The following is a 137,596-nucleotide window of genomic DNA, read 5'->3' as shown; positions in this document are numbered from 1 at the left end:
CAAAACTACAGAATAATTGAAAAAAGAGTACAGTGAAAACCCATATAGATTTCACCTAAGTTCACCATGCACAGACACACACTACAGAATCATCTTGAAAAAATCTGTTGACAGCACCCTGTTTGATCCTAAACCCTTCAGCGTGTATCTATCTGCCAAGAACAGGGACATTTCCACATTACTACAGTGTCTTCATCATGTCCAAGGATCTTAATATGACATAATAGTAGCGCCTGTCTGTATGCCAAGTTGGGAATCCACACGTTTTAAAAGCTTCCCAGGAGATTGGCACAGTGCTTTGGGAACCGCTGGCCTGGATGATCTCTAGTTCCTTCTAGTTCCAGCCTCTTGTGGGTTGGTTCTGTCCTCATCATCTTCATTAAATATGCAAATACCCACAAGGCTCTGGGTAAGAGGGTTTACCAAGGGCAAGTTGCACCAACAGCAAACTTGCATTTCAAGGCCTTATAGACCACCGTGGACAATACCAGCACTGCATTTCCACAACAGATGAGACAGACTTCCGGTTGCTCATCCAAGACTGGAGCAGCTGTTGGATGGTGGTGGTGTGTGATGTGGTATGTACTTATGTACTTATGATTTCTCCAGCCTGTTTTACTTCCAGACTTCTGCAGAAATACAGGTTGTGCACTTTAAAAAAAAAAAAAGATTTTATTTATTTGACAGAGAGAGAGAGATCACAAGCAGACAGAGAGGCAGGCAGAGGGGGAGGGGGAAGCAGGCTCCCCGCTGAGCAGAGAGCCCGATGCGGGGCTCGATCCCAGGACCCTGAGATCATGACCTGAGCCGAAGGCAGAGGCTTAACCCACTGAGCCACCCAGGTGCCCCTAGGTTGTACACTTTTAATCAAAACTGCTTGGCAGCTCACACAGAGGAAGTCAGGTGGTAGACATAGGTGACGTGCAAAAGAAAAATTAAATTTCCTTATTACCTACAGCCCACTGACAAGTCCTTGAAACAGGCAGAGCGACATTCCTCCAGGACTCAGCCGCCTCGATGTTACCACTCGGCTAAGGGCAAAGGGCAGTCTTAGCCCAACCCCCAGGATCCTAGAAGTCTACTTTAATATATAAAAATTCCTTTGGAAACTTCCTTTATCTCCATCCCCCAAGATATATGTTTGTTGGCAACCATCCCTGAAGCATATGACCTATCGATATACATCTGAAGGGTCTCATGACTCGTTTTCTTAGACAGTAATAAATGATCTTTCCCTAACAGCAACTAGCATCCTCAAGGTCCTGGAAACTGCTTCCAAAATTCCCTAGAGACTTAGGCTAGCCCTAACCCCCTCCCAACTTGAAAGTATATAATCTGCCACTCCTCGTTGTTACGCCCCCCAAAATAGGTCCGTGATTAAAGGTGCGAGACTGATATAAAGTGAAGGTCAAGCAAAGCTTTATTTCGCGCCAAGCATCAAGAATCAAACTGACTGGCCAGGGCCGCGCCTCTTACAGAGAGGGGTGACCCTTCTCAGTTTCACAGACTAGCTTTTAAGGGCAAAGGCCATGCGGTCGGGCCTGGCCACGCACGGGTGGACAATGAGATTGTCCACACACAGGAAACTCCACAGTGATACTAGGTGACCAAATGAATTACAATTTACCTTAGTAGACATTTGATTTAGCCTATCACACCTTGGTTAGGATTGGCGCTAAAAGGCTCCCACAGGGCGGGGGCCCATACTCCTTGGTAGCTAGGGAGACAGTGTGCAACAGGGCACTGATCAGAAGTCTCCACCTGGCCTGACCCACCCCTGTATTTGAGCTTTGTTACCTGGAGCTGGTTTCTGGGACTTGTTTCTAAGTAAGTCCCCTGGGGGAAGGGGAGCAGGGACAGTTTAAGGGTTAAACAACGTTATTGTTTTAACCTTGATGGAAGCCTCTTGCCAAATAGGTCCTTACACTCATCACCCCAGTGCAGTTCTTTCTGCCCACAGGTCCTGTTCCCATGCTTTTAAAAAACCATCTCTCTCTCTTTTTTTTCCGCACCAAAGATATGTCAAAAATTTTTTCTTGGCGGTGGGCTTGGAACCCCAACATGTTTCCTACATCACAGGGAGGGGCAGGTAGTGGAGTAGTGGAGAGAACACAGGTTTGAATCCTGCCAGGCCACCTAAGTCCCCTTGGACAAGATACAGGAAGCCTTGGTTTTCTCATCCAGAGGGTGTGGCTGATAACACCTAGTAAATAATAACAATCCCACGATACCCACGTGGGGTTGTTGCAGGATTCAGGGGAAAACTAGCTGCCAACATGGTTATGTTCACAATTCAATGAGTCTAAATGTTTGAGTGGCTTATATACCGGCCTCGACTTAAAAAACTTTACTTTGAACCATAAGTCAGGCTTCTTCAGGGCGCAGTTGCACCGGGAGGACTGGAATACACGGCTCCTTCTAGCTTCAGGCAAGCGTAACCCAGCAGCCTCTGCCCAGCGCCGCCTTCCCCGTCCGGCACCCTCCGCGGCACCCACTCGGCTCCAGCTGCCCTGGCCGGCTTCCAGCTCCTCCCGCGACCAAGTGCAGAGCCGTGGCCCTTGCTCCCAGGCTGGAACAACCTTCCATCTAGACTTCTGCTCGCCGTCTTCGGTTACAGCTCAGCTCCAGGCTACTCCTCGAAGAGCCTACCCTTCGGTCTGCAGTGGCATCGCTGTCGCCTCGCTCTCCCGCACAGCGCTGTTTCCCTTTTCTCCTCTCCCTGCAGGAGACCTGACCCGGTCCTGCTCGCGGTGTCACGTCTTCCCCAGGTCCGGAGCTCCCCGCCGGCTTCGGTGCTGCGCGGGCACAGGGCTCCGCAAACACGGAACTCGGCGGGGCGCGCGCGCGAGCGAGGACGCCAGGAGGGGATTCGGTCCGCTCTCTCGGCTTTGGGACCACGCTCCATCCCACCCTCACGCGACTCCCCGACGACCCCCCGGAACGAAACCCGTGGGCTACTACGCCTGCGTCACGTCGCGGCGGCGGGTGTGTTGCCATGGCAGCGTGACGCCGAGGCGGGGCCGGAAGCGTCGCACGGCTACTTCCGCTTCCACCTGGGCAGCACTTCCGGATTGGGAGAAAGGTGGCGGCGCTTGGCGCGGTAGGTTGAAAGCGCTTTCCGGGTTTTCGGTTGTTGGAGTTTATTTGATCCGCGTGTGGAGTCCAAGGTGGGTGGTGGTGTCTTCGCCTCGCAGAGCCGGCTTTGGCGCAGGTCTCCAGGGTGGGGAGGCAGCGGAGAGCCTTCTAGAAAGTGGAATTGTGTGCTCCAAGACCTTGAGCCAGGGGAGGATTGTGGCGGGTTTGAGGAACCCAGAAAAACGCGTTGTGTGGCCAGACCACAGCGTTGGACGGGAGGTTAGAGACGAGGCTGGAGGGGAACACGGCCTGACCCTGCCGGGCACTGTTCCCCGTTAACTGTTTGTTTTTTGTGGTTTTTTTTAGGATTTTATTTATTTATTTGACAGAGAGAGATCACAAGCAGGCAGAGAGGCAGGCAGAGAGAGGGGGGAAGCAGGTTCCCTGCTGAGCAGAGATCCCAATGCGGGGCTGGATCCCAGGATCCTGAAACCATGACCAGAGCTGAAGGCAGAGGCTTAACCCACTGAGCCCCCCAGGCGCCCCCTCCTTAACTGTTTTTTACCACATCGTAAAGGCAGCGGGACCAGACCGTAAATTACACGGAGCCTCCCGAGGGTTCAGAGTAATATTACATTTATAATCGTGACTCCACTCTTGTCATTGTCATGCAGTCTCATTTTTCTGTGATTTTTTTTTTTTTTTCCTCCTGAGGGTGGTGTTTAAAAACGTTTTGCCAAAATAAACCATTGTTGTCAAGTTGCCCCACAGGAACAGAATGGAAGGAGAATTGAGCAGACTGGAAATTCACACTCCAGTTTTTGACAAGAAAAAGAAAAAGCACTCTGTATATAAGGAAGGCCATCTGAGGCATCCCCATGAAAGTGTCAGAGACTCCCCCCTGGCAAGCGAGCCGTCTCACGGAACCAAGAGTAAAAAAAAAAGAAAGGATGGCCAGCATCTCCTTCCTCCCCCTTTGGAAAAATCAGAAATTTGTGATGAGATGGAAAAGGCCACTTCTAAACCCAAAAAGAATAAAAAGAAAAGGCATAAGGCTTCAGAGATGGATGAGGAAACAGGTGTGGTGTATGTCGTGGTGGATAAAGAAAATATCGAGAACACGCCAAAGAATTTTAGGAGGGACGTTGACGTCGTGTATGTTGACGTGAGCCAGGAACAGAAGCCAACAAAAGAGTCTGAAGCAGACGAACCGCATTCAGTTCCAAAGTCACAGAAGAACGAGTCGGAAGAGCTGCACCATAAAGTTAGGGAGAGAAAGAGGAGAAAACATCAGAGGCACATGGCCTCCTGGGGTGCCGAGCAGGAGAGCCTTGCCGCCCTGCCTGAGTCGGAGCCCTGGGAGCAGGAAACCCCACTTTCTGTGGGCCCAGGAGGTGGAATCCCACAACAACCAGTATCAGCTGATAAAAAAAAGTCTAAGAAAAAAAAGCGAAAAATTGCACATGACCAGGAACTGGAGGCATTGCCCGGGCATGAGAGTCTCGAGGTTGCGTACTCTGAGGGATGGCAAGGGGTCAGCGAGGTCGGGACTGCAGAAGGCAGTAAGGAAGCCGGCCGGGTAAAGAAAAAGTCTAAGAAAAGGAAGCGAAGGGCTTCTGTTGAAGGTCCTGTAACTCCTGGGGGTGATTTTGCAGGGCCTGCTGCAAGCTTTGAGGACACACACTCGGATTCACTGGAACGTAGCAGTGCCCTGATTGAAGAAAGCGTGAAACCCAGGCCACAAGAGAAGAAAACCCAGGCCTGTTTGGGAGAGGAGCAGAGGTAATGTGAGAGTGCCGTGTGTTCCGGTGTGTTTGTCTTCTGTGTGAATTCTGCCTGTGACCTCTTTATCCAGCACGCTTGTAGTAGATGGCAGGATTCATAGACACTGGATGGGTGAGTTGGATAGAACAATGTATATACATTGTAACAGAGTAACTTGGCAGGAACTTCTTTTCTTCATGTATAAAGTAGGGCAGTTAGATGAGGTTTTTACTGAGAACTATTCCAGCCCTGAAATTCTACAAAAAAGTTTAAAAGGGCATTTTAAGGGGCGCCTGGGTGGCTCACTGGGTTAAAACCTCTGCATTCGGCTCAGGTCATGATCTCGGGGTCCTGGGATTGAGCCCCGCATCGGGCTCTCTGCTCAGTGGGGAGCCTGCTTCCTCCTCTGTCTCTCTGCCTGCTTCTCTGACTACTTCTGATCTCTGTTTGTCAAATAAATAAAGTCTTTAAAAAAAAAAAATAACGTAAAATTCTTAAAAAAAAAAAAGGCATTTTAAGTCCCCCACATTACCTTTGTTTGTCCATACGCATATACATAGAGAAAAGAATTACATTGAATTTTTACAGAGCAGGAAAAAACCTTGAATTAGGGTTCTCCATAATAAAAGAAATTTAGATGTCATTATTTATATAATTACTGTTTAAGTTAGCTGCCGATATAATAAGCACAGCGTGTTTTTTTTTTAATTTAACAGGTTTTTTTAAGGATTTTATTTATTTATTTGGCAGACAGAGATCACAGGTACGCAGAGAGGCAGGCAGAGAGAGAGGAGGAGGTAGGCTCCCCGCTGAGCAGAGAGCCCAATGCAGGGCTTGATCCCAGGACGTCGGGATCGTGACCTGAGCCGAAGGCAGAGGCTTTAACCCACTGAGCCACCCATGTGCCCCCAATTTAGCAGTTTTTTAAGCCACATTATCGTTATGGGTTCCTAGGACTTGGGACAGATTTTTCTCTCCATTTTTACTCAATAGCTTTTTTTTTTTTTTTTTTTTTTTTAAAAACATTTGTTAGGTTGTCCTGGCCTAAAATAGTTCCACCAAGAAGTTCATTGGGAGAGGATGGCAATTCATCTTCTGGTGGTATCAGAGTGGCCCACTCACTCACCTTCTATCATCAGGGCTAATACTGCTATGAGGCAGGCATGTCGAGGGCAGTGGTTTTGAACTTGTACTGGGCTGTGGGCCCTGTGAAAGCTGCTGACCCTTTGTTCAGACAAATGCATAATAATTTTTAAAGTTTCCTGCCTGTCTGGCTCGCTGATAGGATTGAGCACAGTAAGGGGATTCGGACATCTGGAGGAAAGTTTGGGGATGAATTAGTGACAGGTGCATAGAAAACTAAGCAGAGGGGGAAGATGTGGCCATTGTTACCTGCAGCAAAGCAACTGTAACCATAGGGACCCCGAATGGTGATTTAATTAATTAGTAACTATTATCACAAAAATTAAAATCCCTAGAAGGGTTGCGGGGGAGGTGTCTTTAGTGTCCATGGGGTAGAAGAGGGCTTAGCTCATTAGGAAGTCAGTGTCTAAAGCCAGAAAAGTTGGGAAGTAGTGCCCCAAGAACTAACACGTGCTGAAAATCAGGCTTCAGGCCACACGGGTCCCTGGTAGGCTGCCTCTGAGTCCTGCGCCCGTTAGTCACATTACCTGAGTCCACGTGTCACAGACCGAATCGCTCCAGTGTCCCTCCTAGCGTTAGCACCAGCCTTGTCTCCATGAGGCTCCTTTTCAGAAAAGAACTGGAAAGCCACGAGGGCAGGTGACAGGTGAACGTGAGTCAACTCCGTTTTCCCCGCAGGTCGGAACCAACAAATGAAGAGGAAAGCCGTTTGGAATTGGCCAAAGATTCTGAAACAAGATACTTATCAGAAGACTCGAGAGATTTGGGTGACTTGGATGTGGACTTGGACTCCGCCGTGAGGCAGCTCCAGGAGTTCATCCCGGACATCAAGGAGAGGGCCGCCACCACCATCAAGCGGATGTACCGGGATGACTTGGGGCGGTTTAAGGAGTTTAAAGCCCAGGGTGAGCTGGTGGCACTTTAATATTTGTCGAACTTGCCTGTCCACCTAGGAGCTCCTGCCTTTGTTCTGTGAATATTGCAGATTTCTAGAGTTGCAGGAAGCATCCTCTAGGCTCCTTCCAGAATTGTTGTCCGAGCCATAAAATGCACAAAATGAAGGGCCCTGGTTTTGCTCTTCTCCACCTCGCTGCTGGTAGGAAAGAAGAGGAAGAAGAGGCTGGGTGGCTGAGCCCTTGGGGAAGATGCGGGAATAAAAGAATGAAAATACTATTGTCAGCTTTGATGAGCTGCAGCTTCTTTCCTGAGGCATTGAGTGAAGGCTAAGCCAATTGTAGTGGCCTTGGTTCCCACGAGACCCAGCATGGCCTTTTTTTTTTTTTTTTTTTTTTTAAGATTTTATTTATTTGACAGAGATCACAGGCAGAGAGGCAGGCAGAGACAGAGGGGGAAGCAGGCTCCCCACTGAGCAGAGAGCCCGATGTGGGGCTCGATCCCAGGGCTCTGGGACCATGACCTGAGTGGAAGGCAGAGGCTTTAACCCACTGAGCCACCCAGGCGCCCCATGGCCTCCTTCTTGATTTCACTGTGTTGTAAGAACCTCCCAGAAAGCTTATGGAATTCTAGTCAACTACACATTGAAGGCTGTGTGCTCCAAACAAGTGATACTGAGTGGCTGTGTGAGGCCCAGTATGGCTGGTCACTGTGAAAAGTAAAATGTGGAGCCTTGGGGAGTTAATCGTGGTGAAGAGATTGGTTTTAAAAAATAGCCAAGTTAAGGAAGAAACAAGTAATTCACAGAGCAGTAGCTATAGAATGGTCCCAGTTCTACTTGTGTATTCTCTGTGCAAACATTTGTGAGTGTGTATCTTATAAAAGATACTCTTGAAGTAAGTCTAAGAATAGAAAAACACAGTATGGGGATACCTGGGTGGCTCAGTTGGTTAAGCAGCTGCCTTCGGCTCAGGTCATGATCCCAGCGTCTTGGGATCGAGTCCCACATCAGGTTCCTTGCTCTGCAGGGAGCCTGCTTCTCCCTCTGCCTCTGCCTATTGCTCTGCCTGCCTGTACTCCCTCTCTCTCTCTGACAAATAAATAAATAAAATCTTTAAAAAAAAAAAAAAGAAAAGAAAGAAAGAAAAACACAGTATTTAAGATCGTCAGTACATAATAAAATTTGGTTGATTTGAATTACAAAGAGGACTAGCTTGGATCCCATTGCTACCCCCACCCCCCATACATATGCACAGAGAACATATGCGAATATTTGAGTCCTTGCTGGCTAGTTCCTACCATCGCCTTGGGGGGACTTGGGGGGAGGAGCGAGGCAGAAGAGAGTAAACAGGAGGTTTCTTTTAAAAGTTTATTTCCGTACTGCTTGAATTTTTAAATGAACATATATTGCTTTTTAATATAAAGAACAACTCTTCAAAAAGCTGATTGATAAATGGGGAAGGACGCTTTGGAAGAGGATGACCTGGGAAGACTTTGGGAGAGAAGGGTCCGGGGTTGTGCAGGGCAGGGGAGCTAAGGTCAAGTGCACAGCTGGGGCTGTTCCCAGCAGGGGGGAGCTGCCAAGCCACTGTGTCAACTGCTGAAGACCAGGTGGTACGTTTGCTTTTTCTCTGTGATTGACAATGCATGCTTTTTCTCCCCGCCCAAATTCTAGGTGTCGCTATTAGATTTGGCAAGTTTTCTGTAAAGGAAAACAAGCAGTTAGAGAAAAATGTGCAAGACTTTCTGTCCCTGACAGGAATTGAGAATGCCGACAAGCTGCTGTACACAGACAGATACCCAGAGGAGAAATCTGTGATCACCGACTTAAAAAGAAAATACGCATTTCGATTGCATATTGGTAAGTTTCAATTGGCCCTCCACAGCCTTCCAGCCCTAAGCGCAGAGCCCACGGCGGGAATCATTTAGCACAGTGCCTGGCCCAGTCAGCGTGCACGAGGCGTGCTACCTGCTGCCATGCAGCCTGCACTTTTGAGGATTTGGAATGTGTTCGTGTCTCTCAAGTGTAGTGTTTTTACAGACTTTACAAAAAGTGACACGATCAACTTCTAGCTTTCCTACTTGGTAATAAGTATCATTTTGGTTTCTCTTTATTTATCTGTTTATTCTTGATTATGTGTTGTTTCGCATATGCTGCCCAGAGCACACTTTTTAAGATTTTATTTACTTATTTATTAGGGAGTGTGGGGAGGGGCCAGAGGGAGAGAGAATCTCAAGCAGACTCCGTGCTGAGCACAGAGCATGAAGCCGGACTCGATCTCACGACGCTGAGATCATGACCTGAGCTGAAATCAAGAGTCAGACACCCAAGGGAGTCTGCGTGGCTCAGTGGGTTAAGCCTCTGACTTCAGCTCAGGTCATGATCTCAGGGTCCTGGGATCGCAGGGAGCCTGCTTCTCCCTCTCTCTCTGCCTGCCTCTCTGCCTACTTGTGATCTCCATCTGTCAAATAAATAAATAAAATTTCAAAAAATAAAGAGTCAGACGCCCAACCGACTGTGCCACCCAGGCACTCCAAAGCATGTTCTGATATGCACCAGGATCTTCGAAGTTTTCTGAGTATAGCCTTATCTGTGCTTTGTGTCTGGAACCCTCCTCCTACAGCCTTGCTTGGAAAGTGAGAGAGTCTTGCAGCAACATGGGATTGGACTGAAAAAAATCCTTGAATTTAAAGAGGATGATTTCTTAGGTGTTCTCCGGCATGTGCAAGGGGAAGCAGGCCAGGGGCCCCCTGTTGAGGGGCTGTTCCATCCCTAGAGTGAGGAAGAAAGCCAGTCTTGCTGGATTACAAAGCTCTTCGTCTTAATGGAGAACTGTTGGCATGTGTCCCCCACCTTCGCATCCTTTCCTCTTGATTCAAATTTTGTTAACATTACATTGCTGTATAAGGGCTTTTCACTGAAATTTAGTAGACCAAGCTGGAGCCTTGATGTATTAAGTGTGTTGTTTCCAGAGCTCTCCAAGGAGACTGGAGATTCTGTGCGGAACGTGTGAAATCCCAGCCTTGACACAGGGTCTAGGGTAGTGGTGGTAACAGGAGCCACGCTGGGTTCCTTTTCCACTTGTGACTCCATTCCAGGCTCTGCCCTGTGGGCCCCTCTGACTGCCTTTCTTCTGACTTTAGGAAAGGGCATTGCCCGGCCTTGGAAACTCGTTTACTATCGAGCAAAGAAGATGTTTGATGTCAACAATTACAAAGGGAGGTAAGAAAAGGTTTTAGCATCTGAGACAGAACATTTTTGCTGATCGTGTAAATTAAAACGTCCACAACAGATGAAAGGTAAAAAGCTATAAAGACTGTGTGTGTGAAGGTAGACTGTGTGTCTGTTGTCAGTGGTATGTCCTCAAAGCCCATTTCGGTTTCTGCCTCTTGATTAACATTTGTGCTGTTCCCCTTTCTAAATCCATGGCTTTTCTTTATACTTTCCTTGGCCCTCAGCCTGCTGTGCCTCTTACATTATTTATGAGGTTTTCTTTGCTAGTTTGTGAGCTCCCTGTGTACCCAAACGTTCCTTTTGTTTTGTTTTTAAGCTTTTATTTATTTGAGAGGAAGAGACTGAGATAGCAAGAGAGAGCACAGGGAGGGGGGAGGAGAGGGAGAAGCAGTCTCCCAGCTGAACAGGGAGCCTGCCACAAGGCGCGATCCCAGGACCCTGAGATCATGACCCGAGCGGAAGGCAGACGCTTAACCAATGAACCCCATCAGATGTTCCCTTTCAATGCAATGGTTCCTTCAGCGCTCAGCCCAGTTCTTTGGGTTCTTAGTGAATATTTGAAATTCGGCTGAGCACTAAGGTAAGGTCACATAGGAGCAGGTCAGTACTGACCATACAGAGTGTCCTGGGGTGATGGTCATTCTCCTTTTCTCCCTAAGCAAAATACCCAATTATATCTTTTTCCGAACATTCCAGATAAAAGCTGTGTGGATCAGGTGTCGGCTGTGGGTGAGCACTCTGCCTCAGGCCAGAGGGTCAGGCAGCAAAGCATCTGCACCCCCCTCTGAGGGCGTAGCCCGCCAAGCAGCGGCTCAGCTACTCCTCTCACTCTGGAGGCGGATTTAGTAAATCTGACAGGCCCAGTTGACTTCTAGTTAGCTGCATGATTTTAAACCAATGCATACATATCCTCTGACCTCCAAGCACTGATACCATCTTGGTTTCTTAACTTTTGACCAAAAGAAAGAAACCGTCAGCAGAGGCAAAGGTTGCCCACAAACTAGTACCTGCCCTCCCCCTTTTCCCCCGGGCCCTGGGCTTGGGCATCTGTAGACAGAGCTTTAAGGAAATTCACTTAAGGTATCATGTGAAATGGGGCTTGAAAGAATGCTTTTGGCAAATGAATAGTGGCAGCTGAGGTGACATTTTTCTACCTGTGACATAAGCGTGGGAATGAAAGTTTTAGAGCAAGACAAGTCTGTCATTCCATTGAGAAAGTTCATTTGTTTGCACCACATGATTTGTGTGTGGTGACCATTTGCCCCTAAGAGTATCCTTCCTAAGTTAAGGAATTCTTAACTGGAAAAAAGAAAAAAAAAAAAAAAAACACACAGAAAGCCAAAAATCAAAGAATTTTGAGGCTCTGGGGGATGTCAGACATCAGTACACCTGTTTCCTCATTTTTATGCACTCACTTTCTCTCTGATGTCCTCCTTCGTATAGCTTCAAGGGTGCCTTTAAGTTTGATCTCAGAAAGAGGGGTGCCTGGGTGGCTCAGTTGATTAAGCATCTTTTTTCAGCTAAGGTCATGATCCTGGGGTCCTAGGATCAAGTCCCTCATCGGGCTCCTTGCTCGGCGGGAAGCCTGCTTCCCCCTCTGCCTGTTGCTCCCTGTGCTTGTGCTCGCATGCACGTGCTTTCTCTCTCGCTCACTGACGAATAAATAAAATATTAAAAATAAATAAAGGGAAAGATCCTGCTCGCCTTGAGAAGGAAACTACTAGAAAGCATGAGTCTTCGCAGTGAAGGATTACACGTCTCTACTTACCACGCTCTGCATTTGTAGATGACTTTCTGAGAGTGCTAGGAGTCAAGTGCTAGGAGAGTGCTAGGCCCTTATTGTCGGATGTAATTCTGCATCACCGTCATAGGGAACGGCCCTTCCCCGCTGGCACTTCCTGACGGCACTTGGGAGAAGAATGAGGCACAAACAAGTCAGTGGCAAGAGAAGGGGAACAGGGAACAACAGGAGAAAAGACTGTCGCCCCGGACAGGTCCTCAGTCCCGTAGTTATTAGATACAGACAGTAATCAACAAAGGAGCCGACGAAGGCTACAATTAATCATATGCCTTGTAGATAAACAAGAAGGAAGGCAAAATACATCTGGGCTAGCAGTAAAGCTTACAGTTGAGCAAGCACATTCAGAGGGCTCGTCTGGTTAGTCACAGGTGCTCCCTGGGGAAGGGGAGATAACGGGAGAACGAAGCAGGCGGCGTCCGCCTTCATCGGGCTGGCGGTCCCAGATGCTCGGCTTCAAGGACATCTATCGTCCTCTCCCCCAGAGGCCCGTTGCCAGCATGTGTTTTTGTTAAGGCCGTATCTAAACATGCTTGGTAACTAGTGTAATTTCTCACAGGTTCTATTGTAAGTAATACATTGTTCTGAGGGACACTTACAGCCCCCTGTATTAAATTCTAGAATGCCCTAAGGATTGCTTTCCCTTCACTTAATTGCTTGTGTTTCATCTCCAAACCCACAGATAGTGTTTTCCGGTGCATTTCCTTAGTATATTTGTTTTTTGTTTTTCATTTTTAAAGATTTTATTTATTTATTTATTTATTTGACAGAGATCACAAGTAGGCAGAGAGGCAGGCAGAGAGAGAGGAGGAAACAGGCTCCCTGCTGAGCAGAGAGCCCGATGCAGGACTCGATCCCAAAACCCTGGGATCATGACCTGAGCCGAAGGCAGAGGCTTTAACCTGCTGAGCCACCCAGGTACCCCCAGTATATTTGTTTTCATGTGGGATGAGTGCACCGTACATTCCTTAAATAATTGTGCACTCATGTGAAGTCAGTGTCTGTTGTCTGTCAAGCTTTGCAGATACCGTGGTGTAGAAAACACCTACAAGGGCTCCAGCCCTTGTAGGATGTCCCCTCCAGACCTGTGCTGTGCCTCACGGTGGCCACCAGCCTCATGGGGTCGGGGAGCCCTTGAAATACATTCAGTCCAAGTTGAGAGGTGCCGTAAGGGTGGTGCCCATGCTGGAGTTGGAGGGAGAGAACGTAAAATACCTCATTAATGTGTTCGGATTCTGATTGCGTGTTGAAATGGCTGCATTTTTAATAGAATGGGTTAAGTCAAATATTTTATTAGGTTCATTAAAGTGAAATAAAAGTCATTTTTACGTGGCCACTACAAGGTTTAGTTGACGTGTATGGTGCATATTACGTTTCTGTTGGGCAGCAACTGGTCCAGAGGCAGAGACGGGCCAACAGGGGGACCCCTCAATGTCCAACCGCCCGTCCGGGGGGTGCAGTGAGAGGGGCAGGGCTTTCTCTGGGGGTGAGCGGGGCAGGGGGGTAGGGTGTTCAGGTATCCAGGCAGCCTCACAGATGATGGTCCACCTGCAGGGTTTGTAGGGGCCGTCCAGGCGGGTGGAGAAAGGCCGTTTCCACTGCAGCAGGAGGCCCTGAGAGGAAAAAGGCCTGAAGGCCAGTGGGGCTGAACCGTAAGGAGCGCCGGGCTCTGCAGGCACATGGAGGAGCTCGTGTTTGGTGTGCGCAGTGCAAAGCTTTTGGGGTTTGGATGGGGAATACGTGACCCAGTGACTTGCTCTGGCCCCTTTTTAGCTGAGCCAGGGCCCTGGCCTGGGACTGCAGTGACTCATAGGGTGACCACCGTGAGGCGCTGGGGCAGGAACTGACGGGACCATCTGCCGGACAACTTTTCCCAGGACCACTGCGAACCGCCATGAAAGTAGTTTTTAGTCTTTGTCCTTCGCTGGGAATTGTAACACGTTTTCACTTTTTCAGGTATAGCAAAGGAGACACAGAGAAGTTAAAGATATACCATTCCCTGCATGGGAACGACTGGAAAAAGATCGGCGAGATGGTTGCTCGGAGCAGCCTCTCTGTCGCCCTGAAGTTCTCCCAGATCAGCAGTCGTAAGTGGGGGTCTTGGTGCCCCCCCGGGTGAGCGGATGAGCCCCTGCGCCCCGCCCCGCCCCGGTGCAGGCCTCCTTGCGGGCTTGTCTGCGGAGAGAGCTGTCGTGTTTTAAGCCAGTCTCTGTACGGATTCACTGCGTTTCCTCCTGAGTGCTCCTGAGACCACACGGCCTTCACTCCCAAGACCGATGGCGGCCGCACCTGAGGTCCCTTGGCGCCAGCCTGACCAAGACCCTAGGGAGCTGCGGGGGAGAGAGCCCACCAGAAGGCAGGGGAGGCTGTAGGGGCCAGAGTGCAGTTCGTTCGGCCTGTTAGGCAGGGACTTTAACAAAACCTCGTGTGTCTTTTTCTCCTTTTTCCTAAAAAGGAAAATTTCCTTGGGCATATTCCTTGCATCATAAAATCCGCAGCTGCTCCAAGAAGACAGTCCACAGGCAGTGTCTCCGTCCGCACGGGGCGGGGCGATGTGCTCTGTCACGTGGCAGAGCTGCGCCGTGGGGCAGAGCGGCCGGGCGGCCCGGGCCCTGGGGCCATGCCTTTTGTGCTCCCACGTCCAGCCACTAGCGCCACGTGAGGACTCGGTGTGGCCAGTACTTCCGGTTTCCAGGAAGTAAAGCAAAAGTTTGCATTGAGGGATGGGGGTATGTGCATGTGTTGGGGGGGGTGATCTACGTATTTTTTTTTCCTTTTGGAACTCTTGATTTTTAAATATTCACCGAAATGGTTGAGAAAAAGTAATAACACCACTCTGTGCGCCAGATCAGATAGTCGTAGACTGCTGGTTTGAGGCGTCTTCCTTTGCCTGATGGTGACCCCCTAGATGAGGAGGATGAACCACCGATGGTCTGATGCTCTCTCAGAGGCCAATTTGAGGTTCAGGGGTCTTTGTCCCTGTGATCTGAGGCCCCATTTGCTGCTTAGTGCCACACTGGGAGTTCCTGGGAAGAGTTAGGGTGGCAGCGTGAAATCGTTCAGTTATTTTTGTCCCCGTTAAATGTTTGAGAATCTACCAGTTTCACACAAGAGACATTACTGTCAGAAATGAGAAGAACATTTTTTTGAAGTTAAGAAACAAACATTGCTTTAAGAAAGGACTTTTCTGGCATTGGTTCTTTTTTTTTTTTTTTTAAGATTTTATTTATTTATTTGAGAGACGGAGATCACAAGTAGGCAGAGAGGCAGGCAGGGGACTGGGGGAAGGAGGCTTCTGGCTGAGCAGAGAGCCCGATGTGGGGCTCGGTCCCAGGACCCTGGGATCTCACCTGAGCTGAAGGCAGAGGCTTTAACCCACTGAGCCACCCAGGCGCCCCCAGTTTTGTTTTTTTTTTTAAGAGTTATTTATTCGAGAGAGAGTATGCACAAGCAGAGAGGGTGGTGGGCAGGGGGAGATAATAGCCAAGCAGACTCCTGCTGAGTGTGGAGCCCGATGCAGGGCTCGATCTCACGAGCCGTGCCATGATGTCAGGACCTGAGCTAAATCCAAGAGCGATGCTTAACCAGCTGAGCCGCCCAGGTGCGCCTCACATTGGTTCTTAAAAAGAAGGGGTTCTGCTTTAATTTCCATCTAGCTGTGTTTGATAGCTGTATGTCTGTGTCATCAAGATGTTGCGCTCCATCATCTGAAAAGTGCCTGGTTTATTATTTTTTTCAAGGGTTTATTTTTTTTTTTTTAGAGAGAAGGAGAGAGAGAGTACGTGGGGGGAGGAGCAGAAGGAGAGGGAAAGAGAGAATCTCAAGCAGATTCCACACTCAGTGCAGAGCCTGACGCAGGACTGGATCTCATGACCCCCAGATCATGACCTGAGCCAAAATCATGAGTCAGACGCTTAACAGACTGAATCACTCAGGTGCCCCTTTAAGACTTTATTTGTTTAGAGCAGCTTTGGGTTTGCAATAAAATTGGAAGGGAGATGCAGAGATTTCCCATAGCAGTCTACCCCCACATACAGCCTCTGCCATTGTCAGCATCTCCCCCCAAGATTGGGACCTTGGTTCCAGTCCGTGACCCTACACTGCCACGTCATCATCTTCCAGGGTCCATAGTTCACGTCAGGATCCCCCCGCCCCCCCGGTGGTGGTGTCTGTGCTGTGGCTTTGGACAAGTGTGTAATGACGTGTATGCATCATTGTCATTTTTTTTTTTTTAACACCGTGCTTGAAAACAAATAGATTAGCAACTATAAGATCGTTTCTTTTGGGTCTGTAGCGAGAAATCATGGTGCTTGGAGTAAGACGGAAACCCAGAAACTAATCAAGGCCGTCGAAGAAGTGATTCTAAAGAAAATGTCTCCCCACGAGTTAAAGGAAGTGGATTCTAAACTCCAAGAAAACCCCGAAGGCCGCCTGTCCATCGTGAGGGAGAAACTCTACAAGGGCATATCTTGGGTAGAAGTAGAAGCCAAAGTAGAAACCAGAAATTGGATGCAGTGTAAAAGTAAGTGGTAAGTTTTAAGGTTTCTTATGTAAATTTCCACAAGACAGTTCCCTCCCCCCTCCCCACACCTCGCACACAGCCGGAGTGGGTACATGAGTGGGCTTAGTAGGGAGAGCTGTGTCAGTACCGTGTGCAAAGCCTTCATGTCAGGAAGGCTCATCTCCGGCAGCCGTCCCAGCCCCTTCAGTGTCCACATCCGATCTAAGTTAGCACATAACTAACCCTGATTCATCGTGTGGTTTTCTCCAAGGCTTGAACCTTTTTAATACTGAATATTGGCTTTTGGTTTCTTCCTTGAGTTCTGGTTTCTTCACTCTGTCCCTTGCTAAGTCTTTAGTAAAACAAAACAGTTCTCTCTGCAGCATTAAAAAACAAACGAAAACAACAGGAAACTCCCCTTTGGCAGAGAGATCACAAGCACTTGATGTGCAGGAACTTGCCCCTCCCCTGAGCCTGTCTCCGCTGGGGACCCCTCTAGCCTCACTGACGCGAGGTGGCTATATTCACTGCAGAACTTCTTGAGACTCGCTAGTCACACAGAAGCATTTTCAGGCCTGATCTCGCTGCGACTTCTTAGCTTGACGTGGCTTTTTCGAGCCCCAGAGGGTCTCTGAGCGGGATGTTCCGCTACTGCAGGAGCTCCTGGAGCGGTGGTCCCGCAGCTCACGACCCACGCCTGGTGCAGAAAGTGGGTGTGGTCATTGTCAGCATCAGATAAGAGAGCCACAGTAGGTATGTTTTATGTTAAAAGCACATTCCTGAATTACACCATTTATTGTTACCTTGGAAGTTTGCTGTGGGATTATCTCTATTTCCATAGGAGACTACAGTCAGGGGCATGACTCCATAGAACAGATAACGTGTTGGGGAAGGAAGAGTGTAACACAGAGGAACCAGAGTCCTTTCTGCCCTTGGAGTTTATAAAAGGAGTGTTTGCTAGCATCAGTCAGAGATGATTGATCGGTGCTTAAAAGGGAAGTGCTATAGAGAAACCCCGTATCAGGAGCGGTGTAATTCAGATAACGCGTAAGGGTTATGGCTTTTGAACGAGAAGAGAAAAGCAACAAACTTAAAATCTGAATGTAGATTTCCCTCACATACATGGGAATGACCGCAGATGGTACATGTCTTTTTTCTTTTTTTTTTTTTTTGAAGATGGATTTATTAGAGAGCGTGGGGGAAGGGGAGAGGCAGAGGGAGAGTGGGAGAGAGTCCAAAGCAGACTCCTTCCCGAGCTGATCTCACAACCCTGAGATCACGACTTGAGCTGAGACCAAGAGTCAGATGCTCACCTGCCCCCCACAGGCGCCCCAAAGGCTGCATCTCGAACGAACGCATTGGCCGCTGGTACAAACAGCAGAGTCCTCGCCAGTGTATCGTGGACCCCCTACTCCAGAATGTAACAGCTCGCGATCTGCCGTCAGATCGCGACACACTTTGCGATTTGAGATGAGTACTTAAAACATACTTCGAGCTGGGTTGCTGCTCTCGTTAGGAGCTCCGGTCACCCTTCCCTGCAGCCATTAGCTGTGGCCGTCAGAGGAGTCGTTGATGACTGTATCAAATCTCCCTGGGTGTTCCGACAGCTGGTGACAGTCCCAACAGCAGTGTCCCCCTGTTTTCTAAACAGGAACAGAGTTTACAGTTCCCCTTAGCACCTGCTAAAGGGCTTATTCTCCTCTCGTGTTTGTAACTTCGTATTACGGAAATTTCACAACACACAGATTTAGAACTCCTTGTATCCCTCATCTAGTTTCGATAACCATCAACTTTCTTTCATCTTATTTATCATCTGTCTTTTTTTTTTTAAAGGTTTTATTTATTTATTAGAGATCACAAGTAGGCAGAGAGGCAGGCAGATAGGAGGAGGCAGGCTCCCTGCCAAGCAGAGAGCCCGATGTGGGGCTCGATCCCAGGACCCTGGGACCATGACCTGAGCCAAAGGCAGAGGCTTTAACCCACTGAGCCACCCAGGCGCCCCTCATTTGCCTTTTAAAAGAAAAAAAAAATCAGCCTACTCTCCATGGTGGTCAGTGTTAGCAGTGATGAGTCATACAAGCTAGAGACTAGTTCTGAGTAGGGGTGTCGTAGGTGAGAAAAGTGCAGGAAATCACAGTGGAAACTTCACCCCTGAAAGTTTAAAGTACATTATGTGTGTGTTTCCTTGAACAGGACGGAAATCCTAACCAAGAGGATGACGAATGGTCGGGACGTGTACCGCGGAGTTAACGCTCTACAGGCCAAAATCAACCTCATCGAAAGGTGGGGAGCTCGAGCGCGGTGCTGCGGGGGCTGCTCCTCTCTCCGGCCAGAGAGTGGCTCTTGAGCACCAGGATCCACGTGGCCAAGGCTCAGATCCATCTTGCCTACCCGTATGGCCCTGGGGACGTTCCCTGCCTCTCTAGGTCTCGGTGTGTGCCTCTCCAGTGAGGGTGTTCATGATAGTACCTGCCTCTTGGGGTTATTGGGAGCAGAAATGAAATAACAGAGTGATTTTAGTCTTTGGAAGTTTCTGGGTAGGTAGAATTAGTTTCTGTCCTCTGGAAGGTGGAGGTGACGTAGCTCGGGCTGAGCCCCGCCACTGTCCTGCACGCCTAAGTGCAGTCGCTGTGGCCTGGTCTTTGGTTTTGTCTTTGGTCCCTTGTCCATGCGGAGTCCTCCCTCCGCTGAAGGCAGGGAGGCGCGGGCCTGTTTCGCAAAGCCTTCACGGCTCCTGGGCTGGGCTCGGGTCGAATGAGTAACAGCAAAAAGCAGAGGACACTTGGGATTCTGGCCACCCCCGTAGGGCTCCGTTCTTCCCGCGTGCTGTCCTGAGCCCCTCTGGAAGTTCTCCTCGCCGGCCTGACTCGTGGAGCCTCCACTTCTCTTCCCCCAGTGGCTCCAGCAGACCTGAGGAGCCACTGTGTCAGGCAAGCCTGGGCTCCAGGGATGGCAGCCCCTGTTAGTCGTGAAACCTTGAGCCACTGACTAGGGCCCTCGGCCCTGGTTCCTCCCCCGTAGACCGGAGATACTCGCCTGACCTCAGTAGCTGTGAAACTTTTCACACGGCTCTCTCCCACCATGAGGCCGGGTGCGTGCTTACTGTTACGATGTGTCTACACTCACTGTCGACTGTGGGGAGGCAACGCAGTTTGGTGGGAGCTGCAGAGGGCCCAGAAGGAGGAGAGATGGCTTTTCTTGTTGGGCTGCAGCTCACTGAATGACCTTGGGCTAACCTTGGGCTGGCAGGCCGACCTCGCCGGGCCTGAGGGAGCTGGGACAGGGGTGAACACGTTGGTGCCCCCAAGCGTTTCACACATGTGAGTCCGTGAAGGTGTCCATCGTGCTGACTTGTGCTTGAAAACCTCGTGTGTATTTTTTCCCGTAGACTGTATGAGATCAATGTGGAGGACACGAACGAGATAGACTGGGAAGACCTTGCTAGCGCCATAGGGTAAGACTGTGTGTTCATTGTGAGGCTAATTAAAAGGTAAGACGTGGCCTCACGAGTGACAGATTGGACAGGACTCGTGTGTACACTGTCCTGTGCATGCGTGTTTGGAGCCTCCGCTCTGGGTGCTGTGGGCCAGCCGGACTCTCCCTCCTCCCCTCCCCTCCCTGAGGACACGTAGGGATGGTGAGTGGAATGTGTGCAGAGTCTCCTGAGAGCTTCAAGGAGCTAACCAGTTGAATGACCGGTAGACACACCACACACCCTTTGCCCCAATTGGTATTTTCTTCTTAAGCCTGCACGTTAGCTCCACCATCCGCCCGCCCCCTCCCGCTCCCGTGTCTAAGGAAATAAAGTCATTTTCCTTCCTTAACCACTTGAGTGTTGGTGGTGGGCAGCGTGGCCTAAACGGGAATGTCATTCTGTGTAATCACAGTACGGTTGTCAGATGCAGGACATGAGACGCCGGGACAGCTCTGTGCTCTAAGACAGCTCACGTTCAAATGTCCCCACTAATGATGTCCCAGCAATGGCCCTTTTTTTTTTCCTTAAGATTTTATTTATTCATCAGAGCGCAAGCAGAGAGCGCGGGGGAGGGAGAAACAGGTTCCTTACCGAGCAGGGAGCCCAACTGCAGGGCTTGATCCCAGGACCCCAGGATCATGACATGAGCCAAAGGCAGATGCTTCACCGACTGAGCCCCCCAAGGCGTCCCATCCCAGTAATGGCCTTTATAGCATTTCCCCCCAATGTACCATCCAGTCCAGCGCCACACATTGAAGTGTCCTGTGTCTTCAGTGGCCTTCCATCGGTAAAGCTCTTCTGCCTTTGTCTTTGATGCCCTTGAAACTGTGGGCGAGCACAGGTCAGTGGTTTGTCGCTGCGTCGTGAGGCCCAAGATTCTGATTTCTAGTCCTTTGGCTCTGGTGGCATCTGGCACGTTCCCCACTGTATGAAAGTACCAGTTGTTCTCTTGGGGATAAGAAGGGGCCGTGGGAGATATTTTGAGACCATGTAAAGATCCTCTTCCTCTTCGAGCTCTCGGGGCGGTTCATTTGCATCTCTCATCTGTGCGGTGACGTTGAACTTTCCTGTGTTTGTGAGTTGCCTCCTTTTGCCTTCACTGGAAAACTTTGTTGCACAAGGTCCTTATATTTTGAATCCCTTCCTGCTACCGAAGACCGAGGCCACCACTGTCCATATCTGAATTTATTGCTTACAAAGCACGGCCCCTGTACACAGAGAAGATCATTGAGGGTTGTGGGGTGCGGGGATCGGGGGGGCTCTCAGAAGAGGGGTGTTAGGGGTTGTTTGGCCTTCAGTTTTGGAAGGGTGGATAGTAGGGCAGGGCGGCTGCCGCCTGGCTGACTTCAGAAGTGTGACGCTGTCCTTGGTCCACGAGGAAGGGCTTAAATTGGTTCTGGTGGTTATTTGCTCCTGGGGATCAGGGACAAAGAACAATCAGTTTGGTTTTCGTAACTTGGAGAATGGGAAGTTTGTCACGACCCAGACATCATGCTCATGGTTCCAAACCCTTCCCTTTTCCATTTGACATAAGTGAGAGATGGGGCTCCCACTGCTCAGAATTATGGGTCCCTGAGAGGTGGGGCTGGCAGGTACTTTTGAAAGTGGGGACCTTGCTCTGGACCCACCAGCTCCCATCCTGAGAAGCACCCATGGCTCCGAAGCCCTCCCTTTGTAACAGCAAACCACTTTTTGAAAAATTGGACGTTTCCAGTAAATTCTTGTGCATTTTGTGATGTTGCTTCAGATCACAAGTTCTTAAAGTTTTGAGTAAAATTATATATTTAAGAACAGATTGTCTCACTTAAGATTTATTAATCTTATAAAACGGTTATTATGGTGTCGTTCAAATACTGTTTGAAAGAATACGTTGTCAGGTTTTAATAATCAACACAGTGAAAAATAATAAAATGATATGTTCAGTCTCTTTGGAGTCTTAAAGCCTGCCTTGGGAATTATTTTGGCAAAATGTAAAGAAAGCGTGTCTGGCTAATGAGTTATAATGCCTGCTTGGTTTGAAAATGTCCAGATCCATGATCGTGACCTCAAGCCCTAGTTGGGTGCATGGCCAGTCCCATGGGGTGCATGGCACTACAGGAAGAGAGAGGGCGTGGGGGCCTTAGAACTTGGCCTCTGCTGTTGGACTGACCTGGCGTTGACTCCTGGTACTCATTTAGCCGTCCTCGGGCACGTTGTTCCTAACTTGTGTCTGAGTCTTGGTTTCTTCATCCACAAAATGTTTTAACGGGACCATTGCGAGGACCAAGGAGATTGCCCGTAGAGGACACGTAGCCCAGGGCACGCCCAGCTAGTGGTTAGTGTTAGGAAGAACCCAGTAAGAGTAAATGTATTCACATGAATTACTTTAACTACTAGATTAATTATTGAAACAAATAAGTCATGCTTTTGTCGTCTAAGAAAAAGTGGCCAGGAAGTGAAGAGATTTTCATTAAAAAAAAAAAAAAAAAAACCTTAAGATTTGGTGGTTTCTGTCCTACTTACAGTAAATTGCAAGTATATTTGACTCACTAAAACATCATAAGCATCTGCTTTTTTTTTAGTTTTGCAAAATTAGAAATCGGGGGTCATCTGCCTCTGGATTGTGACAGATAGGCGTTTGTCCTAAGTGCAGTGGTGACCAGTGTGTGGAGTTGGGGTCAGGCCACCTCGATGAAGTCCCGGCTCTATCACTTGTTAGCTGTAAGATCTTGGGCTGCTTCTGTATCCCTCAGTTTCCCCATCGCTAGAATGAGGCATAAGAGTAGTAGCTCCTCATAGAGCTGCTGTGTGGGTTGTTTTCGGCTAGACAGGAAACTCTTAGGGCAGGGCCAAGTACAAGGTGAACGTCAGCATATGTTAGTGTTGTGATTTAAACAGGATCTGTCTTGTGCTTTTCGCTTTCTTTTTTTGGTGTGTATTCTTCTGACCGAAATGAACGACAGCATTTTCATATGTGTCTTATTTCTGTCACGCATTTGTGGACATGATGGTTTCCTGTTCGGGATTAAGAAAGTTACTGATGTCTGTAGATTCCCCTGAATCAATGTACTTACTACATGTAGTGAAATGACCCGTTTTTAAACTGATACTTTTTTTTTTTCTTTTCCTTTCTAAAGTGATGTTCCTCCATCCTATGTTCAAACTAAATTTTATAAGCTGAAAGCTACCTGTGTTCCCTTTTGGCAGAAGAAGACTTTTCCAGGTCAGTATTTCCAGTATTTAAATACGTAAGAGGACAGCAGGTGGTGCGGGGTGCTGGCAGCGTGACCCTGGGGGCGACTTTACTTTTGGGAGTCTCGGTTTCTTCGGTTATAGAACGGGAGAAATCCTCACCTACTCAACCCCCCACCCCCAACCAGGGCTTTGAGAAGTTCTAAACCAGATAACAGGTGAATGGTGGTCAGCAGGGTGCTGGCGGCGTGGTCAGCCCTCAGTAAATGACGGAGTGCTCCTGGCCGGCCACACGCTGGCACACGCAGTTCCAGAACAAACCTGAGGTACCCAGTTCCTTCCTGGCAGCCCTTTGTGGGTGATCTCAATATTCCCAAACTCAGATCCTCTGAGTCCTCGTGGACCTTGTTGAACACATGCATACCCGGGCCTCATCCCATACATACTGAATCCTAACCTCCACGCTGCATCCAGAGGCCAGATTTCCCGAACAGGCTCCCAGGAGAGCCTCAAGCTGTCTGCCCAGCACCAGCATTTGGGAACCATGAGTTTGGGTGATGCTTTGCCCCGGCGTGTGTGATGATTACTTCTGACCCTCAGCAGACAGCCCTGCCTGGGTTTGAATCTGGCCACATTTGCCGCTACTAACTCCATGACCTTGGCCATGATTCATAACGTCTCTCCACCCGTTTCCTCATTTGAAGAATGGGCTGACAGCTGCCTCCTAGGATTTTGAGGGGACTAGTGAAATGAGTACAGGCAAACCGGTTAGAACAGGACCACGCACACAGTAACAGCAGCACCAGGCCACCCGCATCCGTGCCCTCTGCCCTTTGACCTTGGGATGGAGGTTTTGTACAAATGTCAAAATTACATTTTTTGTCTTTAGAGATTATAGACTACCTTTATGAGACCACCCTGCCTCTGCTTAAGGAAAAATTAGAGAAGAAGATGGAGAAAACGGGTACCGAAATCCAGAGTCCTGCGGTGCCCAGGCAAGTCTTCCTGTTCAGAGACATCTTTTATCTTGACGACGACAGTGAGGGAGAAGACGGGGAGGAGAGGAGGTAGGGGACAGTGTTGTGTCCTGTCCGCCTCTCCAGGTTTGGTTGGGTTCCTGTGCCTGGGGCAGAGCAGCTGCTTGCAGGACTGGTGTTTAATAGAGAAGGGGCGGCAGCCAGAGGAAGGGGACAACGGCCATGCTTCTTGTTACGGAGCCTCCGGAGTGACTCACCCCTTCAGACTCTGGTGTGTTTGCGCGCGCAGAGGAAGGGGAGCCTCGGAGTTGGTTTGCTACGGCTGGACCACTGAGGACAAGCACAACCGGTGGACTTTATGGAACAGTGTCCCCCGTCCCTCTCGTTGTGGCAGAGGGTAGAGTCACGTCCCACGAACGTTCCTTCTGTGGATTTCACCGCATGCACGCTCCCCAAAAGGGGCACCGCTGACAGTTTTAGTAAGGCACACCAGCAGGTTCCTTTCCGTTTCCCATTTGTTATCTCTGTTCCCAGAGTATGTAAGTGCGGGATAAGCATTGTGAGGGCGTGGATCTGCTGGTCTCTCAAACCGGCTTCTGTTGGCACGTCCCTGACTTGGTGCGCGGAGCTCCTCTTCCTCACGTGTTTTTGCATACAGGATGCCTTCTCGAAGCCAGTCGCTGAGTTCGTCTGGTGTTCCAGCTGGAAAAAAGAAATACCAAACCACAAACCCAGCAGTCTCTTCCACTGCTTCCAGAAAATCTAGCTCTGTTACACTTGTGGAAAGATGCCACGTGGGTCTAAGGCACAGCTCACACCTCTTGGAATTGCGAATCGCAAGGATAATTTACATGTTGGGCTATTCTGTCAAGTTGGGCAAATGAAACCACTCTAGGTGTTTCGAACAGAGAAGGATTTGGTGCAGGAATTAGGTTACAAAACTGTTAAACAGGATTGAGCGCACATGGGAAGGCTGACTTCCCGAGCCCTGGGGGACTGAGGGGAGTTGCTGCAGCCCCTGGTGGGCCCCCACCCCGGTCCCCCCACCACCACTGCTGCCTCTGCCATCTCTGGGTTGTGTCCTGCCTCCCTCCTGCCTTCCAGCGTCTCCCGAGTGCCTCCCACGGGCCGCCCCTCAGCAGAACCCTGCCGGCAAGGGGAAGGAGCGTTCCAGGCTCCTGGCCACACGTGAACATGGAAGGGCGGGTGAGCGAGGTCCCAGGCAGCCATGTCCCCATCTGTGCCAAGACAGAACTCCACCGTCTCCTGAGCGTTCTGCCTGATGTCATTTATCTCCCATCGTGATGTCTGTGCCTTCGGTTAATTTCATCCACAAAGCTAGACATTTTTCCAAAGCAGCCGTACTTGGAGAAGGAAGAAATACAGAGACAATTCTAGGAGGCTGGCCAGCGGCATGTCCCCAGCACCTGTCACCCTGGTTGCACGCGTAAGAGACACTCAGTACATATGCAGCAAACAACTGGGATATTTTTAGCAAGCATTTTACCTTTAGTCACTTCCTGTCTGTCTGTCAAATCTGCCCCATGAAGACGGGAATGAAAGTTCCTTTTGGAGGACAGTCCAGTGAAATATATCAGGGCCTTAAGAATGTATTTTATGATCTAGCGATTTCATTATAGAGATAAAGCAGATTCACTTTCCAGAAATAAAAAAACTCGTGTGTATGAAAGGCAGACAAAAATGTATATGTTCCTTAATGGAAATCTGTTAAATTATGGTATATTTCTAGAATGGGATATTATCCAGTAATTAAAAATGATTGTGATAGATTGGGTCAACATGAAAAGTAAACAATATTATCAACTAAAATATTTCAGAAGAATATATATTTTCAGTTTTATAAAAGTAAGAAAGGAAATGATGTATACATAGATGCATTAAAATGTACGGGAGAAATTAAAACTGTAATGTCAACAGTGTTTCTCTCGGGGCAGTGGGACTGTGAATTTATAGGGTGGAATTTTGGATTTGCAAGTGCCAGAAAATGGGACCCACATGGATCTAAGGAATCGGGGGACTATAAGGACTGACGCAGCAACTCGTGGTCACCAAAGATGGGGTTTCTGGTGGATTCTCTGCTCCCCCTTCGCCATTGTCCATCTCAGCATCTGTCCGCACACGGGGGCCCCTTCCCATAGTCACGTGCTTTGGCGGACCTGCTGCCCCTGCAGAGGAAGGGGAAAAGGTCTCTTCCAATGGCTCTTGATTAAGCCCGGGGTTCTGCTCCCTGTGCCCAAATTAGGGTCTGTGCCCGGCTCTGAACCATCGCTGGAGCCTCGAAGGCAAGACTGTGTTCAGCCGGTCTGGGCTCAGCTCTGGAGCTGGGATTGAGCGCAGCACGCCCGGAGCGGCTGAGAGAGTAAAAAGCCCAGTGGGAAACCAGGGTCCCATCAGCAGAGGAGAGGAAGGGCACTCCAAGAAGCAGCCCACAGGTGTGCGTTGACCGTGGGTGTGCTCCTGTCAGTGCTGTGAATCGCCCAATAAACTTGTGTACTTTTTGTAAAAGTTCTATTTTTGTAATTTTTTCTCATCGATATCTCCATGCCTACCCCCTCCCCGAAAAAAACTGCGCCAGACAAAGGTCTTTGCTGAACACTTTTTACATACAAGAGTCCAGGAGTATGGAAGAAAAAGAAGGGTAGGGTCGTAGACTGTACATATCGAATGCAGGTCCAGGCGAAGAGAGGATTGTGCGGGAAACCGTGCCTTTACTCTGGGCTCTGCGGGCTGTGCGGAGACCCCTGGGCTGCGGCACGAGCAGCAGCCCGGCGAGAGAGGCGGGTCTGTCCACTCCACGCGGGTGAGGGCTGAGCCGTGAAGCGGACCGGCCCAGTTTAGTCTGAAAAGAGGGAAAGTTGTGTAAGGGCCATACTTGGGAGGATGTCAGACCAAGACCCCGTTTCTCCTCCACGCCACTTGCAGTTCCACGGGTTTGACCACACGGTGAGTTGGGCTCTACTAGGAGCCAAAGATGCCAGAGGGAGCCGTGCAGACTTGCAGGCGACACGATCTGGAGCTTGCTGAACGCCGTGGCCCGTTCATCTCCTGAAATACACGCCGGTCCTAATCTGACCTCATCAAACAGCGCATCCATCCACCAGTTGGCTCAGAGCCTGACCAAGCTGTCACCAAGTCTGTTGTTACCGCCTCTCTCTTCCCAACACCCTCTGCTCTGTATTCTCTTCCTTGGTGGCACGTCCCTGTTCAAGATGCCACGCCTGGGTGGGCCCTTCCATCTGCCTCCTTGCCCCCAACAGGTGACTACTTCTGGAAGAAAACCCCGCAGCTGGGTAGTTAAGTATCTGCCTTCAGCTCAGGTCATGATGCCAAGGTCCTGGGATCGAGCCCCGCATTGGATCCCCTGCTCAGTGGGAAGCCTGGCTGTCCTCGGTCTCTCTCTAATAAATAAAATCTTTGGGGGGAGGGGGAAGAAAACCGCTGAGCTGGCTGATTTCACTTTAGTGACTGTCAGCCTCAGACACTGTCACCAGAGGATCTGCTTTGATTGTCTGATACATTTGCTGTTCTTTCCCCCACATCAGCCGTTATGCCTTCAGCCCTCCTACACTCTTCTGCCCTTTTCATGATTCACTGAACAGGTTGAAGGCGGTGGACATCAACTCCCTCTTCCCTGCACCCACCAGGTGAACCTGCCTCCATCTGCACGTGCTCCTCCTGCCAGAAGCTGTGCCCGCGCCTGAGCCAAAGTCTGCCCTTTACTTTGTCTCGGAGATTGTGATCTTTTGCTGATCCCTCCGGTAACTTGTCAGTCTCTCCTATTCTGGATCATCATGACTATAATCATGCTCCCAAATCATGCATATCTCTCCCTCTCGCGTGCACGCTCTGTGTGTGTGTGTGTGTGTGTGTGTGTTTGTATAAGTGTGGAATCAGCGCTTTCCTCTGTGCTCCCCCCGCCTCACCCAACTTCTAAATGTCCGTGGAGTAACCTCTGCGTGCCTTGGAGTAACCTCTGCGTGCGGACGGCTTCCAGTTGTGTGGTTAGAGATCAGATTCTCCCCTGAACTCCAGGCTAAAAAATGCATCTGCAGGTGTGGGGGTGAGGAGTGGGACTCCTGGCTGGTGCAGTCGGTAGAGCGTGCGCTGTGGTTCTCAGGGTTGTGAGTTTGAGCCCCATGTTGGGGGAAGAGATGACTTAATAAATAAAAGGTTTTTTTTGAAAAACGAAAACCACATCTGCTGACTTGTGTCTCACATCTTAAGTCTGACTTGTTAACAATGTTTTAGTCACCCACAGACACCTCAAAGTACGTCACCTGCCCAGGCTTTCTCATCTCTGCTGGTGGGATCACGTTCAGGGAGTTCACATCAGAAACCCAGGAACCATCCACTGTAACTGCCTCCATCCCTCTACTTCTAGTCCCTTAGCAAACCCATCCACTCCGCCTCCAGTCAGTCATCTGGAATCTGTCCACCCCTGCCACCGTCTGTCATGGTCTCAGACATCATCCCCTCTGAACAACACTGATCTCCCTCCTTCCACTACTGGCCCTTCTCCAGTCTCCTCCCACAGCTGCAGAATCGGTCACATCACACCACCCTGTTTAAAATTCATGATGTGGCTTCCCTGTGGGCTACCCTGCACTGTGGGCAATGGTCAAACCCTGTCATAGTGTCTTCAGAGGAATGGGTCCCAAGGCTGAGATCAAGATGTCCCCAGGGCTGCACTCTTCTGGAGGTTCTAGGAGAATCTGTCTCTTGCTCTTTCGGCTTTGTTGGAACAATTCAGTTCCTTGTGGTTGAGCTATTTTCTTGCTGGATGTGAACTCAAGGTCATTCCCAGCTTCTAGAGTTTACTGCACTCCTTGGCTCGTGGTCCGCTTCCTCCATCTTCAAAGCCAACAAAAAGGTCGAACCCTCATGTAGCTTCCCACTGATCCATTCTGCCTCAGTCGTTAGCATTAAGCTACATAGATTGGGCTCTTCTGGATAATCTCTCTGCTGTAAAATTGTTTGATTAGCAGCCTTAATTGTGATCTGCAAAGCTTTTTTGTCATGTCAGATTTATAGACTCTAGGGATTAGGATACGGTCACCTCTGGTGGACCAGTATTCTGCCTGCTACAGTCACCATTGACAATTACATGAAAAAGTATCACTTTCTTAGGAATGAATGTGCAAGTTCTCTGGGCAAAAGAAGTGTAAAATATCATTGGGAAAATTTTTAAAGGGTGTGGAATCTCCTTAAGGTAGAATTTTGAGACTATTTGTGCATTGGAACTCTACCTGCTTTTGGACCAACCCTGGAATAAAGAGCCACATTTTATATACATGCAATTGCGCTTCTGTGTTAAATGTCAATGACTTGCATGAGGAAATTTAAGTGGAGAAATACATTCTTTTAAAAATCATATGAGGGGGTGCCTGGGTGGCTCAGTGGGTTAAGGCCTCTGCCTTCGGCTCAGGTCATGATCTCAGGGTCCTAGGTTCGAGCCCCGCATCGGGCTCTCTGCTTGGCAGGGAGCCTGTTTCCCCCTCTCTCTCTGCCTGCCTCTCTGCCTACTTGTGATCTGTGTCTGTCAAAGAAATAAATAAAAAATCTTAAAAAAAAAAAAAAAGCCATATGAGGGGTGCCTGGGTGGCTCAGTGGGTTAAAGCCTCTGCCTTCAGCTCAGGTCATGATCCCAGGGCCCTGGGATTGAGCCCCACATCTGGCTCTCTGCTCAGCAGAGAGCCTGCTTCCCCCTCTCTCTCTGCCTGCCTCTCTACCTACTTGTGATCTCTCTCTGTCAAATAAATAAAAATAAAATCTGTAAAAAAAAAAATTAAAAAGCCATATGAATTTCTGGGAACTATCTTGCAATATTATAAATCCATCATTAGAAAAAAAAAATCCATCATTAGAGTCTACATTGTTTTGATTTGGTACTTAAATCATACTCGGAAACTGAAGATTATCTTGACAGCAGCATGTGACTCCAGCAGAAGTATGACTTTATTTTATTAAACACTAGTGTATTGATTTAGGGAAATGTTACAACTTGGTAAAGGTATTCCCTCCTTTGGAATTGTGTTCCCCAAGGTCTTGATGATTTAGTGTGCTGTACTGTGGGCTGGTGATCTTATCTGGAGATATTAGGTCATTATCTGAGTTTTGCAGAATTACACACTTTAAGGAGAGGCAAGACTGATCACATATTTTACCATTTCACATTTGCCTAACAAAGAAAATTGCCACGTCTCCAAACCATGCTTCTGTCCTTGCTGAAGCAGGCTATGTCAGGCTGTTTGGATATAATTAGTTTTTTGAAGTAGTTGTCACCGCAAAGCTTCTTTTTAACACAAAGAACTATGTATCATTTGAAATTACTCAAATAACGTCTTCATAGAAGGCATGAACCCCAGGTGCTTCATACTTCCAATATCATGGTGCCCCAGTGAGAGGAGGCAGGAGGAAAAAAAAATAATTAAAAAAAGATTGATACAAACTAATCATTAAGTGAATTTCACTGCAACGTATTTTTAGGGGAAATCCTTTCAGATGCTAAAGGCAGCTGTAATCTGGAAGACAATTCAGTGAAGATATTTTGTTACGAGTTTTGTCGCAGATAAATTATCAACCACTGTACTCATGGGCTGGCGCTACGGTAACAGCATGAGTAACAGCATATCGCAGTCTGAGCGGCTTCAAGGACAGAAACTTACTTTCTCACGGTTTGAAAGGCTGCAGTTCCCAGATGCAGGTGCCAGTAGGGTGGCTTCCGGATGAGCCCTCTCCTTGGCTGGCAGGTGGCACCTTCTCCCCGTGTCCTCTGCGGACTTTCCTCTATGCGTGCCCTCCTGGTGTCTCTTCCTCTTTTTTTTTTTTTTTTCAGATTTTATTTATTTATTTGACAGAAAAACAGAGAGATCACAAGTAGGCAGAGAGGCAGGCAGAGGGGAAGGGGAAAGCATGCTCCCCGCTGAGTGGAGAGCCCGATTCGGGGCTCGATCCCAGGACCCTGAGTTCATGACCTGAGTTGAAGGCAGAGGCTTAACCCACTGAGCCACCCAGGCGCCCCTCTCTTCCTCTTCTTGTAAGAACACCGGTCCTGTTGGTTTTAGGGACTCATCCTTGTTGTTACAGGATCACAGGTTCTTGTCTCACGGAGCGGAAGAAGGAATCTTGTGACACAAGAGGGTGCGGCAAAGTGAAAGTTTATTTATTAAGCGAAGCTGAGAGCAGAAAGCAAAGGAGAAACTCTAGGCGGGGGTCCCAGATGGGTTGCCCCCGCAGGCTCTTAGGGGCAGTCTTCTCTGGAGAACTGACTGGGAGCTTCTTGTGTCATCTTGGTTGGAGAACGGACTCTTGGTAACACCCTTCATGACTCCTTTGAGGTTTGGTCATCTTCTGTGATTACGCTGTAGCGGCCAAAGAAAGGTCCTCCCGTCACCCTGGGCTGGGTGGTCTGTTTCCGTATCTTGTGTTCACTCCGGCTTAGCGCTTCTGCCTGCGGAGAGTCTTAGAGCTTAGCCGGGCCCTCCTCTCCCTGCCTATACCTTATCCTTTCCTTATTCATTATGATCTCATTTATCCTTAATCACCTCCTTAAATGCTGTCTCCAAACACAGTGGCCTGGACATTAGGCTTCAACATATGAGTTTGGGGAAGGTGGGGGACACAATTCCCTCCCTAACAACTACTAACAAATATCTTTGATACTCACAGTTCTTTCATACAGAGTATTTTGCTAAAAACATTTTGCTCTTGTCTTTATTTTACCATGCTTAGTATAAGTGATTGACCTAGCCAGGTAGATTATAAAGAGGACCAGCTAGCTATGAGTACATCATATGTGTTAATAAACCATAGAAATAGTATACAAGACTTTTAAAATTAGCATAGTTTCTTTTTTTTTTTTAAGCTCCACAGAGGCTGGGCTTTACTTTGTTGGTTTTTTTTTTTTTTTTTTAAGGTTTTTTTTATTTGAGAGAGAATGAAAGAGAGAGCTAAGAGGGGGGAGAGTCAGAGGGAGAAGCAGACTCCCCACTGAGCTGGGAGCTCAATGCTGCTGGATTCCAGGACTCCAGGATCATGACCTGAGCTGAAGGCAGTCGCTTAACTAACTGAGCCACCCAGGCGTCACAAATTAGCATTTTTTCTACCTAAAATATTGTTTACCTTAAGATTTAGGACTTTAGTGGAGCCTGGGTGGCTCAGTTGTTAAGTGTCCAACTCTTGGTATGGCACCTTAAGGTCATGATCTCGGGGTCGTGGGATGGAGCCCTGTGTCAGTCTCCAGGCTCAGCACAGAGCCTGCTTTGGTTTCTCACTCTCCCTGTCTCTCTGCCCCTCCCCTGAAGATGCTCCCCAGGTGCCCCAGGTAAACAGATCTTTAAAAAAAGAAGAAAAAATATTTAAGACTTAATAAAAAATGGCTTAAATCCAGTAAAGGTTTTGATTATTTTTTGTAACAGGAGATGGGTTTTTTTACTGAAATAACAATTCAGGTAAACGAAACACTGGTAGGGGCGCCTGGGTGGCTCAGTGAATTAAAGCCTCTATCTTCAGCTCAGGTCATGATCTCAGGGTCCTGGGACTGAGCCCCACATCGGGCTCTCTGCTCAGCAGGGAGCCTGCTTCCTCCTCTCTCTCTGCCTGCCTCTCTGCCTACTTATGATCTCTGTCTGTCAAATAAATAAATAAATCTTTAAAAACAAACAAAAAAACACTGGTAAATACTGATATTTGACCTTTTTTTGTTACCTTATATACTTTCTTTAAATAATACTTTTCTTTAAAAAGGTGTGATGTGAAGCACCTGGCTGGCTCATAGGTCCCACATCAGGAATGGAGTCCCACATCTGGCTCCCCGCTCAGCAAGGAGCTTCCTTCTCCCTCTGCCTGCTGCTTCCCCTGATTGTGCTCTCTTTCTCTCTCTCTGACAAATAAATAAAAAAAATCTTTAAGTAAATGAATAACTTGAAAAAGGTATAATGTCTTAATATTAAAGATTTCTAAATAAAACAAATATATGTATTTACATGTATATATACAGATTACTGACAGAAACTTAAAAAAAAACAAATAAATGGGGAAATACAGTATATTTAATGATTGGAAGACTCAATTGTAAAGATGTTAATTCTCCCCAAATTGATCTATAGAGTCTATACAATAAAGTAACAACATCAACAGGATTTGCTATGAAATGAATAAGATAATTCTAAAACTTATGTGGAAAAGCAAAACATAGCCAATACAATCTTGGAATAAAATAAGGTGGGGATATTTTCGAGAGTTACCGTAAATCTACAATGTAGCACTGTTGGAAGACAGACCAATGCTTTGACAGCAACAGCACACAGAATCGTGGGCAATGATATTTTCATCGCTGACCCCGCCCCCAGTTTAGATGACCAGTAAGTATGTGATGAGCGAATGGATGGATGGATGCGGAGGAGAACGGCCCATGAAGCTGGTAAAACGGCCCATCCAGCTCCGGGGGCCATCATTTTGCAAGGGCCCTTTCTCAGGTGCTGGGAGAAGCGTCAGTCATGTATGCAGAAGGTTAAAAAAATTTTTTCTTTGTAACTTGTGTGTTTTATTTTCCCTGCCCAAGCTCAGTAACAGAGTCCCTGGGTACTGCCCCTCTTCGCTTGAGAACACGTCTTTCATTCGGCAGATGGAAGGATGAAGCGTGTCCTTCTCCTCTGTCTCAGACCAGTCATTGCCTCTACAGAGCACTGACGTCCTTCCTGAAAATGCGGTTCTGTTGAGCAGTTTCCGCCTTGGGACCGAAGGACACCTGTCACACTCAGGCTTGGTCTAGTAGCACAGGCTGGCCCATTGTGGGGGTCACCATTGTTTGCAAGCAGAGGAGGCTGGGCAGCCTGGTTTCAGGAGTGCTGGTAAAGCTAAGGGGAGAAGGGGAGCTACAGCGAGGGCTGCTAGAAGACCCCTACCAGCTCCAAGCCCTCTGGCTTTCTTGGAAGCCCTATGGCTCTCACATTGTATCAGATACCCTCTGGCCCCCATCTGAGGATATTTGCTAGAATGGTGTGAGTTGAAATAAATTGCAGTTGATGGTTAGACATGTTTCTTTTTGTAAAAGCTTCAACACGTGTTGGTATCAGGATTATAGTTTAAAATGTTTCATTCAGTAATTTCCTCCAGAGTGGCAACATTCTTGCAAATTCCAAAGCCCCAGTCTCTGTGTTCACAGATCCAAGGTTTAAAAGGACCTGTTGCCAACTCTCACTGCCCTGGAGGAGAAGGTTTTGGAAGAGGTGTGGAGGGCATGCGGAGGGCCTAGGGGACAGGGAAGAGAAGGGCATGGGACTGAAATTCAGCTCAGTCATGAAAGTAATACCTCACTTCCTATTTGCCCGGGACCAAGTTTTCCACCAAATACTGGGAAAAACTCTATTTGAAGTTGCTGCATTAGGAGGTAAAACATTTTTATAAGCACGATATTTCAGTTTCAGCTGATTTAAATTTCTGTCACTTCTAGGGCAGGTGGCATTGGAAGGGTGGCAGACAGTTTGGGGATGCGTTTGGGGGGAATTTCATGTAAAACTACTACTTTTGGTAGTAGTTTCTTTTGTTTTGTTTTGTTTGTTTTGGGGGGCTGGCTCAGGCAGTGAAGCATCTGACTCCTTGGATTTTGGCTTAGGTCATTATCTCAAGGTCGTGAGATTGAGCCCCGTGTTGGGCTCCGTGCTAGGCGTGGAGCCTGCTTGAGATTCTCTCTCTCTCCTTAAAAAAAAAGAAAAGAAATACAACTTTTGGATTTGAAAAGATGCTTTGGAATATTTCAATACCATGACTGAGAATTTTAAGTTCTCGCCTTGAAGATGTCTGAAGGGTATTATTTCTAGTCTCTTGGTGTTTTCTTTGGTTTTTCTGTATACAGAATCCCATCACCTATGTTTAGAGAGAATTATACTTCTTCCAGTCCGGTATGGAAGACTTTTACTACTTTTCTGGCCCAGGTGCTCCAGGTAGAAACTCCAGCAATGTTGAATAGCAGTGGTGAAGGTAGCCACCCTTTTCTGATTCCTCTTCGAAGAAGAAGGAAAGCTCTTAGTCTTTCACCATTGAGTATGATGTCTGCTATGGGTTTTTCATATATGTCCTTTATCATGTTGAGGAAGTTCCCTTCTATTTCCGGTTTCCTGAGTGTTTTTTATCATGAAAGGAGGTTGGATCTTGTGAAAGATGTTCTTTTCTGTGTCAGTTGAGGTGATCATATATTTTCCCCCTCCATGCTATTAATGTGGAGTATTAACGTTGGTTGATTTTTTTCCTGTCTTGAACAACCCCTGCATTCCTAAATCCCATTTGGTCATGGTATACAATCTTTGTCATATGCTGCTGAGTTTGGTTTGCTAGTATTTTTTGAGGATTTTTACATGTCTCCTCATAAAGATACTGGTCTATAGTCTTATTTTCTTGTGATGTCTTTGTCTGGCTTTGATATCAGGGTAATGCTGACCTCGTGGAATGACCTCATCTTCTTCCGTTTTTTGAAGACTTTGAGAAATATTGATGTTAACTCTTCTTTAAACATTTGATAAAGGGACGCCTGGGTGGCTCAGTTGGTTGAGCGTCTGCCTTCAGCTCAGGTCATGATCCAAGGGACCTGGGATCAAGTCCCACATCAGGCTCCTTGCTCAGCAGAGAGTCTGCTTCTCCCTCTGCCTGCTGCTTCCCCTGCTTGTGCTATCTCTCTCTCTCTCTGACAGATAAATAAAATCTTAAAAAAAAATAAAAAATAAAAAACATTTGGTAGAATTCACCAGTGATCTGTTCCTGGACTTTTCTTTCTTGGGAGGTTTTAAATTACTAATTCAGTCTCTTTAATGTTAAAGGTCTTTCAGACTTTCTATTTTACCTTGTTAGCCCTGATAAGTTTGTGGGGTTTTTTTTCTTTTTTTTTTTTTTTTCTTTTTAGGAATTTGTTCATTGCATCAGGGTTATCTACAATTCTTAGTATTCTCATGCACCATTCCGACTTCTGTGTTAATGTCCCCACTTTCATTTCTTTTAATGATTTGGGTCTTCTTTTTTGTCAGGCTAGCTAAATATTTGCCAATTTTGTTAACCTTTCCAAAGAATCAACTTCTGGTTTTGTTACTTTTCTCTCTTCTTTTTCATTTCTCCCCACTCTTATCTTTATTTCCTTCCTTTACTAACTGTGGGTTCTCTTTGCTCTTCTTTGTTGTTGTTGTTTTAAGATTTTATTTATTTATTTGAGAGACAGAGTGAATGAGAGAGAGCGAGCACAGGAGCAGGGGCAGAAGGAGAGGGAGAAGTAGACTCTCCACTGAGCAGGGAGCCCGATGTGGAGCTTGCTCCCAGGACCCTGAGAGCATGACCTGAGCCAAAGGCAGACACTTAACTGACCGAGCCACCCAAAGTGCCCTTCTCTTTGCTCTTTCTAGGTTTAAAGTGCAAAGTGATTTGAGCCTTTTTTTTTTTTTTTTTAACGATGTTATCTACAGCTGTCATTTCCCCCTCTGAGCACTGGAAACTTTGGAAACAATGGAAATCTAGACTCTTACTTTATTGCATACACATTGAAAAAAAAGAGTTAACATTACAAGACTTTTGGCAGAAAACACAAGACAATCTTTATAAATTCTTAGGACACAAAAAGCACTAACCATTAAAGAGGCAGTCGGTAAATTGGACTTCATCAGAATTTAAAACTTACATTCGCTGATGATACTGTTGAAAACAAAGATGTAAGCCAGAGGCAAATACCTATAACGAAGTCCAGTTCTACACGTAAGGAGCTTGGAAACCACTGCTCCGGCCTAAAAAGTAGAAAGCTGAACCGACTGAAAAATCAGCAGCTCTTCTGGGATCTGGAAGAGAGAGGAGGAAGTAGGCAACATGCTGCCTCAAAGATGAGACGGACAGACAAATAGAGTAACAGCTTCCGTGACCTGCAACCACAAACAGAAATCACCATGGGAGCAAGTGCTGAGTGGGAAGGCCGCTGTGACTGAGGAAACGCCGGAGGCTTGGTGTGGACAACTGAGGATTACAAAGTCCTGGGCACTGATTCATGGGGTCCCCCACAGCTTTATGAGATTGGCCTCCAGGAGCTTGACCAGGCTTCCACAGTAAGTATCAGAGGAAAAACCCCCTTGTTCTTCCAGTAGGCGGACGGGAAAAGGAACCAAATGTGAAATACACTAGAGCACCCTGTTCTCACGTGACCTGCCCTCAGGAGAAACTTGTAGGAGCCTAATCTGCCCTGGGTAATACCAGCACCTAAATGACCTGGGGGAAGGACAAGACCCAAATCCTATCAGTTCCAGTGACTTGGGGGAAGGGAAATGCCCAACTCCAGCCCACTCTGGCCATCCTCTCCTAACGGGAAGAAAAAAATGATAAACACTTTTTAAAGTTAACAGTCAGTGGTAGAAGCTCAGTAAAAGACTGAGACCCAACCACAAGGCTTTAGAACACTTGCCCCACACCTTGCCATCATGTTACTAAAGGCCTGTTTACAGCCCTTGAGCATACACGGTGCATCAGGTCCCAGTGTCAAGAAAAAAATCCAAGGCATACCAAAGGGGAAAAACACAATTTTTTGAAGAGAAGGCAAGCTTCAGAACTAGACATGGCCAGGATTTTGGACCTAACAGATGGGGAATTTTAAAAAAGCTATGATTAGGGCACTGGGTGGCTCAGTCGGTTAAGCATCTGACTTTGGCTGAGGTCATGATACGTGTTACAGAATTTTTACTCTGTTGGTGCTCATGGTTCTTGGTCAACCTGCTTCAAAGAATGAAGAGGTAGATGAGACAGAGTGCTGGGCAGCAAAGCAAGGTTTATTGAGCGATTTACTGGGAGACAGCAAAATGACAGAACCAAGCTCCCAAGAAGTGAGGGGGCCCGAACCGGTTCCCACCAGAGTTTCTGCTCTAGGGGTTTGTATGGGCTTGTTGGCAGGCTGTTTTAATCAGATTAACCCTCCCTGTGCTGTCATCCAATCAAATTTTTGTCACCTATCTATCGTTGTGGAAAGGGCTCCTTCCAGGGTGGTGTAAAATCCTTTTAATGGTGGTTTCTTCTTGGGTGTGTGTATTTGGGGGGTGGGAGGGCCCTTGTCTCTGTCTGCCTCCCTTCCTGCTATCTTTCATCATTAGGGGCCTGGGATCAAGGCCCATCAAGCTCCATGTTGAGCTTCCCACTTGACAGGGTGTCTGTCCCTCTCCCTTTGCTCCTCCCCCCCCACCATGCTCTCTCTGTCTCTCAAATAAATAAAATCCTAAAAAAATAAAAATAACACAACTATGATTAAAATGCTATGGGCTGTAAAGGATAAATGAGATAGCTTGAGAACAGGTGGGCAATGTAAGTACAGAAGTGGAAATCCTAAGAAAAAACTAAGAAGAAAGGCTAACAACAACAACAACAAAACCACAGTAAAAGAAATGAAGAATGCTTTTGATGGGTTTAGTAGGAGGCTGGACATGGCTGAGAAATGAATCTGAGCTTGAGGATATAGCAATTAAAAAAAAAACTATTAAAACTGAAAAGCAAATAGAACAGAGACTGAAAAACAGTATCCAAGGACTGCGGGACAACTACGAAGGTATGACATATACATAATGGGACTACCAGAAGAAGAAAGAAAAGCACAGAAGAAATATTTTAAATAATGATGGAGAATTTCCCCCAGATTAATGACAGATACCAAATCACAGATCCAGGAAGTTCAGAGAACACCAAGAAGATAAGTGCCAAAAAACTAAAACTAGGCATATTATTTTTGAATCACAGAAAATGAAAGATAAAGTAAAGTTTTTGAAAGAAGCCAGAGGAAAGAGTTAAGTAGCTTTTCCCACTCAATGGTGAGAAACTCAATGCTGGGGCACCTGGGTGGCTCAGTAGGTTAAGCGTCTGCCTTTGGCTTGGGTCATGATCTCGGGCTCCTGGGATCGAAACCTGTGTCAGGCTCCCTGCTCAATGGGGAGTCTGCTTCTCTCTCGCCTGTCGCTCCCACTGCTTGTACTCTCTCTCTCTCTCTCTCTCTCTCTCGCTCAAATAAATAAATAAATAAAATCTTAGGGGAAAAAAAAGAAAGAAAGAAACTCAAGGCTTTCCCACTCAGATCAGATACAAGGCAAGGATGTCCCTTCTTACCATCCTTTTCAACATCATACTGGAAGTCCTTGTTAATGCATTCAGGCAATAAAAGGAAATAAAAGGTATACAGACTGGGAAAAAAAAAAACCATCTTTGTTCATATGTGACTTTACCACCTACCTAGAAAATCCAAAAGAATTGACCGAAACAGCCCTGGAACTAAGAAGAGATTATAGCAGGGCTGCAGGATTCAGGTTAATATACAAAAGTCAATTGATGTCCTCTAAACCAGCAATGCACAAGTGGAATTTGACTATAAAAACCCAACAGCATCTACATTAGCACCCCCAAAAGTGAACTGCTTTGGTATAACTCTAACAAAATATGTACAAGGTCTCTGAGGAAAACCACAATGCTCTGATGAAAGATATCAAAGAAGCAAATAGATGGAGAGGTAGTCCATGTTCATGGATAGGAAGACTCAGTATTGTCAAGATGTTGGTTCTTCCCAGCTCAGTCTATAGACTCGATGCAGTCCCATTGAGACTCCCAGCAAGTTCTTTGTGGCTATTGACAAACGGATTCTAAAGTTTATGGGGAGAAGCAAAAGATGCAGAATAACCAACTCAATACCGAAGGGGAACAGGGACACCTGGGTGGCTCAGTGAGTTAAGTGTCTGCCTTCAGCTCAGGTCATGATCTCAGGGTCCTGGGATCAAGCCCCACATCAGGCTCCTTGCTCAGTGGGGAACCTGCTTCTTTCTCTGCCTGCCAATCCCCCTGTTTGTGCATGCTTTCTATCTGACAAGTAAATACAATAAAAAAAAAAAAACTGAAGAACAAAGTCAGAAGACTGATGCTACCCAACTTCAAGACTTACTATAAAACTGCAGTAATCAAGACAGTATCATGCTGGTACGAGAATAGACAAGTGGGTCAATGGAACGGAATAGAGAGCCTAGGAATAGATCCTCCTAAATGATCAGACCCATCAACTGATCTTTGACAAAAGAGCAAAAGCAGCACAATCGAGTAAAGACAGTCTTTTCAGCAAGTGGTGCTGAACAACTGGACATTCCCCCCCTCCCAAAAATGGAGGTAGATAGAGACCTTCCACCCATCACAAAAACTAACTCAAAATGGTTTATAGATCTAAATATAAAATGCAAAACTATAAAACTCCTAGAAAATACCACAGAAGAAAACCTAGATGAGCTTGGGTATGGTGATGACTTTTCTGATACAACACCAAAGGCATAATCCATGAAAGAAATAATTGATAATCTAGACTTCATTAAAATTAGAACCTCAGCTCTGTGACAGATGATACCAAAAAAGTGAGTAGAGCAGCGCCTGGCTGGCTCAGTGGGTTAAAGCCTCTGCCTTTGGCTCGAGTCGTGATCCCGGGGTCCTGGGATCGAGCCCCACATTGGGCTCTCTGCTCAGTGGGGAGCCTGCTTCCTCCTCTCTCTCTGCCTGCCTCTCTGCCTATTTATAATCTCTGTCTGTCAAATAAATAAATACAATCTTAAAAAAAAAGAGAGAGAGAGAGAGAGAGAGAGTGAAAAGAGAAGCCACAGACTCAGAAAACATGTTTACATAAGACACAACTGACAAAGAACTGTCATCCAACATATATGCAAACCTCTTAACACTCCACGATAAGAAAAAACAAACAGGGGCGCCTGGGTGGCTCAGTTGAGCATATGACTTGGTTTTTGGCTCAGGTGACGATGTCAGGGTGAAGGGATTGAACCCTCTGTCAGACTCCGTGCTCGGATGGGAGTCTGCTTGAGATTCTTTCTCTCTCCCCTCTCCCTCTGCTCCTTCCCTTACTCTCACTCTCTGTCATTCTTTCTCTTAAAGAAACAAACAAATAAGAGAAAACAACCTAATGGATAAATGTGCTAAAGACTTGAACAGACACTTCATCAAAGAAGATATACAGGTTGCAAATTAATGTATGAAAAAAGGCTGCATATCCTATGTCATCAACGGATTGCAAATTAAAATGAGATGCTATTGCACATCTGTTAGGCCAAAATCTGGAACACTGACACCACCAGATTCTGGTGGATGCGGAGCATTAACTCTCATTTATTGCTGGTAGGATTGGAGAACGGCACTACCGCTTTGGAAGACAGGTGGGTGGTTTCCTACAAAACTAAACATGCTCTTAGCCCAGGATCCGGGGGTTGCATTGTTGATATTTAGCCAAATGAACTGAAAACTTATGTCCATGCACAAACCTGCCCATAGATGTTTGTAGCTGCTTTATTAATAATTACTTAAACCTGGAAGTAACCAAGAGGCTCTTCACAAGGTTCATGGACAAAACTGTGGTACATCCAGAGAATGGAGTATTATTCAGTGCTTAAAAAAAAAAAAAAAAGAGCTGTCAAGACATGAAAAGACATGGAGGAACTTTAAATACACGTTACTAAGTGAAAGAAGCCAATCTGAAAGGCTACATACTGTGTGGTTCCAGTTATATGACATTCCGGAAGAGGAAAATCTATAGAGACAATAAAAAGGTCAGTGCTTGGCAGGGCTGAGACTGGGGAGGGATGAGAAGGCAGAGCACAGAGGATTTTTAGGGCAGTGAAAGCCTTCTAGGATATAATGATGCATATCTGTCTATGCATTTGTCCAAGCTGGGTAGAATGGACAATTCCAAGAGTGAATCTTCAGTGTTAATGATGGACTCTGGGTAATAATGATGTATTCGTGTGGGTTCATCAGTTGTAACAAATGTACTCCTCTGGGGAGGGAGGCTGACCATGCATATATGGGGGCAGTGAGTATATTGGAAACCGCTGTACTTTTAATTTTGCTGTGAACTTAAAACTGCTCTAAAAAAATTAAGTCCTTTAAAAAAAATGGTCAAAGGAACTCATGCAGACAATTCCCAAAGAAATATACTAATTCCTAAGAAGCACATGACAAAATATTCTCTATCACTAGTTATCAGGAAAAAACAAATGAGGTACACTTTTAACCCAGTGGGGTGACTGAAGTTTAAAAGACTCAGTGGAGAAACTGGAAATCTTACACTTGCTTATAGGGATGTAAGGTGGTAAAATTGCTTTGGAAAGTGGATTGTCAGTTCTCGTAATGTTATAAAGACACACCCTGTAATGTAGCAATTCCACTCCTTGGTTATTGATTCAAGTTAAATGAAAACATGTCCATTGAAAGGCTTGTACAGTAATATTCATAACAATTTTATTCATCATAGCAGAAAACTTAAAATCACCCAGTAGCCATCAGTAGATGAGTGAGAAAAATTGTGGTATATTCACTTAACGATATCATACTCTACAGGGAAAATGAATTGCTGATATATGCAGTGACATCTCTGATCCTCACACACTTCATGTTGAACAAAAGAAGATTGAGAAAAACATATAATCCCATTAAAAAGAGTTCTAAGGGCACCTAGAGTTCTAGGTGGCTCAGTTAGTTAGGTGTCTGAATCTTGATTTCGGCTCAGGTCATGATCTCAGGGCTGTGACTTTGAGCCCCTCACCAAGCATGGAGCCTGGCTAAGATTTTCTCTCTCCCTCTGCTGCCCCCCTCCCCCAAAAAAGAAGTTTGAAAAAGACTAAATGAATCTATGGTGATAGGTAAGGTGATATAAATGAGATCCCCAGCTCCATTTGGGTGAGTGTGGAGAAGCGGATTACTAAAGAGTGGAAAAAAAAAAAGTTTTATATCATGTTTGGAGTTGGTTACATGAAATTATGGAGTTGTTAAATGTCCTCAAACCGTGCTCTTAGAATCTCTGTATTTTATTGTGTATAACTTTAAACTACATAAATTTGACAAAAATTAAAGGATTATGAGGGAAGGGGCGCCTGGGTGGCTCAGTGGGTTGGAGCCTCTGCCTTAGGCTCGGGTCATGATTCCAGGGTCCTGGGATTGAGCCCCGCATTGGGCTCTCTGCTCGGCGGGAGCCTGCTTCCTCCTCTCTCTCTGCCTGCCTCTCTGCCTACTTGTGATCTCTGTCAAATAAATAAATAAAATCTTAAAAAAAGGATTATGAGGGAAAAGAGAAGATGAATAATGTTGAAATCGGTAGAAATTATAACAAAAAATTCAATAATTCATTAAGAGATCAATTTCAAATAGAAATAATGAGCAAGAGATTCTCGGGTTGTTGATAATGTAAATGATGAAGGATGAGTCGTATGAGCAAACTGGAGAAAGTATTGAAAATTTTAAAAAGAGTTATTTATTTTAGAGAGAGCATTTGAGCAGGGAGACAGAGGGAGAAAGAGAATCTCAGACTCTCCACTCAGCATGGAGCCCCACGTGGAGCTTGATCCCAAGATCCTAAAATCATGAACTGATCTGAAACCAAGAGTCAGACCCCCATCTGGCCACCCAGCCATGCCAGAAGTACTGAAATTCTTTTTTAAAAAAGATTTTATTTATTTGAGAGAGAGCTCATGTGTGAGAGAGTACAAGTACGCTGGGGTGGGGGTTTGTGGAGGGGCACAGGGAGAGGGAGAAGCAGATTCTCTGCTGAACAGGGAGCCCAACACAGGGCTTGATCCTAGGACCCTGAGATCATGACCTGAGCCGAAGGTATATGCTTAACCGACTGAGCCACCCAGGCACCCCAAAGTATTGACATTTTGACATAAAATACTGACATATAAAAGTTACAATATGTTTCTAAAGATGAGAACATCTATGACAACTTTGTAATAATGTGTCACCAATTTTAAATATTTAGACTCAGTCACTACATCAGAAGCTATGTGCACAGGAATCTTACAGGTCATATGTGAAAAATAAAAGTTGGTAGTAATTTTGACAATCCTAAATATTTACATGACCTCAGATGGAATCATTAATTTGAAACTTTTATAAACTTTATTTTTAAGCTTTTATTTATTTAAAGATTTCATGTATTTATTTGAGAGAGTGCACCTGTACACAGAGTAAGAGGGCGAAAGAGATTCCCCACTGAGCAGAGAGCCCCACGCAGGACTCAGTCCCAGGACCCTGAGACTGTGACCTGAGCCAAAGGCAGATGATTAACTGACTGAATCATCCAGACACCCACCCCTATCCTTTTTCTAAAAAGATTTATTTATTATTTGAGCAAGAGACAGAGATCGAGGGAGCGGAAGGAAAGGAAGAAGAGAGAGAAAACTTTTTTCCAGCAGACTCCCTGCTGAGCACAGAGGCTGACTTGGGGTTTGATCTCACAACCCTGAGATCACCACTTTAGCCAAAATCAGGAGCCTGACACTTAACCAATTTAGCCACCCAGGCACCCCTAAGATTTTACATGATCTCAACACCCAACGTGGGGCCCAAATGCACAAGCTCAGATCAAGAGTTATGTCCTCTACTGAGCCAGCCGCGCCCCAAAACTTTCATAAACTTTTTTTTTTTTTAAGATTTTATTTATTTATTTGACAGAGATCACAAGCAGGCAGAGAGGCAGGCAGAGAGAGGAGAAGCAAGCTCCCCGCTGAGCCCGATGTGGGGCTTGATCCCAGGGATCATGACCTGAGCAGAAGGCAGAGGCTTTAACCCACTGAGCCACCCAGGCGCCCCAAAACTTTCATAAACTCTTAATAAAATTTCACCACCCTGGAGCGAAAAAAGACTGCATTCCCTTTGTGTTCGCTGTTGAGAATGAGCTTCGACCTTATGGTTGAGGCAATTAAAGTGCGTGAGGCAAAAATACACAATTTTAGTAGAGCTGTGTTTGAAGTTTGTTTCTTGGGGGGGGGATTTTTTTTTAAATATTAGTGGGTTTTGTCTGTTTAAAAAACGTATAGTTTGTGCGAGTCACTCCAAATACTCATTTTATTGCTAATTTTGTATTCATAACCGGGGGGGGGGGCACTGGGGTCCTTCGACGGCAGGGGCTGCCCGCCCAGTCGTGCAGGCTCCCGGCTCCGGAGCGCGCCCCGGGTCAGGGTGTCACAGGACACAGCGTCGCGTGTCAGAACCTGCGGGAAGACGCCTTCGGTGGAAGTCGCGAAGCCGGAGAGCGGGCACACGCACCGCGGGCCGCCCCCGGGCCGCGAGAACGCGGCGGCCGGACTGAAAGGCTCACGAGCCTCAGAAGCGGAGGAGACCGTGAATCGAGCACTTTCTGCCTCCGCGGGCAGGTGCCTCCTTCAATCCGCGAAAACGCGTCTCGCGACCCCCACGCAGCCGCTCACAGACCTGCCCCCAGCCCAGCCTCCCGCCCTGGAAGTGAAGCCGCGGGCGCGTCTGGGGTCCCGGCCCCGCTCGGGACTCGGGGGAACACCGGGGTGATCCCGCGTCCGCCCGGCGCCCGGGGCGGGCGGCGCCGTCCGCGAGAAGCCAGGGCCGCACCACAGGCGCGACGTCGGCGCCGAAGGAATCCCGGCCGTCCCTTCGCGGGGACACGCGCTCACGCGTGTAACGACTACGACCGTGTAACGGTCCTGGGCGGGGGAGGGGCGGCACGAAGGCTCGAGAATTCGGGCGGGTAACGGTCGCGTCTCGCGCCGTCGCGCGGCGGGGGGACGGTTCCGGGGCCACAACGGCCGCGCGGGGGGAGGGGCCGCCGAGCCACGCCCCCCGTCGGGAGGGTCTCCCCGGCCGCGCACGCCCCCCGCGCCCATTCAGTCTCCGGGGACGGCTCCTTCGCGGAGGCCGCCGCTTCTGCCCTCGGCGTCGTCGTCTGGCAGCGGCCACTGCGGCCCGTTCCCGCCTCCGCCGTGTGTGGGGAGGCAGGTGTACGCCCCCTCGCCCTCCCGAGGCCGGGGTAGGCGGTCAAAACCGGGCGGGCTTCCCGGTGGTGGTTGCTGCTGTCTCTACGGAGTTTCGGGTATCCTTTTTCTGTAGTCCCAGGGGTCTCTAAGCCCCCAAAGTAGGTGCTGATTACGTATTACTATATTTTAGGTATTTAAAGGCGATCAAAAAGAAAAAAGTCCTCCTCGATCTGTAGCACACCGTGTTGAAGCACCTGAGGCGCTGAAAAGAGAAGACAAGGGACGGAACCAAAAAGGCAAGAGCGTGCGAGCCCGAAACCCTCGGGGCTGGGGGCCGGCGTGCGGCCCTTACCGGAAGCAAGTCCTGGGCGGGGCTGCGTTCTCTGCTTCGCAGCCGATGCCCCGCCCTCCGCAACACGGACGGTCTCCATTGGCCGAGCCCGGCAGCCCGGAAGTGGCGTCAACGTCTCGGCCTCGCGGCGGAGCCCGAGTGCGCCTCTTCCTACACCCCGCCCCTCGGCACACCAAAACAAGCCGGCGGCAGTCGGGGCGGGGCCTGCGTTGGGCCGACGCTGCGCGCACGCGGGGGGGGGGGCGGGGCGGGGCCTTCGCGCGCGGAGTCCCCGGGTTGGGCGACCGAGTGGGGACGTAGGCGTCCGGGTGCTGGCCGGTGCATCCGCCCTCGGCCGACTGTTGAGCCGAGGCATGGAGATGGGCTAGCGGCCGACGTGAGGCCGAGCGGGGTGAGGACAGCGGCGGGCTCGAGACCGCGACGCGGCGGGCGTGAGCGCTCGTGCGCGACTAGTACGCGCGGGGCCGCGTGGAGTAACCGCCGCGGCGCGTGAGGCCCGGGCGGGTGGGGGAGGGGCGGCGCGAGCGGGGCCGCTTCCCTCAGGAGGGCCGCGGCGCCAGAGGCGGGAGCAGCCCGCGGGCGCCGCCTGCAACCCGGGGTCCCGGGCGTCGGGACCTCCGCCCCTTCCTCGCCGTCGTGTCCTCTGCGGTCTCGTGCGAGCTGTCTTTGGTGTGGCCACTGCGTAGTTTCTTCGGGGAGCCGTCGGGGGCTCGCGGGAGACCGCCTCCCCCTTCCGGAGAGAGTGCGGGTCCCGGGTGGCCCCTTCCCGGCCTGGCGGGGCTGCGAGGGGCCGAAGACGCGCTCCGGCCGGCGGGAACCGGGCGCGGGGCTGGCAGGGGGAAGAAGCCCCGGTGAGGAAGAGTACTGGCGGCCCGAGGGCTCGGTTACCTGCTCTCCGGACCGGGGGGGGGGGGGTGTCGGACGCGGTGCCCCGCAGGTCCCCTGCGGAGTCGGAAGCGCACGCGCCGTGTTCCGAGCGCTGCCCCCGGCCGGCCGGCGGACCTCCCGGACCGTTTGACCGGCTGGTACCGTCTGCCTCCGCTTCGCAGGACTGATGGGGACGTTTTCTGTCTTATTCCAGAAATGCTCTCGTGGGGCCGGAGTCTGGGTATGTGTGAGCGCAAGTCCTCACCCGCTCCCAAGTAAGCCTCGGAATCTCGGCGGAGCATCACTTCTCTGTAGGCCGCTAGCCCAGGTATTTGTTTTTTAAAGAAACGTTTGGGACACTTTCCCGCCCCTTAGTACGTGTGAAGCCCTGGAGCGGAAACCTGCCCGACAGCCCATGCCTTGACGGACTCGGGACTGGTGAGGACGGAGCCGGTGGGGGTGGGAGACCAAAGTGAACCGCCCCAGGGAGCGCCGGGAGCGCCGGGATGGAAACCCGTGCCAGGCCCGAGAGGACAGCGGAGAAGTCCTCACAGGCAGACGGGAGAGGACGGGTCCCTCCCGACAAGCCCAGGGCTGTGGTGACGCTCAGGGTCGCCCGGCGGGCAGGAAGCGCTCAGATCTTTTTATCAGAATCACTGGGGACGTTCCTTTAAAAAATGGAATCTGAATTTTACTTATGGAATCTGAATTTTACTTATCTCCTCTCTTAGTTGCTTTGGTGACTCCGGTGTGCATTTCGGGTCAAGAACCAGGCGGAGGGATGAAAGGCGGATGTTGAAGGCAGTTGAAGGAGCTTGTACACAGGCGGGGGATGCCACATCCCACGAAGCGGTTTCGGAGGAGCAAGGGAGGGAGAGTGGCAGGAAATGCCAAAGCCAGGTTAGGGAGGCCTCCTGTTGGGGAGGTCAGGAATTAGAACTTTATCCCCAGACTGTACGAAGGCAAAACTCAGTTTTTGGTTTGCCCTTCACCCGCATTTTGGAGGAAATATTGGTGGTGGATGAAACCAGAGGCAGAGATAGTTAGGCTTCTGTAATCCACCCAGATGGTGAAAATATATTCATCCTACTCAGGCGGTGGCAGTGTCTCTGAGAATAAAGTGCAGAGACGATAAGGGAGATGGACTTTACGGAATTCACGAAGATGGGGGTTAAGGGAGGGAGACTGTAGGATAATTACCAGGTAACTGATTTGAGCACTGAAGGGATCCTAATGTCAGCACACAGTGTGAATAACAGATTTAAGGGGAGGGTCTCACTCTGTTTTGGCTTTGTGGTGGTTGTCAGGTGAGGTTGGCTTCCCTCGGTTGGATATTGACTAGAAACTGTAGGTTAGGTCAGGTTGCTGATTGAGCTGTCACTGATTGGGTGGCTCCGTTAGAGTGAATCATCACACCGAGAGTGGTACCTGCATCCTTGGTCCTTGGGTGGCTTCATTACAGGTGGTAATGGAAGCGTGGTTTGAATTAGGTCACTCAGGAAGAGGATGTCGAGCGAGGAGTGCTGAGGCAAGCCTTTGGAAACTCTGGAGAAAAAAGGAGGTGATTGTGAAGGAGATGAGGTAGAGGAAGTGAGAGGAGGTTGGTATGTCGTCCTAGCTGGAGAACGGATGGTGGGCATTCCATATGCTCCAGGGGAGGCGAGTCAAGAACGTCTGGGATTTGCCAGGACAGATTATTAGGGACTCTGGGAAGACACGCAGTGAAATGTGAGGGTAGAAGCCAGATTGCCAAGGAGTCGAGGAAGTGAATCTAGATTACTTTTTCAAGAAGTGTAGCTGAGAAGGGTAGAGGGAAGTGATTGCTCTTTGAAGTTTCTGGCCAGCTAATATTGAGAAAGGTATCCTCAGGGCAAGTCTGGAAAGCCGGTGAAGCATCCTGTATTTCTGACAAATCCGCTCTCTTTCTGGTGGTGCCCAGAGTGCGGCTCTTATTTCTGTTCTGCGGTTAGAGGGGTCCCTGGACACCACCGTCTCTGACTCCGTAATGGTTCCAAGCAGTTAAAATCCAACAAAATCAACAAAACTTTCAGAAGACCTGAGTTGTGCAAAAACTTAACAGGATTTAGGGTCCCCATCTGCCGTTTTCCTGTAAAAGAAACATGATATACTTCATTTAGATTTTTTTTGGCGTAAGTATCAGGCCAGTGATGATTTCAGATTTGGCGACATAACCACCTATTTATGGTCTTTTGAGAGGAATCCTAGAAACTGTTTCTGTTGTTGACATGTTGACATTCTGTTGACATGGCACTGTTTTCTGTATTCTAGGGCCCATGGCATTCATCTCTTACATGACAGGCAAGAAAATTGAGTTCTGCTTTCTGGGGTATGGAAGTAGGCTAGCTTTCTGAGTGAGTGAAGTAAGACTCCTTAATTTTCTTAGCAGAAAGGGTTTTTTTGTTGTCGTTAAGTGTTATTTTAAAGTTATACTAGTTTATTTGTACTTCACATCCTTAATTTTTCCAAAGTGTTGATTGACTGCATAAATCCTGTTTGATACAACTGATGATGTTTGAGAAATTTCCAAGGCGTTTCACTTTCTATTCTCTGATTTTAGATCTTTTAAGTTCACGCCCCACTTTGAATGAGATCACCGGAAGAAAACAGCTTCTGCAGACTTTGAATTTCATAGTATTTATGTTACTGGCGTTTTAGGTATAAGGAACTCTTCCTTGAATAAAATAATTTTATATTCTGCAAAACCACAGTATCCATTATGTTACCTGGTATTCCCTAGTTTGCTGCACACGTGGGCAGGATGTAGGATGTAATTGAATTAGAATTAGGTCAGGAAAGAGTCGGACTCTCCAGCTGAATTAGCAGACTTTTTCTATTTTTCAAGTGAGGACTGTGTAACTCACATTATTTTTATTTATTTATTTTGCTCTGTTTTTTTGGAAGCTCCTAATTTAGGACTTAGTGAAATTTTCTTCTAAATGAGTTTTGATTTCTCCTTTTTAGTGTCCTTTTCTGTATGTTTTCTAAATGTCCCTTTTTATACGTCCTTTTCAGCTTTAATGTTGAAAGTCACCCTGAGTTCTTTACAGAAGCGCGAAGAAAGCATAGTTAGTACTTCAATAAATTAAAAAAATTCACAAGACAAATGCATGTATTTGATTTTACTTATGTATTTATAAATAATTTTTCAATCAATGATATGAGAAGAAAATAAGGAAAGAAATTTTTAAAAATCAGCCTATTTTAGGAATTGGCATTATGCCAAAAAACCCTCAGCAGTGAAATACACTTTCTATCAAGATGTCATTGATTTCCTGTTAGCAGAGATGTTTTCACTCTTGAGTTTTAGGATGATAATGCATTCAAAAACATCACACTGCTGCGTTTCCATATCTAGATATTCAGTGACTTGGCTGTGTTTCTTAACCTTTTATTGTTCCTTTTCCCTCCCTGAAAAGAAATGTTTTGGACATTTCTTTCCTGTGAATATCCCACAAATTTTAAACCACCAATACATTATATATCTCTTTATGGACTTCATGCATGTCTGTGCTTTACACATTAAAAAAGGTAGGACTTTTTTATGTCCCGCTAACCAGTTTTCATTTTCTTGAGGAAGATGTCACGTCCAGTTATGAAAAGGACTTAGTTGTTGGTGTATAGTTTACAGTTGGGTTTGCAACTTGATTCACCTTATATAGGATGATATTTTATATTTGTTGGATAGTTAATTTAAGGTCAAATTTCCTTTCTTTAATAATTTTTATTATTATGTTAGCATACAGTACATCATTAGTTTCTGATGTAGTGTTCCATGATTCATTGTTTGCATATAACACCCAGTGCTCCGTGCGATTTGTGCCCTCCTTAATACCCATCACTTGGCTTACTAGCCATCATCTCCACCCGTCTACAACCCTCAGCTTGATTCTCAGAGTCCATAGTCTCTCATGGTTTGTCTGCTCCTCTGATTTCTCCCCTTCATTTTCCCCTTCCTTTTCCTGATGTCCTTCATGCTATTCCTTATGTTCCACAAACAAGTGAAATTATATGATAATTTTCTCTCATTTCACTCAGCATAATCTCCTCTAGTTCCATCCACGTTGATGCAAATGTTGGGTATTGATTCTTGCTGGTGGCGGAGTAATATTCCATTGTATATATGGGCCACATCTTCTTTATCCACGCATCCGTTGAAGGGCATCTTGGCTCTTTCCACAGTTTCGCTATTGTGGCCATTGCTGCTGTGAACATTGGGGTGCAGATGGCCCTTCTTTTCACTACGTCTGTATCTTTGGGGTAAATACCCAGCAGTACAATTGCTGGGTCATCGGGTAGCTCTATTTTTAACTTTTTGAGGAAACTTTACACTGTTTTCCAAAGTGGCTGTACCAGCTTGTATTCCCTTAAGGTCAGATTTCTGAATTTTATATCCAGGCTTGGATATTTTTCTGGCCCAGTTCCCAATAAATCATTTCCATATGAAAGAGCATTTGCTTCATTCTTGGGTGTGGTTTTCTTCCTTCTTGCAGACTGGCTGATAGCTGTGTAGACAATTGTCACTTTGGGTTTGTCTGATGTTTTTCTCATGCGTAGAAGGGAGGGGGTGGTTTGGAGAAGCATCCTACAATTGAAGTTCCTTCCTCAGTACATTAGGTGAGGGGTTATCAACTACAGTGAGGTGAGCCTTGATTACTTGGTTAAGTGTGTGTTTGCCAGCTGTCTCCACTGTAATGTCACAGTATCTCCCTTTCCATACTCTCTTCGTTGGCGATGAGTCAGGAAGTCCAGCCCACACTCAAGATGGGGCGGGATTAAGCTCCACCTCTTGGAATGGAGAGTATCTGTAGGTATTATTTGGAATTCTTCTGTAAAGAAGGTTGGTCTCCCACCTTTGTTTGTTCATGCAGTCATTTAGTGATATCCGGGTAGACTCAGGTGCATCTGTGCTATGGGTTATAATCCACAGTTACGTTGTTCGTTTTGTTGATCAAATTGTTTCAGCTTTGGCCATCCAGAGCTCTTTCAGGTTGGCTGCAATTATTTCTTTGACATGCCCACAAACTTTTGGATTTTGAGTTCTTTATGGTATTTGGAGGCTCCCCTTGTATTTTTAGCCATGTTTAGCCATGACACACTGTTTACTGATGGCGAGTTTTGTATTTACTTTTATATGCATTTAGTTAGGAATAAAATCATAGTATCTTATTTTTATTACATTTCATTGGAATTGGAGATCTCTTTGGATTTTGGCCTCCATTGAACCATTTGCTAATCCTAATCCACGCATTTCCATGCTGTCTGTAGTTTTGATAAACCTTCCTCATTTGTGTATCTTTATGAAAACCTTTGTTGCGTTTGGTTCTTGGGATTTCCTCTTGTTCCTGGTACTGTCCTGTTACTTTGCTCTTTTTGAGACTGCTAGGATTTGGAAAATTAGTTTAGCTTAACCCTTTCACATGAGTTTGGATGGTGGAGGCTGTGATGGTATTATACAAACCGAAAGTTGCAGATAGTCAAAAATCGTTAAATATCAAACTTAGTAGCAATAGGTTAACATTTGTAGCTAATACAGCTTACAGTGGGTTATGGGCAGCAGTTCATACGCAATGTGTGCAGATTCTTGTATCTGTACTTTCTAAATCAGAGGAAGTTCTCTTGTGTTTTTGTTATTGGTATGGATTAATACTTAACGGATATTTGTATTTCCATGAATTTCTGGAAAAATGTCTTCTAAGAATGTAAAGGTTCCCTGAACTTTTGACTTGGTTCCAGTACATCACTAGAAAACTCCAAAATCTATACGTTGAAGGCATTGACAAGTTTTTGTCTCTGTAATTTTCTATCCGTACTACACAGTTTTGAGCTTGCTTTATAGTACAGTTGTGTATTGCATGATGTTTTTCAGTAACAAAGTGCTTTCGTTTCATCATATTTTTTATGTGTCAAAGATAAAGTTCTTCAGAGTGGGTTCAGATTTGAGGTTAGGCAGTAGTTGATAAGCTGGCCAGCTTATCGATGTGGTGGAGGCACATTTTAAATTGGAGAGGAGAGTCCCACAGAAGAGGCCTGAAGTGTTGTTACTTTTCTTTCGTGTTTAGAGGTTGTCTTTTCTGGATGCAGGTGCAGAATGAGCACATGTTGTTGGTGTACACCAGGTGGCATTTCCACCGTTGACTTCCTGCAGCGCTATGCGTCCAGGACCCACTCCGGCGAGTTTCAGACAGCTGATGAAGACCTGTGCTACTGCTTAGAGTGTGTGGCCGAATACCACAGAGCAAGGGACGATTTACCATTCCTGCATGAGGTAATTTACATCCGATGCACGGGGCTTTGCAGAGCTTGGTAACAACGAAGAGGAGAAGCCTCAACTTTTTTGGAAACATTCAGGAGCCAGGATTGATGGGTGGAATTGAATGGAAACCTAAAGCAGAATTTAGGATCCTTCACTTTTAGTCATTGTGATATAAAACAGCCTTAAGAAATGACGTATGGGTTTTTTTCAGTTTATGTTTTTAAGTCCATATATTCGGTAGTGTTACTTTTATGTATCTGAATGGCTTGGGTTATTTTATTGTTGACTCCTTTTTCCTTTTTCATTTTTTAATGGGTAAATGGTATAAACTCTTAGGGTGTGTTTGCTGGTCATAGTAACCAAAGTGAAACGTATAATTTAAAGCACGTGGCTTTGATTATTTGGTTTATTACATGAAAAACACAGCCAGATTGTAGAGTTATGTATGGATATATAGAAAGGAGGAGAGGCTGATTACTTACGAATCTGTTGAGGAAACCTTTGCATTTATAGAGTTTCCTAGTTATGAACCTAACCAGTGTCTTTCCGCTAAAGCTGATGTTTTAAGGTGGGTACCTACGGCTGGGCCATGGAAGTGAAGAGAGAGAAGGCCTAATCGTGCCTCTGACAGAGACGCTTCAACTTCTCATCCCCCACCTCTTTGTGGGGGTGGGCGTGGAACCCAGCTTAGGGCTTAAACTCACAACCCTGAGATCAAGAGCTGGAGGCTTAACCAGCTGAGCCGTCTAGGCTCCATATCATTCCCTTTTGATAAGGGATGTTGAAATATTTATAGCAAAACTCAGTGTTTACACATCTCATGTTGTATATACTCATATCTTAAAAGTGGCCTTGTTTAATGACTGTTTTCCTCAAATCTAATGTGATATTTACTATTTTTTTAAACTTCTGTATTTTTTTTTCAATTTTATTTATTTGACGCAGAGAGAGATCACAAGTAGGCAGAGAGGCAGGCAGAGAGAGAGGGGGAAGCAAGCAGGCTCCCTGCTGAGCAGAGAGCCTGATGTGGGGCTTGATCTCAGGACCCGGAGAGCATGACCTGAGCTAAAGGCAGAGGCTCAACCCACTGAGCCACCCAGGCATCCATAAACTTCTGTATTTTCATACTTAGAGAGCTTTCTAAAAACATCATGACATCCAGTATTCTGTTGATAATAAGGTATAAAGCACACTGCCCATTTTCCTTTTTCTGTAGGTTTTATGGGAATTAGAAACCTTACGTCTCATAAATCACTTCGAAAAATCCATGCAGGCAGAAATTGGAGACGATGATGAATTGTATATAGTAGACAACAATGGAGAGGCACAGCTGTTTGACTTTACTGGCCAAGACTTTGAAAATAAGCTTCGAGTTCCTCTTCTTGAAATACTGAAATATCCTTATCTGCTTTTACATGAGCGTGTTAGTGAGTATCATGAGTGTTCTACAAGTTTTATCAGTCTTTTTTAAGAATTGTAAAGGCTTAGTTTTATCGGTATTGAATATCTGTTTGTTAAACACATAATTAGGATACTTCATACTTTTCCCCAACAGTTTAGTACGCAAGTTTCCAAAGATACAGAAAAGTGAATGATACGGTGAATGCGTATGTACATTGTGCAGTTCCTACAGTTGCTAAAGTCTTGCTGTATTTGCTTTATCACACATTTACTCATCTGTCCTTAAGTTAATTTTCATTCCTGTAATTTGTCTGTAGCAGAGTTTCTCAGCGTTGGCATAGTGACATTTTGGACTGGGTGCTTCGTCATTGTGGGGCTGCGCTGCCCGCTGTAGGATCTTCAGCAGTATCCCTGGCCTCCATCCACTGGATGCCAGTAGTGCTCCGCTCTTCCTGCTGCCCCTGTTGTAACGACAGCCGGACTGGTGCCACATACTGCCAGATGACCCTGGGGCGTTGAGGGCAAAACTATCTGTGGTTGAGAACTACTGGTCTCTAGTAATTTTCACTAATTACTACTGTGTGCCATATTATGGCTGCCTAGATTTGGGTCGTTTATATTTGCATTTCTTAATATGAATCTCATAAAAATGTAGACATTTTTGTGATCTAACAAAAAGCCATACCTTCCCCCCACACACCAAAAAAAACAATAACTTTAAGCTACCTAGTATCTAGTCCATATTCAGATTTTCCCAGTAGTTGCAAAATGAGGTTTTTGGCTGGTTTGTTTAAATAAGAATCCATTCAGGGACTATATATTGCCTTGGTTCATATTTTGTACATCTCTTTGAATGCAAAACAGTTGACCTGTACACGTACACAAATTATTTATTTATTTATTTGTTGCCATAACCTTGACTTATTGAGACCATATAGTTACACTGTAATGTATGTATGTTGCACTTTCTGGATTTTTTAGATTGTTTCCTTGTGATGTTGTTTAACTTCTTTATGCTGTGTATTTTCAGCACACTGAAAAGTAGATCTAAAGATTTATTTACATACATCAACTCTTTATAAATAAGTTCTAAATAATTAGGTTTTAAAATTCTAACAAGTCTGTTTTCAAGCATTTATTAATGGATACTCTGTTCAAGAAAAGTACATAGATGTTGATTTTTCACCAAACACACCTGTGTAGCCAGCACCCAGATACAGAAACAAGCCATCAATATCCAAGTGCTTCCTTCATGCTTTTCCTGTTATCATCACTGTTTCCCAAAGCTAGTCTCCATCACTAACAATATTCTTTGAAGTGTGAGAAAGTAGAGTTGATTCATTAGGTGGCGTAGATCAGTAGGAGTCTATTGAGGACACTTCTGAAAGGGTACTGTAGAGATTTCCGTAAAGCAGCAGGAGTCAGAACAGTGCAAGCATGGCTCGACTTGCGGAACAGCATCGAGTCTGGAAATGAACCAGTCATGTTTGGGAAGCTTGTTTGATGATGGTAACTTTTCAAACTAGTGAAGAAAGTGGATTATTCAATAAATCAGAGTAGGACAAAATTGTCATTTGGGGGGAAAGCTCACTTTATCACTAGTGCTAAACAAAGTCCATGTGGATCAAAATGTAGAATCCTAACGGAACTGGACTTATATCCATACTTCTAAGAAGATGCCCTGTGGATATAATTACGCCAGGTGTAAGAAAAGAAGTGTGTATCAGTAAAGTCAGGGTAGCTTATAGGAACACATGATGATCAGTCACATTGGGTTAGGCTTTTAGATCGGTAAATACTGTTACGTGATCAGCATTTTTAATGCCTCATTTTAAAAAAAAAAAAAAAGGAACAACTTTATTTACTCAGAGAACAAGCAAAAGAGCCAGATTTAGGAACTGTTGATAAGCTAAGATCTAGGTCTTTATATTTACTGTGTTCCTTCTTCTGTTTAGATGAATTATGTGTTGAAGCACTTTGTCGGATGGAACAAGCTAATTGCTCCTTTCAGGTTTTTGACAAGCATCCAGGCATCTATTTGTTTCTGGTCCATCCCAACGAAATGGTGCGTACAACTGCTGGCAGTGAGACGACGTGCTTTTGCGCATACAAACAGCTGTAATAGAGGGTTTGCGTATATATTTTGTTTGAAATATTAAACTGTTAAAAATGTATAATCACCCCCCTCAAAAGGTAAATGTTTCTGTGGAGCAGCAATGGAGCAGAAACACTGAGCGATAGATGGTGGAAACCTGGAGGCCTGGGTGGCTTTAGGTAGCTGGAGGTAGTTTGTCAGGATAATAGGAATTCAAGTGTACTCCAGGCGAGGCAGAGGACCGGCATCAAGGCCTGTGCTCAACAGAAAGCTGAGACTCCCCTGCATGTGAAAGAAAATGGACAGAAAGTATAGTAAGGTGCCCACTGGGCCTGGTCTTTCTTACACCTGCATAGCAGTAGAGGAAGCAGGTCCAGCCAAGCCCCCAGGACCTGGGCGAAGCCCTCAAAGGCTTTGTGACCGAGTCTGCAATGTCCCTTAAGTGACCAGTGGTTGAGAGTCTTGCGCTGCTGGTGTGAGACTGTCGAATGAAATCCTTAACAAAGAAGAACTCAGAAGATTTTGTCAGGAATATATGAAGTTGATTGAATACTGTGATAAAGGTTATTATTTAAAGAAAAACTAAGTTCAAGGAAAGTGAAAACTTGGACTAGGTGGTATCAGTGTGATGAGGTTGGCAGGCAAGGAGACAAAAGAGGTGAGAGTGTGCATGCTAGGTTCTCATCTGGTTAAGGGCAGAGCTAGGTAGTGAATTATCTTAAATAATGAATTTATATAGAAAATGCTTTAAAAGAAATAGAAAAAGTTCATACATACAAACAGGTTTAAAAATATCAGTATTTAATATAAGTGGGCTGAATTTGTCAGTTAAAAGACAAAGATTGGATAACAAAGTCCACGTAGCTCCTAAGACAAACACTTAAAACATAGGGTGCGAGGGACGCCTGGGTGGCTCAGTGGGTTAAGCCTCTGCCTTCCGCTCAGGTCATGATCCCAGGGTCCTGGGATCGAGCCCTGCATTGGGCTCTCTGCTCAGCGGGGAGCCTGCTTCCCCCTTTCTCTCTGCCTGCCTCTCTGCCTACTTGTGATCTCTGTCAAATAAATAAATAAAATCTTTTTAAAAAAATTGAATTAACACATGAAAGAACTTAAATAAGTAAAGAAAGACCCCGTGTTTGTAAATAAGACAACTTAGATCTTTTTTTTTGCTCCAGATTGATCTATAGATTCAGAGTGTTTTTAAATAAATTCCAGCAGGGTTTTTAATGTAACATGTTAAGATGTTTCTAAAATACATATATGGAAGAGGAAGGATCCAGAGTTGCCAGGACATTTCTGAGAATGAGGGAGACCTACTACAAAGCTCTGATAGTTAAGACAATGTGATATTGATGTGCAGACAGACACTTTGGCCGGTGGAATAGAATGGAGACTCAGACAGAGTCATTCATATTTAAATCTTTGGTATTTGTTAGAGATGATGTGTCAGATCAATGGGGCAAAGAAGGACTGAAATGGAAATGATACAAAGGTATCTCTATGGAGAAAATCACATTTTTAAATCCTATCCTTAAAACATCAGGTATTTAAAAACTCTAGATTAGATGTCAAAAATAAAATGGCCAAACTCTTGGCAGAAAATAAAGGTATAACTGAGATTTTAAGGAAAGGAAAGCTTGCCTTTTTTTTTTTTTCTGGAAAGGAAAGCTTTCGTAAAAAGAAAGCATTGGGCTTTGGTTACAAAGAAAGGCTGATAAACGTGACTATATCAAAATGAACTTTTGTTTATCCAAAGACATCTTGAAGTGAAAAGACAAGTTACAAGTTGGGAGAAACTATAGGCAACACTAACAAAACCCCAGAAGAAAAATGGAAGAAGACCTGAACAGGCATTTCCCAGAAGAGGAATTTCTGTGGCTAATAGACCTATGAAGGACAGTTTGACATTAACGACAAGGAAGTAGTAAGACCGCAGTGAGAGTTCTGCAGCGCGCACTAGTCTGGGGCTGCGGGTATTAGGATGTGGATCTGCAGGACCTTGTTGCTGGTGAAGGTGCAAATTGGGGCAACACCTCGGAGATTAGTTTGGCTTCATCTGCATTTGCACATTCCTTTGTCCTGTGATCCGGCAGTTTCCTACCTGAGTGTATATGTGAGAGACAGACTCTTGAACATTTGTAACAGGCGGCACGCGGAAGAAATTCCATAGCACACTCCTCAGAGTTCACCAAAACCTGCAAGCAACCTTCGGTGAATAAATTGTGAAGGGTCTTCACATAGGAATATCATGCAGCAATTCAGACAGTCGACTCAAAACAAAATGGATGAATTCTGGTAATAGAACATTTTAAGTGGAATAAAGTTTCCAAAGATGATGTATAGGAGAAAACCCTTTTTATTTATTTATTTATTAAAAAAGATTTTACTTGTTTATTTGACAGAGATCCCAAGTAGGCAGAGAGGTAGGTGGGGAGGTGGGGAGGAGAAGCAGGCTCCCCGCTGAGCAGAGAGCCAGATGCGGGGCCAGATCCCAGGACCCTGGACCATGACCTGAACCAAAGGCAGAGGCTTAACCCACTGAGCCACCCAGGTGCTCTGGAAGAAACCCTTTTTTAAAAAAAGTTAAAAACAAAACAGATGTTTACAGGTAGGTACCATAACTGTATTAAAAAGTAAGCAAGGGGATGAAGAATGTGGTATTGGAGATGATGGTGATCTCAGGTTGGAAGGGGCAGGAAGAATAGGGGGCGTGGAGGGCCCCATATAGTTAGATGCGTGTTAGAGTGAAGGGACCTTAGTTTCTGTGTTGGATGAGGAGTTTATGGATACATGTTGCATTAATAATAATAATTAAAAATGGGTTATGCATGGACCAAAGATGAAAGTTTGTTGTGAATAAAAGGTTATAGTCTTAATTCTGAGGTCTTACTCCCTAACCCTCATCCAAAAAAGGTGTTCAAAGGAATGTTCAAATTTAGACGAAATTTGGGTTTAACAGATGTATATTAAGGCATTGGGATAGGGAGTTAGAGGCTCTACTATAAAACAGACTTTTGATGGGCCATCTCTCAAGTCAAAAAGGTAGTAGAAAATAATCCACAGGTGACAGAAATGTGTCTGTTTCTGAAGTCTGGGTGAGGAAAAAAGGTTTCCCTGAAAACTGTAACCAAAGCCCTCTCTTCATAAGAGAAGTTCCTGTTTGCCTGCTTGCTCAACGCTTGCAGAAACCATTGCAGATGTTACCAGAGGGACACATCATCAACTGAGTCCTTGCCAGATTCCCACAGACACATTCCAACTGAAGATGGCAAAGTTTTAAAACAGCAAAACCACTATGTATGAGTAGAAATAAAAACAAGAAAGCGGACCCAAAGAACTCTTTACTAGAATGATCAGACACAGAATATAAAGTGCTTCAATAAAAGAGGCTTGAAAACTCACGGTCCAAAGACCGGGAATAGTTTTTAAAGATTCGATTAAAATATGTAGAAATGAAACACACAAAATTAAACATTTTAGATGGATCGAATGGCTAGTTAGGTGTGGCTGAGGAGTTAATGAATTTAGAAGACAAGCAGGCTGCTTAGAAAGACAAAGGGATGGAGAGGGGAAGCTGGAGGCGGGTATAGTGGGAAGATGTAATCTCCGTTTGCCCTGTGTTGGCGAAGGAAGGAATCAGAACGAAGAGATGATGGTGTGTTGCTTCTTAGAGTCCATGAAAAACACAGAAGCATTCTTCAGATTCTGAGGTGGAAAAATGAAAGAAAAAGCCACACCAACGCACACTGTAATAATACCACAGGACACTCCAGACAGAGGTTTTATTTTTATTTATTTATTTTTTTAGAAGATTTTATTTATTCATTTGACAGAGATCCCAAGTAGGCAGAGAGGCAGGCAGAGAGAGAGGAGGAAGCAGGCTCCCCGCAGAGCAGAGAGCCCGATGTGGGATTCGATCCCAGGATCCTGGGATCATGACCTGAGCCGAAGGCAGAGGCTTTAACCCACTGAGCCACCCAGGCGCCTTGGACAAAGGTTTTAAAGGAGCCGGAGAAAAGACTCCCTGTGGGAGAGCTGCAGTTAGTTGCTTGGTGACAGGAATAAAACCAGAACAGTGGGACGGTATCTTCCTCGTGCTGAAGAGTGGTAGCTGTCTGTCTAGAAAGGTGCCCAAGAGAGAAGGTGAAACAAGACCTTTCAAACAGCTGGGGTCCTTTACTGCCTGCAGTCTCTGTGCAAAGTCGGCTTGTGCCTTTTCGCATCGTTCGGACAGTCCCTAGTGTTACATGACACACTGCTTTCTCGGATAAAGGCACTTTGTGACCATAAATGTTCAGGTCTGCTGTGTTTAGGGTGCAGTGTTGCATGGTTTCCAGATGTTAACTCGTTAAAACCTTACAGCCCACGTTTCTTAGACGAGGAAACGGAGTCAGACTTGTCCACAGTCGTCTGACTAGTGTGTGATGACCAGGGTGTATAGGTACGCACAGAGCCCCTAGGTTTGGTTTGGTTTTTTAACTGTTTGGAAAGTCCCACCTTAAGAAGAATCTCAAGAATAAAAATAGTAGGAGATACCTGTATCACCTTAAGCCATATTCATGAATTGTTAAGTGTCTCCATTTGCTCTGTCATTTGCTTTCAAGTGACACAGCCTTTTTTCCTGAACCATTTGAAAGTTGGTTGCATCCCTCTGTGCTTTGCGGTTAAATCCATCATGCATGTTTCCTAAGAAGAGGCTCTTCTCTTTCTGTAAGGACAGTGTTACAGGCTTCTGTGAATCTTGCAGTGACCCCGTCACGTCCGTCTTCCTGTCGTACCATGCATTCCAGTGTTGTCCATAGCGTGTCTGTGCTGTGCCCCAGTATCCGGGCCAGGATCAGCTCTTACGCTAAGTTACGTTCCTTGAATCTCTTCATCTGGATTGCTGTTCCCCCAGCCTTTGTCTTTCATGACATTTCTGAAGTGTGCCGTCATCCCTGCCTCCGCCCCTTTTCAAAAAATAGAATGCTCTTCATTTTGGGTCTGTCTGCTGTTTGCTTATTGTTCGAGTCAGGCTGTGTATTCCCAGCTGGGGTGCTCCATAAAAGTGACGTGATGTCCTTCTCAGAGTGTCCTGTGCAGATGCAAGCCATAACATTTGCCCTTCGTGGTTATGGTAGTTTTGATCAGCTAGTCACGGTGTTGTCCAGTTTCTTCACTTTATAATTTCTGTTTCTTAGATACTGGAGATCACAGAAATGCATTTCATCCATAAAATACTTCAGTCTCTCTTTAAAGACAAGGACTTTTTAAAAAAATCACCACACCTAAAATAATTCCTTAATATATGTATTTTTTTTAATGAAAAATTTTTATGTCTTATTTGAGAGAGAGCGCACAAGCAGGGGGAGCTGCAGAGGGCGATGGAGAAGTGGGCTCCCTGCAGGGAGCCCGATACGGGGCTTGATCTCTTAAAACTGACTGAGCCACCCAGGCACCCTTCTATATTTCTGATCGTTGTTTAAATTAATCAAAATGATTATCTCAGAAATGCTTTTTTAGGGTTAGTTTGTTCAAATCAGGATAAAATAAGGTCCAAGCATTGCATGTATTAATATCTCAGGTCTTTAAAAATCTATAGAGAATCCTATTTTCTTAATTAGGTTCTTGCTGCATGTAGACAATTAATCTGTTGAATGAAGTAGTGAACATGTTATGCCCTTAGGTTCGGCGTTGGGCTATCCTGACCGCAAGAAATTTGGGAAAAGTGGACAGAGATGATTATTATGACTTGCAGGAGGTTTTGACTTGCCTTTTTAAAGTCATTGAGTTGGGGCTTTTGGAAAGTCCAGACATTTATACTTCTTCTATCCTCGAGAAGGGTAAACTGATTCTTCTGCCCTCACACATGTATGATACCACCAACTACAAAAACTATTGGTTAGGTAAGTATTGTTTTACACAAATATAACGCTGTTTTTCTATAATTCTTAATGAGTATCCTACAAAGGAAGTGATTTCTTGTGATCTGATCAAGGATTTCATGGTTCCCAATTTTTGTTCTGTTGTTAAAATTAACTGAGTCATTACACATCCTGTTCTTAAACACTATTTATCGTAGAAACCATCTTTGTAAGAGGTAGATGTTCAAGTACGGCAAATCTCTTATTTAAAGCAATACTGCGTATAACAAAACATTAGTATAGCAGTTGATTTTAATGAGGTTTGATATATTTTAAGAGGGATTTTCCCATCTGTAAAATATTTCCTGGTTGAAAGGGATAATAGCTTTGGTTTTCGGTTTTACACTGACCCAGAATAGTTCTACCCTACTTACTTACTCTGAGTCTTACAGTCATACGTCATATTTGGTAGGATGAGTACTCAGGTGATCTTAAAATTGAAGGCACCTTAGATTTGAGGAAATAAAAATTGTGTGGTAGTCATCTTAGAAATTGTTTTTTAACCAAGTTTGTACCATTTCCTCCTTTTACTTTCAAGTCAGTCTAAAGTTCTGTTAACTTGGGAGCAGTTGGGTATGACTATCTCAGACTTAAGTGTTTGAGGAACTGGATACTGGTTTGCTTCATTTTACCACCTTGTTACTCTTTTGCCAACTGAGCCAGAGAAGGCATGAGCGCTGTATTTTTTAATCAAGTCAAGAAAACTGCCAATGATCTTACAGGTATATGCATGTTGCTGACCATTCTGGAGGAGCAGGCCATGGACTCACTGTTGCTGGGCTCAGACAAACAGAATGATTTCATGCAGTCAATACTTCACACCATGGAGAGGCAATCAGATGGTAATAACCTTTATTTGCGAAATGCTTTCGAATACTGTGATGTAAAATGTTAGTGTCATTGCAAGAATTTGGGTGTATGGTGTGGACAAAAGAAGAGTGAACGTTTGTCTGGTTAACTCACAGATTCAGATTTTTCAATTGGAAGGGGCCTTTAGAGTTTAAATTTCAGTACCTTAACCTTCATAAAATTGGAGACTGAAGCCCACGAAAGTTAACTTACTGTTTCATGTTGAAATGCCCAGTTAGTGGTAGAATCAAGACTAGCAGATATATATATGCAGATATAGATATATATAGATACATATATCAAACCTCATATATATGTGTATATCTATATATATACACACACACATCTATATATAGATGTATATATTTTTTAAGATTTTATTTATTTAAAAAAAAAGATTTTATTTATTTGACAGAGATCACAAATAGAGAGGCAGACAGAGAGGGAGGGAGAAGCAGGCTCCCTGCTGAGCAGAGAGCCCGATGCAGGGCTCGATCCCAGGACCCTGGGATCATGACCTCAGCCAAAGGCAGAGGCTTTAACCCACTGAGCCACCCAGGCGCCCCTAGCAGATACATTTCTAATGACGTGGTAGTTAAAATCGTGGAGAAAGCCTTCCCTTTCTCAGGGTCTTCCTTTTTCCTGGTTCTTCCTTTCACTTTGGTTCTCTAGGCTTCCACTTAAACTAATTACAGTTAAATAAAGAATTCAGTTTTGCAGTCCCACAAGGTGTGTTTCCAGTGCTCAGCCGCATATACCCGGTAGCTACTATATTCTACTATATTGCCCAGTGTGGGTCAGGGACATTTCCATCAGCACAGAAAGCACTCTTGGACAGTGCTGTTCAGATAGTCTAGAAAACAGAGTGTAAAACTTGTAGTAATATTTATTATTATACCCTCACTTTCTTGTGCTCATGGTTGTGTCAAGCTGATGAGGAAAGATCTGTACTGAATGTTTCTAATCTTTTTTTTTTTTTTAAGATTTTATTTATTTATTAGATAGAGATCACAAGTAGGCAGAGAGGCAGGCAGAGAGAGAGAGGAGGAAGCAGGCTTCCTGCTGAGCAGAGAGCCCGATGCAGGGCTCGATCCCAGGACCCTGGGATCATGACCTCAGCCAAAGGCAGAGGCTTTAACCCACTGAGCCACCCAGGTGTCCCTGAATGTTTCTAATCTTGATGAAGTAGTAAATATCAAGCGTGTCGGATCCTATGAAAGTATAATGAATATCATTTTCCCCCCACATTCACTTCTCTTTAGGCAATTCCCGTGTGGATATAAACTCATTTGTACAAGATTCTAAAAGAGATATGTAAATGTTACTCTTTGGGGGGGGTGGGGAAGGAGCTCATGTTCACCACAGATGGAAGACCAGGTGGGGAGAAGGTAGCAGGTAGCACAGCCACCTTATACAGCATACTGTCCTGGTACACCGTCAGACCAGTGATGGCCTCAGTTCTGTCACTCCCAGGCTGACTCTGGCTCCTGCCTGACTCTGCCTGGCCACAAGCGCTCGGGACCATTCAGAGGCATCATTGGAGGGTGTGTGGTTAGTTGAGCAGCTGAAACGCATTCCTGACTCCTCTTACTATGTGTGCTGCCGAAACGAGCACCCTGACTCCTCTTATGAACAGGTTTCATATTGCTTTGTGGTGTTCCTGGAGCCTGGAAGGGGTCGGCTTGTTCCTTGGGGGCATCAGAAGGGGCGTCTCTGTGGCTCCCCTGCACCCCTCTCTGCTGCTGGCTGGGGCGCCCACATCTGCTGAGCTTCCAGTAATGCGTCTGAGCAGCTGTGGTAAGAAGCTGTGTCCTCCGCCCTGCCTTTGGGGGCTGGCGCATCTCATGGCACTCCTGCTCCTCATCCTGGAGCTCCCTCCACCATGGCTTCCACCACCTGACACCCAGTGCCCCCTTCCCCTGTGTTACTTTTGTGATCACATACCTTTTCTTGCTACATTATTCTTAAAGTTACTACTAATACATTTACCAGTATTTACTACATTTGTAGTTCATTCCTTTGTGCCTTTCCCATACAATTCTGTCTTCTCTGTTAATCCGGCTCCCCTAACCACCTTGAGAATGGGAGTCCTCTCTTTAAGAAGCCTTTCATAATGGTCTTCAACTGATGACTTTGTTCCTTACTTGAGAGCTTACTGGACATGAGACATTGTGTCATCGCAGGAAAGGAAGCAAGTAGAGTTTAAGAGTCCTGAGGGAAATAAAGCAGGAAGTTCTAGGTGACCAGATAAGCTATCAGTGAGATAGAGAGGGAGCACCTGTGTCAGAAGAATGCTAGAGAAGAGTAAGGGACCAGGGAACGTTTGGTGTAGTAGGAGCATCTGAGCTGGGCTTGAGGAAGGACGATTCTGATGGGTGGTGCTAATAGTGAAGGCATTCTGGTTCTTGGGAAAAAGCCAGCGGTTTTTGCTGTAGATAAGGTATGATTATGGAAGTGTGAAAAATGAAGCTGAAAGAAATAGTAGAGTAGGATCTTAAAAGTAAGGGCATGACAGAGGGCTTTGACTTCTTGGAAGACATTAAGGAGCAGTTGAAGGCCTTTGAGTGGGGCGGTCTTTTGCCACTGCGTATCTGGTAGAGAAGAGGGAGAGGACTGGAGGCAAGAGCTTCTTAGTAATGGGAATTCCTGCCATTTGGATGAAATGTAGGTTACAAAGCCACATTGAGATATGGATGAATGAAGGGGTGTGTATCTGCTTAGCCTAATATTAGCTAAGGGATTCAGTCCTTTACTGCAGTCTGATGGCACACACAATTCCGATCACGCTAAACCAGGATTTCTTGTATCATGCGTTGTTCGGTAGGAAGAATTGCTTCCGGTATGCAGACGGGGTGAGAGAGGGGAGTCTACCTCGACTATCTCAGTTTGTTCCCCATTTAAAAATTTCTTAGTGGTGTATATATAGCTTGAAAATAATGCACAATGAACTTGAAAGTTTACCAGGCTTCTGAAACCCTGTGGTTAGCAGCACTTCGTTTTAAATTTGCTGCTTTGCTCTCAGTTTTGTTGCTGCCCGGATAGAGAATGCTTCGCCCTCATCTTTTTCTGACGGTTTTGTAATCCAGCGGTCACTCTGTTGTGTTTCAGATGATAGTGTGGATCCTTTCTGGCCAGCATTACACTGTTTCATGGTGATTCTGGATCGCCTCGGATCCAAGGTTTGGGGTCAGCGTATCGATCCTATTGAGGCATTTCAGACCATTATCAACAATGTGAGCTACAATAAAGAGATCCAGAATATACGGAGCAGCTCCGTGAGGTTTGTTCAGTCATATAATCTCAATGAGGAAGTCTGTTGTAACTGACTTGCAATAGGGTTTTCTCCTTTTTGTTTTTCTTCATTTCAGTAATTTCTATATATTCTTACTCTTTAAGGACCAAGTTAGAACCGGAGTCATATTTGGGTGATATGGTGACTTGCAGCCAGATTGTATACAATTATAATCCCGAAAAGACCAAAAAGGTACAAAGCATTTTGAGAATTCACATGATCCTGTATTACCTTTGTATTGTGTAGGCGATGTACATAATTAGTTGAATTACTGATCTTACGATACATAGCTGTTCGGAATCCACTGCTGCATAAGGGGTTTCTGACTGAACAGATGTACATGGGGAAAAATGGACTCTCGCTACAGGGTGATACTTTGAAAAATGAAGGGCAGTTAGGAAGGGTGGAAAGGTTACAGGATGAGGGAGGTAAGTGACGTGACTGGAATCAAAACCTGCTAATGGAGAGAAGACCAGAGTGCATGGAGGGGTACTCATGAACCCTTGACCTCAACATGGAACTGTGTTTTCCATTTTGGGGGGGCATGTGTATATATGTGAACCAAAATGGGAAAACTAGGCGATATATATTCTTGTTTATAGCTGTGTATTAAATCTGTCATGAATTGTTTGCTTGTCTAACGTCTGTATTTCTTTCATTTTAGGATTCGGGGTGGAGATCAGCCATTTGCCCAGATTATTGTCCTAACATGTATGAAGAGATGGAAACATTAGCCAGTGTGCTTCAGTCCGATATTGGTCAAGACATGCGTGTTCATAACAGCACATTTCTGTGGTTCATCCCTTTTGTTCAGTCCCTCATGGATCTTAAGGATTTGGGTGTGGCGTATATAGTGGAGGTCATTCATCATCTGCACTCCGAAGTCAAAGATGTCCTCAACCAAACAGATGCTGTGTGTGACAAAGTTACTGAATTTTTTCTTCTAATTTTGGTGTCCGTGATTGAGCTGCATAGACATAAAAAATGTCTGCATCTGCTGTGGGTTAGTTCCCAGCAATGGGTAGAAGCTGTTGTAAAATGTGCCAAGCTTCCTACCACTGCATTTGCCCGGAGTTCTGAGAAGTCATCTGGAAATTGCTCCAAAGGAACAGCAATGATATCATCTCTGTCATTGCATTCAATGCCATCGAATTCTGTACAGCTGGCTTGTGTGCAGCTGATTAGAAGTCTCCTTAAAGAAGGTTATCAGCTTGGGCAGCAAACTCTATGTAAGCGATTCTGGGATAAGCTCAACTTATTTCTGCGTGGAAATTTATCGCTAGGTTGGCAGTTGACTACTCAGGAAACCCATGAATTACAAACTTGTTTAAAGCAAATTATTAAAAACATAAAAGTCAAAGTACCTCAATATAACACTTTTGTGGATCTGAGTCCTGCATGTAAAAGCTCTCCTGCATCTTACAGTAAAGAAGAAAATGAACAAATAGATAGGAAGTCTAATAAAGACCTGTCCTGTCTAGAAAGCTCCAGCCCAACATTTCCTAAAGAACCAATGAAAGCGGAGACCTATCAGATGCAAGAGAATATATTGATCAAAGCAAGTAACACTATAGAAGAGGATAATGAGCAAAATTTTATAAAAGACTGGAAACTAGAAGATCATGTCCCAGCTGAGTCATGCATAAAGAAGAGTAGTAAAAACCTTTTCACTGAAAAAGGTCAAGATCAAGTTAAAAAAAGTACAGGGAAGCAGAAGTCTGTGAAAGAGAATTGTACTTCAAGGAATGATCCAGAAAGGGGATGTGACAGAGGAATAATCATGTCAACACGTTTGTTAACCAGCTCTAGCACTGAGTCTCTGGAGAAGGCATCCACATCAACTGAGGATTACTCTTTCAAGGATGATGCTCTTGGCGAAACCTCAAAATCAAAAACTAAGGCACGTAAAGATGAAATCTGTGCTAAGTTATCACATGTAATAAAGAAGCAACACAGGAAAGGTACTTTGGTCAGTAATACTGGTAATTTAGAGGAAAACCTGGCTGTGTCTAACATTGACCATTTCTATTCAAGGAAAGATTCAGGAGGTCAGAAAGGGGATGGCTTCATGCACAATCTCTCTTTAGATCCTAATGGCATTCTGGTTGATAAAAATGGGGAACAAAAATCTCAAAACAGTTTATTGCTGAAAAAGAAGCCACCGAATAGTGAAGAGTTAGATGTTTTCTCTTCCCATGAAAACAGCTATCAAATACAGGAATGTCACATTGATGATAAAGATTTGGTCTCATTTACGGAAGCGACCAACACTTTTGTGAAAAAAACTTCTCCCTTCAAAGATCCTGTGACTGTTTTTGAATCAAGAGATAAGGAAAGTAGCAAGAACAGTAGTCCGTTGTCTTCTCACTTGAGAGAACAGGCTCTTGGCCTAAGTCCTCAGTCTGACACCTTAACAGATTCTCAGGTAGACCGAGACCTCCACAAGTTATCTTTAATAGCTCAGGCCAGTGTTATTAAGTTCCCATCAGATTCAACTCAAAAAAGCTCATCCCAGCTACAAAGAAGAGTGAAAGATGACAGAAGGTGTTTCCTGGCTGACCAGAATAATACTGGGGAAGCCTGCCGGGGCCAGATTATTATTATTTCAGATTCTGATGATGATGACGATGATGATGAAATTCTGGGTTTTGAGAGACCTATTAAGCAAGATAAAATAGGCATCAAGAAAGAATGTCCGGAGCAGCATACTTCAATAGCTAGTGTGAATGTGGAAAAGAAGCTAATAAAGGAAGAGGAGACAAAGTCCCTTTTGCAGTTTGAGGAATCGGATTCTCAGTTTTTTGAGTTTGAAAGTCCATGTGAAGTGTTCTCTGTTTGGCAAGATCAGGAACCAGACAAGAATTCAGTTCAAGAGAACGAGAAAAATTCTTTTTCAGCTGACATAGCTGATATCACAAATGATTGGGGTTATGAGACAGATTATGTATCTGAAGAGGTTATTAAGAAAGTAGCAGAAGGCATTGAAAAACACACAGAACCGCAGAGCAGTATTTCTGTTGGGGAAATTCGTGAAATTGAAGTAAAAAAACGTAAGCGAAAACGATTTGAAAAACCTATGGCTGAAGATCATCCAAGACCTTCACCTTCTGATAGAAATGAGGACCAGCCTGATATTCTTAATGAGAGAAGTCTGACTGAAAAGGACTTTAAAAGTGTGGACCTAAGGACAAGTCCCAGTTCAAGTGTTCAGAGAGACAAAGACACTACAGTTGCACTAAAGAAGTCTTCTCCAAAGCTTCGTACTTCTTCCAAACCCATTAGGAGAGTCCCACTTTCTAAAACTCCTAAGAAAGCGCATTCAGATACCAAGAAAGGGCAGAATAAAAGTTCAAATTACATAAGTTGTAGGACAACTCCTGCTATAGTTCCACCAAAGAAATTGCGCCAGTGCCCTGAACCAACTTCAAAGGTTGAGAAACTTGGTCTAAAGAAGGCTCCTCGTAGGGCATTTGAGTTGTCTCAGCGATCTCTAGAGTATTTAGTTCAGTTACGTGACCATGGCAAAACTGTTGGAGTGGTTGATACTAGGAAAAAGACTAAGTTAATTTCCCCTCAGACTCTCTCTGTCAAAAATAATAAGAAATTGCTGACCAGTCAAGATCTTCAGTTGCGAAGGCAGATAAGATCCAAATCACAAAAAAATAGACAAGGACTTTCGGATTATGAAAGTAAAGATACTACAAGAGCAGGGCCGTGTGCAGCACAGAATTCTGACATACCAGAATCAGATGGTTCAGATTATAGTTACAAAGGAGGAGCTGAGGTGGTTGCTAACACCACTGGGAAACAATCAATAAAACGTGTGTTTTCAGAACCAGAACCCATGAAAACAAAATATGTCTCTCAAGTGACAGACGATACTTGCCTCTTGAGCCCGTGTGCTTCTGTTGTGTTAAATGGAAGATTACCAACAAATGAAATAAATGTCTCTGCTTCAGCCGACCCCTTAGGTGGAAGTGACCCAACAGTACATCGTTTAGAGTTGGCAACTTGGAAAGACGGAGAGCTGGACTCGAACAGTGATACAGAAGATGAGAATATATTTCTGACACAGCATAATCCTGAAGATATGGACTTGTGTTCACAGATGGAGAACGGAAATGAGAAACTCATTGAAGTAATTCGTGGCAAAGATACAGCACAGGTGGAAGAAGATTCTGTAAGTCGGCCTCAGTTGGAATCTTGGAGTAGCACAAAATGTAAGTACAAAGATTGTGTTGAAACACCGAAAAACCAGGGTGAATACTGCGCAAAACACTGTGAAGCCAAAGCGGCCGATGAAGATGTATTTCGTAAACCTGGTTTGCCTCTTTCTGCATCTAAGCCTTCGAGACCTTCCACTGCTAAGATTTTTAGCTCAAGTAGTACTTCACGAATTGCTAATCTTTCCAAGTCTTTGGAAAGTACCCCTGCACTTCCACCAGCTTTAAAAAATAAGTCAAGTGGGGCACAGGCTGTTTTGAAAGTCCCACAGCCAGCCTCTGTGTTGTCTCCAAAGCCGGTGGGTGAAGTGAAGAGTTTGTGCAATGTTCTTCATCCTCAGACTCCAAATAATTCCAACAGGCAAGGTTACAAACTGACGTTTGGTGAAAGCAAATCCTTCTCCGCTTCCACTCCAGTCAACATTCTCTTGTCATCACAATCCATCTCTGACACCTTTGTCAAAGAGGTTTTAAAATGGAAATACGAAATGTTTGTGAACTTTGATCAGTGCGGGCCCCCAGCAAGCCTTTGTCAATCCATCTCAAGACCTGTGCCTATCAGATTTCAAGATTGTGGCGATTATTTTAATGTTTTTTTCCCTTTGATGATACTGAACACTTTCGAAACAGTAAGTATATTTTAATTGTATACTTGCCAAGACTTTGAAGTTGCTTTTTTTATTTTGGTAGTGATTAGAGTACAGTTAAAATAACTGACTTAGTTTTGATTTAGATGGAGCTTTGAGATTATATGTTGAACGGACATTTATGCCAGACGCTGTTCTAGTTGCTGGTGATACAGAGGAATACTTTCTTAACCTCTGCCCTTCTGGGGCCTCCAGACACAATTCAGAGTGCTAATGAACCAAGTCCAGAGGTAGCACAGGAGTGTTTTTTGATACAGAGGTAAGGGAAGACTTCTCAGAGAAGATGGTTTCCCTTCTACATTTATTTTTAAATAATAACAAACCTTTACTGAAGTGTTCTTGAGGAGGTGGCATTGGGTAAATTACGTTGAACAACACAAAGTAGTAAATCCTAAATTCCTTTTTATATATCTGTCTTCCCAGTTTCTCACTCATCCTAGCAATTGCTCTCTCCCTTTAATTGCCTCCCCTGTCTCATTGTGTATTCTGGTTCTTCTGTCTTTCTTACTCCCCCTGGTGAGGATTGCCAAGTAAAATACAAGATTCCCAGTTAAATTTTAATCTCAGAAAAACAGTGAATGATTCTTTCAAGTGTAAGCATCCAACTGCATTTTGAAACCAAAGCAGGTTTGGGTGAGAAGTTACATTTTTACTTTTTCAAATTACTAAAAAAAAAAAATGTGTGTAACAACCTGAATTACTTAAAATCATAAGCAAGAACACTGAGGTAAATATTTGTGTACTCATTCACCTGCAAGGTATTTGGGTGGCCCATACGTGTCAAGTTTTATTTATTTATTTATTTATTTATTTATTTATTTATTTTTAAGATTTTATTTCTTTATTTGACAGAGATGACAAGTAGGCAGAGCAACAGGCAGAGAGAGGGGGGGAAGCAGGCTCCCTGCTGTGCAGAGAGCCCGATGCGGGGCTCGATCCCAGGACCCTGGGATCATGACCTGAGCCGAAGGCAGAGGCCTAACCCACTGAGCCACCCAGGCGCCCCATGTGTCAAGTTTTATTATAGGCCTCTGCCTTCTGAATGTGATCATTTCAGATTAGGAGAAGGGCCCTAGTGTATCTAGCACAAAGGGCATAGGGCATTTCTGACAGAAAGGTTCAATAAGAAATAAGTGTTTACACTGGTACCAGAAGGAATCCAGCATGGGAAGTATATTCCAGGCAAGCTGAGGGCAGATACTAAGGGGGGGAATCCTGCTCAGCATGTTGAAGGAAAAGGAAATGTATCACTTGAAGGGGCAAGTGTGCTACGTAAGATCATCAAGTAAATTGTGAATATTTGTTATAAAACTTGAATCAGAGCATCCTTAAAATATACTTTATATCAATTTATGTCCTCAATTTTAGCCATTGTTTTAAGATTTAGTTTAATAGTATTTCAAAAGCATTAGAAACAACTAACTGACAAAGGATCTTTAATATCTCCATAATAGCAAAGTGAAATACTGATGTGGTATTAGGAGAATTATTTTCTTCCCATAGAAATATTCTTAGCTTAGTGAACAGTATATGTAGTTAAATGTGCTTGGGAAAATAAATTTTATTCATTTTGAAGCTAATTTTTTTTTAAATCTTTATTCTTCCTGGAAAATTTGCTGAGAAGCCATTCACAGCCCTGAAATTTAGGACAGATGTATTTTTTATTTACTCTTCCCTAAATTAAGAGCTAATCCTATATTCCTTGATAAGATTTCTTCCCTTCAGGACGTTTTTTGTAGCTCTAGCCTTTTCAAAACAGAATAGGCACAAGTTCCATTTATAGATACACAAGAGTTTATTTTGTATTATTTGAGAGAGAGCACAAGCTGGTAGAAGGGGTGGTTGAGGGAGAGGGGGAAGTAGGTTTCCCACTGAGCAGGAAGCCTGACATTGGGCTTGATCCCCAGACCCTGAGATCATGACCTGAGCTGAAAGCAGACACTTAACTGACTGAGCCACCCAGGCACTCTTTACATATACAAAGTTCGAAATAGTCAAATACTTTTGTAAAAAAATGGCACGTATCCCTCATCCCCTCAGTAACCATTTTTTATTCTCAGTGGATCCTTTTGATGTCTACTTTCTACTTCCATATTTCTAAAACATATCACTCGTGTGACATCTTAATTTTTCAGTTTTAGGCATTTTCTGTTGTTATAGGAAGTACCCTTTCTTCCAACGTTTGCACTCTGCGTTTGCACTCATCTTTCCTGCCCCTCATCCTCATTACAGAGCTGTTTTATGATTTTTAGGTCAGTGTTTGTTGTTGTTTTGACTTTATAAAAGGTATCCTTTTCTACAGGTAAGTAATATAGTATGTTACATGTTTATGCCAGATATAACTACTTTTCCTTTTCTTCTCAACTCTTGTTTTTTTCTGGGTTTATTATCTCATTTAACTTTCTGTATGCTTAAAACTAAATTAGATTCAGACTCTCTTGGATGTTTAAATCTCTAATGGTCAGGTACATGAAGTAATCTGTAAGTTTCATATTCTTGGTTTATGGTGGTTATCCCAGAGGACTCCCCACCCTCATCCCGGGCCTTGCGTTTCCTTCTTTCCTGTGTAGGCTCTCTTTCTCTTGTGCCCCTAGTCCTCTTTCTTAGTTATGCCATCATTTTATGAAGGTACAGCCTTCCAGCTTCCTGAGAAAAGGATGTGTGGATGATAAAGTTTTGACACCTTTCATGTCTTAAAATGTCTTTGATTTTCTCATTTTTTCTACTTTCCATCTCACTTTTCTTTTTCTACTTTATCGGAGGCTTTCTCACCTGTTGAATTTTTTGAACATACTTTGAGTTTCATTGGACTCTTGGTCTCTAAGGTTTCTATTTTATAGGATCCTGTTCTTTTCATGGGCATGGCATTTCTTTATTGTCTGCAATTTGTTAATGATAGTTTTAAAGTTAGTTAAAAAGTTCTCTTTGCGTGGTTCCTGTTCCCGCAGTTGCTTTTTGCCTGTTCATTTTAGTGTATACAGACCTTTTACATTAACTCTTCAGATAGCTAATGATTTGGGGTGATCTACTCACAGTTAAGAACAGGACACTGAAAAGCAGATAGGAACATTATTCATAGTAGCCCAAAAGGGGAAATAACCCAGATATCCATTAGCTGAAGAATGGACAAAATGTATTAATGTCCATGCAATGAAATGCTATTCAGTTCTAAAAAAGAGTAAGCCATTATCTGCTACTTTTACATGTTCGTTGATGAACCTTGAAAAATTATTATATATTATAATGTAATATTATATAATATATATTGTTATTGTTACTATTATGCTGATACCTGCAACTAATATTATATGTCCGGTATACTTCAATTTAAAAGAAAATATATTGGTAAGTGAAAGAAGTCAGATACAGATGGCCATATATTATAAGATTCCATTTATATGGAATGTCTAGAATAGGTAAATCCGTAAAGACGGAAAGTAGATTATTGGTTACCAGGGGTTGGGTGGAGGAGGGAAAGGAGACTCCCGATAGGTATAGGGTTTATTTTGAGATGATGCAAGTGTTCTGGAATTTAAGTAATGGTGATTGCTCCATGAAATAGTGAAGATACTAAAAAGCACTAATAGGGTACCCTTTAAAATGGTAAATTTTATATTGTGTGAAATACATCTCAGTTTGTGAAAATACTGTAAAAAAAAAAGGCGGGGGGATGAATTTAAATAGTGATGGGTTAAAAGAGATGCTTAGGAGTACCTGAAACTCCTCCTGTGCTAAAATGATCCTTTTTATTGCACTGTGCGAATTAAATGGGATCTGAAGGACACCAGAACATGGTGGAACCCAGCGTTAATTTCATTCTTTGTGTGAAGATTGTATGATTCAGAGTAGTTACAAATCTATTTTGTGTATAAGATTAAAGAGAAGCTCTGAGTGAAAGGGTAGGACAGTTAAGTGTTGGCGTTTTGTTGTGAAGCCCCATTCCCACCCTTACATGTCAACATCTGGAGTCTTTTTTCCTCTCTTTAAGTGAGGTCAGATTTCCCAAAGGATCTTCAGATATTTCTGCCCGGAGCGGGTAGGTCTGACGGGGAGCTGACCGGGGAGCTGACTGAGGGATGAGGGTCAGGGGACAGAGGGAAGGGGGTCCTGGCATTCAGTGTAGAAGCATTTGGCTAATTTCCCTCTTTGTCAGTACCGGATCTCCACCATACCTGCTGTCCCCAAGGCTGAAGACTGTTTTTTACCCTCTCCACAGACAAAGTCTCTGCAGTGTTTTGCGGGTAGCAGGGAGGGGCTCTCTCCCTTCAGCCCTCCTTCCAGATCAGAGGTCTCCATCACATAGCTTACCGGCTGCAGCTCGGCTTCTTGGGCTTTCTGAGTCTGCTAGCGTTCATCCAGCTGCTTTCCAGCTTCCAGCATTTTGAGACATGTGTCTTATGTTCTTTGTCCTAATGAACTAATCCTGTTTTTAAAAATTTCTTTAGTGTTTTGGTGGGGTATCAAGAGGGGTGAAAGGGGAAATGGCTGTGTTCAGGCTCTCATTTTTATTTGAAATTTTCTTTTTCCTTTTTTAACCATACAGCTTAAGCAACATTGTTTTAGCATTTTTTTTTCTTTTTTAGATTTTATTTATTTGACAGAGAGATAACAAGTAGGCAGAGAGGCAGAGAGAGCGGGGAAAGCAGGCTCCCCACTGAGCAGGGAGCCCAATTTGGGGCTCCATCCCAGGACCCTGAGATCATGACCTGAACTGAAGACAGAGGCTTAACCCCACTGAGCCACCCAGGCACCCCAATAGCATTTCTTGTGTTTATTCAGGCCAACAGTTATTGGTGGTATTAAGATGCCTTGATTCCTTTAAATTTCATTCTAATGAGCCACAGACTGTGGCGTCAACCACAGCCCTGGACCAAGGCTCATTACCCTGATTCTGATGGAATTTGACTTCATAATGTTTGTTAATAGAATGCTGTTTGGTTGGTATCTTATTTAGGACATAAAGCATATTTAGTCACTATGTCTTACTGCAGGTGAAATGACATTATGTAAATTAACACTTGGTGCAAAAGACAGATGAGAGCAAATTCAAGTTCTAGCAATAGGAGTCTTTTATATACTGATGTGCCTGATAGAAAATACATTTGTTTTTTAATCCTTACATTTAATGCATAAAAGTATTAGATAAATGTTTGCCATTTTGGCAGGTTCCCCTTTTTTGGGGGGTTGTGGCAAATGCTCTTTTATCGTAATGTTTGTATTTGCTGTCCTTGTCTGCAGTTCTCTCCTGTCACCAGGCTCATTGTAGGTTGTAGGATAGGGAGCAGGTAGGAAGAAAGTGCTCTTCTTGGGTCCTAACTTTGAGTGTCAGTACCTAAATCCCCTGTAGTGAAATTGCTTCATTTCTTTAGCTCATCTCAGATTGTAATTTGTTCTGAAAGGAAGCAAAACAGGTTGAATAAATGACATTGGGAAGCTGCTCTTGAGACCTGGCAGGGAGCTGAAGAAGAGCATTCTGTGCAGGGTAGAGGGGCATGTCAGGAACGTGATGCTTTGAGATGGGAACTAACTGAGCATGTATGAGCAGAGAAATTAGGCTGGTGTGGTTGGAGTGAAGGAACTGAGGGGAAAAGGGAAATATAATAAGTTTGGAGAAGTAGGCAGGAGCCAGGTGGTATATGGCCCTGGAAACTATGGGTTGGGGTTTCATCCTCAGTTTAGTGAGAAAGTGCTGGAAGATGTTTAGTTGGTGTTAGGGTGGGGAGTAGTAATATGCAGTAGATTGCAGTTTTTTACCCATCATTCATGGTTTCTCCATGGAGAATAATCTGGAAAGGCAAGCATAAATGCCATAGATGTGTTAAGGGGCTGTTAGAGTAGCCTGGGAGAAAGACAATGGTAGTTTGATTTGGGTGGCAGCTGTAGAAGTAAAGAGAAGTGAATTCATTGTGGGTAAATTTTGGAGATGTATTGATGGAATGGATGTTGGAATTAAGGAAAGAGAAGATGATTCGGAGGCTTTTGGCTTAAGCATCTGGTTGGATGATGATGCTGTTTACTGGGCATCACATGCATTTGGGCTAATGGCTGTCTCTTCTACAGGTGACATCATAGAAGCCACAGGGATGTAGTTGAATGTGTTAGACGAATATATATTGTGGGAAAGCCTAGGGGCAGGTAGGACATGATGTGGGTCTCAGAGTGGGAAGGAAATGATAGACCAGACTAGAAGAACTGCCACAGATGGGAGTTAGAGTGGATTTTTTACTTTGCCCTTTTTCCTTCCTCTCATCCTGCTGGGCTAGAACACTGCTTTGATGTTACCGTGTAGTGCAGAGCAGAAAAATTGCAGCTAGCTCATGTCTGCCAAAAGTAGTAGGTAGCATTAGGGTTGTTCTATAGCCCAGCCCATATGAGGCATGGCTGACAGTAAGAGTCTTTGAATTCCTGGGTTCTTGAAAGTTCTCATCCCTAGGGCTAGGTTATTGTAACCAAGGGAGTCAGAGTTTGAAAAACATAAGTGCTGGGGTAGATTTGCTGATTATAATATTACCATGCTCATTCCATGAAGTATGCTCCCCCCATTACCCCCTACCCCATTCATAAGCAGAGGCACAAAAGCTAGAGTGGTGCTGGGATTTAGCCCCTTCCCCTCCTCCCCTGCCCCATGTACCTTTCCAAGTGATGTGCCTAGTATCAGTGGGGAGTATGAATTCAAGAGGGGGAGAGATGAGTCTCCTTGGAGTGTAGTCACTATAAGGGAAAAGTAGCAAACTGGAAAATACAGAGAAGATAAAGCAAAAGTAGTGGAGCAGACAGAAAAAGATTTTAGTCCTAAGCATGTTAAGTATTTTCAGAGATAAAGGAGAGAACATGAAACATGAAGCAGGAGAAACTGTAACAATGCAGAGAAGATAGTGTGGCTGAAAGAGATAATAGTTGAAATCAAGAATTCATAAGTGGCATGAATAATAAATATACACAACCTGAGGGATCAGGAAAGGATGAAAGTGGGAAATAGAAGAGAAAAGGTACAGGTTCGGTACAAGTACAGTTCTGTGTGTAATAAGGATCTCAGGAGGGAAAAAATGAGCTGAGATGATAAAACTGAAAATTTACCAGTTAAGAGTTTGGGTTGAGAGGGTTCTTATATAGAGAATATAACTAAGCACACATATACCATAACAGTTGCAGCAAGACCTTGATGTACTAGTCCTGCTGCAACTAGAATGTACTGAAGAGGCAAGTTCCAGTAGTAACACTCTCTGCCAGAGGCATACGTAAAAAGAGCTAGAAAAGTTATAATGGAAGGATGGAAAAAGATGGTAACAGAAGAACATGAACAAAAGAAAGCAGGACTGCAGTTTTACAATCAAAATTAAACATGAAAATAATTCAGAAACACAAAGACAGTAGGTACTCATAGAAGGAACTATAACCCAAGAACATAGAACCAACCATGAGCATGTGTGGATGCAGTGGTTTAATCTCAAAATATTCAAAGCAGCAACTGACAGAGCGGTGGTTGTGGACAATGACAGCTACTCCAGCTAATACTCCATAATACAGTTAGGAAGGTAAGGAAAACAGCAGTGAATAATTGGAAGTGTCATAATCCTAATCATTTGCAGATGGTATCGCTATCTACATAGAAACTCTGGTAGAATCAGTAGTTGGGTACAAGGTGATATGCAGAAAAAATGTTCCTTTATAGCTGTAATAACTAGCTAGAATGTATGAAAGAAGTATCAGTTATAATCAAACCCAAACTGCCAAACATGTTAAGAGCTTAGCAGCCAATGCATGAGGTATTTATGGAAAACAATTGAGTCTTAACTCTATTTTAAAGGCCGTTAAGAAAGAGTGAATAAATGAAGAGAGGTACCATGTTCATGGATAAGACAATTTAACATTGTAAAAATATGACTTCTCTCGGAATCTATACAGTTGATACAGTTTCAGTTAAAATTCCAGCAGGATTTAAAAAAAAAAAAAAAGCTGCAGGGAGGGACAAAAGCAAAGGAAGAAGCAGACTCCCCGCTGAGCAGGGAGCCCAACTTTGGGCTCTGTCCCAGAATCCTGGGACCATGACCTGACCTGAAGGAATATGCTTAACCAGCTGAGCCACCTAGGTGCCCCCGAGCAGGACTTTTTTTGAAGAGCTTTATAAGCATTTTAAAATTTATGTGAAGAATAAAATATTTTAATAGTCATTTTGAAAAAGAACAGCGTGATGGGGAGAGGGGACACTCACCTTATTTAATATGAAAACATATTCAAAGCGTTGTAATTGGAGGGCATGGGAATGGGCAGACAACTCACTGAAGTGGAACAGAGATCCTTTAGCTCCTGAGACCTACCCCCCGCCCCCACCCCCCAGCCTATATGACAGCCTAGAATAAGAATGCTAGACTGCCACAAGTCCGCAGGGAAAGGATAAATTGTTAGATAGTACTGGGGAAATTGGCCTACTCTAGTGGGAAAAAATTAGCCTACATTACTGTCTTACAGCACGTAATCTTCAACTAACACGTGTATTTGAAAGAATTACATGAGAGAATAAACAATATCAGAAAACACATGTCAGTGTAGGTGACTGAAGTCCTAAAAACCCAAGAAGTATTAAGCACAAGATGAAAAATTTGGGTTTTACCCTGTCCAAGTTAAACATTTTTCAGTGAAGGACCCCATATTCATAGTTAACAGGAAGAAGAGTTAAAATATTCCAAAAGTGACAAGAGACAGCTAGAATATACAAAAAGCTTTTGTAAATCAACGAAAAATACGGGGAAATCAATAGAAGATGGACAAAAACTAAAACTAGCCATCCATCAAAGGGAAGACTAAATGGTGAATATATGTCATGCTGCTCTAACTCACAAAGAAGAAAAGGATATTAACAGAGTGGTGAGCCAAAGTTTGTGATCCTAGCTGACCTCTTAGTTTCAGACTGAGGTGTATGCATCAGAACATGCACATGTCCGTCCCTGTAGCCTCAAGATGTTATTAAAAGAATTGTTTACAGAGCGGGAATCAATTAGGTTGGATGAATAAAATATGGCAGTTCTAACTGTAGTCCATAGCAACACTCTTTTTTTTTTTTTTAAAGATTTAATTTATTTAATTGACAGATACTGCAAGTAGGCAGAGAGGCAGGCAGAGAGAGAGAGGAGAAAGCAGGTTCCCCGCGGAGCAGAGAGCCTGATGTGGGGCTCGATCCCAGGACCCTGGGATCATGACCCGAGCTGAAGGCAGAGGCTTTAACCCACTGAGCCACCCAGGCGCCCCACAACAGACTCTTAAGTACTGACTGAAAACAAGTAGGCACGTTTACACCGCAGTGTCCTTTGGGTAAACACACACTGCACTGGATTTTTTTAGTGATGCTCGTTCTAGACACAGTGAGTGTGGAGGGTGGAAGTTCTGGCCTTGGGGGTAGAGGAAGAGAGGCCTTGCATAGACTGTTGATGGGAGTACATCTTGCACTGGAGGTTTTGATGAATTCTGTTGGCCTGACATCAAAAGCAAGGAGGCAAAAAGAGGGCAAGGAAGTAATCTTTGAAAGTGGAGTATGCCACCTGGATGAGACATATTGGTGGGTTGGTTAGGACAGAAGCCAGGTAAAAGACAGGAATAGCAGGACTGTTTTTGGAAAAGGAAGGGGAACAGAAAAATGGGGCAGTAGTTGGATGGTGATTCAGGAATTAAAAAAGGTTTGTTTTGTTTGCTTCATGGTTTTTTTTTTTTTCCCCATTAATAAACTTTATTTTATAAAGCATTTTCAGATTTACAGCAAAAGTGAGGACAAAGCACAGAGTTCCTATATTACCCACCCCACCCCCCCGTCTCCACATGGTTTGGGTTGGTTTTTTGTTTTCCAAGAAGTAGGTCAAGGTGTATGCTGACAGGAAGAAGCAATGAGCAGGAAGAAATTGATATAAGACAGTGGATAACTTCAGAAATTGAGTCTTTTTTTTTTTTTTTTTTTTTTTTTAAGATTTTATTTATTTACTTGACAGGGAGAGATCACAAGTAGACAGAGAGGCAGGCAGAGAGAGAGAGAGAGGGAAGCAGGCTCCCCGCTGAGCAGAAAGCCCGACGCGGGACTCGATCCCAGGACCCTGAGATCATGACCCGAGCCGAAGGCAGCGGCTTAACCCACTGAGCCACCCAGTCTTAAGGAGGTAAAGAGGGATTCAGAACAAAATTAATGGGTTTGCCTTGGACTCTGTAAAGAAAGGGAAGACAGGATGTACGAGTATGAGTGGCAGTTGCTTCGTAGATTTTGGGTTTGGTTCTACTCGTAACCTGTAAGGCAGGCATGGCACTGGTTATTGGGAGCCACCGTTGCACAAACTCCTTTTCTGCAGTGAAATAGCTGTTATTTTAATAATGGGATTTTTTTAAAATCAAGAGAATTATCTTAACCATCTCATTATAATCAAAGAAAATGTATGTAGTGGTAACATTTTTATAAAAATGTAATATTAGAATACTTGATCTGAAAAATTACCAAATTTTTAGAAACCTACAGTTTTATAGAATAATCCCATTCTCTATATTTATTGAAAAAAGAAGACTGGTATGTCCTCTGAGTACAGGGCCTGACTGGACATGTTTCCCCCTCCCCCGCGCCCCCCCCGCCCAGTGTAAAGAAAAGGGACACAGTATGTTTTTGAAGTTATAGTGTGTTGTATGATATTACAGCATTTCCACTCTTCTGTGATAATTTGAAGAGCCAGTGTTAGTTTCTGTTCAGTGTGTTGTAAATGTTCTACCCAGGGAGCTTACTTTCTAACTATATGCATGATTATTTGTCCTCCCTAGGTGATTTCTTACAAACTTAATACTGCTTTGATGGACCACAAGCATTCACTTAGTTGTACCTTTACTGTTTCACTTAGTGTGAAAATATTAGCACATGCCATTCATGATGTTTCAATTTTCCAAGTCCAGAAGGTTATGAAACAGATAAAACTGTAACTTCATCAAATGTACAAACCAGTGTATATGTGGTATATTGAGTATATTCATTAGTACTTTTTTTGAGTTTCTCTGTGATCTCTCAGTAAGTTTGGCCTCTAGTAGGCCATTATAGCTTGATGATCAGAGATCCTCTTTATTTCTGGCTCCTAAGGTTGCTTTGGAAATTAAAAACCTGCACATGTTTATAGCAGCTTTACTCATAACTGCCATAAAGTAATTATTTTCATTAAACTATTTTTAGAGTAGTTAATTGGTTTACAGCAAAACAGAGCCGAAAGTACAGAGTTCTCATATATTCCTGTCTCCACATGCATGCATGCCCTCCCCTGTTATCAACATCTGGTGCCGGACTGGTACATTTGTTAGAATTGACAGATGTGCATTGACTCATTGATTTCCATTAGGGTTCACTCTTGGTCTACAGGTTTTCACAAACGTGTGATGTCCTGTGTCTGCTATTATAGTATCAGACGCAATAGTTACCCGCCCTAAAAATCTCCTGTGCTCTGCATGTGCATCTCTCCCTCCTCCCTAAGCACTGGCCGCCACCCTTTTCACTCTTCCCATAGTTTTGCCTTTCCACAATGCCATGGAGTTGGAATCCTCCACTCTTCACACTGGCTTCTTTCACATACTGTGCCTTTTTAAAAAAAAAGATTTATTTTGAGAGAGAGAACATGCACGCTCATGAGTGGGGGTAGGGAAGAGGGGGAGAGGAAGACAGTCTTAAGCAGGCTCTGTGCCCAGATGGAGCCTAACGTGCTGCTCAGTCCCATGACCCTGAGATCATGACCTGAGCTGAAACTGAGTCAGAAGCTCAACTGACTGAGCCACCCAGGTGCCCATCTTTCATTTAATACACATTTAAAGTTTCCTCCAGATCTTTTCATGGCTTAACAGGTCATTTTTTTTAGTGCTGGGTAACATAGCCCTTGTCTAGATGTACTTCAGTTTATTTATCTGCTCACTTACTGAACAGCGTCTTGGTCACTTCCTAACTGTCAAAGTGACAGGAAGCTCCTGTAAACATGGGCGGGTTTTTAATGTATATAAGTTTTCAGTCCATTTTAGGTAAATGTCATGTGCAGTTGCTGCATAAAAGTGTATTATAGGTTCTGTAAGAAACAGCCTTCCAGGGGTGCCTGGGTGGCTCAGTCGGTTGAAGCCTCTGCCTTCCGCTCGGGTCATGATCCCAGGGTCCTGGGATCAAGCCCCACATCGGGCTCTCTGCTCGGCGGGAGCCTGCTTCCTCTTCTCTCTCTGCCTCCCTCTCTGCCTACTTGTGATCTCCGTCAAATAAATAAATAAAATCTTTAAAAAAAAAGAGAGAGAGAGAGAAAAGAAACTGCCTTCCATAGTGGCTTAAGGCACATATTTTGCATTTCTACCAGTAATGAGACTTTGCATTGCTCTATGTCCTCCTCGGCATTTGGTGGTATCAGTGTTTTGGATTTTGGCCATTCTAATAGGCATTTGGTGGCATCTAATTTTCAGTCTCTAATCGCATAGGATTGTGGACATCTTTTCCAGTGTTTACTTGCCATTGTATATCCTCTTTGGGGAGGTGTCTCTTCAGGTCTCTTGCCCATTTTTGGGTGATTTTCTTATTGTTAAGTTTTAAGGTTCTTTATAAATTTGGGGTAATAGTCCTTTATCAGGTGTATCTCTTACAAATATTTTCTGCAGGTCTGTGGCTTCTCTTCTTATTCTCCTGACATTGTCTTACTCAGAGCGGAACGTTTTTAATGAAGTCCAGCTCATCAGTTCTTTCTTTCATGGGTCATGCCTTTGATGTTACATCTGAAAAGTCGTCACCATACCCCAAATTCTCTAGGTTTGCTCCTGTGCTACCTTCTAGGAACTTTATAGTTTTGCATTTGCATTTAGATCTCTGATCTATTTTAAGATAATTTTTTGAAGGGTGTAATATCTGTGTCTACCTTCATTTTTGTGGGTGCTTAGATGTTTAGCACTGTTTGTTGAAAGAGATCGTCTTTGCTCTGTTGCATTGTTTCTTGTTCCTTTGACCCATTGACTGGGATTAGATCATTTATGCAGGTCTGTGTCTGGGCTCTCTGTTCTGTTGCATTGATCTCCTTATTTATTTGTTCATCAGTACCACACATCTTGATTACTGTAGCTTTATGGTAAATCTTGAAATTGGGTCCTCTGACTTTGTTCTTCAGTATTGTGTTAGCTACTCTGGATGTTTTGCCTCTCCGTATCAACTTTAAAATCAGTCTGTTGATACTTTGCTGGGATTTTTATTGGGATTGCATTGAATTTATACATCAAGTTGGGAAGAATTTTTCACATTTGGACAATATTGACTCTTACTACCTTTGAACATGGAATATCTTTGTTTATTTAGTTCTTTGATATTTTTCATCAGAGTTTTGTGGTTTTTCTCATATAGCTCCTACATGTATTTTGTTAGATTTATGTTTAAATATTTCATTTTGGGGAGTGCTAATGTGCATGATTATATATTTCAAACTCCACTTATTTATTATTAGTACATATGAAATATTTTTGTACTTTAGCTTATATCCTGCAGCCTTGCTAGTCTGTTGATGTTATGGATTACATTAATTGATTTTTGAATGTTGAACCAGTCTTACATGCCTGGGATTGATTGCACTTCGTTGTTGTGCTGTGTGATTCTTTTTTATACATTGTTGGATTCCATTTGCTAATGTTTTGGTGGGGATTTTTACTTTTATGTTGGAGATACTGAGCTATGGTTTTCTTTTCCTGTAATGTCTGTCTGGTTTAGTATTCGGGTAAAGTGTTGGCCTCATAGAATGAGTTAGGGACTACTCTACTGCTTCTGTATTCCGGAAGAGATCATAGAGAATTAGTAGAATTTCTTCCTCAAAAATTTAGTAAAATTCACCAGTGAAGTCAGCTGGCCTGGGTATTTTCTGCTTCAGAAGGTTCCTTTTTTTTATTGATTGAATTTCTTTAATAGATGTTGGCCTGTTCATGTTATCTATTTCTTGTGTGAATTTTGGCAGATTATTTCTTTCTAGGAATAGGTCCATTTTACCTAGGTTATCAAATCTGTGGTGATAGGGTTGTTCATAATATTTCTTTGTTATCACTTTTGTGTCTGTGGGATCTATAGTGATGTCTCTTCTTTCATTTCTGATATTGGAAATTTGTGTCTTTTTTTCCCTCAGCCTGGCTAGAAGCTCATCATTTTTATGATCTTTTCAAAGAACCAGCTTTTGGTTTCATTGATTTTTCTTACTGATTTCCTGTTTTCAATTTCATTGATTTCTGCTCTTTTATTATTTCTCTTTTTATGCTTGCTTTAAATTTAATTTGCTTTTCTAGTTTCCTAAGGTAGAAGCTTAGATTACTGATTTTCTAATATATGCATTCAGTGTGGATAAACTTCCCTTTAAGCACTGTGTCTGCTTTTCACAAGTTGTGTTTTTCATTTTCAGTTAGTTCAATATATTTTTCAAATTTCTCTTGAAATTTCTTTGACTGTGTGTTACTTAACAATGCGTTGTTTAATCTCCAGATACGTTGGGCTTTTCCAGTTATCTCTGTCGTTGATTTCTAGTTTAATTCTGTTATAGTCTGGAACAGACAGCGTATGATTTCTGTCCTTTTAAATTTGTTAAAGTGGATGTGGTCTTTTGCCATGTGAGCTTGAAAAGAATGTATGATCTGCTACTGTTGTGGAGTAGTCTATGCATTTCATTTGTATCTGGCTGATTGGTGGTGGTTTTGAGTTCAGCTGTCTTTCCTAATTTTCTGCCTGTTAGATCTGTCCATTTCTTATTAAAGAGTGTAAAAATAGATAATTTTTTCTTGCAGTTCTATCAGTTTTTGCCTCACTTATTTTGATTCTCTTTTGCTAGGCACACACATATGAAGGCTTATTGTGTCTTCTTACCCATGTAAGATACATGGACTCCTGTATCTTGGAGTGGTGACTTATTTGTCCCTCACATGATGCCCCTCTTCATCCCTGAGAACTTTCCTCGCCTTGAGATCTGCTCTGCCAGAAGTTAATATAGCTATTCCCTCTTTCGCTTCTTTTCTCTCTTTCTTTCTTCGTTCCTTCGAGTGTTTGTTAGAAAATGTAGATAATAAGTTTTTTTAAAAATTCTGTCTGACCAGTTACTAGCTATATTGCTTTGGGCACGTTATTTGAATATTAGTTTTTTCCACTAGAAATGGCATCTACTAGCAGGTGCAGTGGTGTTAAGAAGTACATGGAGGGGCGCTTGGGTGGCTCAGTGGGTTAAAGCCTCTGCCTTTGGCTCAGGTCATGATCCCAGGGTCCTGGGATCGAGCCCCACATTGGGCTCTCTGCTCAGTGGGAAACCTGCTTCCCCCTCTCTCTCTGCCTGCCTCTCTGCCTTCTTGTGATCTCTGTCTGTCAAATAAATCTTAAAAAAAAAAAAAGTACACGGAAATTGCCTTGTGTGCTATGATTTCCTTTCTACTACTGTTAGCATGGTTATCTTTTTCTGTCCCTTTACTTTAAAAAAATTTTTTTTAAGATTCATTTATTGAGAGCACGCAGAATGAGGTGGGGGATAGGCAGAAGGAGAATCTTAAGTAGGTTGTGCTGAGCCCAGAGCCTGACGTGGGGCTCGATCTCACAACCCTGAGATTAACAACCTGAGCTGAAACCATGAGTCGGATGCTTAACCAACAGGCACCCAGGTGCTCCTCCATCCATTTACTTTAATCCTTAATGTGTCTTTACTTTTAAAGTCAGTTTCTTGTAGACAGCATATAGTTGGGTCTTGTTTTCTGATTCACTCTCAACAGTTTATCTTTTATTTGGTGTATTTAATCATTGACATTTAAGGTGACTATTGATATAAGTGGATTAATTTCTACGTTTTTTTCATTTTTTTAGAAGAGAGCACGCACATGAGCAGTGGGGGGGGCAGAGGGAGAGAGAATCTTAAGCAGGCTCCACGTCCGGCTCAAGGTGGGACTCAGTCTCACAACCCTGAGATCATCACCTGAGCTGAAGTCCAGCGTTGGGCACTTAACCGAGCCACCCATGTGCCTCCCTACCATTGTGGTTTTTTGTTTTTTCTTCTTTTTTTTTTTTAAGATTTTTATTTATTTGACAGAGAGAGGGACAGCAGGAGAGGGAACACAAGCAGAAGGAATGGCAGAGGGAGAAGCAGGCTTCCCACTGAGCAGGGAGCTCCCCTCACCCATGCAGGATCCCAGGATGCTGGGATCATGACCTGAGCTGAAGGCAGATGCTGAAAAACTGAGCCACCTAGACGCCCCTGCCATTGTGGTTTTCACTGAGCATTTTATATAATGCCATTTTCTCTTTCTCCTGAGCATATCAAATTATTCTTTACATTTTTTAGTGGTTGCCCTAGAGCCTGCAATACATATTTACTACTAATCTGAGTCCACTTTGAGGTAACACTTCATGGGTGTGTAAGTACATTATAATAACAGAATATTACCAATTCTTCGCCCCCACCCCTTGCATCATTACTGGCGTTTGTTTCACTTATGTGTAAATATACATAAGCATATATACACATGTAAACATACATAATTGAATAAATCATTGCTATTATTTTGAATAAACTATTAGATTAGTTAAGAATAAGAAACATAAAGGTTTTAATTTCACCTTCACTTAATCTCTGATGCTCTTTGTTTCTGTAGATCCCAGTTTCTGACCAATATGCTTTTCCTTCTCAAGATCTTTTCTAACATTTCTTGCAAGATAAATTTAATGGTGACAAATAACCCTCCATTTTTCTTTGAGAAAGCCTTTATTTCTCCTTCACTTTCGGAGAATAATTTTGTAGGTTCAGGGTTTTACGATGGTAGGTTTTTTTCCTCTCAACAGTTTAAATATTTGCTCCACTTTCTTCCTTTTTACATGGTTTCTGAGAATTTAGATGTAATTCTTATTCTTACCTTTTCTGCTCAGTAGGGAGGATGTTTTTCTCCACTGATTTTCTTTCATTATTTTTTTATCTTTGCTATTTCAGGTTTCTGAAGTATGAGTATGATACGCCTATGTATAGTTTTTGGCATTTGTTCTGCTTGGTGTCCTCTGAGCTTTCTGGATCTGTGATTTGGTGTCAGACATTAATTTGGGGGAAACTCTCAGTCATGATCACTTCAGGTCTTGCTTCTGTTCCTTTCACTCCTGCTCCTGGTTGTCCCATTTCTTTGGCCCTGGCCTGCAGTTCTTGGGTATTCTGTTCTTATCCCCTGGTCTTTGTTCTCTTTGCCTCACAGCTTTGATGGTTTCTGTCGCCAGATCCTCAAGCTCAGCAGTTCTTGCCTCAGCCGTGTCCAGTCTCCTGACGAGCCCACCAGAGACATCATCCTTCATCTCTGTCAGTGTTTTCTTGTCTCTGGCATTTCTTTTGATTCTTAGAATTTACATTATCATCTATTCTTTTTTTTTTTTTTAGTAGAGTGAGGGAGAAGGAGAAAGAGAATCTTAAGCAAGCTCCATGGCCAGCATGGAGCCCAAGGCAGGACTTGATCTCACAACTGTGAGATCATGACCTGAGCTGAAATCAAGAGTTGGATGCTAAAATGATTGAGCCACCCAGGCCACCCCCATTATCATTTCTTCCATGCTCTACTTTTTCCATTAAACACATAGTATATTAATTACAGTTTTTAAAAAATTTCCTGGTCTGATAATTTCAACATTCTTGCCATATCTACCTCTGATTCTGATGCTTATTCAGTCTCTGTTTCTGCCCTTTGTTGATTGTACCTTAGAATTTTTGTTGTAAGGTGGACATGATGTAGGTTAAATGAAGAGTCAGCAGTAAGTAGGCTTTTGGTAATGTGGTAAGTTATGGAGGAGGGGGACCTTTCTGTAATCCTGTGATAGCCTCTCAGTCTTCTGGGGAGGTTTGGCTCCTGGACTATGAACCGTACACATGCTTCTCCGTTCCCTCCACCCCCCCTAGGGGGGACAGGATGGCCAGAATGGGCTGTAGTTGGTCATTTTTCTTCCCTCAAATAGTTCTATTCTGGTAATAAGAGACTTTCTCCACGATCAAGCCTTGTTAAGATCGAAATGTTCTGGTATATTTCAAAATCGTTTATTTCCTCCTCCTCGTGCTGGAAGCATGAATGCATTTTCTCCATTACTGCTGTGAGGGCCAGAAGGGCTCCTTAGAGGTAGAACTCAACAAAGTGTGGGGGTCCCCCTTAAGATGTGTTCCCCCTGGAGTAGTTATCTCTCAGAGCTGTCCACACTGAGCCTGAAGCAGCCCATCAGTTCCAGTTCAGTGTTTCCTCTCCTGGCCCTGAGCTTTGTGCTCCTGTCACTTGTGATGATGGGAAGGTTTGAGTTTTTAGCTTGCTTTTTACTCATTAGGATCAAGTAGTGACTTCTAAGTTCCTTACATGCCAAACTGGAAACCAGAAGTCACAAATGAATTTTTCATGTTCTGGGCTTTATTTGTTACTTGTTTGGGGAAGTTTTGCTGTTAAGAATTGGCTTTCCAGAATGTTTTTGCTCTCTTAATATGCCTTTTTACTTTGTACAGGTGGCACAGGAGTGGATCAGCTCTCCAAACAAAGAGAAATTCTATCAGCTGCATTTACGAAAATTTCCTGCTGATTATAAAAAATACTGGGAGTTTGTGGGTAAGTTCTTTCTTCTGTAATTTGAAATATATAGTAATTGGAGATTTCTGTTTGAGGAAACCTTATCGTCATTTGAATTTTCTGGGACATAGGTTTCCTAAGCTGAATTTGTAACCTCTTAAAAGGAATGTTTTAAGTCTTAATTAGAGGGGTGCCTGGGTGGCTCAGTCGTTAAGCGGCTGCCTTTGCCTCAGGTCATGATCCCAGGGTCCCGGGATTGAGCCCCACATTGGACGCACCGCTCAGCGGGGAGCCTGCTTCTCCCTCTCCCGCACCCCCTGCCTGTGTTCCCTCTCTCACTATCTCTCTCTGTCAAATGAATAAATAAAATCTTCAAGGAAAAAAGAAGTCATAATTAGAATAATTACTGGGACAGTTATGAATATAAAGTTTGTGGTTTTAACCATTCTGTAGTTAGAGAACGACAGGCCAGAGTGGAAGCTGGACATAGAAGAGACAGTGAGTGAAGGGAGCTTGACAAGATTGGTTGGGGGAGGGCGTCCCCAAAGCCCTCCCCCAAATAATAGTCTTGATCGATTCTGAGCAAATCTTCCTATTTTCTCATTTCATCATTGGTCTGAAACACATATCACACTTAGGCATTAGTTATTAATCAACCAAACATTCAGAACTCTTTAAAACAAGAAGTATAAATCCTCTTTTGCCTCCCCCTCTTACCCTCAATCCATCCTGTGCCATAAAGGCAGTTAAGATAAAAAGCACATGTGTGTATATTTGGGGGGAAAGGTACTGTATGTTTACTGTAGGACACTGAAATAATATTAGTCAGCAGAAAAAGAAATTTCACCAATTCCAATCATTCCAAGATAGTCCTATGAAAATAGTAGTGTAGGGCGCCTGGGTGGCTCAGTGGGTTAAGCCGCTGCCTTCGGCTCAGGTCATGATCTCAGGGTCCTGGGATCGAGTCCCGCATTGGGCTCTCTGCTCAGCAGGAAGCCTGCTTCCCTCTCTCTCTCTCTCTCTCTGCCTGCCTCTCTGTCTACTTGTGATCTCTCTCTGTCAAATCAATAAATAAAATCTTTAAAAAAAAAAAAAAAAAGAAAAGAAAATAGTAGTGTATATCTTACAGTGAGACTGTCTACTCACCAGTGTGAATTGTGTGTATGTGAATGTAGTAAGGTCATTTTACCTATACGTTAATGACATTTTTCATTCATTCAGCAAATGGTTATTATATTTATAGTTCCTTATAGGATATGATTTTAGATGCTAGGTATATAGCTGTGAAGAAAACAAAAGATTCCTGCCTTCATGAAACTTAAATTTTATTTAATATATTGTGTCTTTTCAGAGTTACTAAATAACAGTATATTTAATATTTGTGGTTATTCCATTGTAAGTATATTCTACAAATCACTTAACCAGTGGTGTCTAGTTAGACATGTACATTATTTATAGTTTTCCCTGTTACGAACACTAGGTCAGACAGCGTGTATATTTTAAGACTTGTTCCCCATTGGCTCTGCCTACCGAAAGGAACATCAGTTTCACTTCTAACAGGAAGATGTAAGATGTAAGAATGTATATCTCCCTCATTGCTAGTTTCAACTTTGTTCTCCAGTTTTATGTATGTAAAGTGTATCTCATCTGAGGTTGTAATTTTGTTTCCAAATCTTTTTTGATCATGAGTATTTTAGTGAGGGGAATGTGGGGATAATTGTTCATGCGCTCTGCCCCTCCTCCTCCTCCTTCCCTTTTTTTTTTTTTTTTTAAGATTTTATTTATTTTGAGAGAGAGTACAAGAGTGAGGGGAGGGGCAGGAGGAGCAGAAGAGGGACAGAAGCAGACTCCCTTCTCTGCAGGGCTCCATCCCATGACCCTGAGATCAGGACCTAAGCCGAAATCCAAAGTTGATCACTCAACCTACTGAACCACCCAGGTGCCCCCCCCACCTTTTTTTTTTGTTAGGGATGTTGTTTTCGTCTTAATGTATGTGCGTTGTAAATTGCTTTTCGCAGTTTGTTACTGATTTTGAGGCATAGTTTCTACACGTGTTCAAAACTGTACTAATTTCTTTATGGTTCTGACTTTGGGTTTTTGTTGTTGTTGTTTTTTAAGATTTTTAAAATTTATTTTTGTGAGAGAGAAAGAGTGTTCCGAGCATTGGGGTGGGGGTGGTGACGGGGCAGAGGGAGAAATAGACTCCATGCTGAGCAGGGAGCTCAGTGTGGGGCTCAGTCCCAGGATCCTGGGATCCTGACGGGAACCAGAGGCAGACGCTCAACCCACCGAGCCACCCAGGCCTGAGTCTGGTATTTCTCGTAGTAGTTTTGTATTTCTTTTAAATATTTAAATCACGAATTTATCTGGCATTATCTTGATCATAGTATTTACTCTTTAACTTCTTTCATTTAACCTGTGTGTAAACTTGACCAGTTTTGTGTGGCATCACAACGCTCAGCAATTCACTAGGACAACTCACAGGAATTAACACATATTCATGCTCATGGTTGCGACTGTTACGGTAAGAGGCTACAAAGCAGAATCAGCAAGGCGGGAAGCACATTGGCGTGAAGGGCGGACGACACCGGGAGCAAGCCCGAGAGTCCTCTCCCAGTAGAGTCACGCGCAGTGTACTTTACTTCCTAGTAATGAGCTGCGCAGTGCATGGCTGGCAGACTGTTCCCCACCAGGGAAGCTTGTTGGAGATTTGGTGCCCAAAACACCCTCTGCCGGCCTGAATTCCTGACTTCAGAAGGATAGCAGGCGTTTGGCACAGACCATATTCTTTTTGCAAACACTTGAGGCACAGCGAGCCATTCTCATTAGCAAATGATAATCCCAGGATCGAGGATCCCACATGCCAAGGGCCACCCTTGAATGCAGACCTTTCTAAGGACAGCAGCCTCGGGTGTGCTATGTTGTCTGTGACACAGCATTTCATGAACAGTGCCACTGCGATGTTCCTGTCTCAGTGTTGGTGTGAGGGCATTTTGTTGAGTCCTGTGGTGGATTGTGGAGTCTCTGGGTATGTGTGTGTTCAGGCTGACTAGGTCGCGCCCGGCCCGTTCAGCATCACACCCCACCGACAGTGTGCGAGAAGTCACGTGGTTCCAGGTCTCCACCAGCACGTTTGTATTGACCGCCATGTTAGTTTTACCCATTGTGCCATGTTTGTATTGATGGCCTTTTGTGGTTTTATTTTGCCATACCCTTGTTTCCAGTGAGGGTGAGCACCTTTTTATGATTTAGTAGATGGTTCAGTAATCTCTTTCGGGAAGTGCCTGTTCAAAGTTATTGTTAGTTTTCTGTTACCTCTTTCTTACTGATTTGTACGAGTTCCTTATATGATCTGGATGCACGCCATTCTCTCAGTTTGGCTTGCATTTTGACTCTTACTGATGTCTTTAAAAGTTTTATTCCTCTTAAGAATTTTATTATTTATGTAAGTCATCTGTATACCCAATGTGGGGCTCAAACTCATGACCCCAAGATAGAGAGTTGCATGCTCCCCCAAACAAGCCAGCCAGGTGCCTCTAGAATTTATTTTTTATTATTTTTTTAAAGAATTTAATTTATTTATTTGACAGCGATGACAAGTAGGCAGAGCAGCAGGCAGAGGGGGAGGGAGAAGCAGGCTCCCTGCTGAGCAGAGAGCCCCATGCGGAGGACCCTGAGATCATGACCTGAGCCAAAGGCAGAGGCTTAACCCACTGAGCCACCCAGATGCCCCTAGAATTTATTTTTAACATAGCAAATGCATCTTTCTTTCTTTCTTTTTTTTTTTTTTTAAACTCACAACCCTGAAATCAAGACCTGAGCTGAGAGCAGTAGTTGGACACTCAGTGGACTGAGTGAGCCACCCAGGTGCCCCTCTCTCTCTTTTTTTTTAATGGTTAGTGTTCTGTACCTCATTTAAGAAACCTTTCCCTGCTGCAGATCACAAATGTATTATCTTAACATCTAGAACAGGTGTCCGCAAACTCCAGCTTGCAGATCTACCCCATATCCTGTTTTTGTACTGCCCTAGAGTAAGGTTTTTATGTTTTTAAAGATAAATTTTTTTAAGATTTTATTTATTTATTTGAGAAAGAGAGGATGCATGAGCCAGGGAGGGGCAGAGGGAGAGAGAGATGCAGACTCCCTGTCAAGCAGGGAATACGACGCAGAACTTGATCCCAGGACCCTGGGATGCTTTAACCGACTGAGCCACGCAGGTGCCCCAAAAGATGATGAATATGCTGTATACCCTGTATGTGGCTTGCAGAGGAGAAGTTTGGCTCTTCACAGAAAAAGTTTTCAGTCCCTTTTCTAGAGAGTTCATCGTTTTGTCGACCTGGAATTTATTTTTACGCATGAATGGGATGTGTAGGGGTCATGTCTCATTTTTTTTTTCCAAATGGAGTTGTGGTCATCCCAATATTATTTATTGAAAAAAAACATCCTCTCCATGCTCTGCAGTGCCATATTTGCCGTAAATCTAGTGTCCATTTTACTCACGGATTTCTTTTCTGGACCCCATTCTTCTTTGGATCATTTGCCTACCCTTGTGCCCACATCACATTGCCTAATGACTTAGTCCAGCTTTATAATGAGTTTTAATAGCCACTGAATAGTTTCTTCTACCTGGTTTTGCCTTAAGAGTGCCTTGGCTCTTCTTGGTTGAGTTTTCCCATATAAATTTTAGAGAAAAAATGGGGAATTTGGGCAAGAATTGACATCTTTTTTTTTTGAGAATTGACATCTTTCTAATAATTTTCTAATTTGTGAATAAGAATTATATCCAGTTATTTTGCTTTATTTTCAGTCATGTTTTAGAGTCTCTGATGGAGAGGTTTTGCAGATCTTCTTGGGTTTGATTTTTGTGGGGCTGGGACGTCATTTGTAATTCAGTGTAATTCAGTGAATTTGTATCTAAAAGATACAGACCTCTTTAAGATTTTATAATAAGATAACATTTTATTGCTAAAGTATTAAGTTATCCCTTAATGTCAGATAGCTAGTCAGTGTTCAAATTTCCAATTTCATTATAAGTAACAATTTTTTTCAGCCAGTTTGAAATAAGGTCCAAGTTAGGTCCACACATTAACACTAGTTGATGTCTTTTTGAACTGTAATTTTCTAATTCTGCTTTTTTTTTTTTTTTCCCCTTTTGTAATTTGTTTGTTGAAGAAGCTGAGTTGTTGATCCTTTAGAATTACTTTCTGTACTTGTTGATTGTGTCCCCCTGGTGTTTGGTGGTATGTTTTTCTCTCCTCTGCATTTCTTAGAAATTGATAGTTGTATCTAGAGATATGGTTCGGTTCAAGTTTGATTTATAATTTTTGGCAAAACTGTCTCATAGATGGTGGTATATATTCTTTTATCAGGAGGTGAGTGATCTCTAATTTCTCTTTTAGTAATCTTTGTAGCTGTGGATGCTTAATACCTAAATTAGTTTATTAAAGGTACAAAATGGTGACATTTTTATTTGATCATTTCTTCATTTATTAGTTGGAATAATTCCATAAGGAAATTTCTGTATATTATTTGGTTATTCTGTAGTGTGCTTTATAAAGAAAGGTAGAAAAGTACTTGACTCTTGACCAGTTTTAAAAAAGTGAATTAACCGGAGTTAATTCACTGCAAGCACTGGTGTTGACCAATGTGCTTTTTTCTTTTTAATTTCATAAATTCATGGACTTAAATATACTTGTGTTTCTATCCAGTATAGTTTAAGCCCTTTAGATAGGACCCTTACAAGTCTTTGAGAGCTGACTTGCTATCTGATATGACCAATATCATCTGTATTCTTTTATCCTGTATCTGAACTTGCACTTTTCTGAGTAGTCTTAGAATCCTGTAGAAGAAAACGGTATTTCAAGAATAGTATGATTGATAGAGTAATACACTATATGTATGAACAAGTAATACATGTAAACATAAGAATACAGAAAGGCTGAAAAAAAAAAGTTTGGAGAAGGACACTCACACAAACCCTATTAAAAAAGGATGTGTTTAGGGGTGCCTGGGTGGCTCAGTGGGTTGGGCATCCTGCTCTTGAGGTCGGCTCAGGTTGTGACGTCAGGGTCACAGGGTCAGCCCCACATCTGGCTCCGCGCTCAGCAGGTAGTCACCCATATGTGCACACACTTTCTCTCTCTCTCTCAAATAAATAAACTCTTTTAAAAAAAGATGTTTAGCTTTGTTAATATCAGACTAAATAGATTGTAAGACAAGAAGAAACCTTACGTACAAAGGGAATTTTGCATGAGTTTAGTTCAGCAGAAGAGATGACAATTCTCAATGTCTACATACCTAACAGAATATATAAAGAAAAAACTAAGCGGCACCTGGATAGCTCAGTCAGTTAAGTGCCTGCCTTTGACTCAGGTCCTGGGATTGAGTTCTGTGTCGGGCTCCGGAGCGTGCGTCTCCCTCTCCCTCTGCTGTTTCCCTGCTCATGCTCTCTGGTGATCGATCTCTCTCTGTCAAATAAATAAAATCTTTAAAAAAAAAAACCTGATAGAACTAGAGTATACTTTGTACAATATATATGAGACTTTGAACTGTTAAATAGCCACAGGTGAATTTTTGAAAGTGTACCATAAAATGAAACACAATAGAAGTAAGTGAACCTAATCGTATATTACATGTATTACCTTTTGTTTTGGTTGAATACTTCTGCTTTTTTTCTCATTTTAAAATTTTACTTTTTCTTCTTGTTTGGAAATTGTATCTCAATTTACACATCTTTTGCTATTTTAGAACAGTAAGGTTAAAACTTAAAACATGCACCCTTGAGTTATCAAAATCTATAGTTTTGTTTTGTTTTTTTCAAAGATTTTATTTATTTATTTGACAGACAGCTATCACAAGTAGGCAGAGAGGCAGGCAGAGAGAAAGGAGGAACCAGGCTCCCCGCGGAGCAGAGAGCCCGATGTGGGATTCGATCCCAGGACCCTGGGATCATGACCCGAGCCGAAGGCAGAGGCTTTAACCCACTGAGCCACCCAGGCGCCCAAAATCTATAGTTTTAGTAGCTCTTTTGAGTGTCTCCATAGGTGAGGCAAAACATTTTAAACTGTGTGAGATATAATCTATAGCTGCCAGACCGTCCTTGGTTGTTTATGAATCCTACCAGTTGGTGTGTTTCTTCTCTCCATGTGCCTTGCTTATCTCCGGCGAGTGTTGGTCTTTTGGAAAATTACTTATAAAACTAATTTGAGGCCTGGGATGATACTATCTTCCTCCAAAGAGGATTTTCCTCTGTTTCTGCCAGACTTCTGGGGGCACCTGTGATGTGGGATCATCTAGATCTGGTTTAAGGGATTGGGCTTTTCTAAAGTGCCCAGCTGTTTGGAAGCTGGGCTGTCTCCCATGTCAAGGCAGGTTTGCTGCTTCCTCATCCTGGGACGTAGTCCTGAGGCCTCCTTCATAGTCCCAGTGTGAAGCATATAGAGGTGCCTGGGTCCCCACTCCCATTCTGTACAGGCCCTGGACTCTAGTTTTTGTCTTTTTAGTCCAACAAGGCCGTCCCAGATATGGCCTGGCTTCTTGGCTATCACTCCAGGAACGGTTCACATGTCTCTAGGGGGAAATGACAGGGCTGCCTCCACTGGATTTCCACATTCCTCTGGATCTCAACGTAGTAGTTCTTCACTGTTGTAATTGCTCTCTGATATCTTCACATAGATCTTTCTTGCCTGCCAATTTTTATTTATTGTTTTAAAAATATTTATTTTGAGAGAGAGGGTGCATGCATAAGCAGTGGGAGGGGCCGAGGGAAAGGGAAAAGCAGACTCCCCACTAAGCAGGGAGCCCGATGTGGTGCTCCATCCCAGGACCCCTGAGGTCATCACCTGAGTCGGAGCTACCCAGGCGCTCCATACGTGCTACTTTTTAAAATCTTGTCTGGCGTTACTGGTTCTGTCTACCTAAACCCAGTGCCTCATATTTTAGTTCACTGTTACTGGATCTGGTGGTTGGTGCTCAGCTTTTTTGTTGTAATACTCGCTGTTTTCCCAGTCCCAGTAGTTTACAACTAGCCTTTCCGCCTTGTTTGAAATGCCACAAGTAGGCTCAAATTTCTTATATGTCCTTGGATCTGTTTTGGGGTATTCTTCTGGGATTTTGAAAGGAACAAAAAAGAATTTCTTGGTTAAAAACTAAAACTTTAAGGAAAGGAAATTTACTAGCTACTTTTGAATATTGTGATTTTATTTTGGCTTTTTAGCTATTTTTTGGTAAAGATTTTATTTATTTATTTGACAGAGAGAAATCACAAGTAGGTAGAGAGGCAGGCAGAGAAAGAGGGGGAAGCAGGCTCCTTGCTGAGCAGAGAGCCAGACTGGGGGCTCGATCCCAGGACCCTGAGATCATGACCTGAGCTGAAGGCAAAGGCTTAACCCACTGAGCCACCCAAGCGTCCCCTTTTTAGCCATTGTTGAGAGGCATTTTATAATACTGTATAATCTGTATTTGAGAATGTTGACTGACTCAGAATATTACTTTGAAGGATATTACAACATCTTGTTCTGTATACTTGGTTGAACTTAGTACAAGGGTTTAATATCCTTTAAGTTAATCTCATTTAAAATAATTCTGTTAGAATCAATGCCAACTTCTTATCGTTTCATAGTTCATCTTGAGGAATGTGAACTCACTAAACAACTTCATCCAAAGGAAAATGATTTGGTGTTTTTGATTCCCGAACGACAAAACGGAGAGAATAAAGACACAGAGAGAGATCCCATGGAAGATCTCCACGATTACCACTGTGCATATGTTCATAAGTTTCGCCGCACTTCCGTCAGTAAGTACATGATGAGACTGTGAAGAGCAATCTGTGAGATAGAAGCTCGTCTTTTAATTCCCTCGGAGCCGTGCTTTACCAGCCACATACTTGTTATGCGTATTCGAGACCTGTATTTGCCAGGTTACTTGCCTTCCAGAGTCCTTGTTTAGTTTTTCTAGACTTACGGGAAAGGCCCAGTACTTACTGGGCTAGACTTACGATTTAAAAGCTTTCTTTTGTAATGTCCTCTCTTTCTGACACATTCCTTCATCTGTCGTTGGGTTTGTTATTAAACAACAGTTTGCAAACCAGCTGTTTTTTGTATCTTAAATCACAACCTTGGTGTCGTGGCTAAGTATCAGTGAGAAGAGCAAACACATAAGTCACTGCAAGGCAACTTGAAGATTTTGTTGTTTCCATTGCTCCCATCCCTGGTGTTGTAGGGACCGTTCTCCTGGGAGTAGCATCATAGAAGTAAGGTCAGCACCTGCTGTGTGCCCGGCCGCATGCCGTGTCCTTCCTGTGCTCTCTTATCGTCTTCCTCAAAGCCTTGCAAAGCAGTAAGAGTTGTGTATTCTCTGCTCATCAGAAGGGTAGGCTCAGGGCTTCAGTGCTCACCCAGGCGCATGCTCAGTATCGCGCGGTCGGCCCGGAAATGAAACCTGTGTGTGTTTGACTGCAGGGTCGCCCGCATTCTTCATTGTATGCCAAGCGGCCTTTTTAACATTGCTGCTTTCTTAGTCTCAATTATGTCACGAGAACATGAGTTCATTATTCCTTCGCCTTTTTTCAACTAGTCTTAAAAATGAAGCTCCTTGGAGTTCAGCGTCATGCTGCACTGTAACTGGCGGGCTGCACTTTGAGTGTGGTCCAGGCCAGCTCTTCCGTAGATTGCATTTGGGCGAGTAGCCGGAGGGGTACATAGCTCAGTAAGTGCTTTTGACTCTTGCAAATGACGACATGCACCACATTTCTATTTCTGAGTATTCTCCTCCTAGCTCCTCAAGCATCCAACTGTCTGACCTCTCCATTTGCAAATCTGTTAGACAAAAAAACCAAAGGAAGCACTTGATTTTCTGCCCGACGTCTACTATTCCTTCTGTTTTTCCCACGTCAGGAAGTGGGGCCTGCGTTTTTCTAGTTGCTCAGACCCAAAACCCAAGGCGTCCTTGATGCTTTCTTTGTCTCACACCCTACGTGTAATTCATCAGGAAATCATGTTGACTCTTCGCGAAGTATCCAGGATCCAAGCTGCATGTCTGCTCCTGCGTCCTGGTCCGCGCAGCTGTCCACTGCACTGCCTTCTGGTGGCTTGTTTGCTTCTGTGCTTTTCCCCTTGCAATTCCATCTTCCCCCACAGTGAGAGTGATTCTGCTAATGTGTGACTTCAAGCGTGTCCCTCCCCAGTACTGCGCTGCCCTGGGGCTTTCTACCTGACTCTAGGTGACATTCAGTCGGTATCATGGTCTGCAGAGCCCTATAAAATGGAGCCCTGTTCTCTTCTCTGACTCTCGCAGCACTCGTCTCCCTGCTCCCCCCCCCACCCCCGCCCCATGCAAGGCTTGTCCCTGTCCTGGAATACTCCAGTCACACCCTTGCTTCATGGCCTTTGCCAGTAAATACCCTCTCCCCAGATAAGGGCGTGGTTTTCTCATTTATTTCAAGTTTCTGCTCAGGCGCAGTCTTACCAGGAAGACCTTCCCTGACTTGCCCTTGATGGTAACACATCCTCATCACGTTGTCATCCCCTTTCTCTGCTTTTCTTTCTTTCTTTCTTTTTTTTTTTTTTGAAGATTTTATTTATTTATTTATTTATTTGACAGCGCGAGAGAGCATAAGAAGTAGGCAGAGAGGCAGGCAGAGGGGGAGGGGGAAGCAAGGAGACGGATGTGGGGCTCGATCCCAGGACCCTGAGATTGTGACCTGAGCTGAAGGCAGAGGCTTAACCCACTGAGCCCTCCAGGCGCCCCGTTTTCTCTTCTTTCTTCATGCTGCCCCTCACCGCTGACGTTTTTGCTTGGTTATCAGCTTCCCTCTTCTAGGAAGGAATTAGCTGGTTCTTGGGAACCATTCAATAAGCATTTGAGTGAATTACTTGAACAATATGTCATACAAAAGACATGAATTATAAAATACATAATTCTGAATAACCTTATTTTAGCTGGACAGTATTATTCACTGGTAACTGAAATTGCTTTTTCTCCTTCCTGATAATAGTGCGCAACGGGAAATCTGAGTGTTCCCTTTCCATCCAGACTCAAGATAATTTGCCAGTCAATTTAAATGAGCTCGTGAAATGCATTGTAATCAGTTCTCTGGTAACTACACAAAGGAAGTTGAAAGCCATGTCTTTGTTGAGTGGACGGAACCAACTGGCCAGAGCTGTTCTGAATCCAAACCCTATGGACTTCTGTACGAAAGATTTACTAACTACAACGTCTGAGAGAATTGTGAGTCATGATTAAACAAGAACGAAAAGTCTGAAAATTGTGTCAGAACGTGACAGCCTTGTGTTGTGTTTCTTCATCGCATATTCCCATGCGTGCGGGACAGAGCTGCGTCCCTGCGCGCACAGCAACAGCATGTGGCGCTTCATTTTCTTCGATGTGCCAAAGTCTGTGTTTTGTTACTCAGCTTACCTCAGGAAAAAGGCATAGTGCAATAAAGAATTGAAAATATGGTTAGAGAGGAGCCCTAAAATGTGAAATGAGCATCCTACTTAAATGCTTGTTAGGTGGTGACAATTCAGAGGTAGCAGTAGGTTAATAGAGTTATTTTTGCAATTAAAAGATCGATGGAGAGTTGACAGGTGAAGTTGCCATTTCACTTGGGCACGTGTTCTCCCTGTCAGAGCTGTGTATGTTCGTTCCAAGGGAGGAAGAGGAAAGTGGTGGTGTGTGGACTGCGGTTGTGTGCGAGGGATTTCCGTGCAGTATCACTCACTTTTCATCCTCCCAGGAGTGTCACATTTAATGGATGAGGAAGGCATAGGCTCAGAGAGGTTAGGAGTTTGGAGACCTAGCTTACGAGTGAAGCTGAGATTTAAGCTTAGATCTGATCCAAAATCTTGGAATGTTAGGAAAGAATATCTTGGAATGTTTTTTTACTGTCTAAGTAAAGAATAAATAGAAGAAACGTACAGAACAGTTTATTGTGATCCTCTTTGTAAGAATCACAGATAAAAATGCAGTTGTAGTAGTTGTAGATGGGCTGAAGCCTACAGACACTCACAAATAACTTTCTTTATAGTAGTGAAATTGGTTCTATTAAAGATCATTTGGGGTCTTGCCTGATCATAACCAAAGCTTCTGTCTGATAAAGGCTAGAAGAAATTCAAATGGAGTTTTTCTCTTCCTCCTCTCCTGGGCCACTCTAGGAAGAGCAACTCACTCTCACTGATGTCTTTTACATAGATCACCTACTTAAGAGATTTCAACGAAGACCAGAAGAAAGCGATAGAAACTGCATATGCCATGGTCAAGCACTCTCCGTCTGTTGCCAAGATCTGTCTGATACATGGACCACCTGGAACAGGAAAATCAAAAACTATTGTTGGCCTCCTATACCGCCTCCTGACAGAGGTAGAGCATGTGAGGGCGTCAGTGCTGGTACCTGAGAGCGTCGCTTCATGCGAGTTAACTGACACGTGTAAAATAACTACTACAGGTCTCTCTGCCTGCACATCTGTGTAGCTTCTTGATACTTTGTGGAACTGGGTCCGAGAGAGGTAGCAGAAGGAGAGAAGGGTATAAAAGATAACGAAACAGAAAATGCTGTCCTGTGTGACACTGATCTGAAGGGTTAGAATGGTGGTCTTCTGGCTTAATTATGTGTCACGTCTAATGCCAAGAAACTGGAATGTATTCCAGGGCTACATTTTGGTTGGATTGAGTATGCAGTAAAGTAAGTGGATAGTGAGGTGAGGCTCAAGAGAAGCCATGATAAAATGTCCTGCTAGAGTCATCTCAGTGTCAGTGTAAGCTGTAGGTGCTGTTACTTATTTTTAAGTGTTTATAAGGGGAACTCTCGAACGTACGTGGAAGTAGAAGAAAACTGGAAAACTCTGTAATAGAGCTCATCAGTATCTTTTGTCTGTCTGTCTGTTTGGCGTGTGTGTGTCAAATTGTAGAACCAGAGGAAGGGGCATTCAGATGAAAACTCCAATGCCAAAATCAAACAAAACCGTGTCCTTGTGTGTGCGCCTTCCAACGCGGCTGTTGATGAACTTATGAAAAAAATCATCCTCGAATTTAAAGAAAAATGTAAAGACAAGAAGAATCCTTTGGGTATGATACTTACATGGCTTTTCATTTGTTTTTGGTTTTGTTCTCAGCGTTTAGTGTTGGCAGCTTTGGATGCCAGAGGGCAAGCCGGTTCTGATAATAACTTCTGCTTGGGGCCGTGGCCCATATGTACTCATCAATTCATTTAGCAAATTTTACTGAGCATTTATTCTCTGCCAAGGCCCTGTGCTAGGTGCTGAGGTTTCAGCAGTGAAACCTTCCAAGAGACAGTAGTGAGGAATTGGATCGGTGAGCAGTAGGAGCATAAAGCTGGACATTCCGGAAGAGCAGGGCGATGTTGCTATGTTCAGACACCTTAAAGTGGCCCTTGGTTCAGTCGTGGGAGGGTTAGGGAAAGCTCTCGGGGAAGATGATGTCTAAGATGAGACCTGGAGAAGAGCAGTTAGGGGTTAGCCATGGGAAGAATTGGTAGGGTGTGGGGAACTCTAGCAGAAGTTTCTATCAACAAAAGGACCAGAATCGAGAGATCCTCCGTAGGGTACAGCTGGAATGTGATAAGCCCCACAAAGGCGGGGGTTTGGGCGTTGGTTTGCTGCCCTCTCCGGGGAGCTTCAGGCAGTGAGGGTGCGCAGGGACTCTGCTCTTTCCTTGGGGAGGCGTGTGAGTTCTGTATTGGGTTTTGACGTCACGTGTACTTCACGTGCTAGGTCAAGAGTTTATAAAAACGCTGGCCTACCACAGGTAGACCTTGGAGTGAAAATGTTGGGTTGAAGGATTTCCTGCATCTTCGGTTTTCTAGGTAGTGCCAAATTCTCCAAATTCTCCTCAGAAGTGGGTAGAGCAGTTCACACGCCCAGGAGCAGCTCCCATGCCTCCGCAGTGCTGTGGTTTGAACGTGCCTTTCCCTGCGGGCTGAGGGAAGGTGAGGGCGCAGGCATGTGCTGCCCGCGCAGCTGGGCCGCGATCAGGACAGGCCAGCGGGCGTCGGGTTGGAGCTTCCATTCTGTTAGAGAAAAATTGCTGTCTTCTGGCCGTAGAAGAGGACTTGGGTCTTCTGTACCGCATTTTCTTTCCACTACTTCCAGCTGTCCTGGGCGTCCTGAGAGAAGTGCCTTGGACATCTCTCCATTAAGGAAGCTGTTGATTTCTGGGCTTTAGTGTTTACCCTCCTCGGGATAGAGAAGTTCCCTTGTCATTGGTTTCTGTCCTGAAGGGCTGTTGAGATTTATTGCATGCATTTTTCTTGTTGCATGCGTTTAAATGATAATGAAATCTTTTTCTTGAATCTGTTAATGGGGTAAATGGCAGTGTTTTTCTAATGTTAAAATATCTTCGATTCCTAGAATAAGGCCAACTTGGTCATGTATTATTATTTCTTAACACGTTGCTAGATTATTAATGTTTAATTTAGTATTTTAAAATTAGTATTCATGAATAAGGGCAGCCTGTGATTTTTCTTTGTCATATCTTTGTCTAGTTTTTATAAGACTGACTTTGAAAATGGAATTGGGGGTAATTTTTTGTTTATCCTTTGCAATGTTTTATATACGACCGAGATCATCCATTCCTTGAAGATTAATTTGTTTTTGGTGGTGTTTTGTTTGTTGCTCTTTGTTTATTGACAGATGGGTAAGTTTTAATCTACTGTCTGAATGTCTTAACTATTAAAGTTCTATCGGGTATCTGTATTTTAGTGAGTTTGGCTAATTTGTTGTTTTTCAAGAAAAATCAACACTCCTCTTAGGTTTTTAAGTATATTGGCATAAAGTTGCTCATTGTATTCTCACTTTAAAACTCTCAACTGTATTTTGATTGGGTCATCTTTGTCATTCCCTGAATTCTATATTTAGTCCCTAAATCCACATGTGGCATGGGCCTAGGGTTAGAAAGTCCTGGAAGAGAACTTAGTTTTTCCCAGCTAAGCCCAGGCATAGATAGATTCATTTCCTTTTTATCCTCCCACCTCTTCCAGGCCCTTTCCCTTTCCATTGGGCTTTAAAATCCAGGCCTCCATTATAGAGTTCCTGTGTCTTCACTGGAATGGTAGTTTTGCCAGTGTAGACATTTGTCAAACTCTGTAGGACTAAAGATTTTGAAGTATCTGCATTTTATTGAATGTACAGTTAAAAAAAAAAAAAAAGATTCTGAGCACCTAGACAGTGCCAGCCCTGACTCCTCCTGCTCCCCTGGGGATGCCTCAGCAGCCTGTGGACTTTCAACTCTGGTTTTGAGTTTTCTCTTTGTTTTTGGCCCCTAGGAATTTCTCTTCCATTTCTGTGAGCTTACCCTGCAGTTTGAAGGAGTCTGTTTTAATTTATGGAGCATTTCTAGATATTTATAGGAGGGGAGTGTCTAGGTAATTTTGTTTACCTTTCTCGTGGAAACAAGTAAGTTAGCAGTTTTGAAACCTCAAGTAAATGTTGACCAGAGAAGGTGGCTTCAAATTTAGAAGATTGAGCTGAACTAGAAACAAAAATATGTTGTAGACAGCTGCTTAGTAAGTCATTCATTCATTCAGTACACATTGATTATACTTCCTGCCAGCCACTGTCGTAGCCAGTGACCACAACAAAACCCTATTCCGGGATGAGAGATTGACAATAAAATAAGTATGTGATCTGTCAGACTGGGATAAGTGCTGATTGCTGTAATTTAGCCCAGTGATGGAGTGAGAGATGTTTAGCTTAAATAACATACCAAATATGGCGACCTAAAATAAAGGTGTGGTTAGCTGCCACTTCTGTGACATTTCCACTGTTTGCAGTTATCTGCTCCACAATTTCCAGCCCCTTGTGTCCCTTAGATTCTGGAGCAGCAGCACGATGTGGAATAGAGTTTCAAAAACTTTGTTGTGACTGCTCCATAGAAAAGGATTTGATAGTAAAATATCCTGTCTTGGGAATTCAAGTATGTATTCATAAATGAAAGCCTTTATATATATGATATATCCTGTGGTTAAGAAATCTGTCTTATTTAACTCCCCTTTCCCAAATATACTTTACAGTGGAATAGTGTTCAGAACATAGTTTGAGAAATGTTGGTATAATCGAATCTCAACTTCATAATGTCCTGTTTATGCAACCTCTGTAGCTTTTATTGGGTGGAAATGGTAAGTACTCCCCTGTAGGGTGATTGTGAATATCTAATGTGTATGAAGCCTCTAGTGTAGTTTCAGGTGTGGAGTTCTTGATAGTTAATGTTGGTTCCCTTCCCTGATTGTTAATATGCTTGCTGAGAAATAGATACTACACGTGGAAATTGGCATTGTCCTTGTTAATCTCTAAGTATGATGTTTTTATCAACAGGAAACTGTGGAGATATAAATTTAGTACGTCTCGGTCCAGAAAAGTCTATTAATAATGAGGTCCTAAAATTCAGTTTGGATAGCCAAGTTAACCACAGAATGAGTAAGTACCATTAAGGCACAAACTAACATTACTTCTGTTTCCTTTTATGTGATAGGTAATGTGTTGGCCATTAAAGGTAATTTGGAGAAACTCAAAATAGCCTTGCTTTGAGAACTAGTTTTTCTTCTCATTGTGTATGCATATGTGTATATTTATGAGAATTGTCATATCATTCTTTTTTTTTTAGAAAAAGACTTACCTTCTCATGTTCAGGAAATGCATAGAAGAAAGGAATTTCTAGATCGTCAACTAGATGAACTTTCCCGCCAGCGTGCTTTATGCCGAGGTGGAAGGGAAATGCAGGTACCTAAACATTTCTTGATGAGTATTTTTTAATAGCTGATAAGTACAGAAGCTAGTGATGAGTATTTGATACCATTGTTTTATTGTGGGATAGCATAATTTGTGTATAAAGATGTATACAAAAGCGATATGCCTTATATTAGGGATTAAAAAGCTCTCTAGAAAGGAAAGGTAGAAATAATTTAAACTTTGCAGGCCATATGGTCTCTGTTTCAGCTACTCAGCTCTGTTGTAACATAAAAGTAGTGATAGATAATACATAAGCAAATGGATGTGGCTGTGTTCCAATAAAACTTTATTTATAAAAACAGATGGTGAGCTGAATTTGGCCCACAGGCTGTAGTTTGCTGTTGTCTGGCTTGTATTAAAGCTGTAGTGAATTTATTAGATATGTTTCAGTTGCAAGTTAAACCCAAGTTAGGCAAAAAGGGAATTGACTCACTCATATACCTAGGAACTCTGGGAGGGATTAGCTTCAGCATGGCTGGTCCAGAGGCTCAGACGCCATTTTTCCGTGCCTTGAGTATTCTGTGTGTCAGGCATTTCTCATCTTGCAGAAGACAAGTGCCAGCATTTGTGCGTGCCATCGCCCCAGCTTAGAAAACCCAGGGGAGGGGCACCTGGGTAGCTCAGTCAGCTAAGCATCCGACTCCTGATTTTGGTTTGTGGGATCGAGCCTGCGTCGGGCTCTGTGCTCACCAGGGAGTCTGCTTTCTCTCCTTCTCCCTCTGCCTCCCCACTCCCCCGCTGCCCACACTGTTTCTCTCTCTCTCTCAAATAAATCTTAAGAAAGAAAGAAGGGAAGAAAACCCGTAGGAAGAGAAGGGGCTGCTTTCCCCACCATCCGTGTCAGTGACATGGCGGGTGTCTGATTAGTCCCTGGGTGTGCACACAGGTCTGGTCCCTGATTATAAGGGAATGTGAGCCATAGTTTACCAGGCCTGTGTTCTATGCCCATCACTATGGCTAGAGGAATGACCGGGTTCTGATGAATAAACTGTTTGAACCACCCAGAAATTAATGGAGGAGTGAGCCCCAGGGGTTAGGCTGCTCAGCAGACAGAAGTAGCACACACGGGACGCACTGGGCAGAACAGCGTCTCACACAGTGTTAAGGCTTGTTCTCAGACTACGCTTAAGTGGCACTCAGGGTGCCAGACCCTAGAGAAACTGAATTAGATACATTCATTACGCTCAGTCCTGCAGGAAGTGCACGTCCCTCCTCCAGGGGCCACACAGGGAAGTCAAGGCAGAGTGTGGACAGAGAGGCGCAGGACCTGGGGTGTGTGTCTCCTTTAGGGTCTACGGGGGGAGTGCTTTCTGGGTCCTGGGCTAGGGCCATGTTGGGCTGCTCGGACCAAAAGAGCAGGGCTTGGAGAAGCTGCATGGGCACACCCCAGGCACACAAGCACTGGAGGCAGTGGGGACTGCCGGTCACGAGGGCAGTGCTCTTGGGGCTTCCGTTTGCAGGGATTCTGGTTGCTCTCGTGCGCGGGACCTGTGCTCGAGTGAGGGCTGTGTCCGTGGACGGTCTCTGCAGCCTGCCTGGCTGGACGGTGTGCACGTGGGCCCGTGTGAGCCAGCGTGGCCCGAGGCGCAGCCCGAGTGCAGGCCTCCCGGGGAAGACAGGAGGACCGGGGAAGAGCTGGCCTGTCCCGGGCAGACGAGTGTCGCCTGAAAGGCAAGACAGCCGCAAAGCGTTCGAAAATGCTCGTTTTAACTTGAATGATTGCATTCTCACTTTTTCCAGAGGCAAGAATTAGATGAAGAAATTGCAAAAGTTTCAAAAGAGAGGCAAGAACTAGCTTCTAAAATTAAAGAGGTAAGCGGTTCACCTGTAGCATTTTTCACGTTTTTCTTTCTCTTTATTATGAATTATTTCACACAACGATGGGCTCTTCTCAGTTACATTTACAAATCTATTTATCATGGGGCGCCTGGGCGGCTCAGTGGGTTAAGCCTCTGCCTTCGGCTCAGGTCATGGTCTCAGGGTCCTGGGTTCGAGCCCCGCATCGGGCTCTCTGCTCAGCAGGGACCCTGCTTCTCCCCCACCACCACCCACCCCCTGCCTGCCTCTCTGCCTACTTGTGATCTCTGTCTGTCAAATGAATAAATAAAATCTTTACCAAAAAAAATTTACTTATTATGAAAAATTTCTTTAAGTGTTAAAGTAGAGAAAATGATGCAATTACATGTACATTTGCTTTTTTTGCTTTAGCCTAATAATTCTTACCCTCACTAAGATTTCTAAGAAAGAGGCCATTATACAGAGTAATCTTTTCCTTTTCTAGGTCTGGGTAAGCATTAAACTCCGTTGTTAGGTGCTCCCCACGCCGTGCCGCTGCAAAGTCGGTTATGATAACTGTCATAGATGAATAATTAGTGAAAGTAGATTTGAAGATGTTTTCCCTGTTAAAAAGAAAATAAAATTAGTGCCCACCCAGGGACACCAAAAAAAGAAGGGGAAAAAAAGGAAAATCACGTGTCTGGATTCAAGTAGAGTGACACTGGCTGGGGATTTGGCAAAAGAGAGTACAAACAAGTGTTCTACAGTTCTTGACTGGAAGTATTAACTTATATTTGTTTTTGATCATAAGAATCCTATAGTGTGTGTAACTTCTGCTCCAGTATTCTTTGGATGTAAAAATATCATCAAGGGGCAGCTGGCTGGCTCAGTCAGTGGAGCATGTGACTCCATGTTACGAGTTTGTGAGTTTGAGCCCCACGTTGGGCATAGAACTTACTTAAAAATAAAATCTTTTTTTTTTTTAAAGATTTTATTTATTTGACAGATCACAAGTGGGCAGAGAGGTAGGCAGAGAGAGCAAGGGAAGCAGACTCCCCACAGAGCAGAGAGACACATGTGGGCTTCTATCCCAGGACCCTGAGATCATGACCAGAGCCAAAGGCAGAGGCTTAACCCACTGAGCCACCCAGGCATCCTTTAAAATAAAATCTTTTAAAAAAAAAAGCAAGATTTTGATTGATCATAGCAAGGATGAGCCAGGTATATATTGTCATAACCAGATTGCAGCCCTAATCAACCAGTGGGGGTCAGGGAGAGCAGGTTCTAGCAACTGGTGACGTGATTAGTATTTTTTTTTTTTTAAGGTTTTATTTCTTTCAGAGAAAGAGTGAGTGAGAGAGAACATGAGAGGGGAGAGGGTCAGAGGGAGAAACACACTCTCCACTGAGCAGGGAGCCCGATGTGGGACTCGATCCCGGGACTCCCGAGGTCATGACCTAAGCCTAAAGCAGTTGCCCAACCAGTTGAGCTACCCAGGAGCCTGATGTTATTAGTATTTTTTTTTTAAATTTTATTTATTTATTTGACAGACAGAGATCACAAGTAGGTAGAGAGGCAGGTGGAGAGAGAGGAGGAAGCAGGCTCCCTGCTGAGCAGAGAGCCTGATGCGGGGCTCGATCCCAGAACCCTGAGATCATGACCTGAGCCGAAGGCAGAGGCTTAACCCACTGAGCCACCCAGGTGCCCCATTATTAGTATTTTTAAGCTGAAATTTTTCTCTTGAATGTATTTCCCTTCCTGGTAGAACTAAATAAGTAACCGTTGAACTTAATTCATATTTCCATTAGCTGTTGGTTCATTTAAATAAAGTTATGTGGAAAGATTTTTATTAAATTGTAAACTGAGCCCAAAATTACTTCTCAAATTTAAGGCTGAAGTCTGTATTTATTGAAGTCTGTTTTTGCATATACGGTGGGTGTGCTGCTCGTCACCTTGTTCTGTGGCCCACGAATGCATCGTACTTGGCACTTTTCCTCAAAAGGTGGCTGAGAGGAGAGGTGTGTGACAGTGCGTTCACATGTGCCCCTGGGAGGGCCATGGTTGCCACCATCTCCCTGACGCTTCCACACGTGGTTGGCAGTCCACGTCTGTGGTTGACCAGATGTGCAGGGATGAGCCCCTGTTCATAAGCCAGAACGGGCTCACCGAGTCTGGTGAGAATACTGGGTTATCAGCTTGGATCCTAAGTGGGACGCGCACTGCCCCACACTGTGACTCGGTCCGTGCAGCGGCGGCCGACTGAGGAGGGCTTTCTTACGGCGCGAGCAGAGCTCCTCCTCTTCACAGGCGGCGGTGTTGGTACAAGCCTTTGTAAAAGAAGGAACAACATTGTGTACTTAAAAACTGACAGAAAAATGTGTATTCAAGCTGAGTTCTGACCCTAGTTTAACTCCGTAATTGCTTCACAACTATCTCTACGCGTTCTGTACCTGCCCACGTACATCTGCTGTAAGAATTATAATTTGCTTTGACCAAATCAAGCCTGAATAAATTTTTCCTAATGAGCTTTAACTCCTGTTCTGAGCTTAGACTGCACTGCAGTGCACAGTGTTGTCTCTGGTGGTTTCTTGAGCGTTTGTGCCGTTTTCTAGATTTGAGGTTCCTGGGACCTCTGTGCTCACTAAATATTTTTATTGTATAATAAATGGTGGCTGTTTTACAGTAGAAACGGGCCTACCATAAGCAAGAATTTATATACGGTGAAGTATTGATTCATCTTTATTTGTTATCTTAGGTTCAAGGGCGCCCACAAAAAACACAGAGCATCATCATCTTGGAGTCCCATGTCATCTGCTGCACACTGAGCACGAGTGGTGGCTTACTGCTTGAGTCTGCTTTTCGTGGGCAAGGGGGTGTCCCCTTCAGCTGTGTCATTGTGGATGAGGTCAGTTGGCGCTCAGCGGTATGAGTTGGATGCTGCTGTGAGGGCTGAGTCTTGGGGGTCTTTGCTGCTGCTGAGCTAGGGAGAGCAGGGTCCTTGTGCCGCTAGTGTTTACCTGCTGTCCTGTGTGTGTAGTCTCGTATGTTGAAATGTGTTGCTGACAGCCCCTCACAGTTAAAACAGCTTTTCCAGAATTGGGATTCTGGAATCCCTGACTGTTCAACAGAACGTTCCCAAGGAGTATCTCGCTTCTGCTTGGAATAGCCCTGGTTCCGTTTTGAAGCAGTTTTAATATAACTTTGGACAGCTCTGAGCCACAGTATTTTCAGCTAACATCCTTTATCCGTAGTTCATTCATTGAGCAAGCATTTGTTGGGTACCTACTGTTTGCCAGAATGTAGAGCCAGAAGACAAAAGACGCAGAAAATGAGATACAGAGGATCAATCCAAGATCCATTTTCACCAAACGAAAGAACAGAAACCATGGAAGTGATGAAATAATTGAAGAAAATGGCATTGAAGAGAAACTTGAGTCTTGCAGATGATGAGGCCTGCGGGAAACAAGGAAGAAAGGGGGTGGCAGGGAGAGGGGGACTCACAGCCATGCAGTTCCCTTGGGTATGTGCCCAGAAGGAACAAAGAACATAGAACTGGGGCATTACATGCCTTCCAGCTGGCAGCTGGTTCCCAAGCGGTCATGGTGCCCGAGTGGTGCCGGCTTCACAGCACCCCTGCGGTGGTGGTTCTTAATTGACTGTCGAGAGTGTTTGCTTCTTTGTTGTTTTATTTTCTAACCAAAAAAAAAAAAAAAAAACACCCTTTTTTTTTCTTATTTTATTTTTCTTATTAAGTTATTTTGATCACCTGGTGCTCATCACAGTAAGTACACTCAAAAATCCTTATTATTTTTTTTTTAAGATTTTATTTATTTATTCGACAGACAAAGATCACAAGTAGAGAGGCAGGCAGAGAGAGGAGGAAGCAGGCTCCCCACGGAGCAGAGAGCCTGATGCGGGGCTCGATCCCAGGACTCTGGGATCATGACCTGAGCCGAAAGCAGAGGCTTTTTAACCCACTGAGCCACCCAGGCGCGCCCCCCAACCCAAATCCTTATTTTTGATACTCAGTGCAGAAAGAGAAAGTGATACTTTTCTGAATGTTAGAACTTCTGTGAATTAGATAAAGTGCACACGGATAAAGAAACGGCAAAGATGATTAAGAACACCTTCTCACTCTGTACTTTCTTCTCAAGGCTGGGCAGTCTTGTGAGGTTGAGACTCTCACTCCACTCATCCATCGTTGTAACAAGCTCATCCTGGTGGGAGATCCGAAACAGCTCCCTCCCACGGTCATTTCTATGGTAAGTTAGTTTCATGTTCATATTTTTTTAAAGTGGAAGGGCCTTTGTTACTGTGTTTGGAGGGGTCTTTCTTGGATCATCATCTCTTACTTGGAAGGAAGAGAAGGGAATGGCTAAGAAAAGAGAACCACTCTGAATTTTAAGAGTAAGAGCCTATAAAAATGTCCCTTTGTTGCTGATTGTGCTTCTGTGCATGTGTGACGTGAGCGGGGTGTGTGCCCCCAGGACCAGAAGGCGAAGGCGAGAACGACCGTGTTCTGTGTGCGGCCTGCTCATTCTTGGGGAAAGGCAGTGCGCAGCTGTTTTAAGGGCTGTATCCAATCCATTTTAGTAACATACACACCAAAACAATAATAGAAGAAAAATTTTAGAAGAAGTTTCCTAACCTCCTGATTTATATTTAAATGTATGCAAATTTGAAAACATTATAAAGAGTACTTTAAATGTATTTTTAAGAGTACATTTCCAGTGCTAGAATTTTGTGTCCTGTCATACCAAAAAAAAAAAAAAAAAAAAGTGCTTCTCCTGTCCTCTGAAAGTATGGTGTCAGGAAGAGAAAAGGGGCCGTGAACCCCATTTGTGGAAGGAAACAGTCCACGCCTGGAATATGCCTGCCCCTCTCTGCTGCTCCCTCACCACAGAGAGCTCCTACTAATACACACCAGAATCAGGACGTTTGATAGAGGGTTTGTAATCTGAATAGGTGTAGACCATGGCTTTGAATGTAATAATAGTTGAATATTTCACTGATCTGTGGATTGTTGGTACAGAGTGGTGGTTGCATAAATGACCCCAGAGAACAGATCATTTCAGAGCATTTCTGTTCAGTTGTAGAATGAAAGCCAGTGGGTTGGTTGGTTTTTTGTTTTTTGGTCTTTTTTTGTCATTACTGTGTTTTGACTTTGGATTATTGAAAATGATAGTGCAGCTCTTTGACATCTGAGCACACATGCGCGACCACACTGGGCCTAGAAGCCCACCCGTCTCTGAGTAGAAACCTGTGTCAGTAGGAAGGAGTGGGGGGAAACGGTATTAACTTTCTAAATCATAGGTTATTTCTATACATGATTTTAAATAGGTCTGTGTAACTAAATAAAATGTTAGTAGTAGACATTCAGCAGTTTCATCTACATCCCCAGAAGCTGATCTACTCGTTAAGTTAGCCAAACCTATTTTGAGTCTCTCTGGGAAAAAAGAAAAAGTAACAGTTCACTTGTAGAAAAAAACTGAGTACATCCTACAAGGTGATGCGGATTTCTATGTTCTAACACGGAAGGATATTCCTGATCTGTTTACAGACTAGGAAAAAAGACAACCTGACACAGAATGCTTCTGCCCCCTTTAAAGCACACCCTATATACATACGGCCGCCACACACAGACCTTCCAGCCACCTGACATACCACATCTTAGCAACGTATGTACTGTCTGTTACCCCCTCGATGCAAGCTCCATAGGGCAGGAACTCTTGTCTGTTCTCTTCATTGTTTTAACACCAGTGCCTAAAACAGTGCCTGAATTAGGCTGGCACTCGATGACTATTGATGGAAAGAAATAAATAAACACACAACAAACGCCCAGCAAAATCTGTTAAAATATTCAACTAAGTTGTTCACAGTAATTCTTCTTAGAAACAGGTGAACAGAAAAGCATGTTGAGAAAATTAGCTTTGTAATTATAATTTTCTAAATTTTTCTCAATAAGCCCATATTATTTCTATAATAATAATAAAAAGCCCAAGCAGATTTTTCTCATTTTTGCTGTTTTTATCCATCACCAAAGCAGGGAAGTTGGGGCCCATCAACAGTCCGTTTTCACTACATGCTGAGTCCCTTTAAGAAGTTCAGTCCGTGAATTTGCAGAACACCATGTTATTTAGAAGAAATGCGGTCTGAGTTGGTTCTTGATTATTCTCCATGAACAGAATCACCGACGGCTCCCCTAATTTGTGAAGTAGGTTTTTGAACCTCGCGTGCACGGCTTCCACATCACGTGTGGTGATCCCATCTCCATTGTCTTAGTGCATTCTTCAGTGCACGTTTGTTTCTAGATTACATAAGACGCAGTACTTTTTGAGTATTTCTATGATTTGACATTGAAAAGTATATCCCAAGGCACAGCTATAATAACTTTAAAACTGTTCTCTTCATTTGTCTCTTAGGTCACTCATTTTTCAGGTCTTAACTCATTAATAGGTTTATGAAATCAGTTTAGTAATTATTGTCACTTGTCTTTCTCCTCCACTGAAATACAAATTCTGTGACATTTGGTCTAATTTACCTTAGCAGTCTCGGCACCCCAACTTTTAGGTGCTCAGTGTTATGTTGGAGAGACAGACGGACGGATACATGGGGGGACTGGTCTTTCTAAGACTTGTGTACAATGACAGCCAATATTTCTGTTTGTGAGAGAACACCTTAGATAGAATTGTTAAAGTCTGTGTTGCAGTTCTTTGTTTCTCTTATTATTGATTCTTTCAGGTGACCTCTGTTAGCATCAAAATAGCTTTAGTTGTGGCCATTACAAGATCACATCTTTTCCTTTTTTTTTTTTGTCTTAAAGTAAGTAGTCTCCACGACAAACATGGGGCTTGAACTCACAGCCCTGAGATAAAGGCTCACATGCTCACAAGCCAGCCGGGTGCCCGAGATCACATTTTTCTCATAAGCAGTATATGGGTTTTCTAAATAAACTGTTACAGTCGAGCTACATGGCTCTCGAAGGCCTGAAGTCAGAAACATCTTTCTCTGAATCTGCTTGTTGGTCATACATTTTAGCGCTCAGTCACTGTTTTTACAGTAGTGGGGAAAGTATGAACAGATGCTTGGAGATTGTTGTTCTCGCCCTTTCCAGAAAGCTCAGGAGTACGGCTATGACCAGTCAATGATGGCGCGCTTCTACAAGCTGCTGGAAGACAGCGTGGAGCACAGCGTGGTTGGCCGGCTGCCAGTCCTGCAGCTCACCGTTCAGTACCGGATGCACCCAGACATCTGTCTCTTCCCCTCCAGCTACGTTTACAACAAAAGCTTGAAGACGAGTAGGTGAGTTCCACTCCTGCCTTATAGCTTGTTTTATTTGTGGGCTTAGCTGCTTAGGAAGGATAGCTGTTTTACTGTGTTCTTAAGTTTGTCCTAAAAAGCATAAATCAGAGGTTTAGTACTTTTTTCTAGTTACAAAAGCCATGTTGATTTTAGCAAATGCAGATAAAAAAGAAGAGGGGAAGATTACCTTTATTTGTGCTGCCCAGAAATAATCACTGGTAACATTTTGGTATATCTATTTCTAGTATTTGTACTATGCATATCTTTTTTTACTTTTTTAGTTTTTAAATTTTTGAAAAAAAAGAATCACACCATACTCAGCATACTACGGATCTTTGACTTATGACGGAGTTATGTCCCAATAAACGTATCACAAATCAAAAGTGCATCTAATACACGTAACCTACCAAACATGGCGTATCCTGGCCTACTTAAGTGTACTCAGAACACTTACATTGGCCTACAGTTAGGTAAAAATCCTCCAGCACAAAGCCTGCTTTATAATTGTTGGTTATATAACATATATAACTTATCATATAACTTACCAAATACTGTACTGACAGTGACAGAATGGTTGTTAGTGTAGAAGTTGGTTACCCTCGTGACCATGGGGCTGACCAGGAGTGGTGCCTCGCTGCTGCTGCCCAGTGTCTCGTGAGAGGATTGTACTGCATGTTGCTAGCCCCGGACAAGACCCAAATTCAGAATTCCAAGTACAGTTTCCACCAAAATGTATTGCTTTTGCACCATAGTTAGGTCACATAATGGCAGGTTGAACCATGCTAAGTTGTGGACTGTCTATATTCTCTGGCTAGCTTTTTTCACTTATTGTATTAGGAGTGACTTTTTAATTACAGTTATCTTTAATTGCATAGATCACTCTTCCTGGCCTAGAACAGAAATACAATCTGCTTTTTATCTTTTACTAAAACACATTTTGATAAAATAAGGTAGGTATTTCTTACCCCCAGCTCCCTCCCTAACAAAAAAATATTAATAAAAATAAAATATTTTCTTATAACTTGTATTCTGAATGGTGGCTGCTTTTTTTGTAGACAGACTGAAACCAGTCGGTGTTCATCAGACTGGCCATTTCAACCTTACCTGGTGTTCGATGTTGGAGACGGTTCAGAAAGACGGGATAATGAGTATGTTCTCCTCTCCTCAATCCCCAGGGATGGTCCCAGAGTTGTTATTTTTGTTCATATTTACATGGAAAACATTTTCCATACATCTCTTTGCCTTGTGTCAGGGCACAGGCATTCTGTAGCTAGGCTACTAGCTTTTCCTTTATTACCCTAAATTACTAATATCATTCTCTATACATTTCGGCCTTTTAGTTCTTCTTAATCATGTAATGGGGATCATAATCCCTAGCATGGTAAGCACTTGAGTAAACACATGCTAAGATCACAGCTGTCGTAAAACAGATATGGCTGTTGTGCATGGCTCTTGTGATCTAAGAGGAGACACAGACACAAATGGGAATCCCCAGGGTTATTACTTATTCCAGCTGGTTATGTGGTGCGAGGATCAGTGTAGATCCATTTGAATTAAGGTGGGAGACAGAGGGTAGACAGTACCTGATGTATGGGATTGTGAATAAGGGAACATATTCATGTGGTTTGTGAGGGACGAGAAGAAGTGGTTAGCACAGGTCCTAGCATGGAGTACAGGGAAAAATACAGGTGTCACTGAGCGCTCTGTAGAGCAGGTGGCATCCTCAGGAAGGGTTACATATTAGTTGAGCTACCGAGGTGGGGGGAGAAGACATTGAGTGAAGAAGTTAGGGATACAGAGAAGCAGTTGATCATAAGTGTTGTGGGGGTGGGGGTCACAGAGGAGGGTTGACCTGAGAGGTGACCAAGGAAAGTAAATTAGACTTCAGGGATGGAAGAGGTAGCTGGCTAATGGTGGGGGGTGGGGGGGTTGGTTTTTTTGTTTTTTTAATATTTTATTTATTTATTGGGGCGCCTGGGTGGCTCGGTGGGTTAAAGCCTCTGCCTTCGGCTCAGGTCATGAACCCAGGGTCCTGGGATCAAATCCCACATCGGGCTCTCTGCCCCGCGGGGAGCCTGCTTCCTCCCCTCTCTCTCTCTGCCTGCCTCTCTGCCTACTTGTGATTTCTCTATCTCTGTCAAATAAATAAAATCTTTAAAAAAAAAAAAAAAGATTTTTATTTATTTATTTATCTGACAGGATAGTGAGAGAGGGAGTGGGAGAGGGAGAAGCAGGCTTCCCGCAGAGCAGGGAGCCCAACACAGGGCTTGATCCCAGGGTCCTGGGATTGTGACCTGAGCTGAAGGCTGATGCTTAATGACTGAGCCACCCAGGCACCCCTAACAGGATTTTCTATAGACTTAAGTCGGAAGTTAAGATTATGGGTATTAAAGGCCGTTGAAGTGAGACCAGTAAGGTGGCCTCAGGTGCAGTGCATGTAGCTCCTAGAGCGGTAGTGAAGGGGCCCGTGTAGTTCAGGAGGTGGGTAGGGAGAGCAGGAGGTGGGTAGGGAGAGCAGGACGAGGCCAGTAAGGAGGCAAGCCCACTGCAGGATTCCATGTTGTTCTCTAGGGGCCGTGTCTCATTCAGTCTGTGTGGACGGCATCACCTTGGCTGTGTGGTGCATGGTTTACACAGCCAGCAGTGGGAATTAAGGAAGATAATATGACTAAAGCACTTTTTTCAGTGTGTAGAAGATAGTAAATTTCTTAATTTTAGCTGTTGATCATTCATATCTTCGTTATCATAAATGCTTTTGTTCTTACTGTTGCTGTCCCTGTTACAACAAATGAAGAGAGCGGTGAGTAACCTTCAGTTGATTTCAGAATCTTTTCTTTATTACATCTTCTGTTTCACTGGGTGGTTATAGGTCTGCAAGTCTGCAGTATTAATGCTCATTATAACAGCTTCTTTGAGCCGCTGATGACTGAATAAAGGTGAAACTTAACCTGCCTGCCCTTCACTGTAACGGAAAAGAAAGTAGGACTGAAGCTAGCAGTTGGACTGCTATTAGTTTTGATGTGTTTTGTTTTGTTTTTTCATCTTATTTAGCTCATATGTAAATGTTCAAGAAATAAAACTGGTAATGGAAATAATTAAACTTATTAAAGACAAAAGAAGGGATGTTACTTTCCGGAACATTGGCATAATAACCCATTACAAGGCTCAGAAGACGATGATTCAGAAGGATTTGGACAAAGAATTTGATAGAAAAGGGTGAGGCATCTATATTTTTACAGATATTTCCAGTTTTTCTGTTGAATTAAAAAGAAGAAGGAGGGGATAAAAGGAAACCTAACTCTAGGAAATGGTCTTAGGCCGTGGTGATAGAGCAGGAGAGACTCAAGGCTTTGGTCATGCTGGGTAGGGAACACTCACACTCGGGACCCTGCAGACCAGCCGTCACCAGAGCGCCTCCTGCTGGCCGCAGTGGACCCGGCTGAGAAACCCTCAGGCCTTTTCCTTTAGTTCCGTGACTTGTTAATCTGAATTCTCATTCTAGTAAGATTCACAAAGTAATACTTTCACTTAGAATAAAGTATTTAATCCTTTTCATGCCTTTATGTGCAGGGTGAAGCTCATGTTTTTGTCTCCTCCTTACCTCAACAATAAAATTAAAGATTAATTATTGGAAATCCATTAATTCAAAAATTTCTTAACCTAGGAACACACAAGCTACCAAAATTGGCTCTAGAAAAAATAGAAAATTTGAACAGACCTGTACAAAGTAAAGAGATGGAGTTAGTAATCAAACACTTTCCAACAAAGGAAAACCCAGGACCAGGTGAATTCTACCAAACATTAAGATCAGAATTAACACCAATCCTTCTCAGACTTTTCCAAAACATAGAAGAGGAGGGAAGACTTTCTCACTCCTTTTATGAGGCCAATATTACCATACCAGAGCCATGGAAAGACATCACAAGAAGAGAGAAACTACAGGCCAGTATCCCTTATGAATATGGATGTTAAAAATCCTCAACAAAATATTGGGAACTGAATTCAGCAGCATATTAAAAGGATTATACACCAAGACCATAGTGGGATTATCTCAGGAATGCAAGGTTGGTTCAATATACAAAAAAAATCAATTGTGTGACACACCGTTATTAATAGAATAATGGGAGAAAACCCGCATGATCATCTGAGTAGATATAGGAAGAGCATTTGACTAAATCCAACACCTTCCATGATGAAAACATTCAACAGACTAGAAATAGAAAAGAACTTCCTCAACCTAGTAAAAGGCATCTATGAGAAATCCCCAGCTAACATACTTGATGGTGAGGCTGAGTCCTGTCCCCCCAGGATCAGGAACGACACCCGCTCTCACCACTGCTGGGCAGCACTGTATTAGAGGTTCTAAGCAGGATAATCCAGCAAGAAAAGAGATTAAAGGCATCCATATTATAAAAGAAGTCAAACTACCCTTTCTCATAGTTGGCAGGACATTTTATATCAAAAAACCACATAAACTATTCCTTTTTAATGAGTTCAACCAACTTGTAGGATGAAGATCAGTATACAGAAATTAGTTGTATTTGTATTACAGTAGCAACGAGCGGTCTGAAAAGGAAATTTAAAAAAACAATCGTTTGTAATGGCATCAAAAAGAACAAAATAAGAATGAATGTAGTAAAGGTGTATAAAACTTACACATCAAAAAATACAAAACGTTGTTGAAGGAAGTTAAAGAACACCGAGGTAAATGGAAAGACAGTCTGTGTCTGTGGTTCGGAAGACTTCCTGGTGTTAAGGGGGCAGCACTTCCCAGAGTGATTGATCCTACAGAGTCAGTGTTGTCTCTGGCAGAACCCAGCTGCCTGTTTTACAGAAATGGACAAGCTTAACCTAAAATTCATGTGGAAATGCAAGACACCCCAAATATCTTGAAAAAGAACTAGATGTTGGAGGGTTCACACTTTGCTCTTTCTGAGCTTACTGGCAGAGCTGGTTATCAGGACTGGTACTGTCCTAAGGATAGGCCTATAAACCAGTAGACTAGAATTGCCAGTTCAGAAAGAAACCCATTCATTAATGGCCAGTTGCTTTCCAACAAGGGTGCCAAGACCATTCAGTCGGAAAAGAATAGTCTTTTTTTAAATGGTGCTGGGCCAACTAGATCTCCATATGCAAGAGAATGAATTTTTTTTTTAATAGTGTGCAAGTGGGGTGAAGGAGGGGCAGAGGGAGAGAGAGGAGGAGGATCTTAAGGAGGCTCCATGCCCAGCACAGAACCAGACACGGCCTCCATCTCACCATCCTGAGATCATGACCTGATCATGCCGAGATCAAGAGTGGGAAGCTTAACCGGCTGAGCCACCCAGATGCTGTGAGAATGAATTTTGACTCTTGTCCCACAGCATACAGTGTATGAACTCAAAGTGGGTTAGAGCACTGAATCTAAGCATAAAATTATAAAGTTCAAAGCTATAAACCTGTCTGACCTCAGATGAGACAGCAGTTTCTCAGCATGACACCCAAGTACAAGTTACCAAAGGAAAAATAGATAAACTAGGCTTCATAAAAATTTAGAACCTTGTGTGTGTCAAAGTACACTATCAAAAAAGGGAGAAGACAGCCCCCAGAATGGGAAAATAGACGGATAGTTCCTGATTAACCATGGTTTGACTTAGCATTTTCCAACTTTATGATGGTGGCAAAGCAGTACACATTCAGTAGAAGCTCTACTTCAAATTTCGAATCTGGACCTTTTCCCCAGCTGATGATAGGCAGCATGAGCCTCTCTTGTGCTGTAGCGCAGTAGCGGCCACAGCTCCCAGTCAGCACCGCAGTTAAGAGGGTGCGTCTGATGACACTGACAGCCATTCTGTCCTGGTTCCAGAGCAGTTACATGACTTACAAACAGGCTTTGCCGAACCCTAGGCTGATGTAAGCATTCAGAGCCTGTCTGAGGTCTGCCAGGCCAAGCCAGTGTTCGGTTGGTTAAGTGTAATAAATTACATTTTCAGCTTAGGATGTTTTTAACTCATGGTGGGTTTATTGGGATGTAACGCCATCCTAGGTCAAGGAAAATCTGTACTTGCAAATCATGCATCTGAATTATATAAAGAACTCACACAACTCAAAAAGTTAAATAGTCTACTATTTTTAATGGGCAAAGGATCCGAATAGCATTTCTCAAAAGTAGGTTGTAAACCAATGGTCAACAAGTACGTGGAAAGATGCTCCACATCGTTTGTCATTAGGGAGATGCAAATCAGAAGCTCAGTGAGATCCCATTTCACCCATCTGAACGACTAATAAGCCAGACAGTGAGTGACAAGTTTGGGCAGGGATGTTGAGAAATTGGAATCTTTTGTGCATTGCTGGTGAGAATTTAAAATGGCAGATCACTGTGGAAAACACTTTGGCAGTTCCTCAAAGAGTAAAGCATAGGGGCACCTGGGTGGCTCTGTCAAGTGTCCTCTTGATTTCAGCTTGGGCCGGGCCTAGTCTCAGGGTGTGGGGTCAAGCCTCATGTCCGGCTCTATGCTGGGCGTGGAGCCTGTTTGGGATTCTTTCCTCTCCCTCTCCCACTCCCCCATCGTTCACATGCATGCTTTCTCTCTTTCTCAAAAAAAAGAAGTGAAGCCTAGAATACCTGTATCTTTGAGGTATGTCCCTGAAAGAACTAAAAAAACGTTTGCACAGAAGCTCAGACGTGAGTGTTGCAGCAACGTTGTTCATAACGCTAACAAAGGGAAAACAGCCCAGATGTCCGTCCGTTGTAAGTGCGTAAATAAACCATGGGGCATCTGTGAGTCAAGTACGCAGCCCTAAGAGGATGCGGGGCCATTACACGCCGCAGCAGGGAGGAACCCTGAACATGGTCGATGTGGAAGAAGCCAAGCAGGAAAGGCCACATATGTGTGGTTCCATTCACACGACATTCCAGACAAGAAGTCTGTCTTTTGTGGATGCCAGGCCTGGAAAGAGGGGAAAATCGAGACTAACTGCTAGTAGGTCCAGGCGAAAGAAGTGCAAAAGTACCCGGTGGTGATGTTTGCATAGCCCAGCGGATGTGCGAAAAACCACCAAATGCTCTACTTGAGAGTGGTGACGTATAGGTGACATGAATTACATATTGCTAAAAGGGTGAAAAAAGCTGAAAAATGCCACTGTATAAATATGCGTGTTTAATAATTATTTTAGCGGTTTCCGATAAGCATGTTTGTGTTCTGTGACTAGGCCAGCAGAAGTAGATACCGTGGATGGGTTCCAGGGCCGGCAGAAGGATTGTGTCATTGTCACGTGCGTCAGAGCGAATACCGTGCAGGGCTCAATTGGGTGAGTGTCACGGGCTCTTTGCTCGTCTGTAATCTCGAGTCCCGTCTGTTTCCGCTTGCTGCTGGGGAATACCATTCGCTGCAGTATTTTCCTTTGTTAAAAACTTGTGTCACATCATGAAACTTTGTTGTTTCACTTGTAGAGTTGATCCACTGTCACGCCTGCTTCTCGTGGACCTTGTCTGTCGCCTGCCTCCAAGGGCGGCCTGTTCTTTGGCTTCCTAAGAGTGACCACCTCTTGGCTCAGGGTGGTCGGCCTGTCTTCTCCACGATCTGTCACGGAGTGGCGCTTCATCTTCCCTGTGTCTTTGTGCTTTGCTAAGTTTGTGAACCTTAACTCCCGTCAGTTTATTCACTGAAGATGCCAAGGACACTATAGCAAGTGACAGGAAGCTCCCAAGTTTCAGAGCCCTGACACTGGTGTGGCTGCTTTCTCCTGCTCTTGAGGAATGGGTGAAATTTGCAGATTAGAAATGTGTTTCCTTGCTCTTAAAGGAAATAGTGACGTGAGTTCCCTCCGCCCCTGTTTGGAGAGAGTCTACATAGGTGGGGCCCTGGTATCTCTGGGGCGTCCTGTGAAGCAGAACGGTCGCCGCCTTCACACAGCCGTTCTGTTATCTCCGAGCCCTCCTCAGATCTGGTGGTACCTTTTCCTGATAGGTGCGTGCTTCTGCTTGCCTCCACAGCATTTTACTGATCCTCACACAGAGTCCAAATAACTGACTAGTAGCGTATTTTTAGGATGTCTCTAAAGCTTAAGAATGCCACCTTAAAATTCCCAGTATCTCCTCCAAGGCGGAACACGAGCTTGGCAGACGGATGCATTACTTTGAAGGAAAGCTCCAGGCCTTTTGTTTCCAGGTTTTAACGGGAATGGCTGCTTTGCGGGGGACCCTGTGTTGGGAAGAGGGAGAAAGCGATGCACTGTTAAAGGAGGAGAAGGAGCCCCAGGACAACCGTCTGAAGCAGCGTCTGTGTCCCCGCACTCACGCTAAGTCACTCTGCATCAGGAAGTAACTTTGCTTTTGTCGCTTAGGTTTCTGGCGAGTTTGCAGAGACTGAACGTCACCATCACACGAGCCAAGTACAGCCTCTTCATCCTCGGACACTTAAGGACCCTCATGGTAGGTGCATTCTGGGAGCAGAGTGCTCCGGAGTTTGCCCAGCGTGACTGATACTGGGTTGAGCTTTTGTCTCTATTTTCCATGAGTGCGGAATTGATGCGGGTTGCAGAACAGTGAGCTGCTTCCCCCGGCTGCCCTGTCCTTCAGCAGCTTCTGCCTGGGAGCTTTCGCGGATGTAAACCACTAACCCTGTCCCAGTCTGAGGCCCACACTCTCCACAATTTAAAAAAAAATACGTCTCCGTCCTAGGACTGTTGAGCTCTGTAAAGCCACCCATATGTGGAAAGTGCTAGCACAGTTGCTGGCACTCAGCGGACACTCAGCTACTGTGGCTGTTACTGGTCCAGCTTAATGCCAGCTCGAGGGAGCTTGGATCTTGTCTGTCTTGGCCCTGGGAGCTTGCTGCCTGCTTGGGTGAGGGGAGGCGGGGAAGGTTCTCGTCTGACCAAGAGTGCGGCCTCCGTTGGTGATAGCACAGCTCACCGGCCAGGTGTTTGCTGCTTGCCTCGTTAGCGGTCGTTAACTTTGAGTTCTTCTCATTTTTGTGTTTCACAAAGTCCGTGGTTATGTTAGGAGAGGAGCGGAGCTAATGCATTAGATTTTTTCCGCTAGTTTTCCCTGTGTTTTCTGGTATATACCACCAGAGGGCATTCAAACACAGTCTTTCTCATTCAGTTTTTCCCTACATCTGTGGTCTTCAATTTCTGTAGTTTGTGTGCCCCCTTGAAGGACTCTTTAAAAGCTGCATACCACCTATTTTTAAGTTGATATAAAAAATTTGTTATGGTAAGTTTAAGTATTGTTTAAGATTTTGTTTTGAGTATATTACAAATATTGACATTGTAAAGTAAAACTTAAAAATAAATCTTTACATCACTCTTAAATGAATCCATTGGAAAAAATTGGACTCTTGGTCCGACTTTTTATAGAATTGTTTTCCCTTGTACCATGAGGATCTAAGTGTTAAAAAATGGTTTCTCATCAGTTGATGAACCTATAAGAATTACTTTTTTTACACAGTTGAATTTTGGTAATGTTTTAACCTGAAAAAGGTGGTTAGAGCTGTGTGTCTCCTAGCGACACCCTGGTTGAAGGAGCCTTCCTGGGCACCCCTATTTTCACTGCCCCCTCAGGCACCCAGGAGTCTGCTTGTGCCCTGGCAGCCACATCGCGCCCCGTGGAGAGACTGGGGATGGGCAAGTCGTGACTGTGCAGGACGGAGTCGGGGCGGGGGAGGCCTCAGGAGCAGGCAGGGAGCTGGGGCGTCTGCACCCTTGGAAGCCAGTGGCGCAGAAAGGCACAGGAAGAACAATAGGAAAACTCCCAGTGTATCCCTTGGGCTGGTTTTTTGTTTGTTTGTTTGTTTTTAATTCTTACCCCAGTTTCCCTTATAGAAACGGAATCAGTGGTGAAGGCACTTGATTTCCTCTGAGAAACCAAGAGTAACAGCCCATTCCCAGAACTGTTTTTGTGATCCTAGGATCGGATTAAACACCAAGTTGAGGTGCTGTAGACTTGGCAGAAATAGCAGCAAGGCCATCTGCTTCAGGTCACAGCTGCGTTTCAGCCTCAGGGGGAGACGCTCTGGTGCGCTCCAGAGTGAGGAAGAGGTCCGAGCCCCAGGCCCGGGAGTGCTCCCGTGGACTATCTGGTGCTCCCCAGGCCTCTGTGTGTGCATTGTATGCGAGCCTTTTGCCCTCACAGAATCCCAGTCCATCCGATCCAAGAAGCCATTATGAGAGGAATCACTATTTTATGTACTACTATTAAACTGTGATATTTTATTTTCACGTAGAATTTTTATATTAAAAGAACTCTTCTAGGCTTGTTTTGACAAGACAAGACTTTTATCCTATCGCCCTTGTTCATACGTAAAAGAGAAGGTACAAGCACGATGATAGGCCGCAGGGTGCCTGAAAGGACTTCACTTTCTGAGTCTAGCGCTCCAGAATCGCTCCCCAGGTCGCAGTCACACATGTCCTCGATCCCGCCACAGACTGCTCCCCGCGCAGTCAGAAGCGTTGGGAACTCCGCATTTCCCAAGGGTGCCCCCCGTGGTCTCCGGGCTCCACTTCCAACTCCTGGTCTCCATTCTCCCAGGCAGTCGTGCTGCTACTTTCTTGTCTCATCAGAAGGTGCTGTGTGTAGGTTTTTAGGTGTGCTGGGACTCATTCTTTAAATGGTTTATTGACTGAAAGTCAAGGAGTTGCTGTTGCCGAGCCATGAATTCCTTCAGGGTTAGCTACTTAGAAAGTGCTGCCTGGCCAGGCGGTGCCGCAGATCAAGAAATGGTAAAACGTGAAAACGATGTGCATTTTAGAGTTAGTTAAAACATTATGCCCATTTTACAGATGAGGAAACAGGCTCAGAGAGGTTAACTTGACCAAGGTCATGCCGCAAGTAAGTACTGCTACCCTCACCCAGTTTTTTGAATAGGGCAGGAGGCCCCGCGAGGGCCGCTGTTGTCTTCTTTCTAAAGAGGCCCACGTTCTGATGGTTGTAAAGCAGGTTATTGCTGAGGAGAGTCTAGCAGGAAGAGAGGAGCGAGGAGTGCAGCTGGGGTTTCCTTCTCCTTGGGCATGCTTTCGCGACTTAAGTTCCTCCAGAAAAGAGACCAGACCGTGGGAAAAGTCTGTGGAATAGTTGTCTCCGTGGACGAAGACGGTTTAGCCCTTTGGAGTCTGAGAGGCCTTTGGGAATTCAGTGAAGGCTGTGGGACTCTTTCTAGAATAGTCACACACACACCCAAAAGTTAGGGCTCTCTGAAACCAAGCCTTCCTGCTCCACAGTGTTAGCCTTTCGAGAGAGAGGCAGGACTCTAGGTCAAGTGTCCGGGGGAACTTCCTGGGGTGACAGAGCTGTCCTGTGTCTGCTCCATCCAGCGCACGAACCGCTAGGCACATGTGGCCCCCGAGAGCCACATGGTGAAACGGCAGACATTCTTTGTCCCAGGCGGTGACCGGTGCTCTTTTCTGGTAACATGGCTTCGGGATTCTATATTTGAACTTACTTTTTCTTTAATGGATTCTTGAGAATCTGTTCGCGAAGTGTATTTGTTGCTACTCAGAAACGAGAGCAGAAACTCACGCTTCCCAAGCCTCTGAGTATTCTGGGCCTGTGATTGTTTCTCCCTCCTCTGTTTCCAGGAGAACCAGCACTGGAACCACCTGATCCAGGACGCCCAGAAGCGGGGCGCCATCATCAAGACGTGTGACAGGAACTACAGGCACGACGCGGCCAAGATCCTGAAGCTGAAGCCGGTGCTGCAGAGAAGCGCGACGCACCCCCCCGCCGTCGTCCCGGAGGCGTCCAGACCCCCGGGCGGCTTGCCCAGCAGCAGGCTGGACAGCGAGCTCGCCAAGACGTCCTTCACGTCCCTCTACCACACGCCCTCGGACGCCAAGGAGTCTGCTGGTACCATCACGGCAAAGGACCCTGAAAGGCCCCTTATTCAGGACCGGCTTCGGGACCCACGACTGCTTAGGAGGCTGGGCCTGGACCCTGAAGCCAGAGGGCCGTGCCTCAGGGATCCGCAGCCCTCGAGCCCCCAGCATCCCGGGGCGACACCGCCCTCGGGGGAGCCGGGCTTCCCCGGGAGTCCCCAGGATCTGGGAGGCGCGCAGCCGTCCACTGCCAGGGGGGCCTTTCTGAACAACCACAAACCTCAGGCACACTGTGGACCTCCAGCTGCTGGGACCGAGGTCTCCACAAGTAAAAGAAGATGTGACTGGGAAGAAGGGCTCAGCTCCAGGAGAGAGACGCGGGCTTTCAGTGACGGGGACCAGGAGAAGTGGAGCCCGGAGAGCCACCACTCGAAGAGGAACCCTGGCTGGGACAAGAGGGGACTGGAGAAGGAGGACGGCAGCTCAAAGAGAAGAAGGCTTTTATAGTAAAGCCACGTGGCACAGACTGTCAGCCACCGCGTCGTTGCAGACTTAAGATGACCAGCTCACGGGACTGTCCAGATGAGATGGGTTTTTTTTTTTCTTTCCTTAAAGGAGTTTGTGTGCCATTGGGAAACATGGAAAGTGCACCCTGACCCCCTGGCCTCGTGGTCCTCTGCCGTAGCTATCAGTTGCAGACGCTTTCGAGGGCCTTTGTGTGTCTGCAGTATTGTCCTTGAAGTCGGAGACTTCGAATGTTGATCCCTTGTTCTAAGATAAGGGGTCAGACGGGGCGGGTGTTGTAGAAGTTGAAATGTATATTTGTATAGCAAATAACAAATCGTTTTAAAATTTCATCTAGTAGACCGCTTTTCTTTCTCCTGCTTAAAATGTTGGTCACTTTCAAGAGAACAAACTTTATATTCACACACAAAAAAAAAAAAGGCAGGAGGAGGAGGACAGGCCCTTTTCAGACCTGCGCACAGCGCAGGTTCTGGAGGAGGCCGAGTTCAAGCGGTGGGTCAGACGGCTCCAGTTCTAGTTCAGAAAACAAGTGTCGTCTCCTGGGGGAACCTGTGGGCAGCTGAGTCGTGTTAGGTGCAGATCTGCGGACGTCGGACGTTTTCCGATGAGGCTCCTTGGCCCAGGGTAGTCGCCCGCCCTGCCGAGGCCAGCCGCCTGCTCCAGGCCGCGCATGGTTTTCTAGCTGAAATCCGAGTTCCCCTTGAAATAGACGAAGACGAAACAAAAGAATAATTCTTGACCCACCATTCAGGTGCGCCCGGCGTAGTGCGGGTGTCCCGTAGCTGGTGGCTGATGGGTCCCATGGTTGCTGGGTCTGGAGCCCCGCGGGGGAGCCTGGGGAGCTGCTTGTTAGGCGTCTCCCCAGGGGACCCGGTCACTGACCCGGCGGCTTAGGATCCAGGAGGGCCGGCCAGATGGAATACTGTAGGCGGGAAAGAAACAGCCCTTCCAGGGAGAAGGCTGAAGGGAAGTGCAGACGGGAAGCTGGGGCCAGGAAGAGAGTTGACAAGTTTCCTGTGATCTTTGGAGACTGTGCTGCCTGATGAAAAGACGCCACTGTTGCAGGGTCGTCTGTTAGAGGGGCTTGTGCTTGGAACGTGGTGCCCTGGGGAAGGGGACGTTTGAGTACGTGCACGGGGTGGGGGGCAGGCGGCCTCCCGTGGCGAAGTCCAGCTTTCCAAACACACACAGACATGAGAATGTTGTAGCCACAGATGGCGCTTGTTGGAACTAGTGGTTTGTGGGGAAGGCTGTGCCGCCCGTCAGTGGATTTGGGGAGGGCAACCGATCGCGCAGATCAGTGGGCACCGTTTGAAATTTTCCCAGCTGCTTTTAGGCAGAGGGTTTTGTGTCAAATTCTACTGAAGCTTGTTATTAAAAGCTTTAAATGTTTGTCAAAAGTGTAAACATTCTGCTTCTTCATTACCCACATCGCCCCCACGGGGGTCCGGACACCTGGTGACGTCGAGTGGACACCCCTGGCCCTCAGGGAGCACATGCTCCGGCCCCACGGTCACCCTGCTCCCTGTGTGCCCACAGAGGGCGGGTCCTCGGCCTGTGTGAGTGCAGGGCGAGCCACACCCTGGCCAGCCAAGGCCTCTGTGAGCCTCCTGCTTGTGCCTTTGGCCAGAAACGTCTTTGTTACTTTGATTGACTTTTCTTTTACTCCTCTTGAGTAAATTCTTGGTGTTAGCAGTTCAAAGGGTCTAAACTCCGTTTAGGGAGTTCCCCATTCCCAGGCTGTGGACTTCGCTGCCATGCCCGGACCAAGGTCCTCGGTGAGCCTGTCCTCACACGCCGTGTCCCATCTGCTGGTTCCCCGTGCTCCCCCGTAGGAGCCTGTGTCCTGCCAGCCTTGCCCCACGAACACAGCCTACCTGACGCTGCACTTGAAACTGTTTGTTTTTCCAGTTGGTAAGAAAATGTTGGCATAAAGTGTTTCACATGCACTGTCCCCGCGTGTGAGTGGTAGTTGCCCTCCTTGCAGAGGGAGGAATTCGGCTCTGCTCCGTGCCTAGCCGTGGCGCTACAAGGACTCGTCCTGTCTCCACTAGTCATTCTTCCACGAGGAGGATATTCTGCTTAAAAGCTTGTTTTGCTGCTCTGTGTATAATTTTCCTTGAATTTATGTGCTGGTTTACTTGGTTCTGTGTTTCCATGTATCACCAGGAGCGAATGGGACAAGTACATTTGAGTAACCTCCTGTAAGTGGATCTTAGAACAACCGTACTACGCTATTTTCTAAAATTAGTTGCGCAGATGATAATGTTTTGCTGCAGCTTTGACTCTTTCCGTGCTCTGAGTTCACAGCTGGGACATAGTAAACAGTAGCCCTCTTTGTGAAAACGTCCATTTTAAGAGAAACTGGTGAAATTGAAACCAGAAAACTGGCCTGAATTAGGTGGGATTCAGGGCCCGTGCGCTCAGCAGTGGGCTCGGCCGCTCAGCCGCCATGTGGTCTGTCCGGAGGAAGTGCTTTATTCAGGTCTGTTCTTCAGCCCCCCTGCCGCCTCTTCCAAGCTCTTGGGGTGATGGAGTGTCATCTGTGAGGTCACAAGGTGTGTCACCACCAGCCCTGGTGGCCAGTCCTCTTTGGGAGCTTGGCCCGACAGAAAAAGACGCTCACCTCCAGGCGGAGGCTGGGGAGGGTGGGGGAGGCCGGGCGGGCGCGGGCAGAGCTCCCAGAGGCAAGACGGGTGCAGACGTCCAAGTCGGGGTGACTGCCGGCGGCCACAGAGGTGGGGCGTGCTTCCTACGAGCCGTGGCTGCAGGTGCGGTGTGGGACTCGGCCACGCTCCTAGCGGAGGGCGCTGGCTCGTTCCAGATGCCGGAGCAAGTCCCCGGGAGGGCGAAGCGATGGGGCAGGGGTGAGAGACCAGGGCTCCGACGGCCGTTTCGTCCATGGAACTCATTACCGCCGCATCTGTGGCAGGGATTTTTAAAGGCCCTCCTGCCCGACACCCACCGCAGGCCCCGCCACCTCCCGGGGTCGCCATTCATTGTTTGACGAATGAATAATTCAGGGAGGAAGCTGGAACTGAGCTTCGGCTTAGGCAGAATTTATGCGTTGTGCCACGCAGCAGCACTCTGTGTACTCAGGGGACCCGTCTGTCACCCACCCTGGCCTGTACGGAGGCATCTGCCACGTCAAGGGGCATAAATGGTATCCGTAGACAGATGGGGTGCTGGAGGCCCGCCGGGCGGTCCGCGTGGGCCCTGCTCCCGGGCACTCAAGCTGGGCTGTGCTGGCGGACGGGGCCACCTTTGTGCTGCAGCCCCGTTCCCGCAAAGAGAGGTGTTAGCGTGTCATTTTCTTTTTTTAAATTTACGTTTATTTTTTTAATTTCAGTGTTCCGTTGTGTCATTTTCAACCTGGGGACCCACTTCGGAGTCACCCGGAGAACTCTGGAAGAGTTCCACTCCTGGGCTCTGCCCAAGGGTTTCTGACATAAGGGGTCTGGGGCCCAGCACTCACTGCCTGTTTTGTTCCTTTCTTTTTTTTTGAAACTCCCTCGAAGGTGATTCTGCGGAGCAGCCTGGCTCCTCCTAGGGAGGAGCAGCCCTCAGGCCCGTGGGGGTCACATCTGCCTCCCTCAACGCGTTGTCTCCCCCAGGAGCCCCAGACAGGGCCAAGCCCACCACGAAACGCCATCGGGGGCCTTCATTTTCGCTCAGATGACGGTTCCCAAGGACAGCAGGGAGGGGGGCGGGGTGGGGGGAAGGAGAACGGGAAACCACTCGGGGGACTCTGGGCCGTTAGAAGGGAGGACATCCGGAGGGAATCCGTGTGGCCAACGAAGCCTCGAGAAGGCAGCCAGTCTGGCGCTGGTCCGGCGGGGAAGGCCGTGTGGCTGTTGTTTAGGCGAGGGGACCCCGGCGCCGGGGCTCCATGTGGGATCGAAGCCACCCATGGCCAAGTCCACTGGGCACATGCACTCCCCTTAGTGATAGCTGGAGTTTTCCCACCAAGCACTGACATCCGAGCCGCCGTTGTCCCTGCGGGGACTTGCCCGGGGTGCTGGAGCTGAGAACTAGAGGAGCTACGGTTCCGGTGACCGGAAAGCCGTTGCTCATGACCCCTACGGTAGGTGCCAGCAGGACAAAGGGCCAGGCTGACCCCACGCACACAGACGGGCCTGAGAGGGACTCGGTCTTGACTGGACGGGACCAGCTCGGCCTTAGTTCCGCCCTGGACACCGGCAGCCTCCAGGGCCTTCACTCAACCTGAACGTGGAAATTGGGGTTTGAGTTCTTTTTCTGATGCTTTTCACCAGTAGGTTCCAAAATCAGACCCCCATCCCCGGGGTTCTGGGGAGGAAGAGGCTAAGTGCGCGCGGTGGGTTTCTGTCCCCACGCATTTGGGCTGCTGCAACGAAATCCCAGGGACTGGGTGCCTTCCAAATGTCCTCGGCCCGCTCCGGAGCCCGGGAGTCCCAGGTGTCTGGTGACGGCCTTGTCCTGCCGTGTCCTCACATGGTGGAAGGTGCGAGGGAGCTCTCTGGGGCCTCTCTCTCATGAGGACACAGACGCCACTCATGAGGTTCTATCCGCATAACCTAATCACCTGCCACAGGCGCCACCTCCTGTCACCATCGCTTGGGGGGCAGAATATCGACGTGGAAACGGGGGAGAGGGGGACACAAACATCGTTCCACGGCAGTCCGCACGTTGTCGGCTTGGGTGGGCAGAACTCGCTGCAGGTTTGCTTTCGGACAGGGCGCGGGAGACCCCGCGTGGCACCGGAGGCGAGAAAAGCTGCAGCCTCTGGTCAGCTTCTCCAGCACCTGGGCCGGGAGACTGTCCGGCTCCAGGACAGAGGAACCCAGCTTCTCCCGGGGGACAACCCCTGTCTCCGGCAACGCGGGCAGGTGGACAGGGGCTCCAGGCCACCTCACGGCTTCCAGCTTGCCCTCGCTCTCCCCCTTCCCCTCCCTCTTCCTCCCCTAACTGCCCGCCTGTGGACTCCGAGCTCCAGCCCGAGGCTTGAACACGACCGCCTCAGCCATGTAAGGCCAAGTCCAGGAGATAATAACTGATGTTGATTTCTTTTTAAAGATTATTTATTTATTTATCTGATAGATACAAGTAGAGAGGCAGGCAGAGAGAGAGAGGAGGAAGCAGACTCCCCGCTGAGCAGAGAGCCCGATGCGGGGCTCGATCCCAGGACCCTGAGACCATGACTCGAGCTGAAGGCAGAGGCAGCAGAGGCTTTAACCCACTGAGCCACCCAGGTGCCCCTGATGTTGGTTTTTGACAGGAATTCTGCTTAACCGAACTCTCAGACACGGAGAGCTCTGGTCCTCCCAGTAGCAGAGTGTCTAGTCCCTCCTGCGCTGAGGAGGGCTGACTGTGGGAGCAGTTGGGTATGGTGGGAACAGAGGACTGCAGGGGTGCGTGCTCTCTCTTGGATCTTCTGCTCCGGGGGAAGCCAGCTCCCTGCTGTGAGGACACTCAAGATTATCTCCATGGGGAGAGGTCCTCATGGGGAGGAACCTCCTTGTGCCAACAGTCAGCGACGTCAACGTGGGCAGTGAGGGCGCCATCTTGGAAGTGGACCCTCCAGCCCCGGTCAGGCCTTCAGATGGTACAGGCCTAGCTGATGCCCTAACGGCCACCTCATGAAAGTCCCCGAATCAGAACCACTGAGCTGAGCTGCACTGGAATTCCTGACACAGAACCCGTGTGACCTAAATGTGGGCCCAAGTACCCCCCCCAAAGTCAGTGCTTTTCCTCAAAAAAGAATGAGCTAAAAAAAAGACACACAGCGTTATGCTGTGCAAAGTCAGCAGCATTCCAGCTCAGGGAGGCAGGGAAGGCTGAGAGCTGACACATGGGGCAGAAGCTGACATTCCAGACAAAAACTGGGAGCCCCACTGAAGAGAGCACGGGAACCCAGCAGTGGGAGCTCACAGTGAGGCGGAGGGACTGGCCAAAAAACCTTTTTTCAGCTGGTGAGCAGCCAAGCCTTACCCTAAGGGCAATAGGGAGCCGTGGAAGGTTTTCAAGCAACCTAAATGCCTTGATCAGAACCCCCATAGCTGGCACTCTATTCCCAGGTAATCTTGGGGCTTAGAGACTGGCCCTCAGCACGAGCTACCACGTTACAACCATCAGCAGGGGCGTGGCTAATGATGGCACCTCCGGGGCATGGTGACAGACCCCCAGTATAGTTTTCAGTCGTTTTTTTCTTCTTTTTTAAATAATACTTGACAGAAAGCGACACAGCGAGAGAGGGAACACAAGCAGAGGGAGTGACAGGCAGAGAGGGAGAAGCAGGCTTCCCACTGAGCAAGGAGCCCGATGTGGGGCTCGATCCCAGGACTCTGGGATCGTGACCTGAACCGAAGGCAGAAGCTTAATGACGGAGCCACCCAAGCAGCCCTTCAGTCATTTTTCTTGACCTGGAAAAGCTTCACAATATCACGGTAAGGGGCTGTTACATTTTTCTTCTCTATGTGTGTGCATGCATGTGTACATATAATGCACAGATTTTTTTTAATAGGGAAAAAGAAACCCTAAAAAGACATTTGCCAGTATGTTTAACAAGGAGTAGGTAGTTGGGGGTTTTAAAATAAGTTTTATTTGATAGAGCATTTTAGGTTCACATCAAGAGGAGAGGAAGGTACGGAGTTTTGTCCAAAGACACTTCTCCCCACACACCAGCCTCCCCACCGCCTCCAGCGCTCTCCAGAGGGCACATTTGCTGCGGTCCCTGAGTCCATGGTTTGCATTAGGGTTCACTCACCTGCATTCCACCCGTAGGCCATTCCAGTGTCACACAGGATGGTTCCACCGCCCTAGAAATGCTCTGTGCCCTGACTATTCCAGGGAGTAAATGCAAGTTTATTCCAGATATACGTTTTTTAAAAAAAATGTTTCTATTTGTTGTACAATGAGTGTGAATTAATTTTATAATAGAACTAACTTTTTAAAAAAGATTTTATTTATTTGACAGAGAGAGAGAGAGCACAAGCAGGCAGAGTGGCAGGCAGAGGGAAAGAGAGAAGCAGGCTCCTGGGCAAGCAAGTAGACGGATGTGGGACTCGATCCCAGGATCCTGGGATCATGACTTGAGCCAAAGGCAGCTGCTTAACTGACTGAGCCACCCAGGCGCCCCAAAACTAACTGTATTTTAAAGGAAACACCAGTTCTTCCGGTCATTCTGTTTTACAAACGGCATCGTCCCAAAGCTTTCGAGAAAGACTGTTAGCAGTATTTTCCTCACTCCCTGTGAGCCACTTCCCCGCGGTGGGCTCCAGGGCCGTGGCTGCCCTGCACAGGTGCTCACCACCCCCAGGGCTCTTGGGGTCCCCTCTGGCCACAGCCACCAGGTCTCGGGGCCTTCCTACCCAGGACCCCCAGAGTGGGGGGCACTGCCGGAGCTGGCGCATGCATGGCCAGAGGGGCAGCTGCGCTACAGGGGACACGAGCAGCCTTCCCCAGCCAGGATCGCGCCATGTGGGCTCCACTTCAGGAACAGCAGGGATCCCCGCCGTGCCAGGTGCGCGTGCCAGGTGCGCGTGCCAGGTGCGCGTGCCAGGTGCGCGTGCCAGGTGCGCGTGCCAGGTGCGCACCAGCTGCCCGAATGCGAAGGAACTTGCCACCGGCAGGGCGGCGCTGTTGGCCCGCTCCACGCTCCCTGGGGCCCGCGGAGGGGACCCGCCTCGGGATCTGACCCCCAGCTTGGCTCCAGCTCCGCGTGGGCGGTGGGGACAGTGACCCGCGCTGCCGCCCTGCGGCCTCGGCGCACACAGAGCAAGAGGTAACGAGCCGGGCAGAGCCCGGAGGAGCTCGCAGGTAGGTGAGCAGGTTTTCCTCAGAGACGCCCCCTGCGCCGTGGTGCGCAGCGATAAATGTTATTTGTACGAGGGACTCCGGGAAAGGGGCGGAAACCGCCCATCTGCATGGTTTGGCCTGGGGCCCTTTATGGACAAGGGCACGGGGAAAATTCCCATATATAAACCTAGGGGCTGACTTATCCGAGTGGCACACACGCGCGTTGCCACGGGGCTTGCGGCCCACTCTGGCTGTAGCGGGGGGCTTTGGGCCACTTGCCCCCCGCTCTGAGCCTCATCTGGGTAACGGAGATGCGTTTGTTTTCTATGTTTCAGCGTTTGTGTGAAGGATATGGTGCCGCCTCTCTCCTGTGATTTGAACCGTCTTTTAGGGTCTCTCCGTGGGGACGACACAGCTCCGATTGAGGGGTTCTCGGCGTGGGGGGGTTGCAATTTGGGGATGGCTGGGCGCCACGTGTGTCTGTCGTGAGCCAAGCGTGCAGCGAGCGTGACGTCGCCTGGTGCGCAAAGACACCCTCGCGGCAGAACGATCCGGTGCGAAAGGTCAGTCGTGCCGCGGCTGAGGGGCCCCTCCCGGTCACCCAGGGCCACTCGGGCTGCTCTCCTGGGGCGGGGCTGCCCTGCAAGCCGCTAGCTGGGCTCCTGCGGCGTGCAGCCGGGTGTTCCCGCTACTCGCTCGCTGTCCAGCACTGCCGTGGTCACCCCCGCACGCACGCTGCGGTCCCGGGTGCTGGATTTTCTGCGGGCCGCGCGGAGCGGAGGGACTGCGGGGCGAAGGCACATTAGACTAAATCGTCCGCTGATGGACACTCCCGCCAGCACTGCATGGGAAATCTTGTTGCCCCACGTCCTCACAGACACTCGGTGCTACCAGAATTTTTAAAAAGCTTCTTTGCTAATCTGATGGGGGTAAAATTTGTATTTCCTGCATTGCCACCGGGTTGGTCTTCTCAGGTTTGCTGACCATTTTCTTTCCCTCCTCCAGGGTTTGCGGGCTCTCGTCCTCCCCTCCTCGCTCTCTTGAGCTGTCCGTTTTCTCCCTTGATTTTTGTTGTTGTTGTTGTTGTTGTTAGAAATTCTTGTATTTTCCATGTTAATCCATCATCTCTGTCATGCATTTCCAGTATCTTGTCTTGATCACGGCTCCTGCTTTTTTCCTCTTGTCTTTTATGGTATAGAAGATTTTTATTATAATGTGGTTGAATTTATCAGTCTCCTAAAGCTTTCAAAACGTTACTTCGCCTTTAACCTCTTGAGTTTATTTTAATGTATGGCATGAGGAAGAGATACAGTTGTATTCCCCGCTTCTCACAAATGCACCTTTATTAACAAGTTTATTTTAAAAATTTTATCGTTTTTTGGGGCGCCTGGGTGGCTCATTTGTTAAGCGTCTGCGTTCGGCTCTGG

At 45.1% G+C, this 137,596-nt stretch overlaps 2 protein-coding genes across 8 annotated transcripts; both read left to right on the top strand.

Annotated features, from left to right (window-relative positions):
• Positions 1 to 3,067: 3,067 nt before the first annotated feature.
• TTF1 (transcription termination factor 1) lies at positions 3,068 to 24,242 on the top strand. Of its 4 annotated transcripts, none has more exons than XM_032866141.1 (11): positions 3,068 to 3,100; positions 3,836 to 4,857; positions 6,661 to 6,887; positions 8,552 to 8,737; positions 10,021 to 10,099; positions 13,866 to 13,996; positions 16,204 to 16,438; positions 18,604 to 18,693; positions 19,799 to 19,864; positions 23,002 to 23,087; positions 23,946 to 24,242. In XM_032866141.1, exons 2-11 carry the CDS (start codon positions 3,854 to 3,856, stop codon positions 24,125 to 24,127), a joined length of 2,286 nt encoding a protein of 761 aa, XP_032722032.1. In that variant the 5' UTR covers positions 3,068 to 3,100; positions 3,836 to 3,853; the 3' UTR covers positions 24,128 to 24,242. The 4 variants fall into 4 exon arrangements, with proteins under 4 accessions (XP_032722032.1, XP_032722031.1, XP_032722029.1 ...); XM_032866140.1 differs by having other exon boundaries at positions 3,082 to 3,100; positions 3,816 to 4,857; XM_032866138.1 differs by having other exon boundaries at positions 3,087 to 3,102; positions 3,793 to 4,857.
• Positions 24,243 to 47,260: 23,018 nt separating this feature from the next.
• SETX (senataxin) lies at positions 47,261 to 128,471 on the top strand. Of its 4 annotated transcripts, XM_032866135.1 has the most exons (25): positions 47,261 to 47,359; positions 53,134 to 53,317; positions 54,522 to 54,732; positions 56,662 to 56,771; positions 62,467 to 62,686; positions 63,427 to 63,546; positions 66,662 to 66,833; positions 66,950 to 67,037; positions 67,510 to 71,697; positions 90,195 to 90,294; positions 98,876 to 99,049; positions 101,249 to 101,481; positions 102,445 to 102,612; positions 103,161 to 103,317; positions 106,581 to 106,682; positions 106,870 to 106,985; positions 108,735 to 108,806; positions 111,526 to 111,675; positions 112,925 to 113,032; positions 115,885 to 116,072; positions 117,128 to 117,220; positions 119,124 to 119,288; positions 123,264 to 123,362; positions 124,398 to 124,485; positions 127,632 to 128,471. In XM_032866135.1, the coding sequence occupies exons 2-25, from the start codon at positions 53,141 to 53,143 to the stop codon at positions 128,373 to 128,375; spliced, it is 8,043 nt and encodes a 2,680-aa protein (XP_032722026.1). In that variant the 5' UTR covers positions 47,261 to 47,359; positions 53,134 to 53,140; the 3' UTR covers positions 128,376 to 128,471. The 4 variants fall into 4 exon arrangements, with proteins under 4 accessions (XP_032722026.1, XP_032722025.1, XP_032722027.1 ...); XM_032866134.1 differs by lacking the exon at positions 47,261 to 47,359 and having other exon boundaries at positions 53,029 to 53,317; XM_032866136.1 differs by lacking the exons at positions 47,261 to 47,359; positions 119,124 to 119,288 and having other exon boundaries at positions 53,029 to 53,317.
• The last annotated feature ends 9,125 nt before the right edge of the window (positions 128,472 to 137,596 follow it).

Source organism: Lontra canadensis, unplaced genomic scaffold, assembly GCF_010015895.1.
Source record: "Lontra canadensis isolate GAN:19392208 unplaced genomic scaffold, GSC_riverotter_1.0 scaffold30, whole genome shotgun sequence".
Classification (NCBI taxonomy): Eukaryota; Metazoa; Chordata; class Mammalia; order Carnivora; family Mustelidae; genus Lontra; species Lontra canadensis.
This window is presented reverse-complemented; position numbering and strand designations above follow the sequence as displayed.

Excerpts from the sequence above, each read along its gene's own strand:
- SETX (XM_032866135.1), top strand. The coding sequence starts at position 53,141 with ATGAGCACATGTTGTTGGTGTACACCAGGTGGCATTTCCACCGTTGAC. Across the intron at positions 103,318-106,580 it reads AGACAAGAAGAATCCTTTGG|GAAACTGTGGAGATATAAAT; the intron begins GTATGATACTTA and ends TTTTATCAACAG. Across the intron at positions 106,683-106,869 it reads CCAAGTTAACCACAGAATGA|AAAAAGACTTACCTTCTCAT; the intron begins GTAAGTACCATT and ends TTTTTTTTTTAG.
- TTF1 (XM_032866141.1), top strand. The coding sequence starts at position 3,854 with ATGGAAGGAGAATTGAGCAGACTGGAAATTCACACTCCAGTTTTTGAC. Across the intron at positions 6,888-8,551 it reads TAAGGAGTTTAAAGCCCAGG|GTGTCGCTATTAGATTTGGC; the intron begins GTGAGCTGGTGG and ends CCCAAATTCTAG. Across the intron at positions 18,694-19,798 it reads AAAATCAACCTCATCGAAAG|ACTGTATGAGATCAATGTGG; the intron begins GTGGGGAGCTCG and ends TTTTTCCCGTAG.